The sequence below is a fragment of the Electrona antarctica genome, assembly GCF_951216825.1.
Source record: "Electrona antarctica genome assembly, chromosome: 22".
Taxonomy (NCBI): Eukaryota; Metazoa; Chordata; class Actinopteri; order Myctophiformes; family Myctophidae; genus Electrona; species Electrona antarctica.
The window spans coordinates 9,476,669-9,620,847 of NC_136805.1; the positions used below are offsets into that span (position 1 = coordinate 9,476,669).

General features: G+C 43.7%; 1 protein-coding gene across 1 annotated transcript; it reads right to left on the bottom strand.

Annotated features, from left to right (window-relative positions):
- Positions 1–19,422: 19,422 nt before the first annotated feature.
- LOC306915470 (shisa family member 6) lies at positions 19,423–106,146 on the bottom strand. The gene is made up of 9 exons (XM_079492805.1): positions 105,353–106,146; positions 100,984–101,144; positions 89,061–89,168; positions 44,494–44,532; positions 33,596–33,658; positions 31,270–31,290; positions 28,305–28,463; positions 25,531–25,634; positions 19,423–21,221 (listed from the first exon to the last, which is right to left on the bottom strand). The coding sequence occupies exons 1-9, from the start codon at positions 105,910–105,912 to the stop codon at positions 20,310–20,312; spliced, it is 2,127 nt and encodes a 708-aa protein (XP_079348931.1). The 5' UTR covers positions 105,913–106,146; the 3' UTR covers positions 19,423–20,309.
- Between the last annotated feature and the right edge of the window lie 38,033 nt (positions 106,147–144,179).

Here is a 144,179-nt window from a genome sequence, read left to right on the forward strand (position 1 = left end):
TGTTTCATAGTTTTAGAAATATAGTGCTTTCAAATTTGAGAAATCTACAATGGGGCTCAATGGCAGATATTGGCACGTCAAAAAAGCACTTTCACCTAGAAACTGCATTCACACTGTTTCAAATTCAGCTTACTGTGGAGACACATGCTGGAACTTTTTACTTTGAAATGTTTTGTAGTTTCTGAGTTATTTAACCTAAACGCCCAATGTATTCTCAATGGCAATAGCACAAACTTTGGCATGCTTCGCTTCCTCAGGTCCAGCGACGCCGGCCTCCTTGATGTCCCTAAAAGGATCAAACGGAAAACCTGGGGCGACAGGGCCTTCTCTGTGGCCGCCCCTACCCTCTGGAACGCTCTCCCCAAACACATCAGAGATGCCCCCTCACTTCCCACCTTCAAATCTGCACTAAAAACCCACCTGTTCACCATCGCATTTCCAAGCTGATGTGTTTTTAAAACTTGCACTGTTTTATTGGTTTTATTCTTTTAATTGTTTTTTTTCTAATAAAGTTGTCCTTTTCTTGTTCCCCCCCTGGCCCCAACACATGTAAAGCGTCTTTGAGTGTCAAGAAAAGCGCTATATAAATCCCAGATATTATTATTATTATTATTATTATGCTACTAGTCCTACATACTTACACCTAGAAACCCCATTCAAACCTATTTAGGTTGATCTTACGGTGGACATGTTTGCCTGAAAAGGAATCTTTGAAATGTTTCATAGTTTTAGCATGCCGTTTTTCATCATTTTTGAGGATTTGAAAAAAAGACGGAAATCACTCCGAGACGATGGGCTATAGCCCATGGTCTCGAACGGCATACTATAGCATGCCGTTTTCCATCATTTTTGAGGATTTAAAAAAAAAGACGAAAATGACCCAGAGACGATCTCGGAGTCATTTTCGTCTTTTTTTCAAATCCTCGTTTTTCATCATTTATGACCATGGGCTATAGCCCATATCGGACGGCATACTATAGCATGCCGTTTTTCATCATTTTTGAGGATTTGAAAAAAAGACGGAAATCACTCCGAGACGATGGGCTATAGCCCATGGTCTCGAACGGCATACTATAGCATGCCGTTTTGTATCATTTTTGAGGATTTGAAAAAAAGATGAAAATGACCCCGAGACGATGGGCTATAGCCCATGGTCTCGAACGGCATACTATAGCATGCCGTTTTCCATCATTTTTTAGGATTTGAAAAAAGACGAAAATCACTCCGAGACCATGGGCTATAGCCCATCGTCTCGGAGTCATTTTCGACTTTTTTTCAAATCCTCGTTTTTCATCATTTATGACCATGGGCTATAGCCCATATCGGACGACATACTATAGCATGCCGTTTTTCATCATTTTTGAGGATTTGAAAAAAAGACGGAAATCACTCCGAGGCGATGGGCTATAGCCCATGGTCTCGAACGGCATACTATAGCATGCCGTTTTCCATCATTTTTGAGGATTTGAAAAAAAGACGAAAATGACCCCGAGACGATGGGCTATAGCCCATGGTCTCGAACGGCATACTATAGCATGCCGTTTTCCATCATTTTTTAGGATTTGAAAAAAGACGAAAATCACTCCGAGACCATGGGCTATAGCCCATCGTCTCGGAGTCATTTTCGACTTTTTTTCAAATCCTCGTTTTTCATCATTTATGACCATGGGCTATAGCCCATATCGGACGACATACTATAGCATGCCGTTTTTCATCATTTTTGAGGATTTGAAAAAAAGACGGAAATCACTCCGAGGCGATGGGCTATAGACCATGGTCTCGAACGGCATACTATAGCATGCCGTTTTCCATCATTTTTGAGGATTTGAAAAAAAGACGAAAATCACTCCGAGACCATGGGCAGCCTAGTCTTTAGTGGATTTATTTGATACAATTAAGCGATGGAATTAATCATAACTAAATGTCTTTAGTATAGAAGTCAAATGTAAATAAACATTTATATTAAAATAGCTTAAAACGTGACAAATGTCTTTGTCTGTGCTTGGTGACTTTAGGTTTGGTTCTTCATCATGTCTGGCTCTTTAGTCCACTGGTAACGTATGTGCCTTGTTGATATGAGGTCTGGGGTTCGTCTCCCAGCCTACGTTACACTTTGAACCACAGTGTTTCTTTCTACCGTAGCTACATTGTTTTTTCTATCACTGAGTGGAATCAAACCAAGGAGGATCTCTCACACTTAAAGACTTGAGACGGTAGACCACTGTTAATGAACTCAATTAGAACTTTTAATGATTTGCGAGTTCAAGGTTTAAAGTTAAAGTTAAATGTTGTTATCTAAAATGCCTAACAATACCAACGACAGAAACATCTAGCTGCCCTCTGAACACTAGCCACTTTACACAGCGAGTGAGCTGTAGTAGGCCCTACTTTTCCTCATTATTTGATCCCTGCGATTAAATCCAACTGGTGTCATGTCCTCATAGACATTATTACAGTCACCAGGGGGCGCTCTGTACCAAGACGATCTAAGGGGTGGTCTGTGTGTCTAGGAAAAATAAAGAGGAAGGTGCACGGAGGTGCGGCCAGGGCTCCTGCGGGAGGTTTGCACATGTGCAGTGTAAACAGGAACTGCGATGATGGAGTGTTCCAGCAGAGGTGCTAGAGGTGCATGAGAGTTGCTGACCCTGAACTGAAATAATAAAAAGGATATCAAAAAAAGAGAATAGTACAATGTTGATTTTGTTTTTATTTTAAAAAGTATATCAATTTCATAACTGTGAAAAAAATGTTGTGTATAACAGACTGAAAGATAAAGGACAAGTATATTTACTAAATGTTAATGTTTTTGTATATTTTCTTTTGTGGATTGTCCATGTTCTTTTGATGCTCGCTTTGATTGTAGTACACTTTTATTTTTGTGAAATGACAAAGGAACATGGATACTGTTCATTCAAGTGCTGTGGATGATTTAAAACATTTGAAAAGGGAAGGGTGACTGCTGTTTAATTCTCAACTGTTCTGGATCTCATTATTTACATCACAAGTTATGAGCTTTCTATCTAGCACCTCTGCTGGAACACTCCATCATCGCAGTTCCTGTTTACACTGAGCATGTGCAAACCTCCCGCAGGAGACCGGGCCACCATGAGGCTGATTTGAAATTTGTAAGTGCCATTTCTTCCTCTGCCTAGTGGGAATGTCTATGCATAATTCCATTTCTTCCTCTGCCTAGTGGGAATGTGCATGCATAATTTCACAGTAATCACACACTGTGTTCAAAATTTGAGGCATTTTGTTCAAAATTAGGACCAATCCTGCAAACTTTAGAATAGAAAGCAATCTTAGCCAATCGGGATGGAATATGGGAAAGCGGGGCAGATTTGTGTTGATCGCACGACTATGGAGATAGTGTACCAATTTGCGTGATGTATGGATAAAACACGTAAAAGTAATCTACAGAAATGTGTTTTGCAACAAAAAAAAAGGAAAATAAGCATAGTCAAATTACAGTGCAGAAGAATGATTAAAAAGCCTGAATAAAAGGCAGTGGCAAACAGAAAGGTAGTATACTGTAGCTTTGATTTAAAATAACTGTTTGACACAGCACAAAAAACAAAGATACACGTTTATGTATTCAGTACTATTCACCATGTGAGAGCTGACCTCCTGTACGTGGTGCATGCTAATGTAACGCTGCTTTTCCACCTTTAGTTTCATTCTGGCAACAGAAAACTGACCTCAGATACTCCAAATAACATTGCACATGTCCAGAGGTGTCTTTGTGAGAGAGTGGAGATATATGAGTGAGTAACAGTACACATTCCTTGTTTACAAGAAGGGTTTGTAGGAGAAATAATTTAATGTCTTTGGTTGCATTTCCAGAAATATCTCCGGACGCATGTGCAATGCTATTTCGGAGTATCATGATGAATGTTTTCAAGTTTATCTGATGTCTCTTGATGTATTTTGGGGTCCCTGATGTAGTCATGCTGTGCCATTATAGATTATCTCAATCTTGATGTACTCTGTGATGTCGGGGAAAAAAAAAAAGAATAGAGTTTGTGATATTTTCAGGCTCTGTGATTTTGTGTACTGTTATTGTGAACTGCTTTATAGTTTGTGACATGTGATATATGGTTGTCAAGCAAGGACCTCCCTCCTAGACAGGTGGGAATGATGACATGTAAGCTTTAAAAAGAGTGCCGTACGTACACCCACTTTGTCGCTTTTTATAGTGCTCCGAGGAAGGCTGAGGCCGAAACATCTTAGCGTTCTCAATATAGAAGAAATGTGCATCTGAGCCTGTCTTGCTGCTATTTCCACTTCGGTGGTTTTTGAACTCAATGATTTAATTGCGTTTTTGGCATTTGAACATTGGAGCATATGTGAATGCAATTTTTATTTCTGTTTGGTTGTTAGACTTCATAATCACAAATTACACAGGGCAAATAATTAAACATAAATTAAATGTGTATTGTGGGGGGCACTGTTGTCACACCAAGGAAAACACAAGGAAACCAGGTAACAGTTCTCACTTTTACAGTTTATTAAACCACAGCAGGAGTTAAATGGAGCATCAGGTTAGTCATTAGGTAGGTCAATGTCTTACTTTCTTTGCAGGCGAGGAGGACCAGCAGAGGAGCCAGCAGAGGAGCCAGCGGATCCGAGGAGGTAAGTGGTTCAATTTAGGATTTAGTTTAGAAATAAAGAGCAAACTTAGGTTTCTTCTGTCTTAATAATATTGATAATAATTAATTGCAAATTAATTAATCATCTCTTTCTCTTACAGGGCCCGGATGGATCGTCGACCGGTAAGTAAGGGGGGGAGGGGGGTCACTCCTCAGACAGACAGGTACGATGAACATTCACTTATTAATCTTTAGTCTCACTGGTGAGTGGATAGGGGAAAAGCACCATAGCCTCAGAGCCCAACGGTCATTACCAAGCATCCAAGCGGTGATCCTGCAAGGTGAGAAATAACAATTACTATTTATGTCACATTATACAGAATTGTGAGAGGGGCTATGGGCTTGTCTTACCACGCACCAGCCTGCTTCCCCCGGGAGAGTCTCTGAGGGAATGAGGAGGACAGTGGCTTTTATACTGCCTGGGCGTTGACACACAGGTGTCGCTGATTTGGTAGATGGTAGGCGATTTTGTATATACCGCTCTTCCAGGACCAGGCCAAGTTGACAGCGCTTCACTCCGCCTCTCCTTCCCTCTCTCTCCCCGGGGTGGCCTACCCGTGGCGCGCGGTCCTGGACCGAGACGCCACAGTATTGTAAGAAATTTCTGACATATTTAATAATGTTAATGTTATACTTTCCAACACGTGACGTGTTGTAAACTTGTAGATCTCCTATTTCTGCTACATTTTTCAACATGGAAACGATTATGATGATTATGCAAAGATAATTGCGATTATGCGATTATGTAATAAGTGTTTATTTTGGTTCTTCAACAGTCATGGTGCCAGTGTAAAGATCTAAGAACTGGAGTGATAAGACCCACTTTCTTGGTATTTAAAGTAAGGAATTTTCCAGCAGCATTCTGAATCAACTGCAGTCATCTGATCGATTTGTAGGGAGACCTGTAAACAGTAAAGAACCTTCTGACGATGAATGCATGCACACGTTTTTCACAATCTTGTCCTTTAAACCTCAATATGGTGCCTCATTCATATGGTGGTAGTAGTCTGACTTTGAAATAGTGATACATGCTGTTAAAATGCATGTCTGAGTCCATGACTACACCAAGATTGTTGGCTTGTGTTGTACATTTTGTAACATTGCCGATTGAAGCTAAGCGCTGACTTTAGTTTAAATCATTCTGCCTTGGCTCCAAAAGCAATTACTTCAGTTTTGTGCTTGTTTAATTGAATAACATTCTGGCACATCCAATTGCTGATTCGTTCCATGCATTTACTTACTGTTCGTATTAAACCATAGTCCCCTACTACCCCTAGTGAGTTCATTTAAATTTGTGTTGTCTGTATAACAATGCTAACAACATATTGTGTTATTTTCCATATACTTAGTATGTAGTAGGGTAGGGCATTCACTTCTAGTCATTTTTACTAGTTGACTAGTTGCCTAGTTTACTAGTCGACTAGTCGACTAGTTGTTTAACCACCGATTATGTTTTTTGAAATAAATATTTGTACATTTAAAAACTGTGTACATTGGTGACTATAACTATAATCTACCTGATCTTGAGGCCTACAAAATCTTTTTTCTTATCAACTAGTCAACTAGTACCAGCAAGGTCGACTAGTGGATTTACTAGTCGACTAGTAAACTAGTTGCCTAATGCCCTAGTATGTAGATGTAGACAAGAAGAGGCCCCAGAATGGAACTCTGCATGTCATTTTTTCTGCACAGATACCTGTCCACACAAAGTAGTCCCGCTGGCCATATATACATGATTGAAAACAGTTTAGTAACCTACTGCGCCAGAAAGTCCCATCCAGTGTTCCGGTCATTCTTTGTTGCAACCAAAGGTTGCAGTTAACTATGGAATCGTGTATTTGTTGTCAGTTTGTGTGTTGGTCAGGCACGTGACGTGACATCACATGACATCATCGGGGTGGGGCACGTGACATCACATGACATCATCAGGGATGGGGCACTTGACATCACATGACATCATCAGGGATGGGGCACGTGACATCACATGACATCATCAGGGATGGGGCACGTGACATCACCTGACATCATCAGGGATGGGGCACGTGACATCACATGACATCATCAGGGATGGGGCACGTGAAATCACCTGACATCATCAGGGATGGGGCACGTGACATCACCTGACATCATCAGGGATGGAGATCCATGATGTCATCAATATTAAGCCCATGAGATCCCTGATGTCATCAATATTTGCCAGCAACTCTACATCTGACCTCAAACCCTTAGATCTCCATATATGGAGCTGGCCAGCAGTCTGCTGCCACCCAGGCGGATATGTTGATCTGACCCCCCATTCCAACACTCGCCCAGCAGTCTGCTGTCACCTATAGGCAGATGCGTGCACGCGACCTCGCCCATTAGGGCAAGGTCGCTTCTCGATATATCTGATATCTTGTAGCCTAAAACAAAGAACACTTGGGGCGGCTGTGGCTCAAGAGGTAGAGCAGGTCGTCCAATGATCCATGGGTCGGCGGTTCGAATCCCGGCTCCTCCTGTCCACATGTCGAAGTGTCCTTGGGCAAGACACTGAACCCCAAATTGCTCCCGATGTGCTGGTTGGTACCTTGCATGGCTTCCGCCGCAATCGGTGTATGAATGGGTGAATGTAATGCACAATCTATGTAAAGCGCCTTGGATAAAGGCGCTATATAAATGCACCATTTACCATTTAACACCACTGTCTGTGTTTAAGTGTATGTGTCGTTGAAAACTATCTCTTATAGCTAACATGTCATAAATAGTCGTGAGGCAACAGAATTGAGAAACTCACTAGTTGCAAAATAACATTTAGCAACTTCGCCTCTATAGGGCCCTATTTTATCAGTGCTAAACCCCTTATCCCTAAACTTCTTTGCCTTTTTTTTAATTTTTTTATATATTTTAAAAAACATTATTGAAGAGTTGAAATACATGTTGATGTAGATCGTCTAGTTGAAAAATGTTAATATGTTTTTCAAAATAGTAAAGAAAGGCAAAAAAGTATAGGGATAAGTGCTTTAGCGCTGACGAAAATAGGGCCCTTATAACCCCTAGCTTATAGGACTCAAGTGTGACATATGGGAACCCAGACGCGTTACAGCAGCCCTCCAAATCTACAATGACATGTCTTGTTGCAGTGTATGACCATATAGAAGAGGCTCAAAACATTGTGGGATTCATATTTCATATGTGTAGGTAATGTGAGTGCTCCTGGCATGCTAGCGATCGAGGAGAGAACACGGGTTGGGGTGGGGGAGGATCTATCAAAGCGTCCATGCTCAGAATGGGAAAGAAGCTACCTTTAATCATCTCTTGTGTGGAACGTCAAACGGTTGCTAGGCTACGGGTCAGCACTGAGAAAGTGAACGCTATGGTGGAGGTGGTTTGGGGTGCATCATACATGTATGTATAAAGCATGCAGAATACTAATTTTAATCTAATGAGAATTGTTGTTCTGTGTGTGTGTGTGTGTGTGTGTGTGTGTGTGTGTGTGTGTGTGTGTGTGTGTGTGTGTGTGTGTGTGTGTGTGTGTGTGTGTGTGTGTGTGTGTGTGTGTGTGCGTGCGTGCGTGCGTGCGTGCGTGCGTGCGTGCGTGCGTGCGTGCGTGCGTGCGCGTGTGCCTGTGCGCGTGTGTGTTGTGTAATCAAGTATGTAGGTATTGAATCTAATAATAACAGGCACAGTGCGCCTCACATTCCAGCCTCTGTTTCATGTGTCTGCGTGCAGGGCAATGAGACAAAAAGTTTAAGCCACCGAATTCCTCTCAGGCATGTTTCAAATACCGAAATTCGAATGTTTTGCTTTATATGAGAAGACATCATAGGTTTCATTTTCATCCCTTTGGAATTTAGACTGAGATCATGGCTTTTTTTTCCCCACTACCTTTTTTTTGTTCAGCATTGTTTACCAGCTGAATCACAGAATGAACATCGATCGTTACTCCCAGACATGAGTGGCCAACAGTACCTTTTACCAGGCATATGTTTGCACGCGCAAGGGAATTTGTCTCATGCACCAATTCCTGATGACAAACAACAAACCTCTCCTTCGGACACCACCTCGATTTGTGTGACGGGCGTGTTTAGCACTGATAAATAGTACAATGCTCTAGGGCTGTAATTCTATCTAGCCCATTCTCCTCGCTGCTCTGACCCAGAGGAGTCTGCTTGCTGTGACATGTGAATGGCCGGATTATCCACTCAGAATGCTTGTACACACTATCAGGGCCCGAGCTTCATGCAGGAGCCCCGGGCTCTGCAGCATCCCAGGCAGGCAGAGGAGTCGGCTGTTGTCTGAGACCAACAGTAATGCCTGATTTATACTGGGTTGTGTGGTGTACACCATAAATGGCCAATCTACAAGCTCACAATGTGTCGCACTGCGACGTGTTGGGATCTTGTAGATCCGGTGCGCGACACCGGTGTGCGACTAAAGTATGAATCAGGCTTAAAGATCGAGCTATCTTGGCTAAGGCTTGAGACTGGGGGTAATTAGCTCTGACAGAGCTGATGAGTTGCTAATTAAATGTTTATCTGAATCTGGCATCTGTTGTAAAAAAAAGAAAAAAAAGAAACGAATGTCTGTTTGCAGCCTACAATCTGTGGATTATCGTAAATGACTGCATGGGGCTAGGTCCTGCATGCTGGGAGATAAGCCTGGAATAGATGGTGATTTGGGGCAAGGTTTGGAACATCCCATCCATGCAGGCGGTGAATGCAGAAAGATCAGCGAATGGCAACAATGTCTTCATTTTCTCATTTTTTTCTTGTTGCTTAGGGTACTGTAATTCACAGTAACACTTACAGTTACAGTGTGCCGTGTGTGTGTGTGTGTGTGTGTGTGTGTGTGTGTGTGTGTGTGTGTGTGTGTGTGTGTGTGTGTGTGTGTGTGTGTGTGTGTGTGAGTGCGTGCGTGCATGACCATTTGTAATACGTAGAATCGTAGATGTAATTCCTAATTTATTTCTCCTGTATTTTCTCTAATATCTCAGCCACATGTTGGTACACAAATTAATAATAAATAAATAAATAAATAAAACATTTTACCTATTGCTTTGTAATATGGGCAGGTGAAATTTGAAAAATAGCGTTGCTTTATAATTATTTTCCTGTAGATATTTGGTAATATGCTGAACCCTCAATAGGGCTCATAAGCTTCATATTATAAAAACATTTTACAGTAACTGTGAAGCCAAACGGGTGGTTTATTTCAATAACATGCAGCTGCTGCTTATTCCAATGAGCAAAGGGTTAAGAAGCTTTCGCAGCCCCTTTTATTTTCACCATTTGTTCCAGGAGTTTAATTAGTTCCAAAATCCATACTTTGTTCCATTGGCTGCTTATCTCTCTAGTGCTTTACTATTTACAATTTGGGCATTTAGTAGATGTTCTTATCCAGAGCAGAGCGACTTACAAAGTGCACCATCGGAGTAAATGGCATGAACCGTAGACCACAAATGGCATGCAGGGTAAATGGCCAGGCTCTAACCGATCTAACATGTTGAGCTGTACCATAATGCAGGTTCTCTGAGATCATTGGAAATACGTCTTTGTGTTGGTTCTTTAAACACAATCCACATAATCTTTCCAGGCTTGATTGCAGCACCTCTGCAAATCAAGCCAGTGTCCTGGTGCTGAAATCAGAATTGTATTTTACTTCGGGCGACTGGGGCTCAGGAGGTAGAGCAGGTCGTCCAATGATCCATGGGTCGGCGGTTCGAATCCCGGCTCCTCCTGTCTACATGTCGAAGTGTCCTTGGGCAAGACACTGAACCCCAAATTGCTCCCGATGTGCTGGTTGGTACCTTGCATGGCTTCCGCCGCAATCGGTGTATGAATGGGTGAATGTAATGCACAATCTATGTAAAGCGCCTTGGATAAAGGTGCTATATAAATGCACCATTTACTTGATTGCAGCACCTCTGCAAATCAAGCCAGTGTCCTGGTGCTGAAATCAGAATTGTATTTTACTTCAACAGTTGAAGTAGTAATAATAATAATAATAATAAAACTTTATTTGTATAGCACCTTTCATGACATGAAATGCAGCTCAAAGTGCTTTACACAAAAAAGAAAAGAAAGGCAGGGCATAAACAATACAGTGAGGACATGTAGTAGTTGAAGTTCAACTACTACTACTAGCCTAGCGTCGCAGTCCCGCCCGCCCCCTTTCATGACGACGCCAGGCCCAGGAAATAATTCCCCATTCATTTTTCCCATAGACGTTTCAAAAAGTATTTATTTAAAGACCTTTTAAGCCTCGTACAAAGCCAACTCGAGTTGTGACAAATCATGACAACAAACACAATGTTTTGGGCCCATCAAATAATTAGAATAAGAAGAAAAACAAGACAAAAAGTGTTGTACTCTGCCTTTTTTTCTTCTTTCTAATTATTTGATCTGCACAATCATTGTGTTTATTATAATGATTTGTCACAATCCGAGTTGGCTTTGTCCGCGGCGTAACCGTCTTTAAATAAATACTTTTTGAAAAGTCTATGAGCAAAATGAACAGGAAATGATTGTCTGGGTCCTCGTAGGGGGTGGGACTGCGACGCTCTATTCAATGCACCTTGTTCTTGCTGCTGCTGCCTATAATAACCATCATGTTGTCATGTGGCAGTCCCTGTTGTCACAATCAATTAGCCACCAACTGTTGCATTGAATTGAAACCACACACACAAAATGGCATTGATCATTCTCTGAGTGTCTCCTTCCAGGCCCGCAGATCTGTCCAGCCGATAGCTTATATGCATGCCATTGAAGTCAATCGGACAGACGGACGGTGGCTGAGTTATGCCTGAGAGAGACACACACACACATTTATACTTGGTTGCGCACTGGTGTCGTGCACGGAAATATAATGCTTCGCAGCGTGATGCATTGTGAGTTTGTAGATCTGCTATTTTTGGTGCATAACATCTCGTGCAAACGTAAAGTATAATAAGAATGTTCTTAAGATTTGATGGACTTATGGGATGTTATTTAAATGTTTCTGCTCAAACCCTTTCACCTCACTACATGAGCCTAATTTATACTCATCCGTGTAATTTATACTCATCAGTGTCGCTTGCCGAAAATAACTGACAAGCAGCACATCCCGTCTGGTTTTGTTTTTGTTTCTTATTACAAGAGAACCCTGTGTTTTCAGCTCTGGAAGTTCTGGATGTCATCAATGAGTAACTGAAGTATTCCACACTGTTTTCAAGTAATGTAGAACACATTTGAAAGTGAAATGCTCCCAGCTGAAAGATGAATTATGAATGACAAGAGGATACAAGATGTTGAACGTCTAATTGGTAGTTTAGATTTAAGTGAATTAATGAATGAATGCATTGGTTATATGATGAATCAATCAGAATTTAATACAACTTTTTTTTTAACATATGTTTATTAATTTTTCTTATATGACATAGTATTCTCAAAACAATTATTCACTTATATTTTCCCCATACACACAAATGGCAGCACAAACACTAAAACAAAAATATTCAAAGAAACAACAGAATATGTCGTAATTCCTTGTTTTTGTGTGCATGGGCATGATTCTCTGGAAGCCTGAGGTATATCAGGAAACCAGTGACAGGAAAGGTTCAAACTATACACATAGGGCTCCATTTTCGTAACCGCTAAACCCCTTATCCCTAAACTTTTTTTACTATTTTGCTAAACATTTTTGAATAGTTAAAATGGCCAGTCGACAAGCTCACAACGTGTCAATGTAGATTGGCTGGTTGAACTATTCAAAAATGTTTTGCAAAATAGTAAAAAAAGGCAAAGAAGTTTAGGGATTAGGGGTTTAGCGCTGACGAAAATGGAGCCCATAGTGTATAGTTTGTACTATAGTAGTATCGTTGTGCCCCAGCCAGGGCAGGGGTCTATTCTACTTTTTTAGGGTGTAGTATAGTAGTATCGTTGTGCCCCAGCCAGGGCAGGGGTCTATTCTACTTTTTTAGGGTGTAGTATAGTAGTGTCGTTGTGCCCCAGCCAGGGCAGGGGTCTATTCTACTTTTTTAGGGTGTAGTATAGTAGTATCGTTGTGCCCCAGCCAGGGCAGGGGTCTATTCTACTTTTTTAGGGTGTAGTATAGTAGTGTCGTTGTGCCCCAGCCAGGGCAGGGGTCTATTCTACTTTTTTAGGGTGTAGTATAGTAGTATCGTTGTGCCCCAGCCAGGGCAGGGGTCTATTCTACTTTTTTAGGGTGTAGTATAGTAGTATCGTTGTGCCCCAGCCAGGGCAGGGGTCTATTCTACTTTTTTAGGGTGTAGTATAGTAGTATCGTTGTGCCCCAGCCAGGGCAGGGGTCTATTCTACTTTTTTAGGGTGTAGTATAGTAGTGTCGTTGTGCCCCAGCCAGGGCAGGGGTCTATTCTACTTTTTTAGGGTGTAGTATAGTAGTATCGTTGTGCCCCAGCCAGGGCAGGGGTCTATTCTACTTTTTTAGGGTGTAGTATAGTAGTGTCGTTGTGCCCCAGCCAGGGCAGGGGTCTATTCTACTTTTTTAGGGTGTAGTATAGTAGTATCGTTGTGCCCCAGCCAGGGCAGGGGTCTATTCTACTTTTTTAGGGTGTAGTATAGTAGTATCGTTGTGCCCCAGCCAGGGCAGGGGTCTATTCTACTTTTTTAGGGTGTAGTATAGTAGTGTCGTTGTGCCCCAGCCAGGGCAGGGGTCTATTCTACTTTTTTAGGGTGTAGTATAGTAGTATCGTTGTGCCCCAGCCAGGGCAGGGGTCTATTCTACTTTTTTAGGGTGTAGTATAGTAGTGTCGTTGTGCCCCAGCCAGGGCAGGGGTCTATTCTACTTTTTTAGGGTGTAGTATAGTAGTATCGTTGTGCCCCAGCCAGGGCAGGGGTCTATTCTACTTTTTTAGGGTGTAGTATAGTAGTATCGTTGTGCCCCAGCCAGGGCAGGGGTCTATTCTACTTTTTTAGGGTGTAGTATAGTAGTATCGTTGTGCCCCAGCCAGGGCAGGGGTCTATTCTACTTTTTTCCTCAGAATTTCACAGCTCAAAATAGCCGAACTACAGTACAAGTCACAACACAACGCAACGCTTATGTTGTAGATGTTCTATTTTCACGGATTATTCGCCTATACTTGCCCATAATGGGGACGCAAGGGACAGTGTTCATACTACTGTATGCTTTGATGGTGACATGGAGTCAGAATTTACTGGTACAACACATTATGTTTGTGGCAGCGGTGGCCGAACGGATTGCGGAGCGGTCTTGATACCGGAAGGTCGCCAGTTCGAATCAGTAGTCCGACACGTTAAAATTACCACCGCTGAAGTGCCCTTGAGCAAGGCATTGAACCACTACCATGAAATGTTCTATGAGCAGGGCCTGGCTGGAAACAAGTTCTTGAGCTTAGCCCAGATACCCTGGGTAAATATAGTAACTTTGCTTTGCTTTGCTACTGGATCTGTGGTTTACAGTTGGAATGGAATGGCACTTAGCAGTATACCTGAACTGTCACATACTGAATCTGATGTAACGCTCAGGAGGCTTTTGGTTGTCAGGCAGACGCACTAACCCCTCTTTGACCTTTTACTTTACTGGAGTATTTTCCAATTACATATTACAGTTATTTTACAGTTATTTTACACCACTATTTTGTTTGCACAGAAACTAATATTCATCCACGTCTTTACCTATAAAGCTTGCCATACCTTAGCTTCAGCTGAACCGACGTCACCGAGGTGTATTCAGTTTCTGAATGTCATCTGCAGATGAATGAAGGCTCAGAGTTTCAGAGTTCAAAGATGACAATCTATTAGCCAATGCAGGCTGACACTGACTTTGGCAGCAAAAAGCAGCAGAGAACAAAATGAAGAAGTTGCAGACAGTGCAAATTAAAATGTGTACAAAAGAAATCCTCTAACTCTCTGGACCATGTCTGCATTAGCCAATTTTGGGCGGGAACCCCTTTTGGTGTTTCAAGCATTCTGTTATACTTTAGCTATTGAAAAATAGCAGATCTACAAGCTCATAGCGCGCCACTCGGTGGCGCGCTATGAGCTTGTAGATCTGCTATTTTTGAAAAATCGTAAAAATGCGGCACAAATCTTTGAATAGGTATATATTCTTTCAGAGCGAACGTTTTTTTTAATTTCGACGTCAGGCCTAAATGAGTTAGAACGGCGAAGAGATGGGTAATGAAATGTATTGTCAAAAAACAGGCCTGTGCCATATGAGATTTGGGGAGACAATTTGGAAGCTGCTTTATTATTTTATAGAAAGCCCTGTTTTTGTGCAGTTTCTTCTTCCCTTTGCCTTCTTCTGTAGGCAGCGTACAGTACTTATACCTCCCGCACCTCAGCTGCTTCCCCAGCCACAGATTTCCTTTGATTGCACACTCATATTTTCCATCTAAATGCTGATGGGCTATAGAGGATCAGTGTAAATTGGAAACCCAAACTATTCTGCACCGCCACCACCGCACGGCACGCCACGCCCCCCACCCCGCTTTTGTGTATGCGCGTGGCGAGTGCTCATCGCAAGGCCTGTTGTTTGCTGTGCGAATTGTCGTTCACACCCCGTGGCTTCCATGAATTTAAAGGAGGTCTGAAATTGCACTGACCAGCATTAAGCCATTTTGTACGGGAACCCCTTTTGGTGTTAGCATTATGTTATGCTTTAGCTATTGAAAAATAGCAGATCTACAAGCTCATAGCGCGCCACCGAGTGGCGCGCTACGAGCTTGTAGATCTGCTATTTTTGAAGAATCGTGAAAAGTGACATGAAAGTGTTTGAGAACGACTGACAGAAAAACATAGCTTTTTCAAGAAAACAGTCAGGATTTAGAAGACATTTGCAGAATCGTTCCCAGGTCGAAATGGGTTAAAGTCAGCGGTATTAATTCAGATGTCAAAGTGAAATAGCGGCCCTGGATGACATTGGTGCCATATATCATGGTGGAAGTGTCAAGTAAAGGTGTGAGATCTGGCTGGGACACACTGTGAGATCTGGCTGGGACAGGACACACTGTGAGATAATGGCTGGGACACACTGGGACACACTGTGAGATAATGGCTGGGACACACTGGGACACACTGTGAGATAATGGCTGGGACACACTGGGACACACTGTGAGATAATGGCTGGGACACACTGGGACACACTGTGAGATAATGGCTGGGACACACTGGGACACACTGTGAGATAATGGCTGGGACACACTGGGACACACTGTGAGATAATGGCTGGGACACACTGGGACACACTGTGAGATAATGCCAGTGACCCTCACGGTAAAATCAAACCTCTGCAGCTCAGAAGTGAAATTGTGTCACAGTTTAACGATGCTTTAACGGTACCCATTCAGGCCTGACGTCGAAATAAAAAAAAAATGTTTTCTAAATCATGACAATTTTCTGAAAGATTTGAGGCACATTTTAACGATTTTTCAAAAATAGCAGACCTACAAGTTCATAGCGCGCCACTCGGTGGCGCGCTATGAGCTTGTAGATCTGCTATTTTCCAATAGCTAAATCATAACATAATGTTTACAACACCAAATGGGGTTTCCGCCCAAAATGGGTTAATGGTAACGCCACACCTATATTCTTGATAGATCTTTCTTTGGAAAAACATAGCAAAGTTAGGTTTTGGTATAGCATTACTATGTGGTTCCTCTGCCTACTGTGGTACTTACCATAACTAGTTTATCATATAGCCAACGTTTGAGGTGTAGATTCGTTATATTGAGGGCTTTTTGGAGCGCAAAGGGGCTTATGTGAAAATGACTTTTATATCCTTTTAAAGGTCTCTATGAACTCTATCAGAATACTTTTTAAAATAACGGCTGAAAATCTAAAGGCATAAGTGGAACCTTCAATTGAGTATACTGTAGAGTGCAAAGGGTGTAAGTGAATTGATCTTGGAGTGCAAAAGGGACGGTGTCAAGTGCATTGAGCTTGGAGCGGAAAAAAAGGTGTAAGTGCAGTTCAAGTGCATTTACACCTATAATGCACTGAACAATTCATACAAGATGGTGTGGTAGCACGCAATAGAGGGTATGCGCATGCTTAAAGTGAATGGCACATCGAGTGGCAAAACGAGTGGCAAAGCAACATGCAAATTGAGTTTAACATTGTTTAACGTTGTTTAATGCAATAAGATAGGACTTTTCTGTTTGGATGTATGGGCTGTCGAGGCCAGGAAAGTAGTTATTTGCCACTCAGTAGGCATTCCTGCATAACTTCCTGGTTTGATGATGATGTCACGCGCATACCCTCTATACAAAATTATACTGCAGCTTGTTGTTTTCGTCGACTAAAACTAAGACGAAAATTTTTCGTCGACTACCTTTTTCCACTGAAGAAAACTAAATGGAAACTAAATGAAAAATATGCTATGGTGACTAAAACTAAGACTAAATATACTGACAATTTCATCAACAAATAAAAACTAGACTAAAATGTTAGGAAGGGACTAGTGGACAAGAGATTCACTATAAGTCATTTTACAATTGGTTGCATGCTGAAAATAGCCGATCTTCAAGCTCACGACACACAGCTTGTAGATCGGCTATTTTCAGCAAGTGTAAAAACAGTCATTACGACGATCAATGCCCACCAAAATACATTTTAGTCGACTAAATCAACTGTAGATTTAGTCGACTAGAAATCTTATGATTTTAGTCGACTAAAACTAGACTAACACAAAAAAATTCCAGGTGACTAAAATGTGACTAAAACTAACTGAAAACTATTCAAAAGACTATGATCAAACTAAACTAAAATCAAAATTTGCTGCCAAAAACAACACTGCAGCAGTGGCGTCGCTCTAAAGGCCCCCCTGCAAGTAGGAGTGTGGGGCCCGTTCACCACAGTGTAGCCTATAACATCATGGAAGACTCACTTACCATCTTCTATGTTGCCCTCCCGACTGGGAGCACCGGAACAGATATAAACACTGAAGCACATGGAGCTCCCACAGTCAACATCAATGCTGGACAGCCATGATGTCACTCACCGGGCTGATCTCAAATGTAAAATGGGTGGCCAACCAAGATCTATTCCAGAGTTAGTTAGTTAGAGTTCGGCTATTGAGCATTTGCAGACCGCGGGCCATATCTTGCCATCAGAGTTTGGAAGCACTTGTTTTCAGTAAAGCAATGTCCTGCTGCCTCCTGCATTATGTGCAAATTCAATACAGGTGGTACACAGGGCAGTTGAGTGATATCTAACGAGCACTTCCAAACTGCATGCCCCCCCCCCCCCCCCCCCCCCCCCCCCCCATCACTTGCGGATGCTCCCGTACGCCAGTTGTACTGCAGAATATGGTTTCAGTGTCATGGTCAGTATCATCAGAATATAGACGGACCCATTATAGGTTGAAACCGAGTTACTGTACATACAGTGTACGTGTCTATATGGTACTTCATACTGGCCATTGTGTCAATACTGGTTACTGGTACAAAAAAATAAGTACAAAATAACAACTCAAAAGCAATGAAGACACCCGCTGAGGGCCCAAAGGTGCCTTGGCACAATGGTGCTTTATCGGTTGCCTCTGCTACAGACAGTTTGCAGGTTTAAGTCTCATTATCATGTCAGTATTATCTCAGCGTCATTGTCAGTATCTTGTCAGTATCAATGTTAGTCATGGTCAATGTCATGTCAGTATTATCTCAGCATCATTGTCAGTATCATGGCAATATCATGTCAGTATCAATGTTAGTCATGGTCGGTGTCATGTCAGTATCTCAGCATCATTGTCAGTATCATGGCAATATCATGTCAGTATCAATGTTAGTCATGGTCAGTGTCATGTCAGTATCTCAGCGTCATTGTCAGTATCATGGCAATATCATGTCAGTATCATTGTTTAGTCATGGTCAGTGTCATGTCAGTATTATCTCAGCATCATTGTCAGTATCATGGCAATGATATTGAATTTGTTCATTTATTGTACGTTATAAATGACTGTCATGTTATGAGATGTGTTTGTTATGTGTGTGGACCACAATGGAAATTAGCCCTGGACTTGATTGTCTCATCATATTCTTGAATTGTTTTAACTTGTGTTGTGACTTTTCAAATAAGCTATACTAAAAACTAAATGTCAGAATCATAGTCAGTATCATGTCAGTTTCATGGCCAATATCATGTCAGTATGATGTCATACCATCATGTTAGTATATCTTACCATTATCTGTTAAAATAATATGAGTTTAGACTGTGTGGTGCCCTGATCCTGTACTGTGTATACTGTATATGTATATGAAGTGACAACAGACATGAAAACCAGCACAGAAATCTCCAGAGGCCGTTGTTGAATGTTTAGAAAAATATGGATGGTTTATTTGACCCTACTTTGACAAGCATTATAATCCATTTCCATGAAGTTTTCCGTTTTCCATGAAGTCCTCTGATGTCAATGGAACACAGTCTACATCCAATTATGACAGTGGTATATCTGTTATCAACAACACATTCATACAGTTCCCATCCTACAAACAGTTTTGCAAAGACACACACGCACACGCACACACGCACACACACACACACACACACACACACACACACACACACACACACACACACACACACACACACACACACACACACACACACACACACACAGTATAGCATTAATGTATCCTGTCAAATACTTGGTTAAGTGGGTTTCTATTCTGAACTCACTAAACAGTGATGACTTATATATTTATTTTTTTCAGAATCTACTGAAAACAGACACAGTCTAATACAAAGTCCACCCAGTACAGACTTGTCCATAAATACTGCTTCTAGAATAGCTTATTTACAATCATCTACTGGAAGCAAAGAAACCTGCCATTGCTTTAATAACAAACTGATACAAGCTAGCCATCACTAATCAAACCAATGAAAGAAATCAAGAACAGAAAATATACATACTTTTCAATTGATTGTGCTTTGTAACCCACGAAACCACTTCGGTTTTTAGAAATGGAATATCTGCCAGAGGCACCAAATAGAAGTATACTGTTTAACATCCATTTCAGTTTCTCTCATTGAGATTCTCTACAGCTATGAGTAGGACTGGATGTGTACAAATAGTTGGTTTTATACTATTTATATATTTATAAAGTTATTACAGGCTCTTCTCGCGTCACCATCCGTGGTAGTGTTGCGTTGCACAACAGAAGTCATGGAGGTCCTTGTATTTAACCATGCAAAGCCCTTAAGATTTGCCAGAGAATATCACAGACTGTTGGGGAGACAGAGAGACTGCTAAAGCCTTAAACAGACAAGAGTACATGTCTTCTCACTAGAACACACACTGGACAAGACCTCAGCCCGTGGGGTCGACGATGATGATTATGACAGTTGAAATAATGCTAGATAAGTTAGCTTGACAACACCGCACTGTACCTACTTGACCTCAACGGCAACACATTTCTCCGGATTCAGCGGGACCCGTGTGTACACAGCAGTACTTAGAGTGCCCCCCCCCCTCACTGTCTCTCTCTATGCTTGTGGTTCTGAGCCAAAGTCTGGAAAACGCGCCCAAACGGAACTCTGATTGACGTTGCAGGATATCGGGTCATGGTGATGAAATATCACCACCATCCTATTCTGACACAAGGCCACAAGGCCAATGCATCCACCTACTCCCCCCCCCCCCCCCCCCCCAAAATACCCAACAGTGCATTGTCTGTCTGTTTCATGAAGTGGACTGCAGTAGCCAGCATTACACAGTCACTTCAGTCTTGCTGCCCGTGCGGTAGTGCTGCGGCTTCTGCTGCTGCATATGCGGCGGGATGTACTGAAGCTGCTCCACAGTGTGGGTCCGTCTGGAGGCAAACACCTGCCTCTTGTTGACTGTCTGATTCATAGGCAACGCGTTGGAAGGCCCGCCTCCCCCCGCCGCCTCCCGCGACAGCCCGCCGCTGTTGCTATTCGAGGCACTGGGATGGGAGTACATTTTGGTCATCTTGTAGCGGTCCGTGACCGGCGTAGTGGGCATGAACACGTCCGTGTGCGAGATGGCGCGCGACATGGACTTGTCGCTGCCGTAGAAGCCCATCGCGCCGCCGCCGCCGACCATGCCGCGCTTGAGCGACATCATCAGCTTGTCCGGCGACAGCAGGGGATCCTGGGACAGGAGGCGGTCCTGCGAATAGAGGCGTTCCTGGGAGTAGTGCCGGTCCTTGGAGTAGAGGCGGTCCTGGGAGTAGTGCCGGTCCTTGGAGGAGTAGAGGTGGTCCTGGGACATGAGCAGGCGGTCCTTTGAGTACGCGCGGTCCTTATTGGTGGTGTACAGGCGCTCCTGCGACGAGAGGCGGTCCTGCGGGAGCAGGCGCTCCTGGGAGCGCAGGCGCTCGGCGGACAGCAGCTGCTCGTCGGAGAGGATGCGCCCGCCGTACGGGGACACGTCGCCGTTGGCGGCCGACGACATGTCGTAGGACTCCTGCAGCTGCTGCTGCTTGAGCGGCGACAGGACGCGGTCCTGCGACATGGCCCTCTGGACGCGGCGCGGCCGCTGCTGCCTCTGCTGGGACTGGGAGGACTGGGCCTGGGAGGACTGGGAGGCCTGGGAGCCTTGGAGCGGGGGCTGGCCGCCGGACGGTTGGATCTGGACCTGCTGCTGTTCCCGGGGGTGCTGTTGAGGAAGATGAATGAGGAGAGTTTATTTATGCCTCGGTTGGGAGGAAAGAGCTTTGCCACCTTATACTGCTGCAGATTACATTGAACGAGTGCCTGTGGCTCGTGGCCAAAAAAGCGAACGTGGATAAAACACCAGCCTATGTCCACCGTACCGTCCTTCCTTATGCTTTAGAATGAGGCTTCTAAGATGACATTGTTTTTGCAGTGAAATGTTGTTGCGGCAGACTGCTACAGTAATGCACTGTAAAATATATAATACAAGCAAGGTCATAATATATTGCGGAGGTTGCCAGTTCGAACCCGGGCTCCCCCAGAGTTACTGTCGAAGTGTCCTTGAGCAAGACACTGAACCCCTAATTGCTCCCGATGTGCTAGTTGGTGCCTTGCATGGTTTCCGCTGCCATCGGTGTATGAATGGGTGAATGTAATGCACAATCTCTGTAAAGCGCCTTGGATTAAGGCGCTATATAAATGCACCATTTTATTTACCATTTGTTATAATACAAGTAATAGAAGTGTAGGTAAACATACGGGTTTCAAAACCAGCATCAGTATACACAGACTCATTGATTGAAATTAATACTTTATTAGTCAGACACATAAACAGCACAATGCACAGTCAGACATTATGGCTAAAAGATAACACAAAAAGGTCCTAGTAGAATGAGAACTTTCCCATGTTTGTTGAGCCTTCGGCCCGCTCATCCCAGAGTTGCGTTGCCCCGCGTTGCGATACAGAAGTCCACAGATACAGAAGTGCACAGTGACACGCGTTGTATGCAGCTGTTTTGTGTTGCAGCGCGCGTGTAGTTGTTCTTATCCATATATGCGCCTCGGTTCGTCCCGTTTGTTCCACGCCAGGTGTCGACGCAGTCGTTCGCGCAATGTTCTTATTATTTTAAGTGTGTATGTAATCGCGGCTAGTAGCACACAAATTATTTTAGGAGCACGATGAGAAGTTATCAAATAATGTGTTTGAGGGCCCTCCTATATACAGCTTTAGTCCCCACACGTCTCAATATTTGCCATTGACAATGAGCAGAGAAATTAGGTGAAAAGGCCGCTAAAAAGGACGTAAATTAAAATGTATTATATATATATTTTTTTTTAATTGAATGTAAATACTTTACTTATAAAAAAAGCTGGCAAGCCGCACCCCGCGGTCATGTTCCGCTAACCTGAGCGGTGCTCCCTAGCCTGCTGGAGGGGTTCAAATCATCCCATGCACCCTCGAGAGGAAAAAGAAGGAAAATAAATGCAGCCTTGAGCCTACCTACCAATGTGGTCTTGTGGAGCTTGATCACCTCCTCCTCCTCCTCCTTTCCCCAAATTGCCAATCCCAATAAATCCAAAATTAGCCTAGTGTGAATAGTTCCACAGCCTAATTACTGAAGGATAAACTATCAGTGTTCTCCGAAATCTGTCAATGTTTGTCAACTCAGCACGTGTTGACAACGCATTGTAAACAGAAGCCGTGTGTGTGTCACACCAAAAGTGGTGACCTATAGAATCCTGTACATAGAAGCATCACGCACTCGTCACCCCTACACAGCTGTCATGAATTAATGGTCTTGACTTGATTGCCTATGCGTGCAAGTTATATAGGGTGAAAACCGTGAAATGCACAGGCTCATCTTACATCGCTGCTGGCTGGCACTGCAGGCAACATGCACATTTCCCAGAAAGTTTCAGGGCACACTACTTTGTCTAACAATGTGGATTATAGTTTGCTCACTTTTCTGCGGGTCAATGTGAGAAAAAAGGTAAGGACAGGAAAGCTGTGTCTTTCTCTATCCCTTTCTCTCTGTCTCCCTCCCTGTGTGGGTCACGTGGTGGGCTTTGAGCAAATGGGAGAGGGAATGTAGTGTTGCCAGGTCCGCGTATTGTAAGCGAGTGGTAGTGTGTGTAAGTAGCGTGTTGAATGGCATTTTTTCTGTGCTTGTTTTCATAGACGTGGCAACAAATTAGGCGGGGGGTGTCGGTGCTTGTGGCGTGTTTGTGTTTATTATTGATATTGATATTGTGTGTGAGTCTGGACGGGAGCCGGCTTTAGTGGCAGTGCAATGACAATTTTTACGCGGGTGGTGTTGAGTGTGGGCGTGCGGCGCGACATGAGGAGATAGCCGTGGATCGACGCGGAGGGTAAGTCTGTGACGTGTTAGTGTGTTGTTGCAGTGTGTGTTGCAGCGTGTTGCAGCGTGTCAGTGACGTGGTAGCTGGTGACTTTGGTTCCCTTTTCCTGGATTGCGCACATGTTTTCAAATGTATAATAGATATTGGGTATAGTACCAGATCGTGGTCGCTCCCTCTAGTGTTTGGAGAAGTATAGTTAGGTATGAGGGTATTGAGGGGACTGCCCCTTTGACTATATGTTAATCCATTACAGACCTCGTGCAATGGCTATTTCTGGTCATTTTATTTTGAAGTTTGAGTCTGAAACGGTTTCTGAACCAATCAGAGCATCGCATCCCTTCAGGTGATGGGACGGTAGCTCTGCTGCACGCAACGACACATGAAGTTTGTTTATTTACAAGTCAGACAGTCGGCCAGCTCTACCAGTTTGCTGCTATGTGGCTTATTTCTAACCTCTAATGTTTTCAGATACATATTTTAGCATGCTGATTACGTTTCAAACGAGTAATACACTGGCTGGATGTCATCTTGAATGAGATTAAAAACGGAGTAGTTCTGTAATCAGAAGTCGCTGTGTTTGTAGGAGTCGGACGACGCAGCAATGGGAATCAAACAAAACATAAATAATTCATGCAACACTTGACACGTCATCAGGCATCACGTTTTCGTTCAAAGGAAGTAATTAAAATTGGCTTTTTATGGACTTTTGATATAAAAATACACAAAGGTGGACATTTTCCACAGACCACGGATATTGTCTAAAAGTGCGAAATTCACTTTAAGGTCTTTAAAACCGGAAACGAGCAAAGTGAGTTGGAATTAGGAGGATCATGGACTTAAGCAGTCGAATCAGTTTCATTCGGCTACATTGAAAATGAGGGCCTGCCACTCAACTGCACTCCGAGTTGAAATAAAGGTTATAATGATGATTTGGGAGGTCTCAAACTTCACTTTTAGTGACATTGAGATGTTGGAGAACCAAGAGGTGCAAGCATGGTCAAAATGGCATTGAATGAGGGCTGGAGTCCCGAGAGCACTTCTGTTGACAAAATAGGAAATTCTGCCCCAAATTGATTTACTTTGTTGATCACTTTTGATGCCATTTTTTCACTTGTCAGTTTGTTGTCAAGATTAAGAATACAGCTCAAATAGGTAACAGCTGGCGAAGGACAGTGATGATGGAGCTGAAGGAGATGGGTCTTACCTGGGACGAAGCACATAGGCCAAAGCATGAAACAGGATTCAGGGGCAGTGTATGATTGCGGCCTTATGCCCCAACCGGGACGAAGAGGATAAGTAAGTAGTAAGTAAGTTCCATTGTTAATCCGGGCCTGCTCTTTGCTGGAGAATTGAGGTTACTATTAATGTCAACTGTGACCTTGAAATCATTTGGATTTACATTACTATGGGAATATTTGGACCCAAAAAGAATGGATTCCATTTCACTTAAGGTGTAATGAGTTTGTTATCGGGAAGCCAAGTACGGATTTAGCTGCATGTGTTCAGAACTGCATTTGTATTAGTCTTCGCCAAAGAGCAGCAGTGCTGAGTCACAGCGAACAAGAACAAATTGCAATTACAGGCTGCTAATGTATATGAGCCAGGAACAGTAACGGCCCTAGTATGCTTCCTTGGGGAACCCCAAAGCTCACTGAGATGGACGAGGACAGGGTTCCATTGGCCTGGCCCAGCCTGTATGAGTTCTGGCCTAGACTAGAGGGGCGGGTGCCGGTCGAAAACAGACAGTGGATCCGATTGGTTCGAGTGGGATGTTCTGAAGCCAGATTGGAATTCAAACAGCAGTTTCTGTTTGAGATGGAACAAAGCTGGAAACAGGGAGGTAGTGGCCAGGTTCTAATGTGTTTCCTTTTTTTTATACAGAGGGATTACTCTTGCCAGCTTGAATTGAGTTGACATGGGTGTAGTGAATGACCTTAGGATATACAATTTAGAATGTTATATTAACCACCTAAGCTCTATTGTAATACTTCATCAAGCGGCCAAAATAGCCGAGCATTGCGACGTAGATTTACAATTTATAATTAGTGCAATTTTTGCAAATTCTTTGAATTACTTGAAAATGTCTCTGATTTCGAACACCAGTTTGAAAGCAGTTAATTAGCATAAAAAGAATGGACCAGCGATATAACCTTGTGAAGAAAGACCCCCACCTGGTCTTGGCTCATCTTGATGACGTGCAACGGAAGGGTGCCTCTCGCCGCCAGGTCGGGCAGGTGACGCTTCCGAGTGTAGTAGTCGTCCACGTCCTTATCCGCTGCAGAGGACACGACAGAGAGAACAAGGAGGAGAGTAAGGAGGGTGAGGTGAGGTTCAGGAGATTTGAGCGAGCGAGGGAAGGAAGGAAGAAAACGAGGAGGGCATCCGAGAGCATTGTGTACAAGATGCAGATCTTACGTTCTGTGAGGAGAATAGAAAACAGAGAGAGAGAGAGAGAGAGAGAGAGAGGGAAGCAGTGCGGGGTCAAACCATATTATACATGCCAGGCACATCCCACATCGACACAGCCTGCAGGGCCTCATCCAGGGTTCTACTAGGCAGCTCTGCATGGCTGCAGGGGAGAACTTTCTAAAGGTCATGGGGAAGTCTGTAAACAAAAGGTATTATATCACGCATGGCTACATATCAGGCTACATATCACACACGTCACGAGCACACACGCACGAACGAACACTTCTACATGCTGACGAGCCACTTGTGTCATCACAGGACCACATCACAGCGAGACTTACAAGTGTTTTTGTGTCCTTTAGTGCTTGCCTATTATTGCGGTGCAGCTGAAAACATGCACTTCACTTCAGAGTAGATGTTTTCCCAGCTTCGGTGCTGTGCACGTACAGTGTCGAGGTAATGAAGGGTACAGTAAATGGTCGCCCTACCTTCATGCCACAGAACCATGCATCTTCCCATCTGCCATGAATCACAAGGTCTTGCCATTGACAGCACAGCACAAGGCGTGCACGCATTGCACACACATACACACATACACACGTGCACGCGCAGGAGCGCACACGAGCACACTTGCACGCGACACATCCTGTCAGACACCTTGTCAAATGGGGATGACTGACCTGGGCTGGATCATAAATCATTAAAAACTGGAAACGTTTTAAATTCATATGTACAAAGAGGCCATCCCTCTTCTCTTCCTGAGTGCCAGCTTGAACGTTTAACTGCCAGAGTTTAAGTCATTCATCTGGTACGAATGAATTATGGAGAGCAGCCCTCATCACCTTTTGCAGAACTCAAGAGATTAATCTGTCGAAACAGAGCCTGTCTTTGTCAATAATGGACGGCCCAAGGTTACACTCAAGAAAGCTGTCATTCTGTAGCAAAGCCTCTGGTTTCTTTTTGTGAAATGGATTAATTGTGACAAGAGATTTAAATCAAGACAGACACCATTCATTTCCAAAATATTAAATGTAAAGTATGAATAGAAAAATAAATCCCATTAGCATGCAAGCCTTATTTGCAAGGTCAGTGACCATTATGCATAACTATAGCCTGGCGTGAATGAATAGAATGCTTATTGATGCTATGCTGCAATGCATGCCTTGATTTCAATTCGACTCCAATTTAGATTCTTAAGCATGAGCAGATTCTTCTCTTTCATTATGCCAACAATGAAAATGCTGCTCCATCTTCCCTCAAGCGCAATCCAACATGATCTATCTGTGTGTAAATGCTTGCCAAGCAACAAAAGGAACGCCGCAGAGCCTTTTGGCTATTTGCTGCAACAAATAATTTGCTTTGGAAGCAGAAAGAGGTGGGAAGGATAGGATGACATTGCCTTAGGACACTTTTCCCATTCAAACATTGTGGGGGAATTATTCTGCGGGGCATTTTCTCTGACAATTGAGTTCATTTGATTTCCCCCAGACTCATATCATAAATTCTATTATGCTAATTCCCCAAGCAAGAGCATTTTTTTTGTAGGCACAGGAGCAGCACTGTTCTCCTCCGATACAATTGAGAATCATTAAATAGCCGCTGCGTCCTGCAGAGGCATTTGCCGCGTTTTGCATGAAAGGGTGCGTGGCCCGCGAGGCGCGTGAGGGGGGAGGGGGGGGGGGGGGGGGGGGGGGGGTGGTTTCGGGAGCCCTGACGGGATGAGTTGTAGATCGCCATCCTTCAATTTGGTCGCGAGCCAGCGGTGAAGTAGGCCAGCCATGATGAAATTACACAAGCCTTAAGGAATATTTGCGTTCCACTTAGAGAATATCATGAGATGAGACCTCATTACGCGGCAGAATCTACCGTGGCTACGGCTAAATCAATACCAGACCGGGCCAGGCATGAGGAGCAGCTTAATGCACTTATACGCTCCGGGAGAAATAGTGGCTGTTTTCCGAAGGCAGCCGCCGTTAGGAGGGGGGGGAGGGGGGGGGGGGGGGGAGGACGACGACTGTGGAGGCTCAGCATACCAATGAATGACTCATGCTTTCTTTAGACGGCTGCAATGATATGACGATCCAATGTCGGATCATTGCTGAGGGAAGTGCTGTGTATTTTCCTTGGGCTCTTGATAGATCCCTCAGACCCTCCTGATCCACCCGAAGATTCGACTCAGTCGAAGGAAGCAAACAACCTGCTGAGCTCAGTCCCTCGGCTCTCCCAAAAAACAAAAAGAATAAATAATAATACGTGCTGTGACCTTTTTTTCTACCATGTTTGAGGATTGCGGCTACAGCAGGCATTGCTATTCTCGCAGCCGAGGACAACGGAACCTCCGGGCGGTGGGGGGGGGGGGGATGGGTTGGCAGCGGCCGGCCGGCGAGAAAAGAAAGCACGAAACGAATGCAAGTTTATTGATATCATGCAGGGCATTGGGGACAGGCAGGCGGGGGGTGGGTGGGGGCGGGTTGGGGGGAGCCCGGTCAGCATGGCATCATCACCAACGCACGGGGAACTTTTTTTGTGGACCTACTGAGTTTCTTCAGGGAGGAGTACCGGCTGAGGTCGGCCTTCACGGCCGCCTCGTAGGAGGGCGGCAGGTGCGACAGGCTCTGGAAGGAGCGCGAGAACGACAGGTCGTACGGCTCCGTCTGCGAGGTCAGGATGCCGCCCATCCTCGTGTTGGTGTTCTCTGGAGGACATCAGACACACACAGACACAGCAAGAGGGAGAGAGACACAGTGAAGTGGTGGGCTAGGCTGACAGGCTCCCCGCAACGAATCAAACAACCAAACAAAAAACAACCCCCGAGGTCGGTCGGTCGGGCCCGCAGGCGGTTGATTGAGGAAACGGCCGCCCCCCCGCACACTCCTGCGTCGGGAGGGGAGGTGTGTGGGGGGTGGGGTTTGGGGGGGGGTTAGGAGGTGAGACGGAGACGAGTTAGGTGTGTGTGTGTGTGTGTGTGTGTGTGTGTGTGTGTGTGTGTGTGTGCGCCAGGCACTCTGTGAGCCCTTTTGGAGGTGACTGGACCAGACGGGTGAGGGGGAGGGGGGGGGGGGCAGTGTTCCCCAAATAAATAAATAATACGAAGAGGAAAGGAAAAAACAAACTGACGAGACGGCACATCAAACAACAGATGTCTGCTGAACAATGACCCCAGCCGTGACTGGTGTGTGTGTGTGTGTGTGTGTGTGTGTGTGTGTGTGTGTGTGTGTGTGTGTGTGTGTGTGTGTGTGTGTGTGTGTGTGTGTGTGTGTGTGTGTGTGTGTGTACAGTATGTGTGTGTGTGTGTGATGATGATCGGGGGCCGGTGACAGGACAAACGGGGGTGGTGTGTGTGTGTGTGTGTGTGTGTGGGGGGGGGGGGGGGGGGGGGGGGTTGTGACGGAGGGTGGGCGGCCCTGGGCGCTCATCACTGATGTGATGTGACGCGATGCCAGGGCCTGCTGGACTGTGGCCTCTCTTGTCTCTCTCTCTGTCTCTCTCTCTGTCTCTGTCTCTCTCTCTCTCTCTATCTCTCTCTCTCTCCCTCAGTCCCTATCTCTCCTTCACGATTCATTCGACATCTTTCCATGATGGGTCTTTCCATCTTATCTGATGCGGCCCATGTTGCTGCTGTCGCCACCCACTTTCTTTTTTGCTTTTCAAGTCTTGCTTCTCTTTCTCATCTCTCTCTCTCTCTCATCTCTCTCTCTCTCTCTCTCTCTCTCTCTGTGCCCGTCCTTTCTCCCCCGTGGGCTGTGAGCCCGTCATGCGGTGCAGACAGAGCTCGGTGGTGGGCGCGGCGGGCGCGGCAGCGACTCCGAGAGAGCCTCCGACAAGACAGATAAGAAATGAGGGGCCGAGGCGACTGCTGCAGGACGGTAGCGAGGATGGTAGCGAGGGGACCGACAAGACAAGCCAGGGAGGGATGGATGGAGAAGATAATAAAAAGGGGGTGGGTGGGTTAACTCATTCTGGGCGGGAACCCCTTTTGGTGTTTTAAAGCATTATGTTATGCTTTAGCTGTTGAAAAATAGCAGATCTACAAGCTCATAGCGCGGCACTCGTTGCCACGCTATGAGCTTGTAGGTCTGAATGAACTTGTACGTCTGCTATTTTTGAAAAATCGTGATAAAAAATGTGGCGCAAATCTTTGAATATATATTCTTACAGAGCGAACGTTTTTTAACTCAAATCTTTGATTCTGGCGGGTCCCTGGAACTACATATTTTGAGATGGGGGGTCGGCGGCCAAATACATATAATTCTAGGGGTCCTTGACATGAAAAAGGTTGAGCACCACTGACACATAGAAACATAAGTTTTTCAGAAAACTGTTGGGATTTAGAAGACATTTTGTAGAGTGTGTCGGGTGACGGGTCAAAATGGGTTTTGGGCGGGAACCCCTTTTGGTGTTAGCATTATGTTATGCTTTAGCTATTGAAAAATAGCAGATCTACAAGCTCATAGCGCGCCACCGAGTGGCGCGCTACGAGCTTGTAGGTCTGCTATTTTTGAAAAATCTGAAAACTGTCAGGATGTAGAAGGCATTTTTAGAATCTGATCTCAGGTCAAAATGGGTTAAGGCAATGAAAGATGGGGGGGGGGAAAGAAAAAGGGAAGAATCACACACGGGGAATGGAAAGCCGAGGAAGGTAGTGTAGACGGAAGGGATGAGGGCGTGGAGTTATTGGGGCCGTATGGACCGCAGAGTGTACTTCAGAGACGGAGGGATGAGGGTGGGGTTTGGGGGGGGGGGGTGTAAGGGAGTGGACCGTCTGCCACCCCCCATTCATCCACATAAGGGGAAGATTGATTCAGAATATGTGGCAGAATGTGGCATGCTGTATTGGCTCTCCCTCCACATCAAACACATCTCCATGTTATTTCACACCACTTCAGACCCGGGCCAAAATACTATGAGCAACTTATTGTGTTTATTTATTTTTATAATTTTTTTTGCATTACAAAATAAACCTAGAATCCTAGCTGCACAGAGCATGAAATTGGAATAGTGTCAGTCAGGTAAATGTGCTGTACTAAGCTATACTATTACAGACTTTATATGATTGTCTGAATTGTGTTCTGCTTCCCCATGTTGATTTGAATTCAATTGATGACATTAATGGTTAATTTGTGCAGCCTTACGCCCCAACCGGGACTAGGAGGATAAGTAAGTAATGGTTCATTTGTACTCCGCTGTATGACGGGGTCGGTCGCCAGAGAATAGCCAATCTACAAGCTCAGTGAACTTGTGAGCCTGTACTGTAGATGTGCTATTTTCAGCGTGTCCGACACCGCCACACAACACGACGAAGCATTACTTCACTGTTGACGCGAGTCGACCTCAACGATACAAAGCTGTTGCCAATGCCATTTGGCCCAGGTCTGCATCCATCCATCCACCACACCCACAAATTAGATGGACATTAACGGTATACAGTATGTGTGCACATCACTGTGCTCGTGGGTTGATGTTCACACTGTAGATGAAACGTGGGTTTATGTAGGACTTACCACGTCTCAATGACCGGTGAGCTACCAAACCCAAGTGGAAAACAAAATATTTCAGAATCATGTTGATGGTATGAACAAAAAAATAAAAAAATAATAAAAACGGCATACAAAGCACACTCTTACTTATACGTCACTAGTCTGGCTAATAAGCCAGACTCAAATCACACTGTCGTGTGGTATTTGAGTCTGGAGATGCTGTGTATGGATCTTGTTTCCCGGGGGGCGAGTTCAAACATTTTCTCTTTGACGCAATTGGTCAGAGCTACTGTCAGTCAAAGGTCTCAAGCATTTAACGTCACTGTACCAAAGCCCGCCCATATTGCATACCGTGTCCCGATTGGCCACACCAGTTCTCTGGTGTAGGAAATGGGCGTACAATTGAGCCTCTCCAGACCGTAATCTGCCGGCAGGCAATTCTTTTGCCAACAGCTGATTCGGTCTGGCTTATTAGCCAGGCTAATACGTCACAGCCTTAAAAAGCCTATACGCCTGTAGCTTCTAAATGACTAAATGGCTGTGTGTGATTATACGTTATTCTCCCCATGATTTACGGCGACCCTCCCAACCCTATACTGCATGGGGGGGTTGTGGGCAGAAAGATATGGCCTTTATATCTATAGTAGCAAATGCGCTGCACAATTAATTTCCAAGCCTTACAATGGGCCCGTGATCAAAGTACCCTCCGTGTTAGATGTGTTTGAAATGGATTTCTCGATGTTTCCCGTATACTGTAGATCTCAAAGGCATTTCCGCGCAAGTTGCTTATTTGCTATCTTCCTGTGCGCTAAATGGAACACACAGTCAATTATGTTCATACAAGTAGGAGGCATCCTATAGTCCTGACTGTTGGATTTCCATACAGACCCTGGCTGTCTCTGTTCCTCAAAGCTCAAAGCTGCTATAGCAACTATTTTTCTATTCCTTCTGCAAAACAGAATATAAATCAAATACAAGCGGAGCACAGTGGTCAAAGCTAAACAAAATAGAGAAGGAAAAACATAAACACTCTTTTATCTCCCCTTCTCTATTATTTTTTTATCCTGCCTGCATGTGCTTCCACACGTCATCACAAACATGAATCAGTTTATAACCCCAGTTGAGACATTCTGCTCTTAAGGAAAATCTGCTTGGAGGAAAAAGCTGAATGATAATTGGCAATAATTAAGAACAATTCTCGATGGGTCTTCGCACCGGGGAACACAGGGGTTATGTAACAACATTGGATCTCTGGGTTAACCACGTAAGCCACACATTATTACTTAACCCATTCTGGGCGGGAACCCCTTTTGGTGTTAGCATTATGTTATGCTTTAGCTATTGAAAAATAGCAGATCTACAAGCTCATAGCGCGCTATAATTGGGCGGGGTATTAACAGTTGCACTGTTTGCTCCCACCGCCACCCCAGCACCACTGGTGGGCTCTGCTGTTTCTGTTCCCCATGAGGGGGGGTTGTTATTGTAAATCTATCTCCCTGCTCTTAATGGTTAATGATAGCTGTATAATTGTGCCGAGCAGGGAGAGAAATGTAGCAGAGCCGAACGCCAAGATAAAATGTTATATGCACATCACTTGTATTCTTATTCTATAATAAATATTTGTTCAATCTATTCGTGAGTTATCTGACTGAATGGAAATAACAGCATTGCAGAACCGATCCACAGACTGTATAAGGATGGTGTAAGGATTGGTTTAGAAAAAAACAGAGGGTGCTGGTTTGTTAGCACTGGTTTTCTCCACCAATACTTGAACACTGAATTACGCATGGGCGGAGATCTGACGCATTGTGTTGTGAGCCTGTAGATCTGTTATTTTCTCCATCCTCGAAAATGTATAGTGTGCAGTCATGTCAGGGTGCGCCACTGTGCCCATGCTCTGTTGACAAGAGGACGGGATGTCCTTAACAGAACATTAAGTTGATCCTTAGCCAATTGTGCTCCTGTTTGAAGGTGATGGACAGTGACTGTAGCCAGATCCCCCCGTCCACTCGCTCAAAGAAATATGTGCATGACTATGGGATGTGACACCTCTATGATTCAATCTCCAACGGAAGCCTTGGGTTTCAATAATGGAAAGGATTTGCCAGTGGGGCGGACCTGGGACGGGTCACGTCACGGAGCGCTTCACACCTCCCTCTCTCGAGCGCTGCATATCAGAAGGGAACGCCCACCGGGTTTGAATGAAATTCCCCATCTCAGAATAATAGAAACTGAACGAAAGCAGCAGAGGATTCTGTTTGACTATATATATATATCCCCCCCACCCCCTCAGTCACATCGCGTCTTTCCACAAACGCCATGCCAGTCTGCGAGCATAATTATAGCTTACCATTCTTAGGTGTGCGTGTGGGACTACCTAGGGCCATATGGTTATAGTTGTGCTGATGGGTACCTGAAATGACAAAAAGCAATGGTAGATCTATTCATATCTGTATCGGAATAAATACAGATGATTAGTATAGATGGGGTTTGGCAATGAAGGTGGAAATTAAAGAGGGCATTCACCACAAGAACACCACTGTACAACATGCATGCGTCCATATTCTGGGCGATTCAGTGAAAATACCGGTATAGGCCAAAAGTAAAAGATATCAAAGCCCACAATGCGTCGCAGTGCAATGCATTGTGAGCTTGTAGATCGGCTATTTTCAGTGAAGAGATGAATGTGTAGAGGGGGGAAAAGGAATTAAGGGATGAAGTATAGACCCTTGGGGGGCCGTGGTCGACAAAGCACATATAGGGTTTAGATGGTTAAACTATAAGAAAACATGACTAAGCATGTACAGTTGGGTGCCACCGATATTGTCCCTTATCATTTGACCCATTTAGGCCTGACCTCAAAATTTAAAAAAAAATCCTTCTAAATCCTCCAGTTTTCTGAAATAAATATTTTCACGATTTTTCAAAAATAGCAGACCTACAAGCTCGTAGCGCGCCACTCGGTGGCGCGCTACGAGCTTGTAGATCTGCTATTTTTCAATAGCTAAATTATAACATAATGTTTAAAACACCAAAAGGGGTTCCCGCCCAAAATGGGTTAACTGTCCTTTTGCGCAGATCACGCAAACCTCAGCAAAAAGAAAAGGACAATATCGATGGCCTCCAACTGTATATTATACAAAATGTTTTGCTTTGCTTCAATTCAAAAGAAATTGCATGGAAAGATTCCACTGCACAATTTGTGATGATGGTGATGTGGGTGAATGAAATATCCCTTTAATTTCTTCAAACAAAGTATAAAGATGGGGAAGAAAGACATATGAGGCGGACATGGTGGTGTGCACGCTAAGCCCACTGTTGCTCTGCAATATACATATTTATATCAAACACAATCCATCATGTCAGAGAGCAGTAGCGTTAGTGGAGAACAGAGCGGGCCTGGTATACGCACGCAGTATACAGAAAACCACAGTGTAAAGATTGACCCAAATGGGCCCATTTGGGTCAATTGTTACGTATGTATTATTAATGGATGCCCTCGTATTCTTTAGAAGAAGAAGAAAATGCATTATTAAATAGATTGAATCGATGTATAGTTAATATAGAAGAACATTATCATTCATCAGCCACAAAAAAAAAAGAAAAACACTTCCCAACATTGTTAGCCTTTCTTTAAAATATGACAGGATTTAACACCACAATAATTAAATGAGTCCCTCTCCCCCCGTGCACAGCCTGCTCATATATCTGTGCCATACTGCAGGACTGTTTGGGGATGACAGAGAATGAGAGGGGATCGCTGGTACGGTGGTAGAGTGCTTGGCTGGGCACTGCTGCAGTGTGGAGGTGCTTTAGTTGAAAGATGGGCCCTTTACTGAGCCTATTGTAGTGGGGAAAGGTGATGAATGACAGCTATTCATTCTCAGCTGTGTGTGCATGCACACGCACACACCTGCGCGTGTGTATGTGCGTGCCGTGCGTGCACGTATTTCTGCACGTGAGGAGGCAGCGATAGATGAAGGCCCCACTGTGTGGAGTGTTGCTGTTTGAGACGCGTTCATTTGCTGTCTGCTGTTGTGCCTGTTTAAAAATGCATTAGAGCCAACTGGTGGAACATCCATTTACATCTGTCACAGAGCTGAAAGAGGAGAGAGAGAGAGAGAGAGAGAGGGAGAGAGAGAGAGAGAGAGAGAGGCCTAGTGCACTCAACATCACGGGTTTCAATATTTGCTCCAGTTATAAAGATGGATGGGGATGAGTCTTCTGCGTGTTCCTCCTGTGGGTTTTCGTTGATTTTCTCCTCCTTGTTTTAAATGAAAGCTAAGCTTTAACAGTCTAAACCGTCAGTGACCATTACGGGAGACAGAACATTTTAGCTGCACAAATGGGTTGTTGAGTTTGCGTTGCAGGCCATATGAATGGGAATGCTGTTCGTGAACGTTAGCAGAGCTTAATGGTAGAGCTCAGCAATTTAACCTAACGTAAGCCAAGTAAGTGCTTTGGATAAAGGGGGCCATTTAAAATATACACCCCAATTTATTTCCTGATTATATATTCTATATTGTTAACCTCAATCTTCAAACTAAACTTTAACTATGTAACAAATTAATGTAGTGGAGTAAAATGTTACATTTGCCTCTAGAATGTAGTGGAATATAGCCAAAATGGAGAGTACATCAAATGGGGTAAAGTACAAGTAGCCTACTGTACCTAAAACCTTTACTTCAGTCTTGAGTAAATGCTCCTACATAATGCCACCCCTGGCAGAGCCCCACCAAGCAGAGCAAGTAGATGAGAGACCATGCCATGCAAAAGAACCCAACGTCAAGCAAACACTTCGGACATGCAATATGTTCTCGGTTTCAAACATGAAAGCATCGCTCGTAAGAGTCGTAAATGCTAAACTCCCGCGTACTACAACACCAACCAAAACCAAAAGATCCTCTTTCATAAAGTTCCACCCCCCAACCCCAGTGTGAGAGAGAGCCAAACGAACAGAGAAAAGCACAGAGTCAGATACTATGTGAGCATAGCTCTCGCTCCCTAATTAAGAGGCCGGACAGCTCAAGTTCAACGATCCCACCGCAATCTGGGGACCAATTAACTGTGTTTGAGAACGAGTTCCAGCACGAGTCCCACACCGCCACCAGCAGCCCAAAAACCCTCCCGTTCAGAGCACCAAGCCTGGCTATCGGCCTGGAACACCCTGGTGTGCAGTCATCCTCACAGGGCTGACACTGCAAAATGGCCCCCGCCACCCCCCCAGATAGCCATTTGTCAGGGATGGGGAGGGCAGGGTAAAGTGAAGGGCAAGGCCCAGTGGACATGCTGCCATTCATTAGTTATTGCTTTCAACCAGCTAGAGTGACAGGCTGGAGTATATAGGCAATGCCACAGTGGAGTATAGACTATAGCTGTGGTTAAACATCGTATATGGGCAATGCCACCGTGGAGTATAGGCTATAGCTGTGGTTAAACATCATATATAGGCAATGCCACCGTGGAGTATAGACTATAGCTGTGGTTAAACATCGTATATAGGCAATGCCACCGTGGAGTATAGACTATAGCTGTGGTTAAACATCGTATATAGGCAATGCCACCGTGGAGTATAGACTATAGCTGTGGTTAAACATCGTATATAGGCAATGCCACCGTGGAGTATAGACTATAGCTGTGGTTAAACATCGTATATAGGCAATGCCACCGTGGAGTATAGACTATAGCTGTGGTTAAACATCGCACAGCGCGTTGATTATTTCTGATTGGCACACTCTCCAGATTGCTGGGTTACACGGGTCCATATCTAAATTGCTAAATTGATGGGTTTACTTTTTTTCCCTGCCAGTATGTTGATGACGCAGCTGTGCATTTGCCAGTTGTTGCCAGTTAGCCTCTCTGACTAATTCATCCATATAAACATGATGATGTTAATATGCACAGGAAACTCCCCAGCGATCTTAGTCCGTTTTGTGGTGTTGTTTTTTATGTTTAACTAACGCTGAGGATTTTACTGTGTGGGCTGGAAACGCCTGCGTTGAGACACTGTTCTGGAAAATGCTGTCTCCTCTCTCTCTCCCCCGCGTACGTCGAGATCACATTAATTCTCACTTCCCTTGCAATTGATCTCCTGAGAATTCCTCCTCGGCGAGTTCGCATAATCGCGTCCAGATGGCGAGTGACTCAGTGTTCTGACATTTTGGCGTGGCATTTTTGTTTCACATCACGCACGTCGAAACGTCACATCCACATCCACAGGGGAGGTGGTGTGCAGGGGAGGGGAGGCGCGTTGAGTCAAACGCTGAACACCGTGACCACGACTCAAGGTCAAGTTGCAGCTAGAAGCATCGACTGTTTCATACTCCTGGGTCTTTTGTGTCTCAGTATATTATATTATAGCCTGTAAGAAAGTGCTACTCTCAGACATAAATGCTCTCTTCAAAACTAAAGTACAGTTGAGGCTTTGTTGCTTTTCCACATTTATACTATAGCCTGAACAATAATTAAAATATTTTTGCTTAAGTGATTAGCGGAATGGAAGTATTAATTAGATGTATGTGGCTTACTTGTTCACAGATGTCAAGAATGTTATTTATTGTGTGTATCTTGTTATCCTTATTACTTTGAAGGATGTACTTGTTTTCTTAATTAGTCAACCACTTAGCCTGTCACTACTCGTTGACCTTGTACTTTGTAAGTCACTCTGGATAAGAGTGTCTCCTAAGTAGTCATTTGTAAATTGAACCAATAGTACTGCAGGACAAACGAATAAATAAGTTATTTATGGCTGTGGCAAAAATAACGAACATATGTTTCTCTCAGCGGCTCTATAGTTTGAATTTTGAATAATATAATGCGTTATCGTTCAGGGCATATAGGTCGGCGGTAGGGTGACGGCTGCCAAGAAGCCTTACATAACACAATAGACAAACTTCAAAATATAGTCAAACTGATAAAATCTACTGATAAAAACAAAATAATGCAAAGGCTTTGGAAATAATTTCAAGTGAAAAATACAACAAAGAAAGCGGTATTGAAATGAACCACTTTAAACCTCCGAAAATACTTTGTATGACAAAGTATATATAGTAGCTTCAGTTGTTATAAACACTTAAAGTCTCTATGGACCTTCTGTAAATTGGACCAGGAGTTGGCTCTGTAATTGGACTGCTTTCTTCCGTCACCGATGCGTTTGTACGAGCTCGGCCATTATTATTGCGGCTCATGTTTCCATGGACATTCTGTACAGTAGCGAGAGTGCGAGACAGAGAGCATACAGTAGCTGGGGAGCGGGAGAGAACAGGGAGAGTCGTGCACGGAGGGGGTCGGGGGGTCTCGGGGATTGAGGGGGTGGGGGGTATGAGGAGAGGAGTACTGCAGAAAGAGCAACATGGACCAGTGATCACACGACAGCACTTCTAGGCTGGAGATCTATTCCAGAGTCTGCTCTCTGATCTCTGCCTCTCTCTCCACACTCTCCCACTCACATCCCGTTCCAAATACCAGCAGTCCATGCCCCCCCCATTACCCCGCCATGTGGAGCTACTGTGTGCGTGTGTGTCTGTGTGTCTGTGTGTGTGTGTGTGTGTGTGTGTGTGTGTGTGTGTGTGTGTGTGTGTGTGTGTGTGTGTGTGTGTGCACCCATTGGATCCAATGGGCAGGCATGGAAATGTGAGTGTACTGTACTTTGTTTGCCTGCATTTGCGTGTGCGTGTGCGTGTGCGTGCGTGCGTGCGTGCGTGCGTGCGTGCGTGCGTGCGTGCGTGCGTGCGTGCGTGCGTGCGTGCGTGCGTGCGTGCGTGCGTGCGTGCGTGCGTGCGTGCGTGCGTGCAGGTTTGTTAGAAACAAACCTGCGTGTGAGACCATTATGAATGCCGATGTGATATGATATCAGACTGCGGGGGTCTCTATTCCACTGGATCTGTTGATAGCCCATTGCTGCCAACATGCCTCCCCTGCCCTTCTCTGTGCCCTCCTCCGCACACACGCAGACAAAGCGCGGGGCCAGAGAAGCCACTGTGGGCCTGGCATTTAACAACTGACAAAGAGTGTTAACATTTAATCGCTAAATGTTAACTGCCATAATAGCCTTCTTCACTCAGGGGGTGGGGACAAAGCTTTGGGCCCCATGGAAAGATCCTTCAACCTCTACTCACGTGAGCCCCAACCGAAGCAAGCTTAAATCTGACCCAGTTGTGGGCGCTGGTGATAATGATAATGCGTTACGTTAATAGCACCACCAGCTAATCTAATTTGAGCTGCTACTGTTCATTCATAACGGGGTGCGTACGTACGTGTGCCACACGAGTCAATTAGAGTTTAAATCCCACATGAGGCTCATAGTGAAATTAAAATGATGACAGTGTGTTTTGATTCAATGAAAAAAAGAAAAAAAAACTACAGAAATGAACAGGTGTGTATAGGCCTAGTGTGAAGACGATATCATTTAGATGAATGAATCAGATCGTAATTGCTGCATAACAGAGTCGGCAGATCAAATTGAAGATGCAACTTTGATTTTCTGTTTTCCTCTGTGTCAGCCAGGGAATTATGTTTTGAATTTCTTTCAACCTTTTCGTCATTATAGGCACAAACAATGTAACAATTCTAAAGCATTTTCACAGATTTTTATTTTTTTATTGAACACCCTTTACGTCTGTGTGTCTGTGTGTTCGAAAATATAGAACCAATGGAAAGTAGTAAAAAACGCTTTGGACAAAAACTCTTAATTTGGTTTTTTTTGTGATTCACCTGCAGGATCCTGGATGGCTTGATTCAAGTTTTAAAATAATTTATATAAATATTTGTGTAAATCTCTATGGGAAAAATGAATGTCCTTCTTATAGTAAATTGTGGCTATTGTCTAGTGCCGTCACTATATTCTCATGCATGCAAGCACTAGACTCTAGTGCTTGCATGCATGAGAACTTGAAGTGAACTAGTGAACAGAATAAAACAAACAGAAATTCTCTTTTACACTTGTGTGAACCTATATAACAGGGGTCTGCAACCTTTTGGAAACAAAGTGCCATGTTTGTATTTTCTAAATTGGCAGTGTGCCATGTCAATTGTCAACGTTAATTTTAATGACACCACATAGAAAATTCCAACATATTTTGATTGTACACAAATATAACCTTTTCCCTTCCTTTTAAAAATGTTGTCTCACATTATGTATAATGATCATTATAGTCAATAACTCGCAATAACTCGACTCTCTCCCCATGATGTCAGAGTTCAGAGTTTTAATGAATGTAGAATTATGTGCAGGATGTAATTTACATACAAATGTGAGGGACTTTATTTATTTGACTCTGTTTTTTTTTTAAATAGTTTACCAAAAAGCCTGTCTCTCACACTTATGCCAGTGTGCCAGTGAACACCATCCTTGGTGCCAATGTTGGAACTGGTGCCAAAGATTGCCTACCCCTGCTATATAATATACTCTTGATGCTAAAATGAACTGCTCGTTCTGGGTCTAGAATGCTTGCTGAGCGTTCGTTCCTCCTCTTCACCTCATAACCGACAATCACGCTCAGAGGCAGCAAAGGCCAACTCTTCACTCGATGTGTCAATGCAAGTGGTAAAATGGCCCTCCTATAAATGTCAATCCACCTTGACAAATGTGCCGTGATAGACTCGGCGGGGGGGTCGGGGAAGGGCAGGCCGGTTCGAGGTGGATCTCATATTCAGTTCATTTTTCACCGTGATGGACAGTGAACCCACGGCAGAATGGTAGTGACCCTGCTGTGATAACCCGTTAAGACCGGCCCGAGGCCCCGTTCGACAAATCTCCTCTGTCGGGTTCATGCCCCAAAAAAACGTTTACATTTCAGGATTCAAATTCAAAAACGGCAAAAAGCCAGCAGATCTTATACAAGCTCGAAGTGTGTCGCTTCGTGCAGGGTTTCGAGGTGCTGCCCTTGGTGCTTCCGCGTGACGCTGTAGTATGATCAAGTAGGGCATTCATTTAAATTACGGGGGAAAAAAACACCAAACGTTAGAATATGGACTTACGAGATTTCTGCAACGACAGCAACGAAATGCCTTCTAAATCCTACGAGTTTTCTGAAAAAATGATGTCGCTATATATAGTTAAAATCGGAAAAATGACACAGAGGCTTTCCCGGTTTGAATGGGTTAAAAGGCAATAAGAGGTCCACTTTATTGAAGACGTATTCTGTGGTTTTCATAGAGGAGAGTGAGTCACCCCTCACTGGACTTAAAGGTAATAACGTTCCCCCGAAGATCAAACAGTGGAGCAATATATATATATATATATAAAAAAACGATATTTTCATCTAAATTCACATTGCGGGGATGACGATAAAACAAAAGCCACTCCCCGGCAAAACCGTTGATCGACATACCAACCGACTCCTTTTCGTTGGCCCGTTGACAAAGTAGACTTGTCCTTTGAGAGGAGGAGGTGGCGGCGGGGGAGGAGGAGGGGGTAGGGGGTAGGCGAGGATAAGCACAGATTTATCTGATGTCTCCTTTAAGTAAAAAGAAGTAACATCATTAAAAACTGCCTTTATCCCCACCTCATATAGACCACATCCTCTCCATCGGGATGGACCCGAGCGTCCGGGAGTATAACAACAACACCACAACGAACACACACCACGTGGGTTAGAACATTACAACATTACAGGCAAAAAGCATCATAGTTGGTTAGACTCAATGGCACTGTACATTGATACCAATAACAATGAAGCCAGCAGAGATTTGGGACAGAATATTTCAGAGTAGGGTATACAATTGAAAATACAGGAGTGAAATGGGACCTTTTTGTGTATGTGATTGGGGGGGGTTGGGGGGGTGAATAGAGGTGGGTCAGCTGCAACAAACATCAAGAGGCAGGTTTTGACTGATTTGGCCTAGTTTGGTGCGTGTAGGTTTTCACATCGGTCTCACAGGCCCAAAGCAATTAAAAGTGGGCTAAAAGGGGTTCTAAAGTGATGTGTTTTTCTGTTGGAAATAAAAAACATAGAAACGTAGAAATCATTGCTATAGGGCGATATGTTCAGGAACAGCATCTCCCCCATGCAGCTCTCCAGCTCTTTAGTAAACAAAAACAAAAAAATATTCAAGTTGGAATTTATCCAACACGAGAACCCCACAAAGATCATTTATCAGCCTCCATTTTACAGCGTTCCAGTTCTAATTGTGTATGCTAATATTCTTTTGTTTCATCACTTCCAGCTTTTATGTTTATCCCGTAATCCTGTATGAGTTCTCCCTCCTGGTTCGATGAAATTGGTACCCCGGCCTGACAAAAATACATTTTCTTAAAGATGGAGTGCCGTGATTTTTTCTGTTCTGCATGTGTCTATGGAGCTAACATTACTCAAATAAACCCCCAGGTGTGGTTATAATATTCAAATATGTCTTGTGTATTTTTGGTTTCTTCCTGAAAGCTGAAAGCCTTTGAGTCAAAAGGCCCAATTGCAATAACACCATTTTAGTGACATCATAACCCTAACCCCTCCCCCATTATCATACATCATCAACAGCTGTGGGCGAGGCTTAAGTTCAGGTGGGTGGTGCTCAGGTGAAAACCAGGTATACTTAATGAACTGGTGGGTGTGGCCACATAAAAATAACATTTTAACACTTTCTTTTGAAATAAATCTTCCTCCTAGTATAATCATAATACCTGATGATCATGTTTTAGGGGTGAAAAAAAATCACAGCACTACATCTTTAAGAACTAAGAAGGAGATATGAGACTCATGTTACTGAATAAACACTCTAGTATTGAGCATCGGAATAGAGTCATTTACACTTATTCTTACTGTACATACTGTATAGAAATATCACAATAACACAAGAGATTTGTGTTGTGCATGTATATGTGCTATACAGCAGGGGTCTGCAACCTTTTTGAAACAAAGTGCCATGTTTTTAGTTTCTAGATAGTCAGTGTGTCACTTTAACTTAACACCACACCACGATTCCAACATGTTTTGATTGTCTACTAGTACGAATATAACCTTTTAAGTTTTAACCTTTTTAAATATTCTTTCACATTGTTATAATGATCATTAGACTCAGAGCATAGACCTCCTATCTCCCTCCCCAGTCAGAGTTCAGAGTTTTAATGAATGTAGAATGATGTTCAGGATGTAATTTACATACAAATATATTAATTGTTTATTTACCGGTAATTGTTTTTTTTATGCCAGTGTGCCAGTGATCACCCTCCTTTGTGCTAAGGTTGGCACCAGTGCCAAAGGTTACCTACCCCTGGTATACAGTATGACTGAAAGCACCTCTTTGCTATGTTTCGTTGCAGGTGACCCCCCACAACAACAACAACAACAACAACACATCACTGCCTTAGATGAATTCAACGCACACAGGCAGAACGCACAATACCATACTACTAATCACACAGATGGAAGGTCAACAACGATCGCGAGGGCAAGATACAGAGGTTAGATTGGCAGATACAAGCGAATGGAGGTAAGGAAGGCGGCGGCGCCACAATGACAAACACTCCAGACATAAGCTGCCCCTAAACGTACATGTCAAATCAGATCTTGCGCCGAATCAAATCAACACCATTATAGGTTAATTGGTTAACCACTTAAACCCTAGAGAATGTTTGTTGACCGGGGTCCCCCAGGTGTCTGTATTTGGCCCCTCCTATATTTCCCGTCCATTTCGAATCTCTTTTTCCAAAAATACCCAATCTACAGCGCTGTGGCCGGGCTTGTAGATTGGATATTTTCAGCGAGTGTTCGCCTATAGAGCGTCGCAGTCCCGCCCCCTTTCATGACGACGCCAGGCCCAGGAAATAATTCCCAATGCATTTTCCCCATAGACATTTCAAAAAGTATTTATTTAAAGAGCTTTTAAGCGTCGTACGAAGCCACCTCGAGTCGTGACAAATCATGACAACAAACACAATATTTTGGACCAAACAAATAATTACAAAGAAGAAAAACAAAACAAAAAAGTGTTGTAACCTGCCATTTTTTTTCCTTCTTTCTAATTATTTGTTCGGCCCAAAACATTATGTTTATTGTCACGATTTGTCACGACAAGAGTTGGCTTTGTCCGCGGCGTAAACGTCTTTAAATAAATACCGTTTGAAAAGTCAATGAGGAAAATGAACAGGGAATTCTTTTCCGGGTCTCTCGAGGGGGGGCGGGACTGCGACGCTCTATTCATGACCAGAATAGGGATGACAGGGTTAATTTGGTTAACACGAGATCTGATCCTTAACACCTGCGGTTAGAGGCGACTTTGACCCTCTCCACAAAGAACAGCTAGTCCTACCATGGTGACTCAGGGAGCGGAGCGGCCAGTGGTTGTCCCCTAGAAAAGAGAACCATGAAGGCACATTGAGTGGTTGTATAAAAGTATAAAAATGAGCATTTGAAGGTTAAGCTTCTTCTTCTGCAGCCAAGTTTCGCCACGGTCACAATGAACCGCGGCCGGGGATGCATGTCTGCATTTCAATTATTTACAACGAACGGTCACACAGCAGGATGAATGGATAATGTCTCTGAAAATGGGCATTGATTGGCGGTAGTCCAATGTTGGACAATTAAACAGGAGAATGGGTTCATTTTATGAACAACAGAATTTGTCTTTTGACACAATTGCCCATAATACTGTACAGTATGACACCATAAACCCGAGGACACGGTGTTGGAGGGAGAGGACTGTGGAGAATGAGTACACTATTAGTGCTGGAATATTGATTGTGTTACCTTTTATTACCTCATAAGCTATTAGCTGACAGGACCTGATACTAGAAGATATTTCTCGCTCTTTCTATTAATCTCTCTCTCTCTCTCTCTCTCTCTCTCTCCACGTATACACAAAACACAAAGTGGCACAAAATGGCAACAGGGCTCTCAAAGGTGGGGAGGACTTTGAACGGCCAGTTGAAAGAAATAATCGGGGGGGTATGGCGGCAGAGGAAGATGAAAACGAGAATAGGGGGGAGGTGCAGAAGCAGCCGTTGTTCCCCACGCACCCTGATACCAGAGGGCTCCAGCCATGCGGCACTTTGATCCATCACTATTGATTTGCTATCAGATCCTCGTTGCTGCTGCTAGCCTCCCACACAGCAACAGACAGATGCAGGGATGCCTTCCCAGGCTCTGGGTTCAGATGCATCCCGAACAGCATGAATGATTTCCACACCGTCTTTGACCTTAACTCCCACTGGCCACAGTAACCACCACCACACACAGTTTGGGGTGTGTTTCAAGCAAGATAAAAGGGGATGGATGGGTGTGTTGGAGTTCTTACAACTCAAAACACAACGTTGGCGGCGGGCTAGGGGAGCATGAATTGCAGATGTATCCGGATATGTGTGCTCATGCAGACACACTATGCGTATTGATAACAGTGGGAGTTTATGCTAAACCCCCCCAGTGCACGAAACCTGAGTAAACGGCACATCTCGATGCCAGGATTTGTACACACACACACACACACACACACACACACACACACACACGCGTGCGTGCGTAGTATCAGCTGCAGCAAGAACGGATAGCTTTGCAGTGCGCCGTTCTATCTGCAGTACATTCTGTTCCTTGCTTGCTCTGCAGTGCATTAAGTAAATCCTCCAGCCCTGCGACTGCAGCTGAGTGGCTGGTGGTCGTGAACCTTCAGGTATAAGTGCAGTTTGGCCCCACTCTTATCGATTTAGGAAAAATGCACTCGCATCAATACAGTTTTACTATTATAATTTGAACTTGGGGGATATAAAGGCCAACTTGTAGACGTGCCTCAGTGCTCAGATAACACATCAGATAGCACTGATTAGCTCCATCTATATTTCGAAATTGTTCCCGGGAGTTCCACTCGACTGATTTGTGTTCTGCCTGTTCATATCGCAGGAGTCAGCCGGGGAATTAATATGTAATTGTGCAGTATACTGTTGCCAAGCTGGGATATATCATGGCACGGAGTTAAGGATGCTAGAGATTCCTCAAGTACAACCTTCTCTGCATTACAGTCAATAACTAATCAATGGCTAAACAGATGCACCTGACAAGTACAGAAAGGCTGACTTATTGAGGGTTTGATGGAACGTTATCTCCAGAGGTGGTACAGTAAGCCTTCAATTCCCCTTGTCTTCTTTTTAGTTCATATCTAATGGCATGCACTTGTTGAGGAGGGATACACTTATCATTTTAGAGGAGGGAACTTATGATACAATTATCCACGCTGCTGTAATCATATCTGTTTCTGTAGCTGCGGTATAGCATGCATATCCCTTTCTCTGCTGTGCTCTGCCAGGAATAATGCATACGTTTTATCTTATTGTTGTCAACCGTGATGTTGTTATGAGCTGTAAAGCTTTTATCTAAAAAATGAGATATTCACACTCATTTACATCTCAAGCTGTCAAATTTCAGGTCAGACTATTCTCCTCGCAGCATGGAGTCAGAATGGAACTATAAAGACAGATGCACAATCAAACATACGTAAGTTCCATGTCTGCCTGCATTGTGTTTATCGCGTATTATCACACTACACGGCTGTTGCTAGCGGGAAGATGAAAGTTGAGAGAGAGAGAAAGAGAGAGAGAGAGAGAGAGAGAGCACTGCAGTAAGGTTCAGACTTTCACTTCAGCTGCAGCACAAGTAAACAATGGTCTCATTTCACAGTGTTCCTGGGTAAAATTGTCAATTATTTTGATGCACAACTTCCCTGCAATGCCGTGAGAAAGATATTAATCAGAAAGGGTTTCTACCTGACAAAACAGTGGAGGAATACAATTCATAATACGAGACAACTTAAGTAGCGGGTCATACAGATTACGTGGAAGATTGTTGGCTTCCCGAACAATAAACACCATCAGCTGCATCCTCTAATTGGATCGTGACCAGGCTCTCAAGAAATCAAGCAGCCACTTTGCGGTTTTATAGCCTACATGAAAGATGTTAAAGCCCCTTACCCGAGCATCTGGTCAAACACGTACAAACATCTAACCCTAACATCTGGGCTTTGTCTTCAGTGGGAAAGGTTACAATATTGGCCTTCATTCCAAGGATACATATCTCTGCCGTAGTTGCGGTTGTGCGTCAGCTCCAGCTCCCACCGGCAGTGATGGTAACATGACACAGAGGTACAGTTGGAGGCCATCGATATTGTCCTTTTCTTTTTGCTGAGGTTTGCGTGATCTGCGCAAAAGGACAGTTAACCCATTTTGGGCGGGAACCCCTTTTGGTGTTTTAAACATTATGTTATAATTTAGCTATTGAAAAATAGCAGATCTACAAGCTCATAGCGCGCCACCGAGTGGCGCGCTACGAGCTCGTAGGTCTGCTATTTTTTTAAAAATCGTGAAAATATTTATTTCAGAAAACTGGAGGATTTAGAAGGATTTTTTAAAATTTTGAGGTCAGGCCTAAATGGGTCAAATGATAAGGGACAATATCGGTGGCACCCAACTGTAGACGTGTTTCTTTGAGCCCCCTTTCCCGACCGTGATGCTTTGAGAGCGCTTCTCCTGATTTGAGGGGAAGATATAGTCTCGCGTAGCCAGACAACTATTCCACAATCTCCGAATGCTATAGAGTCTGGAACTACACCTCACCCAAATCCGACTAAGGAAGCTGCCATTTTCGTTCACGAAAATATATTTTAAAATATAATTATTTTGCATTTCCTTTTCTGCTAAGCAACAAGCTATATGCGCGACTGTAAAGACTGTGTCTTTACTTTGTCTTTACAGTCGCACAAATGTATCCTAATATAAATGGGGAAGTGGGGAGGAGGCTCCATGCACTTCCGCTTTATATTTTACTCATGATAGAGCTTCCGTTGGTCCAGACTGTATGACAGAAGCATTTGGTAATTGCGAGAGGCAACACGAGACTAAGGGGAAGAGGAAATTAGATCAAATCAGGGCTCTAAATGTCAATACTCACACTTTTGCCCCTAATAATAGTTATGTGCAAACCCAAAAAACAATTTACAAGCACAATGTGCCAGTACGAACCAACTGTAATCTTTTCAATTCAGATGAGAAGAGAATTTGTTCGAAATGATTCAAACTTTCTTGTAATCAGAAACCTCTATTATAACTCACCCCACCCACCCACAGCCCCATTCCTTTTCATAATCACAAGCACTCCCAATTCCCAAACAATTATTGTCATCGGTTTGGATAGCTATAATTGCGTATTGCCTCCGGACAGCACTCACCCGAGAGAGAAAGATAGAGAGAAACAGAGAGTGCGTGGTGTGGTGTGCGCGTGTGTGTGTGTGTGTGTGTGTGTGTGTGTGACTGTGTGTGTGTGTGTGTGTGTGTGTGTGTGTGTGTGTGTGTGTGTGTGTGTGTGTGTGTGTGTGTGTGTGTGTGTGTGTGTGTGTGTGTGTGCGTGTGTGCACGAGAGAGAGACAGAGCACTATACTTGCAGGCACTTCACGAATGCTCTCATTTTTTGCCGTCTATGGAAGGAACTCAAAGAACGCCACGATTGATAAGATGACAGACATCCTTTTATTCGTAATGGTGCATATATAGCTCCTCTAGCAAGTTGTATGCCCTCATGATTTGGCACATTTGTGACATCAAATCTGACACACCATGGGGGGGGGGGAACAGAAAGACATACTTGTCTAGTGGTGGTGGGAAATCAGTCAATCAACTTTTTTCCCCCCTTTCTTTTTTTGTTGGTTTTTCCACATTGGTCCACAAATCCCATATATGACTTTGACTTTACAATTTGCCAGCAGATATTGTCACTATTGAGGCCTGTTTGCCTGTTTTCATTGCAGCTCAAAAGGCTTCAGACCACACAGAGAAAACTCCAGACCACAGAAAATACACTGAATGTTCAAATTTCATGTGTAATTGAGGTCATAAAACCTAAAATAAAAAATAAATGAAACCTTTAAATCTGCGTAGAAGCATATTGTGTCCAACTGAGTGGTAGCTGGCTGATGGGAAAATGGCTGGGCATGCATGAACCCTGGTAATGAAAAGGGGGGATGGGGACCAGGGCTGACACTCTCCCTATAGTTGGAGTTGGATATGGTCCCTGGTTTGGCTATACAGTACATTCTATAGTGAGCTGGAATTAAATTGACAGTCATAGCCAGAAATTCCCAGTCTTTCTATAGTGATTGAATAGCTGTTCACAAAATAGGAAAAACAGTCACCACGCTGGGGAGTCTGACTCGGCGCCCATCAGTGCATGTCCATGTTTTACTGAGGTTTTCTGCCCAAGGTAAATGACTCAACAAGGGCTGCATCTCCAGTCAACCAATGAATACACTTGACCTAACCGCCGTCTCCTGAAATCAGCCGGATATGAGACATGTTCACAATACCAACAGACATTGCAAAAATAAAGATGTACAAAGACTTTCTTTTCTGGTGGTGTACTGTTCATCAACTGCTCAACAACACGCCTCACTGGGCCGTGGCTCAGCAGTCCAGGCACCTTGGCTGGTAATCTGGTCTGGCAGTGTGCCGCGGGTTCGACTCCCGATCCCGGCGGCCTTTGCTGCATGTCACTCCCCCATCTCTCTCCCCATTTCCTGTCAGCCTACTGTCTGTCCCTCCATAAAAAATATAAAATAAAGGCGAAAGCCACAAAAAAAAAACATAAAAAAAAAACAACACGCCTCACTCCTTGGTCAATAATCCGAAGAATAAAAGTAAATGAAAACAATAATTTTAAACTGCAATATCGCCACATTTTGTTACAAGAAAAAGGGTCAAAGACATTTGTCTTCAAAGTGTTGTTGTTTTCTGTTTCTCTCAGCCTCGGTTTGTTGATTTCTTTCAATCAACACCTCGCTGGGTGAGGGTGTGTGCGTTGATTTGTTCCTCCTTAATCACCGAACATTAGCATATTAACCCATTCAGGCCTGACGTCGATATTTAAAAAAAATGTTTTCTAAATCATGACAATTTTCTGAAAGATTTGAGGCACATTTTAACGATTTTTCAAAAATAGCAGACCTACAAGTTCATATCGCGCCACTCGGTGGCGCGATATGAGCTTGTAGATCTGCTATTTTTCAATAGCTAAATTATAACAATGTTTAAAACACCAAAAGGGGTTCCCGCCGAAAATGGTTTAACAAATCAACTTGCACGAAGGAGTGCATCTCTGTGTCTGTGGCAAAACATCGGGTGTAATATCATGTACTGTACTGTATGTGTGACTTGTTTCACACCCCCCAATGTTCTCCTGCTGGGTGTCTTGGATTGCTATCGTTCCCTGCAGAAAGCTGCTTACATAAGAGAGCGCTGCCAACACCAGCCCACGTCTGTCTCCAATCCCTCCATATTTGATGATATCATCTCTTAAATGGCTTTTTGGACAATGTTTTTCTTCTCATCTTGTGGGCCGTGGACTGAGTCAGTCAGATACGTATGCGAGTGAGCAACTGAGCATGGTGTCATGCATCTGTGATCGTACCTTTAAGTGTAGTGAAGTATTGTAAGATATTGTAATACTCATAGTTTGCATGTGGGTGCGTGTGTGCGTATGTGCGTGTGTGCGTGCGTGCGTGCGTGCGTGCGGGCTAAAAGATAATTTGCAACGACCGGAGTAAAGAAACATCAATTTAGTTATTATTTTGTGACGTACAGATATGGATACGATTTTTCTTATACAGCCCTCAGCTGTCCACACAGTGAGTGACTCAATGTGCATATAAAATATGTACAATTGCACATTAATAAATAAATAAATAAACACAACTGACTCATCTCCACAGTAGCATTACTTACAGTTGCCTATATAAAAATGATGTATGTTCCCAGGGGTTTAACAATGTAAACTCTATAGTTGACCAGAGTCTATACCAGGGGTATAGGTAGGCAACCTTTATTATCAGAAGAGACATTTTTGGCCCAAAAACATATTACAATTCTATCTGGAGCCGCAAAATATGTTTGCTTTAATAAAGCAAACTTTAAGTATTTGTGATTTTTCCGGTCTTTCAATATTACATTTTATTGTGGCATATTGTGACATTCTTCTATTCTTCTATTTCCCTTCATTAAATGTGATTCTTATTTTTATCTGGTGTATAGGCAATATCAAAATGAAAGAATAACTTTATGCCTACTACAAATTCAATAATAAATTATGATTAAATGTAAGAAAATAAAATAAAATAAAAATAAAACCTCTTATTCCTTTTCATACTTCTCCTCCCACCCCCCCCCCCCCCTTTCCCCTCACTGTATATGTTTATTTTCCCTTTTTACCTCCATTATGATGAATTCCTGTACTGTTCTTTGTCTATATAGAAGTGTCTATTTGTACGTCTCTAAATGTTTTGATGAATTGAACATGGTGGACCATGTTGTAAACAAGTGTAATGCTTAATTGGGTCGTCCACTCACAGTTAACAGCCTTTGTATTGAGTTTGTGCTTGAAATGTACTGTAATTCTGCAAACTGTTAATACAATTTTCAATCAATCAATCAATCAATCAATCAATCAATCAATCAATCAATGCCGTAGCAACTGGGAGCCACGGGAGAGGACCTATAAGAGCCACATGTGGCTCTAGAGCCACAGGTTGCCTACCCCTGGTCTATACAACGCCCCCCACCCCCCTTTTTACTCATGTCTTAGTAACCCAAGCTTGTAGATATGCTATTTTAAAATAAATGGTAAATGGTGCATTTATATAGCGCCTTTATCCAAAGCGCTTTACATAGATTGTGCATTACATTCACCCATTCACCCACCCACATTCATACACTGACGGTGGCGGAAACCATACGAGGCACCAACCTGCTCATCGGGAGCAATTAGGGATTCAGAGTCCTGCTTCGACACTGACTCTGGGGGAAGTCACTTTGAACCTTGCGGTTCCCATCCAGCTGCTCTACCGGCCACTCTACCCCTGAGCCACTGCCACCTATTATGAAATGCCCAGAATAATTAGGGACGCTAGGGATCAAGTGGTTAAATGAAATTGCACCACATATTTTCTGTTTCAACTTTGGTGGGCAGTGGGCACTGGTGCCGATCGTGATTCGACTAGTAACAACAGCGAGTTTACCAGTCTCTCCTGCATGCAAACGCTGCCTTCATTAACCCTGCATCTCATAACCCGGCCCTAAGCACAGAGAGCACGCAATGGAAAGACTGAAGGATGAAGAAGGAGAGCTGACTCGATAGAGAAAGACCTCTGCTTTGCATGTTTGCTTAATGATCAAAGCAGAAAATGCCGTTTTTATTCCAGGAATCATAATGTCATCTCCTGTGCGCAAGTTCGTTATGAAGAATTATGCTGCGGGTTAGAGGGAAAGAAAGAACGGGAGAGAGAGAGGCAGAGAAGGCTGAAAGAAAGCGAATCTGACGGACCATCTACAGTACATGACGCCAGCTCATGGTTTTGGGGCATTGATTTATAGAAACCTCTCTCTGACCTGTGCAGAATGTTAGACCTTATGTCCCAAACCTCAGCCATATCTCAAAGCTATTCATTCAATCTTTTGAGTGACTGTACAGTGCTGCCAGCATGTTATACAGTATGGCAAAACATTGTGCTGCTTACTGATATATTTTATTAATGGGCTAACAAGAGCTGTTTAATCATAATATATGTTTATGTAAATTAGTTTACAGTGTGATGTGCTCACTGCTCACAGATTTTCAAGATCTGGTCATTTTTTAATCTAACGGCTAACTGGCATTAAGAATAAAAAATATAAAATAAAATAAAGAAAGAAAATATTATGGGTTTGTGTTATGTTGCTACACTAACCAAACAAGAACATGCACAGACACATAATTTCAGACAGGTGCACTCACACACACACACACACGCACGTGCACGGGCATGTGCACGCGCACGTGCACGTGCACACGCACGTGCACACACACACAGGGGGGTTGATCGCTATTTGACACCCATTCAACAGTAGAGTAGATTGAGACTCGGCAGGGTCCCCTCCCCAGTCTCTAACCAATGCGTTGAGTTAATTCCAAACTCATTAATAAAAGAAATGCAACAATAGAATTCACGAAAGGTTTGTGTGACACGAGGGGCGGGTGGGGGGATGGGGGGAGTCAGGGGGGGCAGGCTTTTCAAAGTTGGCTGTCAGTCATTTGCTAAGATAAAGGCTTCTTTAAGTTTCCCTATGGGAGAGAAGCAATTCAATTACCATATTTGCTAAAGTTTTACAAAAGATACATAAGTATGCAGTGTCATGACTAGGGAGGATTGGCTTCCTGAATAGAACATTTCTTTCCACAAAAGACAGAGGAGGGAGTTGAACTAAAGCCTTGACATATTCATCGAAAGTTTAAATTCTTCTATCTCTCCTGACCCGTGGATGAATATGCAGAAAAAAAACGATTTAGATGAATGTGAATGAATAACTTGTGTACAGGGAGAAAATTGAGAAAATGCTCAGCAGCAATGCTACAGAGGCTTAAATCCCATTTATACATTACACGTACATTCCTTTTGTTTGGCTTTCAAAAATGCTTCAATTATCATACGTTCAAAAGTCAATTTGATGATTACGAATTTAAAATAGAACCCTCAAAAGACAAATCCATAACACTATAAAACATTCGATGGAAGGAATTAATATCTCATTTTATTTCAACAGTGGCATGCTAGTGTTTCTTTTGGCACACTAAAGCCGCAAATGTCTACAGCATTTGACAAGGTGTTCCACAATTGTGCTGTAGGCACAAGGTGTTAGTGAGGCAAATTTGAATATTGATTGAGGCCATGTAATCCACCTCGGCACCTATTGATATGTCAATCATCCTGGTAAATCTGGTAAAGCCCGTCAGTCTTGGGAGCCGAGCAACCGTCCAAGGACACTGCTCCTTTCTGTCGTTATTTAATTGCTGCTGGCACGGCGCTCCGTGACTCATGGTAATGAGTTAATGAAGTCATCGAGATTTCACGAGCAGCCAGGGGCTACGGACTTCCTGTTGAGAACGGTGCGCCATTCGAGGAAACAACATCTTTATTAACGTTCGGGGGATCGTGCTGTTCTAGCTGCGTATAGACCGCCTTGATGAGAGCCACGCCAATCAGCATGGATAAATCAAATAACAGGAGGTGGGTGCGCTGTTTGCATCTATGATGAACCGAATATGCTGTTCCATTCCATGAACATCGGAATAATTTACTGTAACCTAAACAAAGTATACTGTACAATGCTGGCGTGTTCCTTGCAGAGGAACAAAGACGGCATACTATCTCTGGGCAGAATATTCCAGCACAGTGAAAGACCAAACGGGGAACTATTTGACATTGTGAAATAGTTCCCTGTGGTTTATGGCTAACTAGAAGAAGTGCCCCTCGGGGGCACAGCTAGGTCTCCACCAGGATTGATATTTGGATAATAGGACTAATATAAAAAAAGAGTGTTGCACATAAATGGGCCTTCTGGTGGCGCTCGAAAAGGCAGAATTGAAAAATGCAGGCCAGATGTTTTCCTTGGGCTGTATGTAGAGAGTGTGCACACAACGTTTTGGGCATACAAAGTTGTATGCAGATCGGTGCGTGTAAAGAAGTGACTTGGCCTGTTATAGCGCCACCATGAGGCTGATTTGAAAAATCACTAGGCTTCCTCAGCCTAGTGGGAACCTGTGTGCACAGTTTAACTGCACTCGGGCCCTGCGTTCATGATTTGTAGCATTTTGTACAAAACAAGCCACTCCTGAAAACTTTGGAAGGCAATCTTAGCCAATCAGTGTAGAATCTGAGAAAACCAACAGACTCGTCTTGATCACATGACTACAGAGATCATGTGTAACGATTTGCGTGAGATTTAGATGAAATCTGTGCGACTAATATAAACAAATGTGTTTTGCCTCATGGTGGCGCTATAACTGGGAGATGTGGAAAATGCAGGGAAAATGTTTTGCCATGGCCTCTAGGGAGTGCGCATACAAAGTTGTACACAGATCGATGCAGTTATAGGTAAAAACAGGAATTGGCCTGTTATAGCGCCACCGTGAGGCTCATTTGGAAAAATGAGACATGTCTTCCTCGGCCTAGTGGAAATGTGTGTGTTTAATTTCACAGAAATTGCACACTATGTTTGTGATTTGTGGCATTTTGTGTGAAACGGACCAATCATGCCAGCTTTGGAAGCCAATCTTAGCCAATCAGGATGGAATATGGGAAATGGTGAGATCTGTGTTGATCACATGGAATTGCATGATGTATGGATAAAATGTGTACGAGTAATCTACAGAAATGTGTTTTGCCAAAATCGGCCTCATGGTGGCGCTATAACACTCCGTTGGATTTGGGGCAGAGGTTCGTCGTTGGCATCCAGGGAGTGTGTGTGCACAGGTTTGGCATGGATGGGGCCAATGGTGCCAGAGATTAGCTGGTAACGGACGGACGGACGGACACACACACGGACGGATGGACGGAGTGCAAAACAGACTCTCTCCCCATGCCTTCGGCCTGGTGGAGACAACAAACCACCTGGATAGTTGCTATAGTCCTAGATACAGTCGATACAGTTTGACGTAGGACAGGACAAATAAGTGGCAAACACCGAAAAACAACACTAAGTCCGCTAAACACATTTACCCTCGGGTTCAATTCCCGCTGGGGATGCTGTGGGGGGCGTGTTCTCTCCTCTGTGTCATATCAGCGCCCATACTCAAGGTGTGGTTGGCGAAAGGGCCTTTCTGTGTGGAGTTTGCATGTTCTCCCAGTATCCCCTAGGGAAGGTACCCTCACAAAAAAACGTAATCCTAGTCACTAATTTGCCTCCTCCTGGCCAGCCGGGGCGCCTGATGGAGGGGAAAGGAACTGGTTGGAATAGCATGTTCCTTCCACGTGCTACGGCCTCCCGGGGGAAAATCCCTGTCAGGTGGAGTGCTCACTCCGTTCAGCTCATGTCATGATGAACATTATACTGTTTGGTTTATTTTTTTATTTTACTATTCTTTAATATTTACTATTGGTCTATTGGTTTTTTCTGTTTGTGTTGTTGTGACCTTGGTGGTGGGGGGTTGAGGAAATAACAGGTCAGATGTTTATTGTCTGTTGCACTTGGGAAAATCATAGGCACGCAGCCCCCATGTTCTCTTCAAGAGATATTTGAGAGTACAGTGAGGAAGCAGGGCCTCAAAATCACCCGAGACCCGAACCACATCCTCCATAACGGCCGGGCTCCACCGGGCGCGTCAGCGTCGCGTCTCCGTCACCGTCAGGGAATGTTCCCTTTTTAATCAATGAAGGGTGGCTCCACTGCCCGCGTTGACGGAGACGCGACGCGTGCATTAAAATTGAACCGGTGCGTTTTTTGACGCGACGCAGACGCAACGCAACGCGTCCGGTGGAGCCCTGGCGTAAGGAATATGAGTTGATGCCGTCTGGCAGACGGTACAGATCACCATTCTGCAAGCTAAACAGATATAAATTCTCTTTTGTTCCACTTTCAATCAAAGCACTCAATAACAGATAACTAACTACTGGGAGAGTGCAATACTGCAATACTTGAACCTTGATATATCTGCACAGTGTGGGTAGGATAATTATTTATTGTACTATGAACTGTATTTTTTGTACTATGAACTGTGTGTGTAATGTATGTGATGTATAACGCTGTCTCTTGGTGCCCAAGACAAATTTCTTCTCGGAGACAATAAAGGCGATTGAATTGAAATATAAAGTGTTTTTGTTTTTAAACAATTCTAACTTATCAACAACATCGATTTAATCCAGTTACCTAATGGTAATATGAATGGAAGGGTTGCTGCTGTAATGTGCACAAGGTTTATTAAACCGTTCCAGTATCTGTACATGATCTTCTAACTATACTTAATCACTCTTAAGCTGTGTAACCCTAATCATAAATGTGTTTGCACATGTGCGTTTGTCCTTGTGACATATGTCTGTATGCCTATAGCATACAATTGTACTGCACTGGCTGAATGCTTAGTGTCAATTGAACTCTAATATAGAGTTTACAAATGGAAGCAAATCCATTTGCACACTTTGTGGAGTTAATTTAACCCATTTTGACATGAGATCAGATTCTAAAAATGTCTTCTACATCCTGACAGTTTTCTGAAAAAGCTATGTTTCTATGTCAGTGGTTCTTCGATTTTTCAAAAATAGCAGACCTACAAGCTCGTAGCGCGCCACTCGGTGGCGCGCTATGAGCTTGTAGATCTGCTATTTTTCAATAGCTAAAGCATAACATGATGCTAACACCAAAAGGGGTTCCCGCCAAGAATGGGTTAAACTCTATAAGGATTTGACTGTGCCGTCGCCACCTTGCTAGAGGATAGCTTTTAGTACCAAAACAGAGGACTACTAAATTACAACAGTAAACGCCTGCAGTTGTACGACCTCTGCATATTGATGAGATTTAATTATGAAGCATTCTAAATCAATAACATTTTCTCACAAGCAATTAAAACCAGCCCTGACATAGGTCACGCACAATCATAATCTTTTTTGTCCAACTTTCCTAAAGCTGTGGCTTACTCCTCGACAGGAACATTAAACGAGGACTTTGTGGAAATGTATTCATGTATTATTTTTTTAATTTCATGTCAGGTAATTGGGTGAAGCATCTGCCAGCCAATCAATATGCATTGGGAAGTGAGAGAGACCGGGTTAAGCTGAGTCGCAGTCGGAGACTAGCGAGGTATATTTGAGAGAGCCTTCTCCGGATCTAATTAAGTAATAACCCACGCTGAGAGAAACACAGAATGAGCGGAGAGGAAAATCTATAGAATTCATTTCCACAGACCCGGGTGCCAATTTGTTTTAAAAATGACTAATATGACATTCTGTAAACGCACAAGATCATAAATCACCCTCGGTATTTGCTATGGAGGAAAATACGTTTTTCGGGGTCATTTTGCTTTACCGAACTGCCGCGTCTGAGACTGAGCCGAGTTGATGTTGTAGTGTGTCACTGTGGCTTAAGTTGATCTACGTTGATCTATGTCTCCTTGTAACCTTTTGAGCACCATGTTGAGACTGAGGACATATAAGCACACACAAATGCCACAGGCAGCCGAGAAAAGTGTTTTAGAGAATCGAGGAAGGAAAGCGGGGTCTGGGGGGGGGGAGGAAAGGAAATGTACCATAAAAGCCTGCCTGCCTGCTGGCTGCAAGGGGTCTGGGAGAAACAACTCCTGTGGATGAGATGGAATGTCTCCCCCTTAACTGAAAAGTCCAACTGTGTGAAAGCAAAACATTGGCACTGCACAAGCTGTGACATAAACAACTCCAAATAATGTGTAAATGATACCGCCAAATCACTCGCAATCCCTCCTTGAGTTCTATTAATGAAACGCTTTAAAGGATTGGTCGGTGAAGGAAAAAGCCCATTAGGGATTTTAGGGAAAGACGGAAAATGTAAAGGCAATTGAAATGGAAAATGATTTCTGGTATACTGTAACTTATCTGTCCATATAAAGAGTGATGCATTGTGACTACAGTATGTATATAACCATCTTGCCATCACAGAAATCACAACACATAGGTGTCAGTAGAATGAAATACGTTGTTTATGGGTACGTTTAATTATTACATTTTGCTGAGCAACACTCCCGAGCCAACATGCTCCTTTTCTACTTGACAAGGTGTCATATTTTACGCCGGGCATGCAAGCAGTCAAATGAGAGGGAGGCAGGTTGATAGATAGGGGGTCTGGAGAGATGATGCATTTCCCCTGCGATTGCTTTCATAGCCATTACTCACTCAGTCGGTGTGATTAGTAGCTAGGCCAGCGGCTGACATCGCTGTTTGGGCCTCTGTGAGGGAACAGTCCCTTTGGAGGGCCACACCTGCCACAGCCACAACGCACGACTGTTTTGTTGCAGAGTGCATTGGTGCGGTTTGGCCTTCAGGATGGCTGTCGGTTAGTTGGTCTGCCTGCCTGCCTGCCTGCCTGCCTGCCTGCCTGCCTGCCTGCCTGCCTCTTCCTTAACCCATTAAGACCTCAAGGACTGTCTAAAGAGGACGGGACGCGAAGACCGTACGGGCGACGCCATGTTGCTCCATGGTGCTCCATGGAAGGAAAGAAACATGCGCAGTTGAGACCAAGGAAGCTGAACGCGGAAGTGTTGGCTGCACATAGCCCATTGCGCATGTTTCTATCCTTCCATGGAGCACCATGGCGTCGCCCGTACGACGCCATGTTGTCTTCGCGTCTCGTCCTCTTTAGACAATCCTTGTAAGACCTGAGGCCGATTCTACAAATGTCTTCTAATCTAAAACAGTTTTCGGAACAATCACACCCGTGTGAGGAGAGGTGCGCTCTTATGATCATACGTCATCATACATACATCATCTCATTCTCAACCAATGTCACATCTCCCACCCAATCACAATTTGCGTCCTCACCTTTGTCTTCAATGTTTGTGTTTACACAATGTTTGTGTTTGCACAAACACTCAAAGCTGGGCATAGGAGGGGCTAGCGCCACTCAGAAACCTATGTTACTATATCAGTGCATGGTGCTCAACACGTTTCCATATCAAGGACAAGATCAACGCTGCCCTGTGGTTTTTATAGCCTGGTTTCCAGCCCGATTCCCTGCATTCCATGATTTGATTTGATCTTATCAATGGGAATTAAATGTTTGTACGTATTTAATGTTTGTATTTTGAAGAGCCAAAAATCTGCGGCCGGATGTTATGTTGTCTAACTAGTGTGTGTGTTGTCGCATATCACTTCTGGTGAGCTCCCGATCGGGGCAGAGACAGCATCATCGCGACCACCACGGCGTCGGCTATGGGCCGTGGAATAAACCTTGTTTTGACCAGAAATGCCATCTGGGACAAGGAATTGGAGATAAAATGGTAAATGGTGCATTTATATAGCACCTTTATCCAAGGCGCTTTACAGAGATTGTGCATTACATTCACCCATTCACACACACATTCATACACCGATGGCAGCGGAAACCATGCAAGGCACCAACTAGCACATCAGGAGCAATTAGGGGTTCAGTGCTCAAGGACACTTCAACATTAAGGTGGTGCCATAGAAACCAGCTAGTCTTCCTGGGGTCCATATAAATGATTTGTTTTGTCACTTCGCTACTCAGTCTGGCCAGCCTCCTGTTTGACTCGTATTTGATAACGTCACCTGTTACGTATAGCCAGGTTGTTGCTGATACTTAATCAGCCATGCAGCGCCTGTCTGTCTATGATTTTCTCAACGTTGAAAAAAATAGCGTCAGTTCGAGACTCGAGAGTTAAACCTAGGGTAAAAAGTAAACACTAGTTTGATTCAGTAGTCCACTATGTCAGATTCAGTAGTACAAAAAAACTGCCGGCTGTGTGGGGTGAGCTTAGTGAATGATAAGGGTAATGATAATGATAACGATAATGTTGCAGGGTAACAGTAGCCTGGCTAATAAGCCAGACCGAATGTTGTGTGATATTAGTCTGGCTTATTAGCCAGGCTAGGGTAACAGCACAGTAGGCGCATTGATACGTCAAACTGGTGCGTTTGTCCTAACCTGCACCACAGACCAATCAGAAGCCTCGGGTCGATTCTCAGTTTTGCCATAGCCTATGTCTCGCATGTCTCGAGTAGCGAAGTGAAAAAACGAATCATGGAACGCAGCGAATCAAGCTGGAAACCTGGCTTTTATTAGCCTCGGAAACCCAGACGTTGTATTTCCTGGAAGAAAGGAAGGCCTTTATAGACTCTATAAAAGCCTTCCTTTGTCCTTCCTTTGTCTATATTCCAGGAATATAGACAAAAGTATTGTTTTCTTCTGAACATCATTGCACTAGTACCCACCTGTCATGCAGAGGTGTTTTTGAACGAAACACATTTTGTCCTGACAGTGACCGGTCTGTCTCTGCAGTTTACAACATACTGTATGAAGCAACAATGGAAGAGTGTTTCCTGTACAACAGCTACACTCTCTCACAGCAACCAGTTTAACCAATTTTGACCTGAGATCAGATTCTATAAATGTCTTCTACATCCTGACAGTTTTCTGAATGTCAGTCGTTCTTCGATTTTTCAAAAATAGCAGACCTACAAGCTCGTAGCGCGCCACTCGGTGGCGCGCTATGAGCTTGTAGATCTGCTATTTTTCAATAGCTAAAGCATAACGTAATGCTAACACCAAAAGGGGTTCCCGCCCAGAATGGGTTAATACTCCATTAAACAAACATTAAGCAAAGACATTGTGTTACTGTCCATAATAAACAACAGTACATTAAGCAATAATGTATGCAGACTTATTTCAATTAATTTGTGGCATGCATTTTGCGTGATTCACAAACAAGGCTGCTTACAATATCCACCTGCTTAGTGTGCCTATTGTAGTATACCATCATTTCTGGACCCAGTGGACAGTATGTCAAGTTCTAATAAGGAAAACTAGTCAACCAGTCACTCCATTGTAATTTGTAGTGGTGTAAAGTAACTAAGTACATTTACTCAAGAACTTTATTATTATTATAAGTAGTAGTAGTAGTAGTAGTAGTAGTAGTAGTAGTAGTAGGCCTAGTAGTTTGGTACTTTTACTTTACTGGAGTATTTCCTATCTGCAATACTTTTACTTCTACTCCACATCTCATAGACACATTTTGTTTAACTCCACTACAATTATTTGAAAACTCTAGTTATTGTAGATTATTATTATAAAACTTGTACCACTTCAGCCCTATTTAAACTTTGTCTATTTAAAAAAATAGCTGAAATGAAATGAAATGAAATGAAATCTATATTTACCCAGGGTATCTGGGCTAAGCTCAAGAACTTGTTTCCAGCCAGGCCCTGCTCATAGAACACATTTCATCGTAGTGGTTGATGCCTTGTTCAAGGGCATTTCAGCGGTGGTAATTTTAACGTGTCGGACGGCTGGTTCGAACTGGGAACCTTCCGGTATCTAGACCGCGCCGCTATCCGTTCGGCCACCGCTGCCACGCATAAGCCCATATTTTAACGCCAATACTTTTGTACTTTTACTCAGTACATTTGGATTACCGGACTTTTACTTGTAACAGGGTGTTTCTGCATTGTAGTATTGGCACTTTTACTTAAAACCCACTTTACAAGCTTGTAGCGCGCCACCGAGTGGCGCGCTACGAGCTTGTAGGTCTGCTATTTTTTTTTAAATCGAAGAACGACTGACATAGAAACATAGCTTTTTCAGAAAACTGTCAGGATGTAGAAGACATTTTTAGAATCTGATCTCAGGTCAAAATGGGGTAAAAACTGGTGGTATAAAGTGTAAGATGTCCTGCTGGTGACTTCAATGGAAAAAAGGCAATGTATATAAACAACATTATGTGGGTATAATGAGCATATACCAGGTGTGTGATTCTGTGATTCTGTGTGTTTTGTTTTGTTTTGTTTTGTTCACTGGTGATGAATTTGGCCACCACATGCTCATCTGCCCTAGTCAAACTGCACGGTTCAAATTCAATTAGAACACATTATGAGTTACATTAGTTATGCCATATTAAATTATTAGAGTGGAATGTCACTTGAAAGAAAACAGTTATATAAGACCTGTTTTTCCAACAAAATTGTTTGTTCCCAATCCCCTCAAAACGCATGGCAAGTCGAGCTGAAGGATTTCACTTAAAAAAAGAAATACCCACTTCATCAATTAGTATTCTTAAAATAGCCTAGAACTCAAGAGTTCTGCCTGAGGTGACTGGAAAGGAAAAGGATTGATAGCTGGCGCTGCCATAATAACACCCTCAAAAATAGGACGTATAGCCATGGTTGGTCCCTTTGCCTGAGTGGCTCAGCCAAAACAACCCCTCTTTGGGGGGGGATTATGAATTACTTAGAGTTAATCACCGTCGATTTCTATTATATGTCATAACAACACACATTGTGGATTCTGATATAAAGTTGTCAGGCCATTAATTATAAGTTAGATAGTGTGGCCATCAACACCGTGCGACAGTTAAGCCATTCAGGCCTGACGTCGAAATTTAAAAAAAAAAAGTTTTCTAAATCATGACAATTTTCTGAAAGATTTGAGGCACATTTTAACGATTTTTCAAAAATAGCAGAGCTACAAGTTCATAGCGCGCCACTCGGTGGCGCGCTATGAGCTTGTAGATCTGCTATTTTTCAATAGCTAAATTATAACAATGTTTAAAACACCAAAAGGGGTTCCCGCCCCAAAATGGGTTAATGGTTAATGTGGTTAAACGCTAACGTGACATGGATGCGTTCCAGGTCTCAATGGGTTAAGCCAACAGGGTTCTATGAAAAGTGTTCTAGCTAAAAAAGCGAATGAAGTAGAGCTCTAACAGGCTTGAAGTCAATGAGCCGCCAACGCTACAGATATTATCCCCCTAGAAACACTTTCCATTTTTGACTATATTTCCCAGGGGGCATTGTGGCAGCTGCATGGTTGATTCCTCACGGTTTAATTTAATACCTTCATGCTTCCATAGACTGCTGTATCTGCCAGGGACCACAATATGGTTAATCCATTGAGACCTGGAACGCATCCATGTCACGTTAGCGTTTAACCACATTAACCATTAACCCATTTTGGGGCGGGAACCCCTTTTGGTGTTTTAAACATTGTTATAATTTAGCTATTGAAAAATAGCAGATCTACAAGCTCATAGCGCGCCACCGAGTGGCGCGCTATGAACTTGTAGATCTGCTATTTTTGAAAAATCGTTAAAATGTGCCTCAAATCTTTCCGAAAATTGTCATGATTTAGAAAACTTTCTTTTTTAATTTCGACGTCAGGCCTGAATGGGTTAAATAAAAAAGCTTGCCCTCAAAATGAAACCTTGGGTGGAGTTGTGTTCTTTCCTGCAGCCATAGACAAAACCACCACGGTCCATGAGACAGGTGGAAAACGATAAACGTCTTGAGCAGGAATGGGAAATTGAGCTTTAATTTTTCATTTCTCAAAACAAATGTGATTATTGTGAGATATTAATGCTTAAGCTGCAGGGCCAGCTAGGGAACAAAACATTTCTCATTACAGACAATTACTAAGCTAGTTTGAGGTGATAAATAATGAATACCGGTAAATAAATCTGCCATTGCCCCATCTAAGCTCTTAGTATCAAATGAAAAGAGCTGTGAGTAATATTCTTCTAATCTTAAAAAATTCCCTGATGCAGATTTGGATAAATCATAAAGTATAGCAGGGTGATCAAGACCCCATGTGACTTCACTGGCCTATGGCTGTGGTTCTCAACCCGTGGGCCTTTCATCACAATGATGACGTCTGATGATGTCAACAACATGATGTCACGGACGCTCCGTGCTCAAACGGACATTACAGACAGACAGACAGACAGACAGACAGACAGACAGACAGACAGACAGACAGACAGACAGACAGACAGACAGACGGACAGACGCTACAAAAACAGTAATTACAATTTCATAATGGAAGTCAATGGGGCTCTGATCGGGCTGAAACCTTGCATGCTTGCCCAAATGTGGATGTCATGACATATAGAAGACTGACGTCACAGTTTGGCCACATGAAGTCTGAGATCCACGTCTGAACCATGCCGTTCCCATGTGGACCCTGAGAACCACATTTTTATGACAAATAGTCCCTTTAAAACGTATGTAAGATGAGGAAAAACAGGAAGGATAGCAACGTGAGCACATTAACCCATTTTAGACATGAGGCCGATTCTAAAAAAGATCATGCCGGCTTCTAAATCCTAACAATTTTCTGAAAAACCTATGTTTCTATATGTCAGTGGTGCTGAACCTTTTTCACGTCAAGGACCCCCAGAATTATCTGTATTTGGCCGCCGACCCCCATCTGAAAGATCCAGGGACCCCCCGCAGAAGCAAAGATTTGAGTTAAAAACGTTCGCTCTGAAAGAATATATATATTCAAAGATTTGTGCCACGTTTTCACCATTTGTCCAAGCCCCCATAATGGCTGGCCAACGTTGAAGCCGTCAAGCCTACTGGTCAAAGTTGGAACTGCAGGCGGACCCCTGCATATAGCACAAGGAAACCCTGCCTGGGGTTTAACATTGAGCGCTCGTTTGCACTTCCGCATTTGACCACCAACTGTTGGTGGTCCAATACGGAAGTATAGAGGGTTCTTCCGGGTGCTTCAAAACGCCACTGAGCAACTTCCATTGAAATGAATTTCAAACATAAAAAGACCATAGACTTGGCTGCCACATGACATCACAGGGGGCACACACAAAGTCAGGCGTCGAAGGGGCTAGCGCCCCTCAACAACAAGCAACCTATGAATGCTGCTGACCGAAGCTGAGTCGATCACGTAGCAGCCATCTTCACATCTAGCATGAGGTCATGTAGCTGACCTGTAGCCGACTGTGGTTTACAGTATCATTGACATCACTCACCAGTGCTATCATTATAACACTGCTGTCATCCGACACGAGCAACAGAGAGTCGGCTCACTGTTAAATACAAGACCATAAGCAGACATATATAGGCTTGGATGACAGTATCTAAGTATCTAAGACAATAGATAATAGAGAAAATATTGGATCTACAAGCTCAGCTCACATTTTGAACGTTTTTATGTCCAGCTTTGAGGGTGCGTGTAAACACAAACATTGTCCCAACACAAACATTGAATGCCATTGACAATGAAAGGCCAGTTTTGAGTATTTGTCCCAATGCAAACATGAAATGCCATTGGAAATGTTTTGAGCTTTGTGTAAACACAAACATTACGTAAAACACAAACATTGAAGACAAAAGTGAGGACGCAAATTGTGATTGACCGGAATGAGATGATCTATGATGATAAGAGCGCCCCTCACTTCACACATAGGTGTGATTTTTCGAATTCTTCACGCCTATATAATTGGCATGCCCCCAAAATAGGGAATTCAGGTTGAAAGTGGTTATGCCCCATTGGCCTATATTCAAGTCATTTATTTCCACTTGGTACTCCGAAAAGAACTGATTCTTGTGTTGCAGTGTGACCGTCACACCCAGACTTCAGATGCCGATATGAATTGTTTTTTTCTTACACTAGCACCTCTGGTGCTCTGTCTGCTGACTGGCTTCGAGGGTCACTGCCCTCGGCCGTGTGAGTGAACTCTCTCCACAGATCGGCGCTCAGACTGGAACGCTTCTGGACTGCCAGCCAGCTCATAGAAAACCCTGCCTGGGTGTTGGCCTGTGTGTTAAGACACGAGCAGATGACCATCCATCACTGTCCGTGTTTAACAATGTATAACACGAAACAAGAAAACATGGGTACTGGTACAGTACACATACGCACACACGCACGCACGCACACGCATGCACACTCGCACACGCACACAAACACACGGGCAGTAGGGCACCCATTCTCAGATGTAAGCATACACCGGCACGCTCGCATCTTGTCAACAAACAAATCACAATAGCTCCGTCCGTCCGCACACTGTCCATGACATTTCTGTCCCCGGTGTATCAGATATTGTATAGCCGCTCTGTCTGAGCCCCTTGTCTGGCATTCCTGGGGGACGTGTGGGGTGTGTGTGTGTGTGTGTGTGTGTGTGTGTGTGTGTGTGGGGGGGGGGGGGCTTAGCACAAAATGAAACCGGCCAATAAACAATGTATCCGGAAAAGAGAAGATGGGGGGAAAGAGAAAAGAGAAGATGGGGGGAAAGAGAAAAGAGAAGATGGGGGGAAAGAGAAAAGAGAAGATGGGGGGAAAGAGAAAAGAGAAGATGGGGGGAAAGAGAAAAGAGAAGATGGGGGGAAAGAGAAAAGAGAAGATGGGGGGAAAGAGCAAAGAGAAGATGGGGGGAAAGAGAAAAGAGAAGATGGGGGGAAAGAGAAAAGAGAAGATGGGGGGAAAAGAGAAAAGAGAAGATGGGGGGAAAGAGCATCAACATTCTGAATAGCTTCTTCTATTTCACACTAGCATATGAATGCTTCAACCCCGCCATATGCACCTTAAGGGATTCTCCCTTGAGCTATCTCTCTGACTTTCTACTGCTCCTCGGGGCCCTCTCTCTCTCTCTCTCTCTCTCCCCCTCTCTCTCTCTGCTGTCATTCTAGGCGTGCTTGCTGTGCGTACTCCCTTGGCTCCTGTCACCAACTGTCTGTGTATGTCTCAGTTGAGTCCCCCATCTCCCCGTGGCTCCAGCTCACTCTGCAGTGCAGCGGGCCAATTGCAATGTAATTAAGACACGGAAAATCCTTCACTTGGCCAGGAGGAGGATTACTGTTAGACGACGTGGAGCTGCATGATGTGCGGACGGAGCTGAACTGTTAATTTGTCTGGGGCGGTGGTGTACTGTGTACTGGTCTTAACCCGTTAAGACCATAGACCCATTCTACAAAATGTCTTCTAAATCCAACCCTAGAACCTTAAGAAACCCTGGGGAAAAAAAACCCAAAATCCATACGTATTACACTGAAATCCTCCCCATGGACCGTGACGGAGGGGGCGCCGTCGTCTCTACCGAATTTAAGCCACGGGAGACACCACCAAGCTCGCTAAAGCGCACAAGTTGCTGTGTCGAGCGTTGGGGAGTTCGGTAGAGCCGACTCAGCCCTGTCCGAGTTGTAACCCAATAGCACAGAATCCTAAATGATGTCAAACCCGATCTCACCCAAACAGGGTGAAATAGCACGGATTGGCAAATCCCATACATACAATACTAGTGAAAGCCACGCCTCCATCACGGTCAAAATGGTAGCAGTGTAATAGGTACGGACTTTGGGTTTTTCTAGGCGTGCATGTGCGGAATTCCCAATCCGTGCTATTTCACTGCGTTAGGGTGAGATCGGGCTGTCGAGAAAAAAAAACAGTTTCTTGAGTGGTAATGTCAATGAAATTATAGGTATTTGGCCGCTGACCTCCATCTGTAAATGTTTTGTGTTTAGAACAACCAGAAGCAAAGATTTGAGTTAAAAATGTGACACAAGATGCACAAAGTGACGCGCTATGAGCTTGTATATCTGCTTTTTTCTTTGAATAGCCAATGTATAAAATAGTTATTTTTGCCGCAAATGGGTTAAGCTGACATGTGACTACAGTACAGTATATGTCCTATGGCCGTGAATCCATGACGCACATTTTTTGGGGAAAAGAAAAATGGAGAATTACAGTATATCACCTCTGCCAGTATGCAGCAAGTTTGAGGCATTTCATATCACTCTCCATGAGCATGAATGTGATTCTCTCTCTATTATGGATTCATAATACAGTACAACATCCACCCCCTTTCAGCAGGAGAACAAACTGCAGACTATAATGTACTGGCCGGCCACACAATAAAGTCTGTTTATGACCATTATTGTAATAATGTCGACGCAATATACCAAACATTCCGTTTGGTAACTACAATTCCATTTACAACACTGACCTGTTCCGGCTTGATTCATAATGAAGCAGAGTGAATGACCCCCCCAACCCCCCACACCGTGTTTCTACGTCCGTATAATAATATCCCCCACCATGACTCAATGGGAGGTTAACAGGCTGCCTGTGTGTGTGTGTGTCTATGCGAGAACCCCTCCCCTCTATGCCATGCCATGCACGCACGCACGCACGCACACACACACACGCACACACACTCCCCTTCCAAGCCCCTAATGGCCCCTAGGGAAACTTCATTATTTATCGCTATTGAAGGGGACCTTTCAATTATAATACCTCAGCCCCTATGTCTATTACCCGATGGTCCCGGGGTTGGAGATTGAATACCTGTAGCCTCCCTCAGCGATAATTCAAGTGCCGTTGTGTGTGATGTGAAAAGTTCACGGGATCTGGGGCCGTCGTGCCGGGCAACAATGCAGAGGCAATTTGCTGATCTACTCCAGTTTGGTGGAGTCAATAAGGCCTTGGAATGCCACGCCACGCTAATGTGCGGTGGGGGACGGAGGGGGGGTGGGGGAACGGTGGGGGAACGGAACCTGTAATAACGGATAAAAGATGTACAACAAGGGCTTGTGTTTTTTCCTCCTTAACCCATTTTGGGCGGGAACCCCTTTTGGTGTTGTATACTTTAAGCTATTGAAAAATAGCAGATCTACAAGCTCATAGCGCGGCACCGAGTGCCGCGCTACGAGCTTGTAGCTCTGCTATTTTTTTTGAAAAATCGTGAAAATGTGGCGCAAATCTTTGAATATATATTCTTTCAGAGCGAGCGTTTTTAACTCAAATCTTTGCTTCTGGGGTGGTCCCTGGAACAACATATTTTCAGATGGGGGTCGGCGGCCAATTACATGTAATTTTTGGGGTCCTTGACATGAAATATTGAGCACCACTGATATAGAAACATAGGTATTTCAGAACATTGTCATGATTTAGAAGACATCTTTTTTAAATTCAGGCCTAAATGGGTTAAACAAACAGCTTAGCACGTTGCGGTATTTCAGCCGGGCGGGGGGTGCCGCCGCCGCCGCATTCCCCTCATGATGTTACGTTTTGAACATTCTGTGTGAATGCAAATTGGAGACCATCGAGTTACTGATTTTTCTCACTTTCCGAGTCGTAAAGGAACTGCAGAGTGCTTTTCCAGATAGGCAGGGGAATTTGGCATGCTGTACTTGTACTTGTTGGCTGTACATTGGTGAGATCATGCAGATGTATATTTAATGGTTGGCTCGCTTTGGGCAGACCTCGATGATTGCACTAATTCCCTGACATTGCACGTGTAAAATGTTTCTCGTAAACAATTTATCATCTGTGAATGCAAAATTAGTGGATCGTTAAGGTGCTCAGCAAACAATCGCCCTGTGTAAATTATAATGATTAATAATTATCACAACACACAGAGTCATTTGTCTGACTTTGCAGAACTGTTTATACCGCCACTCCGCCAGGGCTGGTGAACAGGGTTTATCCCATTTTGGGCAAGAACCCCTTTTGGTGTTAGCATTATGTTATGCTTTAGCTATTGAAAAATAGCAGATCTACAAGCTCGAGCTTGTAGGTCTGCTATTTTTGAAAAATTGAAGAACCACTAACATAGAAACATAGCTTTTTCAGAAAACTGTCAGGATGTAGAAGACATTTTTAGAATCTGATCTCAGGTCAAAATGGTTTATGGTGGTTTGGACTGCCTTCCTTTTAGGATAATGAAGTCAGACCTGCCCTGTCATACAGATGACCACACGTGTGTAAGGGATTTATCATTTGAGATAAATTGTAACGCCGAATTCAGTGGCGCAAAACCATGGTGCTAGCCATGACGCTAAGCATAGCGGTAAAACAAAGCAATGATTCGGCGTGTCCGAGGTTATGAGTGACAGCTGTGTGCCTGCTTATTGTGGTAAACAAGTGCATTTTGAAATAAAAAATCACACCCGTGTGAAGTGAGGGGCGCTAATATATTAAAGTCTAACTCATGTTGATAGGTGATGTAATGGTGATGTAAAACAAACGGTGCCAACACAAACATTAAATTCTCTTTATTGTTAATGGCATTTAATGTTTGTGTTAAGGACAAGATGACGTAAATTTTCCATTCATTGTCAATGGCGTTTTTAAAACAAACTGAACTAAAAACAAACATTAAACCTGTATATACGTAGGAGGGGTTAGTGCCCCTCAAAAATGTAAACTAGCAGCCGTAGATGTGACAATATCAAGCAACTATACATGACCATCAGCTAAAATAAATAGATTGTGTATTTATATGCTGCCAAATGACCTGAACGAGCTGTCAGTATACTTCTCCCCCGGCTCCCACTGCCTGCCTGCTGTCTGGGGAGTCTCTCCACGACCAGCGGGAGCCACTGTGCTCACTCACAGACAGGCAGGCAGGGAAAGGACACTAGTGACGTTAGTAGGGGCGATATAGCCCCTCCAATTCATGGCTTTTGAAGATAATGTCATATGGCAGCCAAGTCTATGGAAGTTTGTTTAGAGCCCTTATGACCTAAAGTCGTAAACTGTTTGCCAGCCAAGTGTACAGTATGGACGTTGAAGATATTACAATGTTTGTTGTATAGCACTTATGACGTAAATCGTTTGCCAGCCAAGTCTTACTGTTTCGACAACGTACTGTATGACGACATGTGGCCGATATAAATACAGTAGGCGCCCGGCCATCACTTCACACGCGTGTGATTTTTATAATATTAGCAAGTAAGCTAAAAACCAACTGCTTCACAAGAACAACGTTGGTGTAAGTATAAAATATTTCATTGAGCTGCTACTTAAAATCTTTTACATAAAAAGTTGGATTCCTATGTCCGGGGACCCCTAGGGGTACTTGAGGGAGTTCCAGGGGGTACCTAGCTCAATTAGAGATAGTTCGTTAGGAACCAAATGGACCCTTATGGGTCTGTAACTCTGAGAGTGTACAAATGGAACCAAATGGACCCGTCCATTTGGTTCCATTTGTACACTCTCAGAGTTAAATTAACAGTGGTTTTACGATATAATTGTACCAGAGATAGAAATAGCCATTAAATCGGGGGTCCGTAGCATAATGCGTGTGAAACTGGGGGTCCATGAAATTAATGTTTCGAAATCACTGCTAGAGCCGTAAAAATCCTCCCTTATCGGGGTCACTGGCATATGTTTTCAAATGGGGGGTCCGTGGCCTAATAAATGTTGATTTGGGGGTCTTTGACACGAAAAAGTGTGGGAACCACTGCTATACAGTATGCTGCAAAGCAGCATCTGTGGAAAGCAAAGTACCCACTGGAGACGTAGCTCCGTGGTGGAGAGCCTGCTGTCAAAATGTCAATGACACAAGCAAGCAAACTCCAAACAAGCACAAACATACGGGCTTCACAAGAACAATGTTGGTGTTGGCGTTGAAACTTGAAGCTGTGGTTCTCAAACTTGAAGCTGTACAGTGTACCGTATGTGTGAGTGGTGTGGTGGTGTAAGGATAGTGTGTATACGAATCCATGGAGCAGTGCCCGTCTGGCCAGGTGTAGCTAATCAGTGGTGCGGCGTAAAGCTGCGCTAAATGGTACAGCGCAGTAATGGCGTGCACATAACGAACATCCACATGTCACATTTCATAGCAGTAAATAACAATTAGGCCATGTCTTATTCATTAAAATAACATGTACTATATTTGTCCAATTTTATCTTTTCACAAGATTGTCAGTGTGTACTTCAAATGTAAGATTTCATCCAGCCATGCAGATTTGTATGTCTTTATAAGAAGACACTTCAAAAATACACTTCGCATCAGATGTGGAGATGTTGCCAACAGCAGGCTGTCGAGCCCAACCTGTAGAAATAAATAGCTTTGATTGTGTCTGAGTTTAAAAGCAGCTTTAGATCAAAATGCCGTCTGCACTATGCATAGAGTTAAAACGCAAAACTTGGAGATAATAGACTGTCGCTTCTGAGTGAACTGAAGAACCTCCAATTACAGTAACAGGGTTGCAAGTACAGTAACCAGTGCAGTGTTGCAAATCAATGCCAATTTGCGCTTTTTCTCAGGAAAATAGCAGTAATACGGTAATGTTAATATACTGCTGTCAAATGTCAAGGAATGATTTACTGTAGTTATATAAAGAAAGAAGATCACACCATTGTCATTCACCATTGTCTTTGTTATAGATGTGGTGTTGACTTGCCATCTCCCAATGTATGAATGAATGAACCATTGTAAAGCGCTTTGAGCACTTGGAAAAGCGCTATAAAAATGCAATTCATTATTATTATTTGGATAAGGATTTGTAAAAAATAATACTATATCTTAGTTATCGTTATGGTGCTTGGTGTGAACGTCACTGAAGTAAAGGTGATGCGCTGATTAGAGTGACCCCCTCAATCAAGGCTGAAACAAACATTAAACAAAATATTCAAAGTATTCAAGAACTATCTGATATTAACCCATTTTGACCTGAGATCAGATTCTAAAAATGTCTTCTACATCCTGACAGTTTTCTGAAAAAGCTGTTTCTATGTCAGTGGTTCTTCGATTTTTCAAAAATAGCAGACCTACAAGCTCGTAGCGCGCCACTCGGTGGCGCGCTATGAGCTTGTAGATCTGCTATTTTTCAATAGCTAAAGCATAACATGATGCTAACACCAAAATGGGTTAAATATTAAATACCATTTGGAAACCACTCTTTTTCTTCAACTATATTTAGATTTTGTCATATGACACAAGTGCATGATTTAGTAATTTGTAGATGGATTATTTGAAATGTTATGTGTGGGGAGGAGGGGGCCAACTACATTTTGACTGTGTTTTGATTGACATCAAACGCAGTCCAGTGACAAGACAGCCACCCTGTCTTTACAGACTTTGGATAAAAGCCAGATTTTAGAAAAGCACCTGTCCTGCAGTGGTTTGACCTACCGTATGAGCAGTGGGGGAAATTGTATACTTCGGCAATTCGAAAATAGCCAGTCAACAAGCTGACACCACTATAGGGCGAGGGCATTTACAATGCGAGGGCATTGGAATAAATCTGTCATTCTTTGAAAACAAAGGGACGAAATATTTAAAATGTTGTCTTTTACTTTGGCACATGTTTTTGTACTTTTACTCAAGTCAATTTTTGGCCTTTCTCTAATGAGAGAACATCCAAACGGGAAGCACGCACATCTCAAAAATGTTGACGGGGGCAGGACAAAAATATACATAAGGTAGGACGTCCGCACACCGTTCTTTAAGCTCCCAGTAGTTTTATTTAGGAATCAGGAATCAACGCTTCGACCCCTCCGGGTCTTCATCAGGAATGAGTATACAACAAAGTATAGGCGTGTTTTATATACAGGTCGACAAGCTGTCTTTGCAATGAAGGTAATCAGAGTAGTCAAATGACACCCCCCCCCCCCCCCCCCCCCACATCTACTGACATAAGCTAACATACTCTTATGGAATTGACAAAAACGATGGTGCTTGTACAAAAAATAATTTCACCCACTGTGATGTGACAATAAAGCTGATTCTAATCCAGCAATATGAGCATATTGTGTAATTGATACTTTTAAGTAACTAATTGAAAACGTTGTACTTCTTCACCACTGCTTATGAGGCAATCAAAATGTTCGACATTAACTTATTGTGGGATGTGGAACAAGGGATAAAAATGCTTTGCAGTCCCACATCAAGTGGTTCTCAAACAGTGGTCCCCAGCCAAATGTCTGCGACGTGCGTCAGTGTTGTGTTTGTTTATTGAGGAAGCAGATATTAGACGATGCATCAAGGAATCAACATACATAGATATACCACATAGCACCTTGGCCTCAGGATCAATGGCCTGATAGACTCACCGCACACAAGCTGTCATTTGGCTGGAAATAATGAACACATTCACACACACAAACACCAATGTGCCTTGCTTTTTGCCTCGTTGCCTTTTCAATTTTTAATCTGTTGGAAATAGATTTCGAGATGGATGCCAAACCTGAAGCTGATACATTTTAATTTGATCCTTCCCAATGCATCATTATTTGCACAATAGCAAACGGCGGTCGGAGCTTGTGACTGTGTGCGTGGAATGGCAAGTCCGTACGTGGCTTCAAATACTGCACAGAATACAAAACGTCCAGTGCACAACAAAAGGCAATCATTCCGTTTATGTTCCCACACAATGGCTCCTGGATAACCCATTCTGACCTGAGATCAGATTCTAAAAATGTCTTCTACATCCTGACAATTTCCGGAAAAAGCTATGTTTCTATGTCAGTCGTTCTTCGATTTTTCAAAAATAGCAGACCTACAAGCTCGTAGCGTGCCACTCGGTGGCGTGCTATGAGCTTGTAGGTCTGCTATTTTTGAAGAACGACTGACATAGAAACATAGCTTTTTCAGAAAACTGTCAGGATGTAGAAGACATTTTTAGAATCTGATCTCAGGTCAAAATGGGTTCATTTGTATGATGGATGGTGAAAATAGCTAAAGCATAACATAATGCTTACACCAAAAGGGGTTCCCGCCCAAAATGGGATAATGGGCTATATCAGGTGGGGGTGGCTGGTAGAAAAACGGACCGACTTTATCTGCCTCTCCCAGTCTTCCTCTCTGCCTCTTCGCTATGAATAATAGATTGCAGATGAGAGCTGGAGTTTGCCTCGCAGGGAGGCAGGTATATATGTGCTGCTTGAGGTCGACATTGCACAGCCAAGATCACTCCCTTACTCTTGTGTATCTAACCAATTTTGACCTGAGATCAGATTCTGAAAATGTCTTCTACATCCTGACAGTTTTCTGAAAAAGCTATGTTTCTATGTCAGTGGTCGTTCGATTTTTCAAAAATAGCAGACCTACAAGCTTGTAGCGCGCCACTCGGTGGCGCGCTATGAGCTTGTAGATCTGCTATTTTTCAATAGCTAAAGCACAACATAATGCTAACACCAAAAGGGGTTCCCGCCCAAAATGGGCTAAAGCACTTGAAGAGGTATTCTGCAGATGTCCTTTGAATTCATTAGTTTAACCATTTCTAATTGCCTTTTTATCAGGGCCTCAGCGGGTAACTTTGTGAAGGACAAAGCTGTTCAATATTCAGAGGTATCCTCTTCAGTATGATAAACAGCTTGGGCCAGCTATATTTAACGCATGGTGGTGCTATGCACGCTAAATATTTTTGGTTTGCCCAAGCTGTGTGGAGCATTCTGTGCAGCTGTGCACTCACTGACTGCACTGAACATCAAGTACACGCACCGCCAAATCGTCTGTGTTCATTTAATCGCAAAGAGTGTAAAAAATGGACCCAAACGTGATAAATGTTTACAATTAACAATGAGACGGTATTAGAACCAGACTGTCTACAGTTGTGCGGGACTGCCAGTTGTCAGAAAATTAAATTACAGTACCATCTGTTATAATATTCCAAGGTTAACATCATTCCATGTCTGGCTGGGATGTACCCTTTTGTATTTTTTTTTAACCCATTTTGGGCGGGAACCCCTTTTGGTGTTTTAAACATTATGTAATTTAGCTATTGAAAAATAGCAGATCTACAAGCTCATAGCGCGCCACCGAGTGGCGCGCTACGAGCTTGTAGGTCTGCTATTTTAGAAAAATCGTGAAAATATTTTTTCACGTAGATTTTTTTAAATTTCGACGCCAGGCCTAAATGGGTTAATGCAATCGTAATAAGGCTAAAAGGGCACCTTTATAGAAGGGAAGGATGAGAGAAAATATCTGTCAGTTTCAAAGGCCAAGCACTGTCCTTTCAAGCAGCGGATTAATCCATTCTGGGCGGGAACCCATTTTGGTGTTAGCATTATGTTATGCTTTAGCTATTGAAAAATAGCAGATCTACAAGCTCATAGCGCGCCACCGAGTGGCGCGCTATGAGCTTGTAGGTCTGCTATTTTTGAAAAATCGAAGAACGACTGACATAGAAACATAGCTTTTTCAGAAAACTGTCAGGATGTAGAAGACATTTTTAGAATCTGATCTCTGGTCAAAACGGATTAACCGTGCTCAGATCGCTGCCCATGTTTCTAATGAGCATTCACTGCCCATGTTCACTCATGGAAAGAATCAATTAAAAACCAAACATCAGATTCAATTCCCATATCTTACGTTCTTTTTTTTTCTTTTTTTTAATTTTTATCCCGCGATTTTGTAACCCATTTTTCACCCCTGTGTCAATTAGCTATTGTGATCCTGGGCTCTACACACCCTCCGCCAACCTAGTCCCCATATATGGGGGACATGGGGAGAGCAACGGACTCCTTTACACCTGACAGGGGGGAGTTTCCCTGGTTGGACGTAGCGCGTGGAAGGAACACGTTATTCCAACCAGTTCCTTTCCCCTCCATCAGGTGCCCCGGCTGGCCAGGGGGGGGCAGTTTAGTGACCAAGATTACTGCATGTTTTTTGTGAGGGTACCTACCCTAGGGGACACGGGGAGAACATGCAAACTCCACACAGAAAGGCCCTTCTTACGTTCTTAAAACCCCCCCCAAAAAAGCCCAAGTGAGGCAAAAAAAAAACTTGAAATTGAAAGACTGGGACCCAGAACCCAATTGGTTTATGTGGTTTTGAACAGATCGCCGATGTTCGGAGGTCATTTCTGATTATCCGGTGATCGCGATTGGAACATTGGCGTTATTTAGAGTAAGGATGGACCTCACTTTAGCTGGCTAGCATTGGTGCTATTGCTTTAGCATCCAAGATGGCATCCAAAACCGGACGTGCATCATAGTGGAATTGCTTCTCGTGCATGTGACACCCTTGGCCACGCCATCACCGCCGCAGAGGTCTGGGTTCGATTCCAGGTGGCTTGGCCGGGCGCTGCATTGTGTTCACCGGTGTGGGAAGGAGCTTATGTTGACTGTCAGGAGAAACGGCTGCATGAGTGATGGAGGTGGCATGTGGAAAGTCCAAACCCTCCCCAGGCCAACAGTAGGGGGTTTGGCAGGCAGTGACAGGGAGTGCAGTACACATGGAGGACTTGGCGGCGAATAAATTGGGCAAAAAAAAAAAAAAGAGAGAAAAAGGAGCTGAATTGAATTGAATGAACATTATTTATTTTTGAGACTCTGAAGAATACTGCTGTTCCTTTGTAGATGCGGGTTTGGGGCCGTAATACATATTATGCTTTCATTAAAGATATGTAAGACTCCTGCGCTTGCTAAATAGACTCTTAACCCATTGAGACCTGGAACGCGTCCATGTCACGTTAGCGTTTAACCACATTAACCATTAACCCATTTTGGGGCGGGAACCCCTTTTGGTGTTTTAAACATTATGTTATAATTTAGCTATTGAAAAATAGCAGATCTACAAGCTCATAGCGCGCCACCGAGTGGCGCGCTATGAACTTGTAGATCTGCTATTTTTGAAAAATCGTTAAAATGTGCCTCAAATCTTTCCGAAAATTGTCATGATTTAGAAAACTTTTTTTTTTTTTAATTTCGACGTCAGGCCTGAATGGGTTAAGCTGCCATATAGAAAAGATGCGAGGCTCCAGCAGCATGGCAGCCCAGATTCATCAACCGCAAAGTCTCCTCTCCGCCTTATTTGTGCACGGGACCCGCTAGCCTCGGAGATGATGAATAACAAATCTAACCCATTCAGGCCTGACGTCGAAATTAAAAAAAAAAAAAAGTTTTCTAAATCATGACAATTTTCGGAAAGATTTGAGGCACATTTTAACGATTTTTTCAAAAATAGCAGACCTACAAGTTCATAGCGCGCCACTCGGTGGCGCGCTATGAGCTTGTAGATCTGCTATTTTTCCATAGCTAAATTATAACATAATGTTTAAAACGCTAATGCTAACGTGACATGGATGCGTTCCAGGTCTCAATGGACTAAAGCAAGGGGAAATTACCATGAAAAACCCCTTGCAATTCAACCGGTGCATAAAATATCTGCACTTACTTTAATGAGTGGCGATAAAAAGTTGCCACGCGGTGCGGTGGGCAACGTCGTGATTGATGTTGCACATTAAGAGTGTGCAACCGTGCCCAGGCAAATATCACAGCAGAAAGCCTCCATGTCGTCTGGCCATTGTCCCCGGCTGCCTGCCTGCAAAGGGCTTGTTTCTTTCCTACCATTTACCTGCCTCACTGTTGCTCCAAATCTCTCTAAACAGTCCTTTTCCTCCTTGCTTTCTCCTGCCTCTGGAAAATGCTGCCTGCAGTACATTTTGCGTATATACCCCCTCTCTCTCTCTCTCTCTCTCTCTCTCTCTCTCTCTCTCTCTCTCTCTCTCTCTCCGGCATAGATAAAAGCCATGGGCTCTCTCTTTCTCTCTCTCTCTCTCTCTCTCTCTCTCTCTCTCCGGCATAGATAAAAGCCAGGCTCTCTCTCTCTCTCTCTCTCTCTCCCTCTCTCCCCTCCAGCGTGCCTTTCCTGCCAGACAAATAGCTCCCCTTCTTTCAAAGTGGCCACAACAGAAGGACAGTGATAAGAGAGCTGTCTCCTAGCTGTCACTTCCTCCCTCACGTCACTGTAATTGACTGCAGTGTAACTGGAAGAGTTCCTGCAGCGACACCCAGGGAGTGTCGCCATGGAAGACGAGCAGGACAGGTTGTTATTCACTGACCTTTTGCATAATACTATAGCATGCGCTGCCTGGTGTTTTGACGGGTAATGTGACGGAGCGCTTTGTCCTGCGTTAATCTTTCGACGGCCTCCATATACGCAAACCCGGCGTCGGTGAAACACAAACGCCACTATTACATCTCTCAGGATGACTCATCTAAATTGCTCCCTTGTTTAAAGAGATTTTCTTTCCCGCATGCGCTCATCTCCTCTTTCCACCTGTCTCTTCATGTCACCTCAATTCCTCTTCCCTTTCCTCTGCTCTCGTTTCTCCTCTTGCCTGCAGAAGCAGGCAAGAGTGAATGATAAAGATAAAGAATGTCGCACCTGATGTAGCCACTTAAAGCTTAGAGCGCACACACACACACACACACACACACACACACACACACACACACACACACACACACACACACACACACACACACACACACACACACACACACACACACACACACACACACACACACACACACACACACACACACACACACACACACACACACCAGGCTGTGGATGTTTTTTTTGCAATTAACAAGGTGCTGTTTCTCGCCATTAGAAAAAGAAAACGTCTTCTCAGCTCTAATTGCGCAGTGTCTTGCATATTCAGACGAGGACGACCCCAGCGAGGGACAGTGATGCCTGTTCATGGTTCCCTCGTTGCGTGTGAGACCTCTGGATGGATCTGCATATAGTTGCTAATGAGTGCTGTGGCCCCCGGAGCCGCTCTCTCTCAAGGACCTTATTAACAACTTCCCGATTGGTGATTCTAAGGAGCGATTCTTGGCCCGAGCAGGTCAGCCATGCCACCTCCCCTGGCCTGAACCACAGCACAAAAATGTCAATGGGCTAGCTGGGTAGTACCCCAATAGGCCTATCTCACAGCCCGCTTTCCACGCCCACTTCCGGTAAATAGTGGTGTCTTTAACATTAGCATTTACACGTTTTTTTCTCTGGAGAATCTAAGTACATTTTCTAATGTAAAAATGTGACAGACCAATATTATTATGAAGCAAACAAGATGGTAAATCAGCTCGAACAGATAGAACAAACCTTACCTTGAGAAAACAAAAGTTGTAGACTTCTTAAATTACCTCTGTTAACATGTAGCGTCTATGGAGTGACGTCACGCTATCACCACTAACCCCGAAAGGGGGCGTATTAAGGGGGGCGGGGAAATTCTGTGAGATAGGCTTATAGGATCGCAATGTCAATCTGAAATCAAATTGCCATGCTGGCTGGCTGCATGGGGGCACCCCAGTGGCCCACCAAGTAAGAGTGCATACCACAGAAATAAGGCCCTTGTTATAGGCCTTCCCGCAGCTGGCCTGGGTTTGAATCCGACCCCGAGGCACTATGCTGCATTGTCATTGTCATCCCCTCTCTCATTCCCACCTGTCCTGTCTCACTGTCACCATCAATAAAAAGAAATGCAGAGGGGGAAAAGAATTGACATGCCGGCTGCAATAAGAAAAAGAAAAAAGCAGAAATGCCGAGGGAAAAAAAGAAAATGTATACATGCCGGCTGCCATAAAAATAAAGCAGAAATGCTGAGGGGAAAAAATAGAAAATGTATACATGCCGGCTGTCAAACAACTTCCTTAGTTACTTTGGGGGCGGAACTTTTTAATCAATCAAGGTGAGCAAGAGGTGTAATCTTCACATTACAGCTGTGTGCTTTTTCCTTTCAGACCCCGAGAAGCATAAATATGTGTGACACGTCTCAAAGACTCTGAAATAATGTGACAATGATTTACAGCGCAGTGTTTTTGCTGTTGACACTGAGTGCATAAAAATGACAGACAGCGTAAGCCCCTATATGACAAGGACAATTAATACAAGTCTGAGATTCATCTCCAGTTGCTGTGTTGTGTTTGCAGATATACGTTGCGTCAAACGGAAAGATTGCCAAACAATTGCCAAACAAAAAGATTTCTCAGAGTCTCTCTCTCTTTCATCCATCTTGTGAGATGTTTTGTGAGGAAGTTTTATACAGTACAATTACTGAGGACTGTGACACTTTTAAACGGAATGCGGCGTGCGTGCACAGTCCCGATGAGACGTGCACCCACGCAGCAGATCAGTGTGTCCTCATTAGCTGAGCTCAAAGGCGGCCGTGACAGGAAAATCATCTTTACTGATTCCTAATTTTTGGACAACATGGACAACAGACTAGTAAAAACTGCATATTGATCCAGACAGATGGTTGAGGGAACGGGAGCGAGTCGAGCAGCAGTATACGACACGCACCAAATGAAAAGATATGCCCGTAAGCACCAGTAAATGTTTCTCAGCCTGTCAAGGAGAACTGTTGCGTGTGATATTATGTGCTTTTCCACAGAATTGGGCAACGGCAACGCCATGGGGTGTTAGGACACCAACGAAATGAAGGGAGAAATTAAACATTTAAGATTGTTTTTGCGCGTCTGCTCAATACACTCATTCGGGACAGTGTATTAGCACTTTATATTTAGGGAGACAACTGTGGCATCACACTAAACTAACAATTTACTGTCTCGAATGGGTAAATCCGCCTGGGATGATAGAAGATTCAGTTGCTAGATTGTTCAGATCACGGAGCGGATCTTCTCAGAGACAACACAAGATAATTTTTCAAAACGAACCGATTTCTTACCCATTACCTTCTTTACGACTCACTTTTACAGATGAAAAGGGTTTGCAAAAATAATCACTGCATACGAAATACTGTAACTATTCCCACATTCCCAATTAGAATGAAAGAAAACACGCAAAACAAACAGACCAACCCATGCAGGATTCTGAACAAAGCGATATCTTACCTATTATTACCTTCTCACAACTCACTTACAGAGAGACTGACTCTTTACATGAAACAGGGTTTGAAAAATAAAGAGCACACCGACCAACTATTCCCACATTCCCTCACCGTATTAGAGAAAACATGCAGACAGGTGAACCTATAGGGTTCTGAACAAAGCCGGATCATACAGGGAACAGATGTCCACCTGCCCTCATCAGTCCACACAGCGTCTCTACACGGCTTGGGGTGTAGAGACACATAACGTCCTAATGATTACATGAGCAACTGGCGGCCTGGGGGCCACATGCGGCCCCCACCTTCACTTAACACGCCCCGTAGGTTGATTTCAGCTGTTACAATTCCAAACATGCAAACATGACCGCTTTAATTACTTCAGTAGTAGCTTAGTGACTAGTAATACAATTTGATTGTCTTTTTTCTTTTAGCACTGTGGCCCTCTGGAATGAGTGTGGAACTATAGTGGCCCTCTGGAATGAGTGTGGAACTATAGTGGCCCTCTGGAATGAGTGTGGAACTATAGTGGCCCTCTGGAATGAGTGTGGAACTATAGTGACCCTCTGGAATGAGTGTGGAACTATAGTGGCCCTCTGGAATGAGTGTGGAACTATAGTGGGCCTCTGGAATGAGTGTGGAACTATAGTGGGCCTCTGGAATGAGTGTGGAACTATAGTTGCCCTCTGGAATGAGTGTGGAACTATAGTGGGCCTCTGGAATGAGTGTGGAACTATAGTGGCCCTCTGGAATGAGTGTGGAACTATAGTGGCCCTCTGGAATGAGTGTGGAACTATAGTGACCCTCTGGAATGAGTGTGGAACTATAGTGACCCTCTGGAATGAGTGTGGAACTATAGTGACCCTCTGGAATGAGTGTGGAACTATAGTGGCCCTCTCCATTTTCAAAGTTGTCCTAATGCGTTGTACATGCATCTAGCTCCATTTCCAAGCCATATTGTGCAACATTCCTCATCGTGGTGTTATCCACTTAAACTCTGGCCTACAGTATATCATTAATTTACTACTGTATATTGTCTTGGTCCGCTCTTTTTTTCCGTCCACACCAATTAATGTCTTTGCTGAAAACAAGCCATGTAACAACGTGCGTGTGTCGCAACGTTTCTGCCGAATGTTTGCAGTTCTTTGCAAAAATGTTTGCCTATTGTGACAACTGGGATGCTAATTCATGTGGTTAAATCTCCCCCTGATACTGAATAATTATGTCAGGAACTTCACTGAAAGGCTGAATTTCTGCAACATTAAATATTTGGGTTCAGCACGGCATGTTCCTTCTACAGTACAAGGCCTACAGACTTCGCTACATCACTAATGATGCATTATTTGGCCATTGCGCCGTGTGTATGTGTGTGTGTGTGTGTGTGTGTGTGTGTGTGTGTGTGTGTGCGGGCGTGCGGTCTGTGTACGTCACCTGGGGACTTTTAAATGGCCGTTTGTTTGATATTCTGCAGTGCTCTGCTGGTTGAACTCTCTTTGCGGTCGTCACGGGGTTGCTGTGAGAGCCCCGGCAGGAAGACGTGGAGCCATCCAGCTGCTCCCCCCCCCCCCCCCCCCCCCCCCCCCCCTCCCCCCCGTGCTCCGCAACAACCCCGTCGACCTCACCTGTCCGGCCCAAGGGCCTCAGCGCAAGTAGCACGCACAAACGCTCATGCGCGAACAGAAAACACACACACACACACACACACACACACGCACATATAAACACTGCCATATAATTAAAAACCACACATTCTGTCTGTATAATTAAGCTCCTGCAACAGACGCAACGCCTGCATGCTTTCCCAACAACAGCCTCGAGAAATAGACCAGGCCCTCTTGGAAAAAATGAAATGTTTTCTCTCTTTTAGTACAGCAAAAAAACAACACACACACACACACACACACACACACACACACACACACACACAAAAAAACATGAATAAATAAAATAGCGAGCGATATTGGATGCAGAAGAAGGAAACAGCAGAGAACCATATAGCACTGAACGAACCAAGCTACAGTATATGCAAACTTTATAAATATAAATGAGGCCCGGGTATGATTTACATTAAACTGCAGTGTTTGTCTGTAGAGAGCATTGTGCCTCTGTCTAATATAGGTACGGTATACTGGATACTGTGCATGGACCCCGGGCTGCCCTCACATTGCCTGTTTATTAGCATATACAGTTGGGTGCCACCGATATTGTCCCTTATCATTTAACTGTCCTTTTGCGCAGATCACGCAAACCTCAGCAAAAAGAAAAGGACAATATCGATGGCCTCCAACTGTATTCAGCTATTAGTGTAGATTTTCGTCTTACACAAACATTAAATTCCCATTGACAATGAATGGAGAATTTACGTCATATGTGTCTGTGCAAATCGGCATGTTACGTCATGATGATATTATATACGATGATAAGAGCGCCCCTCACTTCACACGGGTGTGATTTTTAATTCACGCCCTACTTGATCATATTACCACAGCGTCACACAAAAGCATCAAAAGTAGCAGATCTATACAAGCTGGAGTTTGTAGACGTGCACTAGCCATATATGGAGCGTGTCTTGAGTGTACAGGGTTTGATGAGGTCAGATCAACATATGGAATGTCAGAACAGGTCAGTTCCATATATGGAGATCTAAGGGTAGCAGTGGGGGCAGTCTTGAGTGTACAGGGTTTGATGAGGTCAGATCAACATTATGGAATGTCAGAACAGGTCAGTTCCATATATGGAGATCTAAGGGTAGCAGCGGGGGCAGTGTCTTGAGTGTACAGGGTTTGATGAGGTCAGATCAACATATGGAATGTCAGAACAGGTCAGCTCCATATGTGCCATATATGGAGATCTAAGGGTGGCAGTGGGGGCAGTGTCTTGAGTGTACAGGGTTTGATGAGGTCAGATCAACATATGGAATGTCAGAACAGGTCAGCTCCATATATGGAGATCTAAGGGTGGCAGTGGGGGCAGTGTCTTGCGTGTACAGGGTTTGATGAGGGCCCAGGTAGGACTGGGCCTTAATTTCCGGGCCTGTTGAGAACTCTAGTTTTCGTCGGCTGCCGGGCACAGCTGCACTAATAACTTTGGGGCAGGCCCGTCTAGAGTTTAAATGGACAGGTATCAGTCAAAAGGGAGACATGGAAGAGGAAGGATGGATGGATTAGGATCAACATATGGAATGTCAGAACAGGTTCTGACATATATCCATATACTAATATTGATGACATCAGGGATCTCCATATATGGGCTTAATTGCGACAGCAGGTCACATTTACTATGATCCCTGATTTACTATCATCCCTGATGATGTCACGTGATGTTACGAGACCTGGGAACCATACATGGGGATTTTGAGTGATACACTGACTGACTGACTGACTGACTGACTGACTGACGGGAAACATGATTCCATGCGTGTGTGTGTGTGTGTGTGTGTGTGTGTGTGTGTGTGTGTGTGTGTGTGTGTGTGTGTGTGTGTGTGTGTGTGTGTGTGTGTGTGTGTGTGTGTGTGTGTGTGTGTGTGTGTGTGTGTGTGTGTCCATGGCTAAATCGATCACTGAGACTTCTCTGCTCAATACTGGCCTGCAGTCACTGCACTCCACTGTTCATGCTGAGGATAACATTCAACTAAACCCCAAATTCAGACAAGCAGTCCATTGATTTTGCTATGCCATCCACGGTAATAACCACCTCAAGGCACAAGACCCACCAAATAGAGATGAGGAATCCATTAGATTAACTCATTTTGGGCGGGAACCCCTTTTGGTGTTAGCATTATGTTATGCTTTAGCTATTGAAAAATAGCAGATCTACAAGCTCATAGCGCGCCACCGAGTGGCGCGCTACGAGCTTGTAGGTCTGCTATTTTTGAAAAATCTCAGAACCACTGACATAGAAACATAGCTTTTTCAGAAAACTGTCAGGATGTAGAAGACATTTTTAGAATCTGATCAAAATGGGTTAAAAAAAAAGAAAAAAGCAGTGGGGGTTGGAGGCTACTTCATGTGCACAGTGTTGTTGTGCTTCATTTTCCGCCGTTCATTTTTATTGTAAACGTTCCGCTCTGAGAGCTCAGTCTGTCCGTTTAGATTTGTTCGTGGAGCGGAGAAATCAAAGAGGACTTTGGAAACACAGACTTGACCACCACCCCACATTGATATGAAAGGCTAAAGCGAAACATACACCCATGACAGGGATTACAAATGTTTTGTTTGTTGTTTGTATACAGAGACGGGGTGAAAAGGGAATTACAAATAACCTAGGATTCAAGACATTTTATCTGCTTTTTCCTTGCATCTATAATCTCTGGGAGATACAAAGATTTTTTTTTCTTCCTTCCAAACATTGCGTGCATATGAATAGATTTGTGAAATGGACCCCCTCGGGGGATGAATACAAACAGCGAGGAAAGAGCAATGAGGAAATACAGCTAATTTGGTGTAAAAAAAAAAGAGAAACAAGGCAGTGTTTCCTCATTAGAAACGTGACAGGGAAGTAGCCTGTATACTTCCCTGCTGATGCTTGCCTGAGGCTACGTCATCTATACAGAATGACTGTGTTGACCGCACGACAACCAGCTGAATGACTGTGTTGACCGTCCGCACGACAAACAGCTGAAGACTGAAATAATGGGAAATACAGGGCGTTTTTGCCACCTGGATGTTCGACAAAGTAAAGCTTTGCCGCTTTCAACCTGTCAAAGTCTTCAAACCTATTCTAACAATGTTCGAAAATTGTGAAAATAGCAGTTCTATACAAGCTTATAGATTGGGCATACGTATGGGCTATCCTTGAGCCAAGCTCACAACACTGCATGTTCCCAAAGGGGAAGAGACTGGTGGTGCAATGCAATCTACACCCTTTGGCACCACCCCGCCGAGGCAAAGAGCCCGGTCCATCTGGAACCGGGCATAAATCTGAACTTCCTATATAATCAACGGCATGTTCCTCAGCTGTTGTAATTAGAGCGATGAATATGAAATCACCGGGTTTTGACAGCGCCGAGGCAGCTTGGAAATGTACGGTTCTAAATGGCCCCCAGTAGGGGCACTCCTGACGTGACTGATATTGCTCTCTGTGTGTCGTTCGTTGCAGGTTTGCCACGCCGCATGGCAACACCACTCAGCTTAAGAGGCATTGGCGCACATAAAAAAAATAAAAAATAAAAGCAACCGCCTCCTCCGTCTTCTGCTGGAGACAGACGGAGAACAATGCGGTCATAGTAGACGATAGACTGTGGGGACTCGAGCGAAGCTTACAATTTGTGCTTGGATATTGATTGGGTTATATTTCGTCCCTCTCATTAGCTACTGGGCTACTGATACTATATAGTACAGCAAAATGAAGGTGGTGAGTTCACTTAATTCCCCGTCCGCTCAGAGAGGCATTAGTAATAGAGTCTGATGTAGACCTATTATGGAAGACAGATGGTTTGTCCAGCTCCAGTTTGTCTCTCTCTGCACAGTCTGCAGCCGTGGAGGCATGGGAGGAGGAGGAGGAGGAGGAGGAGGAGGAGGAGGAGGAGGAGGAGGCATCGCTACACTCGTTTACAACACCCCAACTAGGAGATTTACTTAGGCCAGTGGTTCCCAAACTTTTCCATGCCAAAGACCTCGCAAATTATAGCCATATAGCCTCATCATGGCTGCCAGGCTGAGTTTGTAGATCTGCTATTTTAGCTATATTTTTATCGACATTTTAAAACCTTTGGGGAATAATTGCATGCCCAAAACAGGCTGTGCCCCCCCACAGCCCCCACTTTGAAAACCACTGACTATTGGTCTGGAAACCAGGTGGTCAGTAGTTTCCACCAGGCTGATCCTCAACGAGTGGCAGCTGGAGGTCCCTGACTGTACAAAACTCACACACAGAGAAACCTCCAATGGGAGAGCAGGGCAAGAGGCCATGGCAAAAAACCAGACAACATGGCACTTATAGATCCTACAGACAGTTCACAGATCTTATTTAGTTAGTTATCTCCCAGCAAGAGGAGACCTTATGATCTGGATATGGTGCCCTTAAACCTTCTGTTTGCACTGGTGCAGGGATGGATTCTGTAATAGATTTGGAGAGGAGCTTAACAAGGTAGAATTCATCTTCTTTGGCCAAAAATACAAAGCGTCGCAAAGGAGAATGTTTTGGCCAACTCGATATTTTTGTTAGGCTATAGGTTAAAAATAAAATGTGTATCTGCCTGCCAACGAGGAACAGAATCGAGGGAGCAGCTATAGGGTCAGTCAAAGCTGAACTCATCGATGACAAAAATATTGATTTTGTCTTTCTAAGAAATGTACAAAAACAGAATGTAAACTCTGGTATATATGGTATAATGGGTATACGTGTGTTCTGTTGTGAATACTACTGTATGTGTCTTTTGTTTTGTTGAATAATTGCTAGTGTCCTGATGTGTTAAACGACAGTAGAATTCTTATAAAAGCTCAGTCAAAGGTCTCTCTTTATCTCATATATTCACTTTATAGCAGTATCAGGTAGAGGAACCCGCCTTGCAAATCCCTCGAGGTGTACTGATGTGAAGGCAAAAATGGACGGAAATAAATCACAAGAGCGTGGCTAACATGCTTGCATACTAATATGTATATTACCCATGGGAAAACTCTATATCTACTAATGGAAGGGTGTGTGTGTGTGTGTGTGTGTGTGTGTGTGTGTGTGTGTGTGTGTGTGTGTGTGTGTGTGTGTGTGTGTGTGTGTGTGTGTGTGTGTGCGTGTGTGAGGGGGGGTCACCTTCTCTACTCTGACACCATCAGTTGCAGTAAATGTGTTTTGCATGCATTTAATTGTAAAATGCAGAGGCGGCAGGCAAGGAGGTTCATGGTTCATGGAACGGGTGGAATGAAAATTAAATGTGGAAAGAGTTTGTGATTCCTCTTTCTGTTATATCTCTTATATTACAAGTACAACATCACAGCAAAGCTGTCGCCATTTTGCGTGCCGTGCATGGTCATTCAATGAGCCTGGGCGAAAGTGAACTATGAGTCAATACTATTCTTGATCTTACGTGGACTTGGAATAGATTGATGGGGGAGAGAGATACAGAGGGAGAAGAGAAGAGAAGAGAAGAGAAGAGAAGAGAAGAGAAGAGAAGAGAAGAGAAGAGAAGAGAAGAGAAGAGAAGAGAAGAGTTTTGCTGGTCCTTTCGGTGTGCATGTAGGACAGGTGATGGCTAGATATGAGCCATTATATTAGATGTAGATGTGGTGCACGGGGAGCTGCCACTGTACCTTTCTGCTGATGGCCTCGACCCAGCGTCACAAAACCAGAGGAGATGAAGTTGTGAAGGTCATGGCCACCGCCACTGCTGCGTACACTCTCCTTGCCATAGTGGAGACCTGTTCACACATGCGTAAAGACAGACAGACGCACGCACGCACACACGCACACACACACGCACACACACGCATTCACAAACACACACACACACACACACCGCTATGAACATCTGCAACAATGGGCAATAAGAGGATTTGACATCTTAGTTTCGACATATACAGTATATATATATTTGAAAACCTACTATCATGTTCAGATTTTTGAGCCTCCGCTCTATTACGCAGCTATGTGTCCGTATGTGTGTCCCTGTGTCTGAGCACCGTATGTGTGTCCCTGTGTCTGAGCACCGTATGTGTGTCCCTGTGTCTGAGCACCGTATGTGTGTCCCTGTGTCTGAGCACCGTATGTGTGTCCCTGTGTCTGAGCACCGTATGTGTGTCCCTGTGTCTGAGCACCGTATGTGTGTCCCTGTGTCTGAGCACCGTATGTGTGTCCCTGTGTCTGAGCACCGTATGTGTGTCACCTATATACAGTACGTGTCCCTGTGTCCGAGCACGAAAATCTGCAGCACGGTAACTCTGTCATTTCTCGACCGTTTCAGACGCGGGAAGGCTCGCCGGAACCGGGCCGCCCCCCTGGGCGCGTTCCTGCGGGTCTGGATGTTCCGGGGACCCCCCCCCCTCTCATCCCGGGACCCCCGCACGGTAATTGTCATTTATCAAATATTTTTGTCCAGAAACAATCAAAGTACAATAAAGAGCACAGCCACAGTACACTACAATACAGTACATAGCACAGTACAGTACAGTAACTATAACAATAAATGTATTAGATGCACCGCTCAGTTCACACAGGTGTGATTTTCCCCCTCCAGAATCATATAAAGGCTCTCTGCGGTGTCAGCTCCTAATTGTAATGGGGACAGAGAGGGATATGAGAAACAACAAGCCGACAAAGGGTGGTGATCTGAAAAGCAATATGTTTCCTTCGCCCACATCCCAGAGCACTTTGAACCCAATCTACACTCTGCCCACACCGCTTTCATGACTGCAGATGGAGCACCTTATATTTGCCACTAAGGTTACTTTCCCATTCCATTGCAGCGGTAATTACGTGTGTGTGTGTGTGTGTGTCTGTGTGAGTGCGTGCGTGCGTGCGTGCGTGCGTGCGTGCGTGCGTGCATGCGCTTTAACACTAGCATGTACCTACATACGTTAGGGGCCAAACACAAACACACATAAATGGTAAATGGTAAATGGTGCATTTATATAGCGCCTTTATCCAAGGCACTTTACATAGATTGTGCATTACATTCACCCATTCATACACCGATTGCGGCGGAAGCCATGCAAGGTACCAACCAGCACATCGGGCAATTTGGGGTTCAGTGTCTTGCCAAAAGGACACTTCGACATGTAGACAGGAGGAGCCGGGATTCGAACCGCCGACCCATGGATCATTGGACGACCTGCTCTACCTCCTGAGCCACAGTCGCCCCACATACATACTGTAAGCACACACAAATACACTTGCCTAAGCAGTGAGCACACACACAAACACAGACAGACACACACATGCACGTGCATGCACACGTGCCCACACACACACACGCTATTGTCTTCCTTTGTCACGTATGTCATTGGTAGGCACCGCACTCCCTACATGACAACCCTTGAATTCTGAAAGACCCTTCAAGCTCAAAACCCTTTCCTTCAGATTGCCCCCCCTCCCCAACTCATTAAGACAAGCTGCAGGGGAAGGCTACGCATTATGAATTTATTGTCCTTGATGGAAGGAAAATCGTGACTTTCAATTCAAATGTTATAGAATACTTACAAAAAAAAGGGGGGGGGGGGAGAAAGAAAAAAAGGGGGGAAAAAATCAAATGCTCTCTCTGGTCATCTGTGTCTCTGCATGCCATGTGTGGGAGAGCAGAAAAATGTGAATAATCAGATAATTACATTATGGAATGCGGAGGATGGCGCAATGCGAGGCATGGCCACAACTAGGAAGGTTATTCGGTAACAAGGTCGATTAAGCCTTAACACGGCCAGGAGGAGGTAATTTACATGGTGTACTGATTTTATGGCATGATCAGATGCCGATCTGCTGTAGTGGACATGGTGTCTTGCACATCATCTCAATGAAGTCTCTCAGCTGTATTAATACATTTCTATATGTGTCTGACTGCTCTCTCTGTCTCGCTATACGTGAGATAAATGCAAAGAGCAAGTAAAAGATAAGTTAATAAACCACTTAGCCATGAGCCCTATTCTGTCCATGTCATAATATAGGCCCAACCTCGTGGAATGAACTTCAAAACTCCTTAAAACTGAGCTCCCTGCCATCCTTCGGTCAGTTCAAAGGAATGCTCCAGAACATTTTTCACCGTGATTGCTCCTGCTTCAATTGATTTATTTTACTGGTTGTTCTGCATTTAAGTTCCTTTGTAATTTATCCTGATTTATAATGTTGTGTTGATGTATTGTTTTGACTGTATTTGTGAAGTGTAACCTCGGCTACATTGAAAATGAGGGCTTGCCCTCAACTGTATTTCCGAGTATAAATAAAGGTGATGATGATGATGATAGGAAAACTGGACAAATTGCCATTATTTTGGAACATCCTGCATACTGTCTTTTTTTTGTCTGGGCCATAGACCCAGAAGGCCTCACCGGTGTTCTTATGTTGAGCTTTGGGCAATTTTAGTAGAAGAGCGGAGGAAGACCCGAGTGTTCTAGTTGGAACATAAAAAATGTATGGAATCCTTAATATATGAAGACTAATGTGTTCTTGTGACCTTACTAAAAAGGAGAATTCAAATTTAGGTCTGAGTCTAAAGTCACACGCAGGTCTGTGACCTCTGTTTGACATGTCATTAAAGATGGAGTGCCATGATTTTTTTCCACCCTAAACATGATCAGCAGGTCTTATTATTATATAAGTAGGCAGAAATGTTTCCAAAAAAGTGTCCAGTATTTGTTAAAATGTCGTTTTTATGTGGGCACCCATACCAGTTCATTAAGTATGCCTGGTTTGCCTGGTGTTGGGTGGTGATGGGTGGTGATCCACCTGAACTTAAGCAGCTGTAGTTGTATGATAAAGGGGGAGGGGTTAGGGGAGGGGCTATTTTCATTGGCACGTTTGACTGTCAAGGGTTCAGCCTCCAAGAAGAAACCCTAAATACAAAGGGAATACATCATTGCACATAAAATCGACTCCAGGGTGTCTAATGAAGTATACTGTCACCTCATAGACACATGAAAAACTGGAAAAATTGTGGCACTCCATCTTTAAGTTTTAAAAAGTTATCGCACATCCAAAGATGGATGTCCTTGAGACAGGAAGTGAGATCACTCAGGGCATTGGGGTCGTCTGGTGAAACAGATAACTATAATGTGTAATTGGGTGTCGTCTGCATATAGTGATAGTTAACAAATAAGTATAGACCCGTGGGGGAATAAACATTGGTCAACTTAACCCATTTTGACCTGAGATCAGATTCTAAAAATGTCTTCTACATCCTGACAGTTTTCTGAAAAAGCTATGTTTCTATGTCAGTCGTTCTTCGATTTTTCAAAAATAGCAGACCTACAAGCTCGTAGCGCGCCACTCGGTGGCGCGCTATGAGCTTGTAGATCTGCTATTTTTCAATAGCTAAAGCATAACGTAATGCTAACACCAAAAGGGGTTCCCGCCCAAAATGGGTTAAGATTTAAAGTAGCTATAAGCACCAATATCTCACATTTTTAATTCACTTTTTATTTTTGTATTCAGACAGCCAGCAATCAGTAAAACGCTCAACCAAAACATTTGTCTCTGTGACACATCTATAGGGGCTGCAATCTGCATTCAAAGATTTTCCTAGAAGCTTCGTCATTGGTCGATTTGCCTGTCTACTTCCTGATTGGTCCAATGACAAAGCTTCTAGGAACATCTTTGAATGCAGATTGTGGCCCCTAGATGGAGTGTGGCCCCTTTGGAGTGTTTTACCATTGCTGTCTGTTTGAATACCAAAAAAAGAAAAGAAAAATAGGTCATTAAAATGTTGAGATAATATTGCTTATATCTACTTTAAGTCCTCAGAGACTGCATATTTCTGTCATAGGAACTCTCTATTAACCCCTTGAACCGTTGCATTGCATATACTCTGGGGGGATCATTAGCCCAAAATAGCAGATCTACAAGCTTGAAGAAGAAGAAGAAGCACAATTTGATCAGTTATTGACTATGGCAATATTATCTATACATGCATGCAACTCCGTCGTCACTAAAACCTGCACTCGACAATCTATATCACTTTGCCCTCCGGCTTATAACTGGAGATGGGTTCCTCTCCCATCACTGTAGGCTGTATGAAAAGGTCGTTTGGCCATCATTGGCTAAGAGACGAGAACAGCACCGCACTGTTTGTATCTATACAAAGCCTTAAACAATTATATCCTAAAACTGGCCGTCATCATCACACCCGTTCCCAAGACTATACTTTGTTTTAGAAATCCCCAATGTTAATTCCGAACTGCAAGGGTATAAGGTAAGATAGCTTTTCATTTCATATGCACCTCACATGTGGAACTGTCGATTTCACTCTGTGCTTCACAGGGCCAAGGACATACGTTGCAGAAGGAGGAGAGATCACTGGAGCAGCACAGCCTTCTTTTAGGTGCTAGTATACAGGAGAACGACTAACGTTTCGACCTATGCGGTCTTCATCAGAGTCACTTGTAAGGATTACTTTGAGTTGATCCAGCTGTGTACTTACTTGTTCACTTTTGAAATGTTTATTATCTTGTAATGAATTTGTGTTTAAATTGTATGTTATGTTTACTGTAATCAGGGCGTCATTGGAAAGTAGAGCTTGCTTCTCAATTGACTTCCCTAAATAAATAAAGGTGAAAGAGGGCAAAGGTATGTGGCCCTTTATCTCCTAATTACTATTGGCCTCTCGCTAAAGTAACGCTGCTGAGATGATTGATGACTATGTTACAACGTCCTGAGCAGGGCACTTTTGGACGAAAACAGAGAAAATAGCTGATCTACAAGCTTGTAGAGCTTGTAGATCAGCTATTTTCGGTATTTTGTAGTGTGGTTAGAAAGCTTTACACCGCTCCAGGTGGTTCGGTCAAGAACAACAAAGCACTTGGGTTGAGGGTTTTACTGAAGAACGTTGAGTTGTACAGAAAGCATGTGTGTGTGGTTCTGCAAACACACACAAAACATAAACATAAAATTACAATCATTTCCATCAACAAATACAACTGGCTAAACATACAAACATCACCTGCCTAAAACATGCACACATTTCCAAACACTTTTACAACAGCACATAAAGAAATCAAATCAGTACTCACAACAAGGAGACGCACACACACGCTGCTGTGGTCTGTACAGAATGAGCAGAAAACTAGGCTTGACAAACTCTAAAGTGTGCTGTGCTGATTGCAGGGTGGATACAGGTGCTCACTAATTGAGAATACAGCAGTGATAGGCTAAGGTCAATCAGCCCTGTGCCAGCCAACAGTTCTTAATTGAGGTCAGCTGGACCTCAGCTCAGTACTTGAGTATATTTGAGCTGGCCTTTTCCACATGCGGTGTATACGACATGGATTTGTAAACACATTTTGTTCAACGCAAAATGCTGCGTTCAAGTTCAGGAGACTTAGGAAAAGAAAGCAATTCTCCTGAATGCTATGCCTTCAGGTATGGCATGGAAAGGAGAGGAGGGGCATGTGCATTTCTTTCACCATAGTAAATGCTGCATTCGTGGTCTGGAGAGGGACGTTGTTTTACAGACGGGTAAAAGGGCAGGGGCTGAAGCCCCCTTTGATGTCTATGTGTGCACGTCCCTGATCCATGATGGTTTAACGCAGAGGGTGTACACATGGAACCATTTTGTATTGTATTGTACACTCCAGAGTAAAGTTAACACTCAAAAGTGTCTGCGGCCCACCCATCTGACCACTTAACATCGCAGACAGAGGTCTGTCTTTATTTATTTATTGCTTTTTCAGAGCATGTTTTTTTTTTTAAATGATCAATCAATCGTTTGTAAAAAAAAAAAAAAAGAAATCACACCCGTGTGAACTGAGTGGTGCAAGGTCTTATATAGCCTGATCAGCTGTGGTCTGACGTAATGTCAGTGACCATAGTAACCATGCTCATTCTTTTGGGCCCCACGTACAGGTACACACAAACACGGATACAAACAAAGCTGGTTGTTGGAGTGGTTTGCACCACTCAAAAAAGAAGTATGATACCAAGGCACTCTTGTAGAAAAATAAAAAGCCTTTAATTTGAAGTGACTAATGCATTGCAGGAATTAAAAATGCGCGTTGCGGCGCAACTGCCTTCATCAGGGTGACTCATCTTCTTCTTTTTTTTTGCATCAATTCTGTCACCCAGATATACCAAAGAGCACCTGGTTGGAGATTGCTATACTCTGGCCAAACAGATGCACTCCTTCCTCTCCTTTTTCTCAATCGTTTGGATCAATGGAACGGACGTAGTATACTTATACGTAGTATGAGAAACCTTTTCTCCATCATTCTTTAATCCTTCAAATCTTAGTGTTTTGTCAATTATTTGGGGGCCCAATCGCAATATGCATTAAACAGCCCCCCCCCCCCCCCCCCCCCCCCCCCCCTCCCCCCCATTCCACAGGGTGAGAATCGCTGCAGTAAAGTGTAGTACAGACTGTGTACAGTACATCCATAGTGTTCATTTATTATTATCGTTTAACTGAACGATAAAAAGCATGTTATACTTCAGGTCGGGGGGACTATATGAAGATGCCCGGAACACCTGAACCTCTCCCAAATCACCTTCCCCGCACACACACACGCACACACACGCACGCACACACACACGCACACACACACACACAGGGGGGCCAAAGGTTGTGTCTCATAATAAGCAGCCATAATGAGAGGTAACACCGGAGTCAATTAGGTGGGTCTCTTATATGCTGAGGTTTGACACAAGTTGCACTCAGGAGGAAGAACACGTTGATGCGGTCAGCACAGAATCACTGCTTTAAACACGGGGATGATTATTATTGTGCCAAATGGGTGGTGGGGGTGGGGGGGGGGGGGGGCAGCAAGGTCACCGTGGAGATGTCGAAGCTACACACTTTTTGGAAGTCATTAGTGGGAGGTTTTTTTTAGGGGGGAGCGAGAGGATTTTGTTAAAAAAAAAAGAAAAGTTACAGATTTACTGAATATGATTACAAGAGTGCCTGTCGGCAAATCATTAGAGTAATTAAATCATTGTTTAATTATTCGGGGGAAAAAACTCATGCGTGCTGCACGGGGTATATAAGTCATGTCAGGGAATACACAAGAGCACGCACGCGATACAAAGAACACACACACACGCATGCACGCTCACCAGAGTCCAGAAGTAGCCTGTGGTCATGTCAAAGTAGGCCGAATAGTCGTAATTGTGATGTTATTGTCAGGGCATTTAATTGTGCCCAGCCACTGACCTTTACGCTTATAGAGGTTGATTGTTTAAGCTCACTGGAGTAGTTATGCTCTAAAAGACGCTCGGAGCAGTTGAGGCCTTTCAAGAGGCAGCAGGGAATTGCCAGGAACCAACATAGCCATGCATATTCTATACCAGGAACCAACATAGCCATGCATATTCTATATACCAGGAACCAACATAGCCATGATGCATACTCTTTTACCAGGAACCAACATAGCCATGATGCATACTCTTCTACCAGGAACCAACATAGCCATGCATGTTCTATACCAGGAACCAACATAGCCATGCATGTTCTATACCAGGAACCAACATAGCCATGCATATTCTATACCAGGAACCAACATAGCCATGCATATTCTATACCAGGAACCAACATAGCCATGCATGTTCTTCTACCAGGAACCAACATAGAACATGCATATTCTATACCAGGAACCAACATAGCCATGCATATTCTATACCAGGAACCAACATAGAACATGCATATTCTATACCAGGAACCAACATAGCCATGCATGTTCTTCTACCAGGAACCAACATAGAACATGCATATTCTATACCAGGAACCAACATAGCCATGCATATTCTATACCAGGAACCAACATAGAACATGCATATTCTATACCAGGAACCAACATAGCCATGCATATTCTATACCAGGAACCAACATAGCTATGCATATTCTATACCAGGAACCAACATAGCCATGCATGTTCTTCTACCAGGAACCAACATAGCCATGCATATTCTATACCAGGAACCAACATAGCCATGCATATTCTATACCAGGAACCAACATAGCCATGCATATTCTATACCAGGAACCAACATAGCCATGCATGTTCTTCTACCAGGAACCAACATAGCCATGCATATTCTTCTACCAGGAACCAACATAGCCATGCATATTCTATACCAGGAACCAACATAGCCATGCATATTCTATACCAGGAACCAACATAGCCATGCATGTTCTTCTACCAGGAACCAACATAGCCATGCATATTCTATACCAGGAACCAACATAGCCATGCATATTCTTCTACCACTTTGTCCTGTCATTTTCGCTGATTGGGTTCCGTGTGTGTCAAGTGACTCGGTCGAGAAACAAAGTATGAATTGTCTCTTACACTCCTGATGCACTATACGTCAAGCACCGTGCGTGCATCAATCCTATTCACATTGTCTTTGGTACATGGGAGTATTTAAGAAAATGTCAGGAGGAGGAGGAGGAAGAAGAAGAAGAAGAAGAAGAAGAAGAAGAAGAAGAAGAAGAAGAAGAAGAAGAAGAAGACTTTTCCTGTGTGGTGTACGACTGTACGGTAAAATAAATCAACTTCATGTGAGGAGCGCTGTGGGCCAAACTGCATTACTCATCGAAAATGGAAACCAGCTATTGTTTACTTTTACCACCGGCAAACTCTGCTTAAAGGCATCCAACTCAAGGTCCTCTCCTTGTTGTGGCTGCAGGGAGCACTATGTTTACACTCACACCTAAACGATGATGTGAGCTTGGCAACAATGCAGAGTGGATGGGAATAGAAACAGAAACAGCAGTCCTTGTGCCCATATCATATTATGCTGTCTGCAGCACCGTTTTTCCTCAGGGTCGTTTTTTGTATTTATTTATTTATTTTTTCCTGCATGTTTCAGAGAGAATATATCACTCTCAGAATGCAGAGAAGAGTTTTGCAATGCACCAGGGAGAGCGCCGTATACAGGGTCTGCATTCGGAGACACTCCACAGGTAAGTTTAGGATTATGCCTGAATTAACACATTTTGGGCGGGAACCCCTTTTGGTGTTAGCATTATGTTATGCTTTAGCTATTGAAAAATAGCAGATCTACAAGCTCATAGCGCGCCACCGAGTGGCGCGCTACGAGCTTGTAGGTCTGCTATTTTTGAAAAATTGAAGAACCACTGACATAGAAACATAGCTTTTTCAGAAAACTGTCAGGATGTAGAAGACATTTTTAGAATCTGATCTCAAGTCAAAATGGTTTAAGCTTGCGGAAAGGAGAAATACAGTACATTGGCAAGGAAGGCTGCTATTCCTGGCCCTGTATGCAGCAAGTAGCCCAGGCAAACGGGTGTTATTCCAACTCTTAACTCGGGTCGATGGGGAGCTTGTGGGCCCTTTGCCCATGCACTTTATGAGGACTCTTTACCTGATTTAAGACCATCTCAAAAAGAAAGAAAAAAAGGTGCTCGGGTAGTGAAGTGCCATTCGCCTCAACAACGGTTTCACCCGAGAGCCTATATGCACTCCTCCGGAGAACTGCATACCCGTGCATACTGTGCCAAATGTGCATTTGTGCGGCACATGAATATGCATTTTCTATGTGAGTGAGTGGGCTCCCTCTCTCCACTGCAATACCGTCGAGCCTGTCAGGGCATGGAATGGCACTCCCAATTTACACACACACATTACCCACGCTTCTCGCTTCTCTGGCTGTCACTGGCTTTCATGTACAAACCCCCGGTGGGACTGCCAGGGTCCCTGATGAAGGGCTTGCTTGGCTTGGATGGACCCGAGTGTTGAACAGAGTTGAGCCAAGCCAGGCCCAGTTATGTTTCTACTGCACTGACTGAGCTGCGATCGCGTGTGCGTGCGCGTGCGCGTGCGGGCAAATATCCAGAGTCAAGCCGAGAGAGAGAGAGAGAGAGAGAGATAGAGAGAGAGAGAGAGAGAGAGAGAGAGAGAGAGAGAGAGACACACACACACAGAGGGCCAGATAAGAGTGATGCCCGCCCTCTACTGAGGATTGAATACACACAAGGTCATGCAGAACACAGTCTTGCGCGCACACACACACACACAACAGTGAAAGGCACGCCCCCTGCATGGCTGCCCACTAAAATGAACACTCATGGATTGTGCGGTCGGTGTGGCTGCTTGGCCCCGGATTAACCAATTCTGACCTGAGATCAGATTCTAAAAATGTCTTCTACATCCTGACAGTTGTCTGAAAAAGCTATGTTTCTATGTCAGTGGTTCTTGGATTTTTCAAAAATAACAGACCTACAAGCTCGTAGCGCGCCACTCGGTGGCGCGCTATGAGCTTGTAGATCTGCTATTTTTCAATAGCTAAAGCATAACATAATGCTAACACCAAAAGGGGTTCCCGCCCAATATGGGTTAAGAACAGATTGATATGGTGACTGAGCCAGGTGAACAGTTGCACTCGGCAACAACACATACTGTACGGCTGAGCGCCAAGGTAAAAAGGGTCTATGCTGCTGTAACCCACCCTGCACACTCTGCACAGCCTCTCTCGGACTCTCTGCCTCAATCTCTTTCACCCCCTCCAGGTGTTTCGAATATACCAGTTAGATCGCCACCTTTCCCCCATTTTCTCTCGCCGTCTCATTGCTTCTGCCTCTCTCTATCTGATAAGGATAAGAACCAGCTTTGCCCTGGAAACAGTCTGTGCCCTGTGTGACTCTTTTCTCTTTTCTTTCCCCCCCACCGGCCCTCTGCAGAGAGAGAGAGGCTGCATTAGAGATTTATACCCCCTGTCTGCACTCTGAATCGCCAGGGTTGAATCATGCCGCGCGGTGCATCGAGAGCTGTGCCCGCGCGCCTGGTGAGTGAGCTCTGGCGGATTCACCCACTGAGCAACTGAGAGGCCATCACTTCCATGCTGTCAGAGACGTTACCTCGCCAGCCCATAATTATCTCCGCTAGCAGGGGGCCCCAGCTCTCTTCCCCTCTATCTTTATCTCTCTCTTGCGCCGTGCTCCCCCCCCCCCCCCCCCCCCTCAAATCGCATGATTACTGGATGTTAACATAGGAGATTACTCTGCTGAAACAGTGTGCACAGCAGTTATGGACTGTATGCATGCATACACAGCTGTACACACAACACACACACACACAACACAAACACAACTTGATTGACACACTGACTGAGGAATATACAGGCACGCACTGTAGGAAGGAATACACTTAAAGTTACTTGCAGCTAGGCTGAAAACCATCATACACACTTCGCCAAAGGGTTTTTTTATGGAACGCTGCAGCCTGCAGGCATCTTGAGAAGGCATCAGAGTCATATATGTAGACCTGTGTGTGTGTGTGTATGGGTGTATGTATGAAAGTAGGTACATGTGTATATGTATGTAGGTGTGTATGTATGTATATGTATATGTGGAGATATGCATATATGGAGGTGTGTATGTATATTTTTCAGTTATTTACCTTTCTTTCTTTCCGTGATTTGTTTTGATCTGATGTTATGCTTTATTAATTCTGATGTTCTTGATTGTTCTTTATGATTGTTGTTTTTTAATCCTGTCTGTAAAGCACTTTGTAACTTTTTGTTTGGAAAGGTGCTATATAAATAAAATTCATTCATTCATTCATATGCAGAGATCTCACTCACCATGGTTGGACTTGGAGGCGTGAACAGGAGTGTAGTGGTTCTTGGACGACGATCTGACTGGCGTGTTGTCTTTTGGGGAGCCATTCATTGCCGCAAAGTTCTCACAGTCGTACTGTGAGATGGGTATGGGCCCCTGCTGCCTCAGAATGTCCGCCAGCGCCCTGGGAAAACAGCAAAACTAAATTGAGTCAGGAATTGTGTTCCTCGCAGAAAAAGGAGTGTTTTTTATGGGTATGATAAGCATCTTTGTAAGAGTTAATGCAATCATGTGATGACGCCTTGCTTTCTACACACGTTAATGGCTCCAGGACGGCTTTATTTAACCAAATATTGTGTTATTGCAAACGGGTAGGCAGGGGGGGTTGGTCTGGGTTATTTTTTTCCCTGCGAATATGACAGTTCTCTTGCGAGAGAGAAACAGCGTTGGGGTTTTATGATTATCTAGAGTAATTGGGTTGAATACGAATGCTTTTCCGACCACACCAGGTGCATATGGAAGTGTGATGAAGCCCCCAAGGGGCCAGAGGAGAAGTGAAGGAAAACCAAGCATGATGAAAGAAGAAAGAAAAAATGAAAAGAAAACAAAAGGAAAGCTGTGTTTATTTGCTTTTCTCTCTGGCATCGCTCCTGATGAGGAAATCAAATTATCCCGTGTTTCTGCTGCAGGGAGGGACACACAGTACGCTTGTATGACAAATGTATCAGCAGCTTAACCCATTTCGGGCGGGAACCCCTTTTGGTGTTTTAAGCACCACGTTATACTTTAGATATTGAAAAATAGCAGATCTACAAGCTCATAGCGCGGCACCGAGTGCCGCGCTATGAGCTTGTAGGTCTGCTATTTTTGAAAAATCGTGAAAAAGGGGTGCAAATCTTTCGCTCTTCTTTCAGAGCGAACGTTTTTAACTCAAATCTTTGCTTCATGGGAGTTCCCTGGAACTACATATTTTCAGATGGGGGTCGGCGGCCAATTACAGATAATTCTGACATGACATGAAAAAGGTTGAGCACCACTGACGTAGAAACAGAGGTTTTTCAGAAAACTGTTAGGATTTAGAAGACATATTTTAAATCGGTCTCAGGTCTAAATGTGTTAACCTTTGCAACAATGTATATATTTTCTTGTTTGCCGCGGCCCCTTATGCGTTTCGGCTTGGCGTCCTGTAATTGAATTTGTTCTGCAGCCGGCTGAGTTGTATATGACCTTAATAATAAAATAAAAAAACCCCGACCTTACTGTTATCCATTACTCACCGTCTTAAGATCACTCAAGTGTTGAATTAAGCACCCAATATAAAAAGAAAAACTATTTAATCTAGAGGACATAATATGTGTGTGTCAGCGTTTGTTCACTGATGTGGCCCACAGCGGCGCCACATGTGTTGTCCAGCCATGTATGATGATGATCACCCTCGTATGGCGAGGCCACGGCCGCCCCCGAGGGGAAAGCAGGAAACAGCCCAGGAATCTATACACAATATCTATAGATGGTATCTTGTGTCTTTAAAGCATTCAATTCCAGTCTCAATCTAGCACGCGCACACGCACGCACACATGCACGCACGCACGCACGCACGCACGCACGCACGCACGCACGCACACACACACCTGGATGCCGCATCATCATGTGTTGATGTGCGATGGGTGCATGGCAGAGAGAGGAGTACAGGATGTGGGAGTATAGAGTGTTCATTCTTAAGGCTTCATTCTACCTGCACACTTGCACAGGATTTGAACTCAACCCACGTCTCCTGAACGAGCAACCACATGTCTGCCACTCGTCCCATGCAGGGCAATCCCCGCTTGACTTGAGATATTGCGCGTATGTAAGCAAGTAATTAATGAGTAACGCGTGTGAGCTTCAGGAATTACTTGTCAATACGACTATACCCAACAACAGAGTCTACATTTTTCAACTGAAGAGCAGGGAGACCACCTCCAACCACTGCAGACTTACAGTATAGATACTAGTTACATTATATGGACATACTGTACCATACAGATTGGTTAACATATAAGTTCTGATTGCATCATTATAACTATGTGAGGAACACAGAGGTACACAGTTCAATTCTCAGTGTTAATTTAACTCTGAGAGTGTGCACATGTCTTACATTTTGGAACACTCTCTGAGTACTAAAAGGGTATACATTGATGTGTGTGTGTATACCTTAGCCTGATGTGTGCGTTTCATGTGCATCACGTGCATCTTTATACTGTGTCTGGGCTATTGCTTGTTTCCATTTCAAAGAGGGGGGCCATTTTAATCTCAATACAGCAACATCCTCCATTAACTCGGGAGAAATGGACTCTTACGGGTCCATTTTGACACCCTCGGATAAACCAAGGCTGAGGATTTAGAAGTCAGTCGTTCATGCGATATTGATTAAAAAGACAATTAGACAGATTACGACATAAAGAGGATACAGTACAACGCATCAAACGTGACACGAGCCATCTGTCTCTCTTTATCTCTCTGACAAACACACTTTAAACACACCACACACAGACACATATCCAGGGTTAACTAAACTGTGTTAGAAGGGATCATTTTTAAGCCCTCTGTTAATGCTGCAGTCTGTATAGATTCCATGCCCTATACTGGGATTGAAACACTGGTTTCCAGCGTAGGAGACCAAACTTCGACCTTAGACCGTATCTAACAACATTTGGGGAGGGGGAGATGTTGCACTTATGAACTTCATGCAGGGCTACCTGTCAACCAGTCAATGCGGTACCCAGCTAAATGATGTTAACTTAATTTGCAAGAAGTCTGCACAATTAGACAATGTAGAAGAATTGTTGCTTTGATCGTTTGCATGTTATCTCTCCTATACCACATCAATGCACGGAATTGTGGACAAAATCGACAACGACAACAAAATGGTCTTTAGTTTTGGGTCCGCAAGGCTAAATGTCATCAAATGGTGGTCCGTGGCTCAAATGCCAAATACATAATGGGCCTTGATATGGAAAAGGTTGAACGCCTCTGCTTTAGGCCTACACCATGGGGTCTAAACCCCCCAATGGAAGAGTAGGAGGACTACCTCCTACACTGCAGATTATTTAGCCCACTCTACCATGCAGATCATGGTTAAGATTGTCATTGTATCCATTGAAATAAGTTTTGGGATTCCGGTTTCAAAATAACTGAATATTCTACTGTGAAACTACACTATACCAAAAATCACTTTGATATTTCCCTTTGAACATTTTTCTGCAATTATTTCGGTCTTTGGAGAGAAGCCACACAGAGGGACTCTGTGTCCCAGTATCTGCTGTGAATCTAATAGAATGTGAGCTGAAAGGCATTGTGGGTATCAGTTTGGCTTTAGAGATGATCATCTGTTAACCCATTCTGGGCGGAAACCCCTTTTTGTGTTTATAGCATTGTGTTATACTTTAGCTATTGAAAAATAGCAGATCTACAAGCTCATAGCGCGGCACCGAGTGCCGCGCTACGAGCTTGTAGGTCTGCTATTTTTTAAATATCATGAAAATGTAGTGCAAATCTTTGAATATATTCTTTCACTGCAGCAAATGTTTTTAACTCAAATCTTTGCTTCTGGGGTGTCCAACAACATATTATCAGATGGGGGTCCGCAGCCAATTACATATAATCTGGGGGGTCTTTGACATGAAAATGTTTGAGAACGACTGACATAGAAACATGCGTTTTTCATAAAACTGTCAGGATTTAGAAGACATTTGTAGAATCATCCTCAGGTCTAAAGGGGTTAATTAATTTCAGGCACAGCACGTTGTGGGAGACAAACCACAGCATGACATTAAGCCCCTTTGGTGGTGATGGTTTCTGCATGCATTTAGAGTTAGACAACCTCCAATGCATCACTGCCATTCTGGAAGGCATATAGTGTAGTGTTCCACCCTTGTGTGAAATGGAGTTCATGTCATGGTGTTGAGTCATGGCTGTCGATGGCAACATGTCGTGGCCTGTGACACACATAACGCCAATACAGCGTTCTCTAGCATCCCCTGTCAATATCTGCCCAGCATGCGTTCAGGTCAAGGTTATACATAAGATGGAGCTCTTGGTGGGTTTCCGCATACTGTATAGCCTACTGCACATTGTGTATAGGATGGACAGTTTACACAGGAAAACCCTCCATGTTAATTTAACTCTGAGACTGTCACCAAGTGGACCAGTAAGGGTCCATTTGCACACTTTCATACTTACAAATTGATAAATTAACTAATTAACTGAGTATTTCACTATATGGTGCAGATATTTTTCTATTATCATGACTTTTATAGGCAGATATTTCGAAAGGCCATGGTGCACCTGATTAATTTCCCCCCCCCCCATTATGTCGTGTACAACTAAAGTATAAACACCACATAGACTCACCTATGAATATTCATCTCTTGAGGCGGCTCCGTGGCTTTGTCGTAGGCAACTTTGGCCGACACTCCCAGCACTATGATAAAGGCTATGATCCCACAGGTGATGTACACGGCGGTGTTCGTCTGGTCCATGCTCGGGTCGTACGTCTCGCCCGTGGGGACGGGCGACGGCGACACGGTCTTCACCCAGTCCGGCGTGTGGTAGTTCTTGCAGGCTTGCTGGTCCAGGCGGTCCTTCTTGTACTCGCAGCAGAAGCGCAGGTAGCACGTCCCGCAGCAGAAGCGGTGGTTCGTGTTGTTGCACTCGAACATCTTGTCGTACTGTCCGCTCACGTCGTAGTAGCCCAGGCAGGTGTCGTGGTTGCTGGTGGCCGGCGGGGGGACCTGCGGGGTCTTCTGCGGGACGGCCGTGGGCACCACCGCCGTGGCGTTGAGCATGGCTTCTTTGGGCTTGGGGGTCTTCTTGGGCACCTTGGGTACCTTCTTGCCTCCCGCCGTGGCGGCGCCCAAAACGCTCAGCGGGTCCAGGTAGATGAGCAGGAGCAAAAGGTGCCTTATCCCCATTGCGATTAACTTGTCGACTCACTTCTGGTTGCCTATATAGGCGTGAACGTGGTGTCTTTTGGACGTGGAGTGCGGGGTTCAGTCCTCCAGGGTTTTCGTAACCCCGGCGTCCCCTGCCAGCCCGGTCTCTGGTGCCTTTACCATACTCGATAATACAGCAGCGGGTATTGCCGACGCCATTTGTGCGGTCAAGCAGCAGCTAAATTGCGATATTTGTTCAAAAGGCGATGGCAGTGCATGAGGAACAGCATGTTCTGTCAATGGCTCTGTGCGTGAGTGTGAGAGAGCACCGTGCGCTTTCCTCTGGGCGAGGGGTGCTGAACTGGAGGACCGTCGCGCTGTCCAAGGTGCTGATTCTGGAGACAGTGCTGTGGAATCTGTTCCTTACATCTTGTTCAAGTAAAAAGTTCTGCTGGAGCGGAGAAACACACGGAACGGTTCATTAAGCATGATCCTCACGCAAGGAGTGTAGGCTATAGGCTATACGTGCGCATTGACTGCGAATGTAATAAAAACCTACACAGGACTCGGACTACTGCTCCGTGTGTGCGTGGCTCCCGTGCACGCTAAGACACACAGTATGGTCTCGTTTACAAACAATTTCCCTTTTCTTCGGTTATGTCTACCGTTTAAAAATGGAAGTAACCACGACGTAAACTTAATAAAACTGTTAGTTAATTGTCTCACGTGCAAATAGGCTTTGCAAATTGGCTTCGAATGTGCATTTGTCCATGTCTCTCTCTATAGCTTCTATCCTTATGCTTCAAATCCTAACGTCGATCAAAATAGCCAAAGCAATATTGACAATTTAGACGGGAGATATACAAAAATAAAATCGGTTCAGATATCATCATGGGGTAAAGAAAACAACAACAACTGATATGATGTTTACATTATTGATGCTGATGTCCATGTGTGTCCGGCCGGGTGAATAATAATACAGCTGCAGAATTCATCCTACCTCTTGTTAAGATTCCCTCTGACGAGTTGCTCTCTTAGCTCTCTCTGTCTCTCTCTCAGGCTCTCCGAAAGTGAGGAGAATATCAGCGCTCTGACCGAAACCCCTCTCTCCACTTCTTCTCCTCCTCCTCCCCTCTCCCCTCCAACTCCTTACATCACTTTAATGCTGGCGTCACAACTCAGCCAAAGGGTCGCTAAATTACATTCTCTCGCTCGCAGTCTGCCTGGTTATTGGCATTAACACTTCTAAATGAAATGCCTGCACGGCGCACTCTGTCTGCATAGAACGAACAGTTGCTGCCCATATACTAGTCCACGACTGGCACTTGAGGTTTGTGCAGCAATTTGTGACCCTGTCCTGTGCGTCTTTGCTTTGGGTTTACAGGTTTGCATTTAGCCCCCGAACAGACTATTCAGATGACAGTCCCACATCAACTTTTTCGAATGATAGCCTAATCGTTCGGGGTGAGCTCGTTTTCATTTGCCCCTGCATGCACGCCACGGTCTGCCGCCGGGGCGGCTTGCACTGCCAACTATATCGTTTCCAGGATGAAACACATGAATTGATTTCTTAATCTCCTTTAATACAGTCTTTTCAGACAACAATCCCTAAATAAATATTTGCCAACCTCCACCATGCGGTGTTTGTTGTGTGTGGAATTGGCAGGGCTAAATTGCCGCTGAATGTTTTCCACTCTCCTGCACCAAACTGAGACAATGAGTCGTGCACGGCTGTCTGCACCACGGGACTCTGGCCATATAGGTATAGCCTATATCTCTATTCGTAATTAACTAGAGGCCTCTAGGCCTATACGTGTGCAGAATGACTCGATCAATTGTCAGTTGATATGAAATTCACACAAACAAATGTACTGTATGTTGCTGGTGGAGCATTGGTGGACATCTCATGTTCACAATGTGTGCATATAGTGATGCTTTGTGAGCCTGTAGATCTATTTCTAGGGGGGGGGGAACAATAAATATAACTGCAAGCAGCAATAAGACGGGGTCAAGCAATACAGAATAAATCACACCCGTGTGAAGTGAGGGGCACTCTTATCATCATACACATCATCTCATTCCGGCCAATCACAATTCGCGTCCTCACTTTCCCGTCCTCATTTCCGTCTTCACTTTTCTGTCCTCACGTTTGAGGCCTATATGTCCAGCTTTTATAGGGTTTGTGTAAAGACAAAAGTGAGGACAGGAAATTGTGATTGGCCAGAATGAGATGATGTATGGTAATGTATGATGATAAGAGCGCCCCTCACTTCACATTTGATTTTTGTTTTATCCTCAATAAGTATTTGCTCAGCCAACAAAGCTGGGAATAGGAATAGGAGGGGCTAGTGCCCCTCAAAAAAACAATATATATATATATATATATATATATATATATATATATATATATATATATATATATATATATATATATATCAAAGGCTATTGTGACAACTATTCCACAATCTCTGAATGCGTATTAGTATTTCAAAATTGTGTGAGGCAACAGTCTGGCCACGCAAGATGTAGCAATGTGGGTCAAAGTCTTCTAGGTCCAAGACAGCAGTATATACTGTAGGCATATCACAGTCCTCAGTACAGCATACAGTGTGTAGTCATTTTCTCTGGATGGTTCAAAAGACGGAGCGCAACAAAAAGCTGACCAACATGATTTGCTCATGTGACATCTGCAGAGTAGTATAGAGAATCTAGCCCATTTTGACCTGAGATCAGATTCTACAAATGTCTTCTACATCCTGACAGTTTTATGAAAAAGCTATGTTTCTATGTCAGTCGTTCTTCAATTTTTCTAAAATAGCAGACCTACAAGCTCGTAGCGCGCCACTCAGTGGCGCGCTATGAGCTTGTAGATCTGCTATTTTTCTATAACTAAAGCATAACATAATGCTAACACCAAGATCAGATTCTAAAAATGTCTTCTACATCCTGACAGTTTTCTGAAAAAGCTATGTTTCTATGTCAGTCGTTCTTCGATTTTTCTAAAATAGCAGACCTACAAGCTCATAGCGCGCCACTCGGTGGTGCGCTATGAGCTTGTAGATCTGCTATTTTTCAATAGCTAAAGCATAACATAATGCTATAACACCAAAAGGGGTTCCCGCCCAAAATGGGCTAGAGACCACTCTCAAACTCAAGTATATGAAATACTGGGCTAGGCTGGATTCTTTTCCTGAGCCTGGCACTTTTTACTGTTGTCATCCTTTCATGTCTTGACTTGCAACCATCTCTATACCCCCAACCCCGCCGCACCAAGGAAGCAGTAGAAAGGTGGAATGCCAGTTCTCATTAGAGGAGGGAGTTTGAAAGATTTCCATGACAAGGAAAGTCAGGGAAGTATATACTCTTTGCAGTCATCTTCTCCCACAATCAGCATTTGTGTGTCCCGTGGAGTAAAAAGATATGCCCATTGAAAGTGTCAACCCCTCCTAGTGAACATACACTCTAAAATCCTGAATGTTACATTGACTCTGGGCTGTGTAGAAATGGACCCTTACTGATTCATTTATACACACTCTCAGAGATGCTTCCTTGAGATGGCGCATTCAAGCATATATAGGCATTCACCTTATCAGCATAAAAATGGACTTACTGACTTCCCTTAATGGTAAAGGTAATGGATAGACACAAGTGAAGGTCTTATTATGTTCATCTAGAGCAGGGGTGCCCAAAAGGTAGATCGTGATCTACCAGTAGATCAGAAAGGCTTTGCAGGTAGATCGCATGACATCGCATCTGCCACTTGAATTAAGGTGACTTCATTGATTAACATCAAATCGGGCCTGTCAGCTCAAACCCACAATGCAATACTTTGTTTTCAAGAGTGTTGCACACAAACGTCAGATGCATTACAAAGTTAGACAAAACAAAACAGTACCAATTCCATTTCCGCCCTCTATTTCCCATTCCAAGTGCGTTTGTCTTATGTAACACCAGCGCCGCTATTCCAAAAGCCCTTCAGGTACATTTTTTAACTATTTTCAGCAATGATATAATATTTTTTGGGTGGGTAGACCTTGTTGCGCTGGTCATTTTGAAAGTAGCTCTCAAGTCAAAAAAGTGCGGGCACCCCTGATCTAGAGGAATATAATGCCACTATTGTGCACCAGTCACGTTGCAGGAGTGACACTTCAAGGACAATTGCTTGTTACTTATTTTGCTTTCATTTACACATGCAGGCGAACAGGAGCTCATGCACATGATGCCAACTGGACAAAATTGACAATCAAATAAATCAAATCATATCCTAAACAAATAAACATATATACAAGGGTTGTCCATATACCTACAATAGCTATCTATAAGATAGATAAAGTAAAGCCAGAACAAGGACGCATTTTCATGTCAAATTAATATATTTTTGTCCATGGACCCTCATCTGAAAAGATTGTGCCATGAGCACAACCCCACAGGCCCCCACGGGCCACACGGGCCTGTGGGGGTACCTGGACCTGGATAATAGTCTTAATGGGCCACTTCACCCCTTTTGCAATGTTTGTTAATATGTGTTTTTAGATATTTTAGTATTTCAAAGTGCCAGTGATGTCATGGACACTGGTCTCACTTCCTTCCTGGACTACATGTTGTCTCAGTAAGACAGCCCTCCCCCTCTCCACAAGGAGGAGCAGTGCACCAAAGCATTATGGGAATTGGAGTCCAGGAAGGAATGACGTGAGACCAGTGTCCAATGACATCATTGACATCACAGACACTTACACGTGTTACCCACATAGAACCCCCAGGAAAGTGTTTCTTGTCTCCCAAACATCATTAAAATAAGATCTGGTTGCAAAAGGGGTGAATAAGTGGCCAGAACTGAAGGCACAAGGCCTCCATCAGTGTTAAAAGAGACGTACACAGTGCTTACACTTAAGTGCCGGCCCTGAGCAATTTGGTGCCCTAGGCAGGATTTTTTTTGCTTGGTGGATGCCCCCCCTCCCCTCATGATGCCCTAGGCAACTGCCTGTTCTGCCTGATGGGAGGGCCGTCCCTAACCATTATCAAATCCACCAATAATAATAATCCAATGTCACATCCCCTCCGGCTCCCGCAGGTCTGGTAAGGCCTGCAGTGTTGGAATAAGTACACACATTTGAGGGGCGCTAGCCCCTCCTATTCCCAGCTTTGTGTGTGTGTGTGTGTGTGTGTGTGTGTGTGTGTGTGTGAATTTTAGCGATGATTTGATTGGCTGATCACCCCATAGCGATGATTTGATTGGCTGAGCAAAGTACATATTGAGGATAAAAAGTGAGGGCAGAAAATTGAAGCCGGAATGTGATGATACATGTTGGTGATGATAAGAGCTCCCCTCACTTCACACAAGTGTGATTTCTATACTAAATTATCAATGTATTATGCAATGTAGAGATAGTACTCTTACAAGCAAAAAGTCCAGCAATCAAATTTTACTTGGGTAAAAGTACAAAGGTATTGGCATCAAAATATACTTAAAAGTAAAGTAGGCCTACTCATTATGCAAAATGTCCCATTTCACAATATTATAGGCCTATCATGTATAAAATTTAAATCTTCAATTCAAAACACAATTAAATAATACCTCAACATGACCTCTTAAGTCAAGTCAAGTCACCTTTATTTAAATTAAATTAAACAATTAAAAACGTTGACCCAAAGTGCGTTCCATTCAAAATGACATCATAACGACCTCATAAAATCCAATCCAATCCAATCCACTTTATATACTTTTATAAAGCACATTTTTATACAACAAGGTTGAAACAAAGTGCTGTACACAAAGAAATACTAAAATAAATCAAGAAAATAAAGCAACAACAACAACAACAGTACATAAACAGGGCAACATAAGGACAAAGCAATGGAAGCAGCAACTCTTAATCAGTATGTTCAAATGTTCAAAGAGTACAAGTGAGTTTTCAGACGTGATTTAAACACAGACAAGGATTGAGAAGGATTGATTAAAATACAGCATATAGCAAACAGAAACAAAAGCAGCGGACCATAAAAGGGTGAAGCCGACTGATGAGTTTGAACCAACTTTTATTCATTACTCAACGTGGAAACTACTGTATGAAGAAAAAGGCATAAAATACACACAATGCATAAATCAATATGCCATAAACAAACACTACATCAAATGGCACCATAATACAATACACGTTAATACATAGGCCCGACTCACACCTTCGCAACAGATTGATGTACAGTATGCTTGTTGTATGAGACGTATTGACTGATGCAAGCTCACAATGCATTTCCAATGGGAGTCACATGCGGTTTGACACAACATTTGTGTTGTATGAGGTGGTGGGGGGCAGTCGAAACACAGCCGAAAGCCGTACAACACAAATGTTGTGTCAAACCATGTGACTTCCATTGGAAATGCATTGGGGCGGCCATGACACTTACCCTTTGCATACATCTAGCATGCATCAATGTTGTATGCTAGATGTAAAGGTGTGAGTCGGGCCTTAGCTTACATAAACAATAGAAAAACATGACCTCATAACAGATGTAGTTGTGTTCAACATAGGTTCAGGAGGAGTAGAGACCACCCTCTGCTTATCACGGCCCACTCCCCCGTTCTCAATCGCTTCCAGTGGTGGAAAAAGGACTCAATTGTTTTACTTAAGTAAAAGTACCAATACTGCAATTTAGAACTACTGCGTTACAAGTAAAAGTACGGAATTGAAAATGTACTTGAGTAAAAATACAAAAGTATCAGCATTAAAATGTATTGTGAGCTTGTAGATCTGCTATTTTCAAATGGCCGAAATGTATAGGGTTGAAGTGGTTAATGTATGTTTTCGATTCAAAATTTAAATCGCCAAAGTAACTAAAGTTTTCAAATGATTGTAGTGAAGTAAAAGTACAAATTTTGGCTCTGAGGCTGAGCTCACACGGTTAATGCAGTGCTCTATGCTTGTTGGATGAATGTTGTGTTGTGTCATGGCCGCCCCAATGCATTTCCAATGGGAGTCACATGGTTTGACACAACATTGTGTTGTGTGAGGGGGAGGGCGCAGTCGAAACACAGCTGAAAGCCATACAACAGACCATGTGACCTCCATTGGAAATGCATTGGGGGCGGCCATGACACTCACAACAAAAATCTGTGTTGCGACCGTGTGAGCTCAGCCTGAGGTGTAATGGAGTAGAAGTACGGTAAAAGTACTGGTAGTTGGAAATACTCAAGTAAAGTACAAATACCTCAAAATTGTACTTAAGTACAGTACTTAAGTAAAAGTACTTACTTTCCACCACTGATCGCTTCCCTATCTACCACCATAGACATATAAACGTAGACGCCCTTTCCAGGCTCTGAGGTGCGTGTGACAATTGAAGGCACAATTTTCCCGAGATTCCTTGCACTAGCATTAACATAAGTCCCGGAAAAGACGCGCTGTGATTGGCCAGTAGTCCACTTGAGTGACAGCGAGAGACATGGAGGAGTCGCATGAGTGATGTCACCTGGGCAGTGACGCAGTGTACCTTCAGCAAATGCCTTCAGCACTTTATATAATAGAAAGCTGCGAGAACGGTTGCTTTGTGTTCACTCTGAAATGTTTTCTGCTCCCCTGGCTCTGATGTTGTATTGTTGTACTAATAACTTTGTTGTTTGTGTGTCTTGGTTTGTATTGTAAAGGCTATTGTATGTGTCATGACTAGCCTTCAGCACTTCCGCTTGACTTCCTGCCTTCATTGGAGACACGTCGCTCCAATGAACTGCAGCTGCCAATGACTCGCCGGGCATCTATTTTTTTTAAATATCTATGTCTACCACACTTGCCCTCACTCATTAGCCACTCCGCATTCACACCTGTATCCACTACACCTGCCTCCACTCAACACAGCCAATCCTTGCTGCAATCATTCATCACAGTATAAATACACCTGTGATCTCTCAGCCAGCTTGTTGGTTCTGCGTCACAACAGACCAAACATGGGTCGTGAGTAGGCCTACTGCTCTTGTAGATCGGCTATTTCTGCCATTCACTGCTTTCAAATTCATTGTCCTCCTCTACCCCAACCTCTTCCTCCCTCCTTGATTCTCGGCCGACCGCTCCTCGAGGAGAGCAATGATGGCCATCAGCTCCCGAGACTTATCGTCCTAACCTTGGGTTCCTCATCCCGTTCCACATTAATCTCATTTTGTTTCAATAAACTGTCAAACTTAAGTGCTAGTGAAGTCCAACAATAAGACCAATAGAACAGCTAGTACCTCAACAAGAGCAGAAATGTACCTTGTCCCCCTTCCAGCTGGGTGCTAAAAACCTTCTGTAGCATCAGAGGTCCCTCTGAGGCTCTGACTGAAAACAATACATTATAACTATTAAACTCTCATCCCATTTGCATTGTAGATCGGTGATTGTTGGCACAAACAAACTCACAATCTTGTTTGATTTCTTGTCCGTCCTTTCCTCATCTGTCTGTCCGTGGCATGTACAGTATCAAACACACGTTTCTGAACCCTCCATGCTGCTACCTAGGCTTGTTCTGTTCCCTTCAAGCCTTCCCTTGAAACTGAGTTTAAACCCCCACCACAGCTGAGCTCGATTCAATCAGATTCCCCACAGCTGGTACAATTCCTTCAAAATAAATGACTTCCTGCATGTCACCACATTAAACACCCTGAATATGAATATACAAAATAAATGTATGAACTGTGGGTCTGTTACAATACCTCATACAAATACAACATTTTAACCTAAAAGAACATAAGAGCAATACAATTGAACACAGAAGTAAAAATACAATCAATCAATCAATGATCAGAAAAGGCCACAAGTTGAGCTGAGCTGAAGGCAATGGAGAAGAGGTGGGTTATTTTCCGTGTGGATTTAAGCGAGTGGAGCTGGACTTGATGTGCAGTGGAAGATTGTTCCGTGGAGTTTGGGGGCAATAACTGCAAGTACAGTATTTAACCCATTTTGGGCGGAAACCCCTTTTGGTGTTAGCATTATGTTATGCTTTAGCTATTGAAAAATAGCAGATCTACAAGCTCATAGCGCGCCACCGAGTGGCGCGCTACGAGCTTGTAGGTCTGCTATTTTTGAAAAATCGAAGAACGACTGACATAGAAACATAGCTTTTTCAGAAAACTGTCAGGATAGAAGACATTTTTAGAATCTGATCTCAGTTCAAAATGGGTTAAGTAAATGTACTTAACTTAATTTACATACCTTAGTTACTTTACACCACAGGGTATAGTGCCAACACCCTGGAGGTTTAGGTTTAGGTTTATGTATTTAGCACGTAGTACAAAAGATAGACAATATAGACAAAGAGCAAAAATACAATGCAAGGAAAGGAAGAAGCCAGCTGGCTTATTTGGAATCCTTTCCTGTATGGAAGAGGTCATTGATTTAAAACAGATTAAAAGTCCCCAATATAAAGTATATCTGGGGCGATAGGGCTGGGTACTTTTCACGCTGCCGCAACCCTGTGGAATGCACTCCCCAGAACTACCCCCCCCCCCCCCCCTCCCTCCAATGCTTCAAAACCACTCTCAAAACCCACCTCTTCAATGTGGCAGCCAGCTGACACTCTCCCTGTGTTACCGGCAGGGAAAGAACAGGACAGCCTGACAAAGCAAGATATATTATATACTTGCACATTATATACAGTCTGCTGTATATACTTCCCTCATTTTATTATTTGTTTATTATTATTTTTGGTGACATTTGTTTTGGGCAATATAAACATGTTTTCTCATGCCAATAACCTTTGAATTGAACTGCCTGCGTGCACGCGTGTGCGTGTGTGTGGTGTATGGATTCTTCTGGAATGCAGTACCAAATAACCTTCTTCTTTTAGTTTTTACTTTCTTTACTGTAAACATGCATCATCCTACCATTCAATGGATTTCATTTCATTTCATTTCATTTTATTTCACACATAGTGTAACACAATACAGTACAAATCATAATAGATAACAATGAATGTCTTTCATAATTAATTTGTCTTTCATACAGTATATCTGATACACCTATGACGAAAAGGAGCAGGAAGAAGAATAAATTCTTATAAATACCTGCCCCCTTTTCACTTAAAAGTTAGTTTACTTTAAATGAGCATGGATAAGGAGAGGCAATTAATGAAATCTAAGAAAAGGCCTTGAGATGAAAGTTTTCAGAAGTGATTTAAGACTTTGCTAAATAGTATAATATATGCCGTATGCTACAAAGACAGTAAACAGTTTGACATACAGTGATAAGGTTAGAAAAAAAATGCGTTTATTTCTGAATATCCCTTTTGTTTTTATGTATTTTTCTTTCAATCATTGTGGTACTGGGTACACAAACACACTGGGGAAGAAAAGAATATGATGACATTTACAGCAGAATCTCACGCCAACAACATTCTGCTGATTGGAAGGCTGGGAAGCAGTTGCTTAGTAACCATTTTTTTTACACAATGCCATCCATACTTGTTGTGATGAAACATTTAAACTCCCCCACTACTGAAGTGTTCCTTGGGATTTAACATGAGCAATTGATGGGCTCTGAGAGTTATGAATTGGGGCAAACACACATACAGTATGTGTTACGTGCACACACACGCACACGCACTCGCACACGCACTCGCACACGCACACGCACACACATTATATTAATATACTTATGAGAAGCGTTTCTGCCAAAAATAGCCAATCTACACTCAAGCTTGTAGAAGGGCTACTGTCAGTGCACAACACTGGCATGTGTCTAAACTCTAAACCTAAACCCAACCTGAATATTTTCCTAAATGTAAATCTAACTCTATAAAAAGCTGTTTTAATCACAAAACATATGGTCCTCGTCCTCACAAGTATACAAGTACGCACACACGCACACACACACACACACACACACACACACACACACACACACACACGATTGGCTTAGACAAATTGTTTATTTAGAAGCATACGGTTATGAATATGAGGATCTGTTTGTGACCAGCTATTGTTCTATGAATGTTTCCAACCCAGTTCATGCCTGCTGAGTGCTGGACATTCTATATAGACATGGAGCTATAGAGACCAGTGAGACCCACAAGAGAAACCCAAACTAGAGAAAATAGTTACAATGCGGAATTACAATGTGGAATTAATTCATCTTAATATGGATTTTTATTTATTTTAGTTTTAATGTATGAAATTATTTTTGAAAATGTATAGAAAGATACTTACTTGCATGTGCGTGCATGTCCCCTCCTTTTCCCCCTCTACATCAAATCTCCTCACAGAAAATATAGGCAATCTACAAGTTCAATCAAAACCCTTCACAATGAATTGAGTAGAGTTGTGAGTTTGTAGATCAGCTATTTTTGTCGAATGTTCATCTATGTTTGCAGAACCGCTGCCTATTATGACATGTGCACAGAATGGGGGTGATCAGGTTAAAATGGTTGTCTGAAGTCAGAGAGAAAGATGATACCAGATAGGTATATTAGGTGTTTATGCTCAATTGAATGCACCTGGTATTGCATTGGGGCGGCGGTGGCTCAGGGGTATAGTTTCCAGATGGTAACCGCAAGGTCGCCAGTTCGAACCCGGGCTCCCCCAGATTTAGTGTCGAAGTGTCCTTGAGCAAGACACTGAACCCCTAATTGCTCGGTGCTGGTTGGTACCTTGCATGGTTTCCGCTGCCATCAGTGTATGAATGTGTGTATGAATGGGTGAATGTAATGCACAATCTATGTAAAGCGCCTTGGATAAAGGCGCTATATAAATGCACCATTTACCATATAAATGCACCATTTACCATTGTATTATACTGTCTCTAATTATAATAGCAATATAGGCTACTTACTTTCAGTGTCAAATGTGTCTTTCTTCAGACTCACAAAAAGAAACAATAGAGCACGCACATTCGCTAACTAAACACCAGGTGCTGGGCTGAGGTAAACAATAGAAAAGAAAATAAGCCTCACGGCTCTTCGTCAGACTTCAGGTCTGACTTCAGGCTCGAAACGTCATGTCCCATGTGGTGAGAAAATAAAACTTTAAGCTTTTGGAGCTCAGTCCAGTGTGCGGACCTAATTTTCTTTTCTTCAAACTGACCCCTTGCTGCAATATGGTCCAAAAATGTTCCTGATTATATTATAATAAACAGAGGAGAAATAGAGCAATTTCTTAGTGAGGCTCTTTTGGAGCTGTTTCCAACGTGGAAAAAAGACTGTTCTGTTACATGACTGACAATGACAAAGCAACGGAGGCAACGAGGCAAGGCATGCTGCATCTGAGAAAAGGCCTCCACTGTTCTTGACTCCTCTTGCACTCTCTCCAGGCAGAGAGCAATCCTTTAGACATATGCCATGTTCTTCTGCCATTACCATGTTGGCCTAATTTCTTTTGAAAACTATGTTTCCCAAATTACGGTAAAAGCTAGGCCCGGGATTCGGGAACGAGGGCTTTTAAGGGAAAATGTCCCCTAGAGTTTAACTATGCGTGCTGCTGAGTCCAACTACAGAAAGTGCTTTGTCAAGAATTTCTGATAATGCTCCACTTGTACCCAAGGGGCTGCGAACAGACGCTGTATGCTTTTGTTGGGGAGTGTCATGAGTATTCAATGTATACAGTACAGTATCTTTATGGTGACAAAGAGATCTTTTTTCCATATTGATACGTATCAGTGTTGTGTGTGTCTGTTCATATATTCAACTGTATACTGTACTGTATAACCACATTTGTGCATAATATGCACAAACAGTATATTTACTGCTAAGTGCTTATATTATAAGCACTTAGCAGTAAATATACTGTTTACACACACGTGTGCGCGCACACACACACACACACGCACATGCACGCGCACGTGCACCCGCACACACCCCCCCACATGCACACACACACGCACATGCACGCGCACGTGCACACGCAGTCGCACACGCACCCCCACACGCGCACTCGCACGCACGCACACACGCACACGCACACGCGCGCACACACACACACACACACACACACACACACACACACACACACACACACACACACACACACACACACACACACACACACACACACACACACACAGTCACACACACATTCTCTGGAACGTGTGATGTGCTGATGCCAATTGACAGTGATTGAAAGCCTTGCATACATTTTTATAAGTGCTAAAACAATTTAACCCTGTCTCCATTTCTCTCCGAGACTGAGAAGAAGTTTGCCACGCTGTCTTCTCCTTGTTGAGGGGGCGAAATAAATGGCGTGTCAAGCCTGGAGTAATGGCGCTTGCCAGCGCACTGTCATCACTTCTCCATAACTGTCCCGTTAGCCCAAAAACCCTGTGCCTGCTCTCGTCCCTGGGACAATCTCTGGCACACTATAATACCCCGCTAATTTACAGCCACGCTTACAACTCAATGAGCCTGTTTGATGTTCAGTGTCATTTTTTGATAAGGGCCATATATTTAGTGGGCACTATAAAGTCGAGTTTGGGAAATGATGCTGCTGCTATTGTATTGCATTGTACAGAGTCAAAAAGGAATGGAGCCTAATGGTGCAATTCACATGAAGCTCAATTAACATTTTAACGGCTATATTTATTATGTTATTGGCTACTGATTATCATCGTAAAACTGTAATGAACTCTAATCCATGTCATCATTCCAACACCCAATCGGATTACTTGCTGCATTTCATTCTGATCTGTTTTGAATAACACTGTTTACGCCCACGTTAAACCATCCTTTCAAGCTGCATGAATCACGCCGCCATACAAAAGGGTCTGTAATTGAATTGAATTGGATCCAAGTCCCAAACAGTGTCTTGTCTCCTCTCTCTACCCTTCCATTCCTGTCTCTCTAGTCCTCTCTGTCCTCTCTCTACCCTTCCATTCCTGTCTCTCTAGTCCTCTCTGTCCTCTCTCTACCCTTCCATTCCTGTCTCTCTAGTCTACACTGATCTAACTTATGTCTCCTCTCTCTACCCTTCCATTCCTGTCTCTCTACCCTTCCATTCCTGTCTCTCTAGTCTCCTCTCTCTACCCTTCCATTCCTGTCTCTCTACCCTTCCATTCCTGTCTCTCTAGTCTCCTCTCTCTACCCTTCCATTCCTGTCTCTCTACCCTTCCATTCCTGTCTCTCTACCCTTCCATTCCTGTCTCTCTAGTCCTCTCTGTCCTCTCTCTACCCTTCCATTCCTGTCTCTCTACCCTTCCATTCCTGTCTCTCTACCCTTCCATTCCTGTCTCTCTACCCTTCCATTCCTGTCTCTCTACCCTTCCATTCCTGTCTCTCTAGTCTACACTGATCTAACCCATATAGTCTCCTCTCTCTAGTCCTTCCATTCCTGTCTCTCTAGTCCTTCCATTCCTGTCTCTCTAGTCCTGTCTCTCTACCCTTCCATTCCTGTCTCTCTACCCTTCCATTCCTGTCTCTCTAGTCCTCTCTCTACCCTTCCATTCCTGTCTCTCTAGTGTCTCCTCTCTCTACCCTTCCATTCCCGTCTCTCTAGTCTTCCATTCCTGTCTCTCTAGTCTCTCTAGTCCTCTCTCTACCCTTCCATTCCTGTCTCTCTAGTCTCTCTAGTCCTCTCTCTACCCTTCCATTCCTGTCTCTCTAGTGTCTCCTCTCTCTACCCTTCCATTCCTGTCTCTCTAGTCTTCCATTCCTGTCTCTCTAGTCTCTCTAGTCCTCTCTCTACCCTTCCATTCCTGTCTCTCTAGTCTCTCTAGTCCTCTCTCTACCCTTCCATTCCTGTCTCTCTAGTCTCTCTAGTCCTCTCTCTACCCTTCCATTCCTGTCTCTCTACCCTTCCATTCCTGTCTCTCTAGTCCTCTCTGTCTAGTCCTCTCTGTCCTCTCTCTACCCTTCCATTCCTGTCTCTCTAGTCTCCTCTCCTCTCTAGTCTCCTCTCTCTACCCTTCCATTCCTGTCTCTCTAGTCTACACTGATCTAAGTTATGTCTCCTCTCTCTACCCTTCCATTCCTGTCTCTCTAGTCTACACTGATCTAAGTTATGTCTCCTCTCTCTACCCTTCCATTCCTGTCTCTCTAGTCTACACTGATCTAAGTTATGTCTCCTCTCTCTACCCTTCCATTCCTGTCTCTCTATAGTCTACACTGATCTAAGTTATGTCTCCTCTCTCTACCCTTCCATTCCTGTCTCTCTAGTCTACACTGATCTAAGTTATGTCTCCTCTCTCTACCCTTCCATTCCTGTCTCTCTAGTCCTCTCTGTCTAGTCCTCTCTGTCCTCTCTCTACCCTTCCATTCCTGTCTCTCTAGCCTACACTGATCTAAGTTATGTCTCCTCTCTCTACCCTTCCATTCCTGTCTCTCTAGTCTACACTGATCTAATGTCTCCTCTCTCTACCCTTCCATTCCTGTCTCTCTAGTCCTTCCATTCCTGTCTCTCTAGTCCTTCCATTCCTGTCTCTCTAGTCCTCTCTCTACCCTTCCATTCCTGTCTCTCTAGTCCTTCCATTCCTGTCTCTCTAGTCCTCTCTCTACCCTTCCATTCCTGTCTCTCTAGTCCTCTCTCTACCCTTCCATTCCTGTCTCTCTAGTCCTTCCATTCCTGTCTCTCTAGTCCTCTCTCTACCCTTCCATTCCTGTCTCTCTAGTCCTTCCATTCCTGTCTCTCTAGTCCTCTCTCTACCCTTCCATTCCTGTCTCTCTAGTCCTTCCATTCCTGTCTCTCTAGTCCTCTCTCTACCCTTCCATTCCTGTCTCTCTAGTCCTCTCTCTACCCTTCCATTCCTGTCTCTCTAGTCCTCTCTCTACCCTTCCATTCCTGTCTCTCTAGTCCTCTCTCTACCCTTCCATTCCTGTCTCTCTAGTCCTCTCTCTACCCTTCCATTCCTGTCTCTCTAGTCCTCTCTCTACCCTTCCATTCCTGTCTCTCTAGTCCTCTCTCTACCCTTCCATTCCTGTCTCTCTAGTCCTCTCTCTACCCTTCCATTCCTGTCTCTCTAGTCCTCTCTCTACCCTTCCATTCCTGTCTCTCTAGTATCTTGTCTCCTGTCTCTCTAGTCCTGTCTCTCTACCCTTCCATTCCTGTCTCTCTAGTCTCCTCTCTCTACCCTTCCATTCCTGTCTCTCTAGTATCTTGTCTCCTGTCTCTCTAGTCCTGTCTCTCTACCCTTCCATTCCTGTCTCTCTAGTCTCCTCTCTCTACCCTTCCATTCCTGTCTCTCTAGTCTCCTCTCTCTACCCTTCCATTCCTGTCTCTCTAGTATCTTGTCTCCTGTCTCTCTAGTCCTGTCTCTCTACCCTTCCATTCCTGTCTCTCTAGTCTACACTGATCTAACCCATATAGGCATGACCTCGAAATTAAAAAAAATGTCTTCTAAATCCTCCAGTTTTCTGAAATGAATATTTTCACGATTTTTCAAAAATAGCAGACCTACAAGCTCGTAGCGCGCCACTCGGTGGCGCGCTACGAGCTTGTAGATCTGCTATTTTTCAATAGCTAAATTATAACATAATGTTTAAAACACCAAAAGGGGTTCCCGCCCAAAATGGGCTAACTTATGTGGAGTAAATCATTTAGTTATATAGGCTACAGTACTTACTTAGTTGACCGGGGTCCCTCAGGGCTCTGTACTTGGGTCTGCTTCTTCTTTTCCCCCTCTACACTAAATCGCTCTCTGAAAATAGCCGATCTGCAAGCTCACATTGTAGAATTTTTTGCAGTTTGACTATGTCTGTTTTAAGTTTGCATTGACATAAATGCATATATACATGAACATATATTATTAATAGAAATGATTAAAAAAACAAAATAATAAGAAGCTTGAAGGCTTATTGCCATTGTGGTCCTTTGAGTGCAAATGTGTGTAAACGGAGTGCCGCTTAATTGTGTGTGTGTGTGTGTGTGTGTGTGTGTGTGTGTGTGTGTGTGTGTGTGTGTGTGTGTGTGCGTGCGCGTGCGTGCGTGCGTGCGTGCGTGCGTGCGTGCGTGCGTGCGTGCGTGCGTGCGTGCGTGCGTGCGTGCGTGCGTGCGTGCGTGCGTGCGTGCGTGCGTGCGTGCGTGCGTGCGTGCGTGCGTGCGTGCGTGCGTGCGCGCGTACGTGCGTGCGTGCGTGCATGCGTGCGTGCATGCAGTAGAGTGAGTAACCATTAATATTATGGTCTCTTCTACCAAAAGGTGTCCCATATGACCTGATAACACCCTACAGTGTACAGTATGTTGTACACAAACCAGAATCACCTTTCCTATTAGGTCTATACTTTATTCCCTCCCCGAGCACCTTTAAATGCAGCTCGTTGCACCATATCCAGACATCAGGGCTACATGTTAGGGTGTGCATTTGCCCATTCAGCAGTAAGTAAGTAAGTATGTCTCCCTCCACTCCTGAAGTGACATGTAAAACGGAGTTAAACATTAATGTGCGATTATTTATACATTGTGCCGTTTCAAAGGCCTCTTTACTGTATGGCAGAGTAGTCTAACTACCTGACCCCACACACACACACACACACACACACACACCCCCCCTCCCTTCAATGTTCCTCCCATTAGCTGTGCACTTGTGCAGCCATCACTTCAGTGTTGCCATGTAGGCTTATTATAAGCGACTATGGGCTTGTTTTTTTCTGTAAAGTTGCTTGTAAATATTTGTACTGTAGTTGTCGTTTTCTTTGGGCTTCTTTATAAAATAGTTGGTTACTTAATTGGGCTTGCTGTCTATAATGTTGTTTAAGCCAGTGGTTCTTAAACATTTTCATGTCAAGGACCCCCAAATTAATATGTATTTGTCCGCATCTGAAAATAATTGTGTTTTATAGCAGATATGCAAGCTCATCGCAACACATTGTTGTGAGCTTGTAGATGGACAATTAACAAATGGCCAATGTAACTGTATAGGGCCGGTGAAAGTGTTTCAACTCGTTTTGATGCCATATTAAGTAATTTTCCTAAGGACCCCCACCCCCCTGTGTGCGTGCGTGCGTGCGTGTGTGCGCGTGCGCGCGTGCGTGCGTGCGTGTGTGCGCGTGCGTGCGTGCGTGCGTGCGTGCGTGCGTGCGTGCGTGCGCTGATCATGCATCCCGCATGTCTCTTCTTCTGCGGGCTTGTTTCTCGTAGACCAGTCTGCCTTCTTTCTCTCCCGAAATCTGGCAACGCTGGTAGAGTAGTCTACCTGCCATACCTCCCCGCCTCACTGTCCCTCCCATTAGCCTCACAGCCATCAGCTGTCAGAGCGTACCGCACAGGGAAGTAACCCAGAAGAGCCCTGCACTCTCCCCGAGTAGTTATGGGAAAACACAATGAGCCCCCGCAAATCATGTCAATGCCTCCCTGAGGACGACCATTTCCAGATGCCGCAGTTTTCCTCCTGAATGTCGTATCTCAGTGTGTGTGTGTGTGTGTGTGTGTGTTCAGTGTGTACAGTGTGTGTATGTACGAATGTATGTATGTGTGTACGTACAGTGTGTGAGTGTGTGTGTGTGAGTGTGTGTGTGTGTCTCTGTCTGTCTGTCTGTCTGTCTGTCTGTCTGTCTGTATACGTATGCACAGTAATGTACAGTGTGTGTGTGTGTGTGTGTGTGTGTGTGTGTGTTTGTGTGTGTGTGTAAGTGTGTGTGTGTACACATACATTCAGTAAGTGTACAGTAGTATACACAGTCTGTGTGTGTTTGTACGTATACGTATGCACAGTAATGTACAGTGTGTGTGTGTGTGTGTGTGTGTGTGTGTGTGTGTGTGTGTGTGTGTGTGTGTGTGTGTGTGCGTGCGTGCGAGCGAGGAAGCAGCGTAGATGTGTTTAATGCATGCGTGCCCGTGCTGTAGCTCCTCTGACTGCGTTAAAACTGGGTCACAGCTGCCAATATGACAGCCTCTTCTCTTCCTTGAGAGGGAGGAAAGGATAGCCCTGCCTGCCTAGCCCACATCAAAGTATGCATTAACCTTGTCCCCCTCACCGCCCGATTTACCACACGCTCCCACCCACAGCACCATGGAGCACCGGCCACGTGCACACATCAGACATTACAGGACACATGCTCTTTCATCTGTAAAACAACTGCCCTCTCCAGACCATGAATGAATGCATGCAGCATTTACTACGGTGAAAGAAATGCAAATGCCAAGTTGTTTATTAATTATTTCTGTGAATGTAACCATGTGATCCCTTTCTTTGTATCTTAGTTATGTACTCAACATAATTTGGTTTTATACCTGTATGTATGTTGTGTGTATCTTAGTTATGTACTCAACTTATTGGTTTTATACCTGTATATAATTTATGTTGTTTGTATGTCTGGCCTCGTGGGGAAAGATGGTGGGTGGGTGGGGAGGATTGGGAAAGGAGTTGTGGGAGAAAATATAAAAACAAAGAGTTGTATTTTCTTTCTGTGAAACTTGCATAATATGATGTCATACTCTTGAATAAAATTTGTTAAAAAAAGAAAAAAAAGAAATGCAAATGCCCCCCTTTTTCCCATGCCATATATACCCGAAGGCAGCGTTCAGGAGAATTGCCTTTTCTTCCAAACTCTCCTGAACTTGAACGCAGCATTTCTGCGCTGAAAGTCGCTCTGGATTAAGAGCGTCTGCTAAATGCCTAAATTGTAAATTGTAATTGTAAAGAATTTGTCCTCTGTGTATAGAAATCCATGTCGTATATACGCCGCATCTCCAGTAGCTAAAGAAAATATAGCTGATCTACCATCTCTCTCTTGTAGAACCGCTATTTTCGTAATGTTTTGCCAAAAGTGGCCTTTTAGGAAATTGCAGCTCTCTATAACTTTCTTTGCACGTCCCTGTGGAGAACACTAATAGGGGCATATTTGTGTCAGTGCTAAACCCCTCATCCATAAACTTCTTTGCCTTTTTTTTTTTACTATTTCGAAAAACATATTAAAATTGTTCAACTAGCCGATCGACACGTTGAGAGACGAATGTTCTAATAATTACTGGCCTAGAGACTATAGAGCGTTTGTTCAGTACAGGGGTCTCTGTGTCTCTCCAGCATTTTAATAAGCAACCCCACTTTGTCTCCACACCTATATTGTCCAACTTGTCAGAACGGGATAGTTTTATTCACATAGTTTATGTATCAGACTTTGTTTCCCGAAATCTCTTTTTTTTACCACTTAAACCAGGGGTTTTCAACTGATTATGAACCAGGGACCACCACCCTGACTGAGAATCAACCTGGGGACCACCACCCTGACTGAAAATTAACCTGGGGGCCATGGTTGTGTTGGGAGGGGGGATATGGTCGTGGTGTGGGGGAAAGAAATTAACCTTCCATATTGAACTCATGTTGTTGTTCATTGTAACTTACTCTATGAGTAAGCAGACACTTGCGATTGATTATGGGCACATTTCCTTAATGGTGACTCAACCAGGCAATCCGGTACGGTTTCCCTTGAGATTCTAACTCACTTTTCTGTGGAAGTTCTTGACATCCGACTTCCCAGTAACTGACAACGTCGACGCGTCATCATTTGTCACCAGATCATTTACTGCATATTGTTTCTCAACTTGTGGTCAATACAATAAATTCAAATACAAATCTTCACTTTCCTACATTACTAAATGCATGGTCAGGGACCACATGCAACACCTTCACGGACCACCAGTGGTCCACGGACCACCTGTTGAAAACCCATGACTTAAACCAGGGGTTCTCAACGTTTTTGGCCGGGGACCCCCGAAAATGCTTTGGCAACGTCTCGGGACCCCCGCCCCGCCCCCTCCCGACCCCCAATATAAATTGACTGCTACAATAACCTTAAACCATTTTGGGCGGGAACCCCTTTTGGTGTTTTAAGCATTGTTATAATTTAGCTATTTAAAAATAGCAGATCTACAAGCTCATAGCGCGCCACCGAGTGGCGCGCTACGAGCTTGTAGGTCTGCTATTTTTGAAAAATCGTGAAAAAAAAATTAAAAAACAAAATCTTTTTTTTTTTTTTGAAAATAATTTGGGGACCCCCTAAAATAATTTGGCGACCCCCCGAGGGGTCGCGACCCACGGGTTGAGAACCCCTGACTTAAACCATAGTCCTCAAGGACAAGGTCCCCTACTTTACTATTCTTCCTGAATGTTCACCACAGAACAGTGACATTATGGTTCATGTTCATGATTTGGCACAGACTGGTTTAACTCTCCACTGAATATGCGCCACATTATACATTCTGTCAGGCCAGGGATGTTTTTAGCTCTGCCAAACAAGATCATGTTTATTCCCACATATGTCCCTTAGTCTGTCCATCTGGCTGTTTGCCAAACACATCTTGAGTAGTTGTGAACAAATATGGTGGATCGGTCTCTGCTGGGAAGAGAAAGAACTGAAAGTATAGCAAGGCGTTACCCGTCAGAAAAATGCACACTTCTGAACAGAATAGCATCTTAATACTGATCATAGGGCCCAGTAACAATTGGCCACTTAAACCCTATACTTTGTTGATGACTGGGGCACCCCAGGGGTCTGCACTAAGCCCCATCCTTTTTTCCCCCTCTAATGTGACGCTGTTGCCGCACAGCGACATGGGTCTGTGCTCTACTGAGCACACATACATTGCTTGATATTGAATGATCTCAATGTTACTGAGGAAGCTCTAACAGAAGTTAGAAATACAATACAATACAATACAATACAATACAATACAATACAATACAATACAATACAATACAATACAATACAATACATGTACCGGTATATGCAATGCAATGCAATGCAATGCAATGCAATACAATACAATACAATACAATACAATACAATACAATACAATACAATACAATACAATACAATACAATACAATACAATACAATATCATCCATCCAACCAACCATCTTCATTAAAATGTCTAAAAGGTTCTGGGAGCTATATTTGAGGTTACTCTCTCTCTCTCTCTCTCTCTCCCCCCCTCTCTCTCTCTCTCTCTCTCTCTCTCTCTCTCTCTGCGTATGTACAGACTCCATAAGACATGGGGGTGCGTGTGAAGGTGGACAGGAACAGGAATGGAAGCTTCTACAAATTGAGTGTGTCTCCAGAACAATATTAAATATTAAGACCCACATATTCACATCATCACCCCAGCAAGGTGACGTGTTGTTGAACTTCATCAGTGTCATGCTTCAGTCCATCAATGCAGAGTTCTCAGGCATACATACTTATACAGCATGTCTCCAGAGAGTTGCTATTTTCATGTGTTTTAGAGCACAATTCTCCGCCGGTGTTTCTTGATGAGAACTGAAGCTTTTCCTGGCACAGAAAAAGTGTAAAAACTGCAGCAACTGATGCTGTCTGACATTAAAGTCAGAAGTCGATGTGTTATAGTTAATGAATGCTCCAGGCACTGTGCATTTACATCATCCGTATGTGCGGACTCATATTCACACGACATACAATGCCTCAGCTATTTCCCATAATCCCATTAGTTGTTTCTATCTGTCCACCATGGGGACTGTAAGGTCGCCTGAAGGCTGCTGTACAGAGATAGTGGAATGAGTCCAAATTAATCTCTGTACATAAGCATTAAGCTGGCTGAAAACCAAAGGATTTTCAGCAGAATGTTGCCACGACCGACGTGATATAATTCCAAAAATTGTCGATGATCTTTATCTTTGTCGACATGCTGAATGGTCACATCGTGCTGCAAGTGTCTGCTTTTCTCTTCCAAAACCCAACGAGGACGTATCAAAGCTTACGTATCCATATGCAAATGAATACGGTGCACCACTCCACCACACTGCACCTGCCACTCTTCTTTAATGCAGCCGCCTTGCGAATATTCGCTCTCAATATCTTTGTTCTTTTGCGACTGGGCCTGTATTGTGTTCTTTCCATTCCTGGAACTGGCCCCCCCTGCAGCCCATGACGGTGTTTTGAAGCCAGCAGAAAGGCTTAACCCATTTTGACCTGAGATCAGATTCTAAAAATGTCTTCTACATCCTGACAGTTTTCTGAAAAAGCTATGTTTCTATGTCAGTCGTTCTTCGATTTTTCAAAAATAGCAGACCTACAAGCTCGTAGCGCGCCACTCGGTGGCGCGCTATGAGCTTGTAGATCTGCTATTTTTCAATAGCTAAAGCACAACACCAAAACTCCCGCCCAAAATGGGTTAATGAAGATGGTATAGAATGAACTGGCTTGTGGATGAACGGGTCAGAAGACTGGGAGATGGGGGTGTGGATTCTGTATACTGTATATCTATAGTCTCGGCAAGTCTTTAGAATTCCTGCTTCCAGCTAGCAATAATGTCCGATATGACCTCTATACCAAAGACCCATTATAAACACATGTTAAACAAATGTGTTTACCGGTTGCCTCCTGTTACCGGCTCACACGTACATGACAAAAGTAAAAATGCTGGCTATGTTTAAGATGACATGCATGGGCGTGTTGGTTATGACCTGTTCTGAATGTGTACGGCTACATTTACAACATTCCTAGACATCTGCACTGGGTCTAAATGACTTGTCTTAAGATAATGTATTCTATCGGGACTCGGGAGCATACCTATAGTATTTTCCGTCAGCTCTATATCAAAGACTAACACCCTAACCCCTAAGCCCTAACAAACTCCCACTGTACCTTCGACAGGCAGTCTCTGTAGACATTTTTAAAGCACAGCTCAAGACTCACTTCTACACCCTTGCTTTTAATTGATCTTTTAATTTTTTGTTATTCATGTCCTCACTGTATTGCATTACTGCTCTTGTTTTTTAATGTTTATGCCTTGCTTTTCTTTTCTTTTTTTCTCCATTGCTCTGTAAAGCACTTTGAGCTGCATTTCATGTCATGAAAGGTGCTATACAAATAAAGTTTTATTATTATTATTATTATTAACACCCTAACTAACCCCAAGCCAAACCTAAACTGATGGAACATATAGGTATCACCAACAAATGTATGAATGGATATTTAACATACAGTCTATCAACAATTCATATTTAACAGAATGTACTTTACGCACAGTGTCAACCAGCCTTTAGCTAGTCTATTATAAAATGGTTTCGGAATGGCTGCCACTTGAGTAACATTCATTCAGTGACCTCTGAGTCCGAGTCGTCTTACTCAATAAGGAAAAGTCTATGTCTTGTCAGACTTTTGTTGATTTATAACAACAGTGCAGGGAACTATAAACAAGAACTGCTCCAGGGAGAAAAGACACAGTTTGCACTGCCATGCTACAGTAGCTACCTTCAAATATTCACACAGATAACACTAGCAATCAACTGATAGTCCAGAAAATAAGCTTTTCCACTACGGTATATGTATTTGTTATGTGGCATAACAAAACATAGTATAGGCTATGGTACAACAAAGATTGTAAAAAGGAGCCAAACATTTACTATATGCAGTAGATTCCCAATCTGTCGATAAAATGAAATGAATAGTCAGCAGGTCTCCACTTTGAGGCTGAAAGTGAAAAGTGTGTCTGAATACACGAGCATATGGTGAATGACTGGGCTGACAACACAACCCATGGGGCATTGGTTAGACTTATGCCTACAAGTACTTGTTACATTAGCAATCTAAGCCAGTGGGGGGAAAAAATGGGTTTCTTTTGAAACAGAGTACGCAAGCTCTTAATGGTGCCACTGCCAGCATAATTAGCCCGGTCAGCATGTCATTGCTACGAAGAGAGATGGCTGCAGCAGATGTAGCTCTCTCTCCCCCCCCCCCCCCCCCCCACCCCCCAAGCAATGACAATGATTCATGGCCAGCTGATCATCATCACCCAGGGCCATATCTTAAAAATACAGGATAGTGTCCCGGGCTGTTAACCCATTTTGACCTGAGAACGATTCTGTAAACGTCTTCTAAATCCTGACTGTTTTCTTGAAAAAGCTGTGTTTTCTCACTGTTCTCAAACACTTTCATGTCACTTTTCACGATTCTTCAAAAATAGCAGATCTACAAGCTCATAGCGCGCCACCGAGTGGCGCGCTATGAGCTTGTAGATCTGCTATTTTTCAATAGCTCAAAAGCATAACATAATGCTAACACCAAAAGGCGTTCCCGCCAAAAATGGCTTAACTGACCAGCATGCCTTCGGGGTGCCCCCTGGAATGTGTTATGTTGTCTTGTGTCATTCACTTAACCATTTATTTTGTATGTGTGTTTTTTGGAAGACAGCCATGACCTACACAGCTAATTACAGGCAGTATAACCCCCTCCCTTCGGTGCTTGCTCCCCGGTTACACTTTGAGCGGCATCACATTGGTGGACCACAGTGCATCGCGAGCGTCAGGTTTCTAAGCAGACCAAAGAAAAGGGGAAGCTACCACGTCGATATAAAGGGCCTGGCACTGTTGTTATTCAGCTCGCAGTCCAGAATATATTGGTCTTTCAGCTTGGCCTAGCCGACCGAGACAGTGTTCCCAGAGAAAAGGCGATTGGCTGCAATACTCAGGGGTGCCGTTAGACACGAAACAACATAACACATTAATTCTCATAACGCATTCCCCATAACAAATAATAACACAATATCACAACAGCAGAACAATAAGCGCTATAGTTTGCACCCCGAGGCATGCTGGGAAATTTTCTTCAACTAGTTAACAGCCCGGGACGCTACAGCCCCCACCTGAGCAGTTATTGGCTTGCCCTTGGTCCATGAGGGCTCTGATGCCCCGCAGTGTTAGGGCCGCTGGGGGGATGGGTGGAAAGTCCCTCGGTCTCCACCTGGTTCACTTCTTCTAAGTCTCTGTAATCGACCGTTGCAGCCCTTAAGATTAGAACGCCCACACCTGTGCTGCCCCGAGGCAAAGTCTTCTCCAGCAGAGCTGTACTCACATAGGGCTCATTCCCACCGATGTTGTCGGGGCGCGTGTGCATGCATATATAGGGTGGGAGCTTTCTGGTCGCTGAAGCGGTTCTCGTGCATGTGTGAACCATCCCGATGGGCAGGACGTATTGGACTTTGCCTTGGGGGGGGGGGGGGGGGGGCACGGTGATGGGTGGGCGTTCATATATCTGAGAAGAGAACAAACCAAGTGGGGACAGAGATCGGCTCTCCACACCAGATGACCCTAACATTAGGGCATCAGAGCCAGAGATTGGATTGGAGGCGTCCGCTTCAACATCCCAGGGTTTCGTGTTTGGTGATTGGGATACATGCGTACAATAGAACCTCTCGTTTAGGGTCTATGTAGCAATCTGGGCCGTTAACCCTTTTAGGCCTGACCTCAAAATTTAAAAAAAATCTTCTAAATCCTCCAGTTCTCTGAAATAAATATTTTCACAATTTTTCAAAAATAGCAGACCTATAAGCTCGTAGCGTGCCACTCGGTGGCGCGCTATGAGCTTGTAGATCTGCTATTTTTCAATAGCTAAATTATAACAATGTTTAAAACACCAAAATAGGCCCAGGCGGTGGCGTAACCGTCTGGGCACCCGACTGGTAATCCAGTCGCAGTGTGCCGCGGGTTCGACTCCCGAGCCCGACACGGCCTTTACTGCATGTCTTCCCCCATCTCTCTCCCGTTTCCTGTCAGCCTACTGTCTGTCCCTTCAAAAACCAATAAAAGGCGTAAGCCGCAAAAAAACCCACCAAAATAGGTTAACTGGCTGAGTAGAACTGTGGTCAGGGCGCAGATTATTGTGTTCATCTTTTAGCGTATTATGTCACGCCCTATACGTGCCAATAGGGGAAGGGAATTCTTGTGTGGATTTCAGGAGTTTGAAAAATGAAAGTTGAATATTTGAAAGACGTGTATATCATGTCATGTCACGTTTTGGGACAATATGTCAGCTTTCACCATGGTGTCCAGATACGACAGCTAGTGGTTCAATCAGCAATTCATACATTGCCTTATTCAACATAGTCCTTTACTTTACCCTATACAGAAGAGTTTTTTCTCTACATGGCGATGGTCTAACACTCTAACACATATACAAAATATTTTACAAGCACTGGAATTAGACATTCCGTAGGTGTGGAGTGTATTCAAGGCTGGATCCATAACACCAGAGATGTGTCCCTTGCCTGGCAACCGAACAACTCCGGGAACCAAATTTTGGATTTTTGAGTGGCCCGCACCTTTTCCATAAGAGTGGCTCATAAGAGTGGCTTAATTGAGTATTAATGTGCCAAATTCTATGTTTGCGTCATAAAGTCATCTTTTCATTAATCTGCTATATTGAATGCACTGTGAATGAAGTCCTGAAGCCATGATGCTGAGAGAAAATGAATCTCGCATTGATTTTGTTTTGCAGTTGCACATTATCCAGTGTACAGTGGGGTTTTATATTCTTATAGTTCTTTATCTGTGCTGAATATACAGACATTCAATACTGTATGATGTCATACACAGTATAAAATATATTTACTGTAAATTGGGATGACTACCGTATACCTATTTTTATTGCAAAAGTCCTGAATGCTGTTCAATATTTGTGACATTGACTGTGTGCGTGGGTGTGTGCGTGTGTGCGCGTGTGTGTGTGTGTGTGTGTGTGTGTGTGTGTGTGTGTGTGTGTGTGTGTGTGTGTTTGTGTATGTGAAATGAATTACTTGAACTCATATAATACCCAGGTAACTGTACATCCCAAGGTTCAACCAAAGTTCAACGTCACTTAAGGGCTGCATGATTTTTTGCAACTGAAATCGGCTCTGGTTTCAAGTATAAAATGTGTTTTGATTCTGTGTCTTTACACTGCATGAGAGTGTTTAGCTGTAAGCCATTGTGATGAGACCTCTCTACTGCATGTCGTGAGCCTTTAGCTGCCGTATCCATGGTGATGGAGACACAGAGAGAGCGAAAGAATCACAGGCCAAAGGTTGTAGCCACAAGGAAGGACCTCTTCTGCCTCGATGCGCCTGCTGTCATCAAACCATGTCACAACTATGCTGAGCGTGCGTGCGTGCGTGCGTGCGTGCGTGCGTGCGTGCGGGTTTGTGTGTGCATGTCTAGCATAATCCTATTGCCTGCTGATACTGCAGAGACAATGACCTCAGACTAACCTTCATTATGACTCCATGTAAACCCTTGCTGCCCCTGCCCCTTATGGGGACTGCACATTGACTTGGGTTGTATTATGTATAGTATATAGAAGTACCGGTCCATCATGCATGGAGGTGAAAATATTAAGAAATCATTCATAATAAAGTCCCAAGCCAGAGACAAGAGTGTATACTTATGGTTCCTCTGAGTTACATTATGCATATAACGCTGTAGGAAATTGTAATGTACCGTATAATTCTCCAAGCAAAAGAGCTGAACCGCTCTGAAAACAAGTCTTGTTATTAGAACCTGTTGTTGCTCTAGTACAGTCGTTCTCAAACATTTTAATCTCAAGGATTTCTATTTTTTATTTTTTATTTTATTTTTAGATTTTCTTTATTGTTTTTAGATTCCTTGTATCTTTTGCAGCAGCTACAAACATTGGATTCATCTTTGTATCTCCATGTCGCTGCAGGCTTCCATTGAAAATTAATGCTAGACTGTATCTTTGTATAATATGTGCCCGTGTGTGAACAGTAACACAGCATAACACTGCGCACGCCGCACACGCACTTTGGTTCCCAGTTCAGAGCAAGAAAAAACAAGGTTTTTTAAGGTTTCCAGTTCAGAGCCAACTTTTAGGGTTCGGAACCAATTCACTTTCAGTGGATACACTCTGAACTGGTTCAAAATTAGACAGGGTGGCCTGGGCCGTGGCTCAGCGGTCCAGGCACCTTGGCTGGCAATCCAGTCTGGCAGTGTGCCGCTGGTTCGACTCCCGATCCCGACGGCCTTTACTGCATGTCTTCCCCCCATCTCTCTCTCCCCATTTCCTGTCAGCTTACTGTCTGTCCCTCCATAAAAAATATAAAAATAAAGGCAAAAGCCACAGGGAAAAAAGAACCAAACCACTTCAACCCCAGTGGAAATGTGGGCTTTGAGAACCACGTACTGCTCGCTCACATATTGAATATTACATATTGTGGAGGGAGAGTATAGCAAATAAAATGTGATAAAATATTTACAGCCATATACATGTGAGCCTGCACATGAAAACATAAGAAGTAATCCCACCAGGGACATATAAGGACGTAGGAAGTGTATATATGATTAGGGCTGTGCTGCCAAACACCTGTTTAGACCTTTTTTCACAAACATGGCTCATGACACACACAGCATACTATGGGCAAAATGTGTCTTTATCATAACAAGTTGTGTACACATTATATTAACGCACTTCCATGGCGTACTACGTGCTCATGACACATACAAGCATACTATGGGCAAAATGTGTCTTGATCATAACAAGTTGTGCATGCACACATTATTAACGCACTGCCTTGGCGTACGTGCTCATGCGGGTTGCCGTTGTTCATTTTACAACCTTCTCTGAGTCATGTGTCACAGTCTCTGCTATTAACTACGGAAAGGGAAGAAAGGGTTAGAAGATACAATGCACCGTAGATATATACACGTAGATATATGGCTGCTGCTGCTGCTGCTCAATGGATTAATGCGTCATTGCGGCCGCCATGTCATAAGTCACATCTCCTATCAAGAGGGGCACGCCGTATCTCCTAATGCATGTATTCCTCGTGTACTGTATGTCTGTTGAAGTCAACATCATCATTTTTCGACCGCGGTCGAGATCATGGATTTCACAATGCCATGCCAGACTTCCCGGTCCTTCATTGCAGCCTCCAGTTCCTGCCTACTGAAGCACCGGTCCTTCATTGCCACCCCCAGTTCATGCCTACTGAAGCATGTGTCCCTAGCGATGACATCAGGGACTGACAGTTTTCTACCTCTGGTCTGCTTTGAGGCAGGACTCCAGAGAAGAAGGGAAGATATAACCTCATTGTCAGCTCTGTAGCAGTGGCCGGCAAACTGTGTTCTTCTGGATCGGACTAGTGAAGAAACACGGGGAAGGTTGCCGTATATTAGATTACTCGATGGGTGGCTCTTCACTTCTGTTGAAGTAGGAGGACTATACAATTAAAAAAATAAAAACTCACTGAATTCTCAAACAATGTCCAATTGTTTGTTACAATTTGGACATGTATTTATAGGATACTTGGTGAAATAAAAAAATTGGGTTTTCACAAAAACACCAGAGATCAGCGAAGAACTTCCCAGGTGAGAGGAAATGGTAGTCCGATAGCGTGGGGGAGGGAGTCGGTTGAGAACACGGCATACCTCAAACCTCGCTGTCATTTCTCTCAAACTGACAAATGTGTTTTTGTCTCTTTGTGCCCAGATGAAGTCGAGCCGAGACTCTCACTATAGCCTCCCGCAAGGCAAAATAAAAGGCTGCGTATGTGATCAGCAGTCAGACAAACAAGAATTTCCACAGTCAAACTGCCACCCAGGGTGTTGCTGTGCATGTCACATCTCTGGAGAAGATATGTGGTATGATGCTCTTATTGAGCTGGGGAGCTGCATGATGGAAAGTGACTCAGAGCAGGGACATGCCGGCGCTGTGTCTTCAGAATATGACAAAGCTGTTTGATGCAGTTTATGGTAATGGCCATTGTACAAATCTAACCACCTCACAGCCAAATGCTTGCAGATGCCTGTGGATGGATAGTCTGCTTGTGAGCTGTGAATATGTTTGATACATATTCATCATCAATCATCGTGGTATATTGTACTGTACTGTAACTGCTCAGTGTTTGAAGGGTATGCTGAACTCCAGGAGAAGTAATTTTTTAGACCATGATTGAAATGTAAAAACACTGCATGTGTAGGTATATACATACATATAGGGGATCATTTCTTTAATTCCCTCCATTCTCCAGGCAAGAAGAAGCATGCAGGCATCAAAGAATGGCCTCACAGTGGCAGACTATAGGAATACAATCATCTACTGTATCTACATCTCTTTTCATCTATAATCTGTAACCCTAACTCTAACCGGTAATGTAATGTAATTTATAATATTATGATGCCATAACAGATAACAGAATAATAATTTATGGTCACCGACTGTGTCTGTCTCTGCATGTGTCTGCATTGCATGGCTTTATGTCTCTTCTCTGTGTCTGTTTGTGTGGGTGTATAGGCTTAATTCAGGCTTCGTATATATAGGCTTCCAGCTGGTCCACCCGATTAGTTAACATTCCTTGTTTCCCTCAGTTTACGCACCTGCCTGCCATCATCATCATATCAAGCTCACCGTATTTAAGCTCGTCTTCACCCCACTCATTGACAGGTCTCTTTGAATATCCTTCTGCGGCAGTATAGCACGCTTCCTCTCGCCTGCAGCTCTTTCCTTGTGAATACTGTGTTTTCTAGTTGTGTTCTTAGTTTTACCGGTTTCTAGTTTTAAGGTTAAAGCTACTGTGTGGTCTGAAAAATGCTGTATTTTTTTAAGTTTGTCAAGCTGTTTTTCTTTGGATTTATTTTATTGTCTCTGTTTTTGTTGTGTTTTTGTTTTCTTGCATTCACATTTATGTTTGGTTTCTGTTTCATTGTTCATGTTTCATTTTTTGAAATAGCAAAAAGCTACTGTGTGGTCTCCTCAGCCTAATATATAGCTAATAGATGTCTGACTAATAAAGCTGACAATTATCTTTATTTAAAAAAATGAAGAAAATATCATGTTAATAGGTTGTAAACTGTAAATCGTGTACAATACATTTTTACAGGGGGTTTCTTGACCCACACATGCCTTACAAACCCCAACACAACTGTCCATTCTGGGTAGTGTGGCGTTGGGGGTTGGACCCTACAATAATATTATGGCGGTGGCTCAGGGGTAGAGTGGCTGGGTGGTAACAGCAAGGTTGCCAGTTCGGTCCCCGGGCTCCCCCAGAGTTAGTATCGAAGTGTCCTTGAGCAAGACACTGAACCCCAAATTGCTCCTGATGTGCTGGTTGGTGCCCTGCATGATTTGCACAATCTATGTAAAGTGCCTTGGATAAAGGCGCTATATAAATGCACCATTTACCATTTAATTATAACCCAAGGGCCTCGTCCTTGCCTGCAACTCAAACTCTTTTCCTCTCCCTCAGAACCTTACACACCTGTTTAACTGCCTGCATGACTATTGCCTGCTTGCCAGCCTGCCTGCCGCCTGCCATCTGCCCTGCCGTGCCCGCTTGCCTGCCTGCCTGCTCGCCTCATTCTCGCAAGCTGGCCTCACTTCCACATACGCCACCTTCACTTGCTGTGAATAAATACCTTTTAGTTTTAACTTGACTCCGCTGTGTTTGCTTCTGCATTTGGGTTTCGCCAGCCTGCCTAATGGTGACATTCACAATAAGAACAAAATAAACAACTGTAATGAACGAGAAATGTGTTCAGTAGAGCGCAGACCTTCACCACAGAGGCAGATTGAGTTGTGTCGAGTTGTGTTGTGCAGCCATGCGCACTGCAGCATCCGATTTTGTAATAAGGTTTAAATTACAAAATGTTTTATCATGGTTTAAAATATTAAGTTATAGAAGTGAAATTATAATAGTTCTTGTTCAGTGCCTGTGAAAATGTAAATAAGATCCTCTCGCCTAGGTACAGGTATCGGCCATAAAATGTGATATTGGTTCTGGGGAGAATATAATTATATACAGTAGCCTATACTACAATGATCTTTTCACAGATATTTGTACAATACAAATGACAACCTGAAAATTAGTTTACAGCATTACTTTAACCAGATTTATGATTTTTTTGGACCTTACCATAATAAACACATAATGATGGTGCTACTGTTTTTATGGAAGGAGGTAGGGCCCGCACACCATTCTTTTGGTAAAGAATTACTTTATTGAATTAAACGACAACATTTAGATCTTAATAGATCTTCGTCAGGTCAGTATACAGTTGCACACATGTTTCATCACTTTGCTACTGTTTTTCCACAAGAAAACTGACAGGAAACACATTGCTTGGGGCAGATAGCCTTCACCCTCCAACACTTGAAAAGAACATCCCGTATGGGCAATTTCATGAGCCAGATTTTGAAGTTAACCACTTTCAACCTGGTGTCCCTTTGGGAATGTCATTTTCCTGGCGTTTAGCCCAAGACCAACCTTGGCACACTTTGTCTCCACTCTGGCCAAGAGTGCCTGTGGCCTGCAGGGCACCTGCTGGTCTAGTGGTCCAGGGCGGCGCATGATGCAACATATAAAGCAAAAGCAAAGTTACTATATTTACCCAGGGTAACTGGACTAAGCATCAGATACTTGTTTACAGCCAGGCCCTGCTCATAGAACATTTCATGGTAGTGGTTCAATGCCTTGCTCAAGGGCACTTCAGAGGTGGTAATTTTAACGTGCCGGTCCGGGGATACGAACTGGCGACCTTCCGGTATCAAGACCGCTCCGCAAACCGTTCGGCCACCGCTGCCAATATAGGATCTGGCCTGACAGTGCGTCGCGTGTTCGAGTCCCGTTCATGCCGACATTTGCTGCACGTCTCCCCCTGTCTCCCTCTTTCCTATCGACGATCTTCACTTGTATCTATCAATAAAGGAAGAAAAGCCAAAAATAAAATCCATTGTCAGATAGCAGGCTGAAATCATGCACATAGTCCAGACCGGGTCCATTAGGGCTACGGTGAGTGAGTCCGAAATCCTTCTCCCGTCCACTGAGTGAAATAACACAGTGACTATTGTGAAAGGAACGGGGCGAGGGCGTCCCCTTGCATCACCAGGATTTCAAATTCCGCACTGCGGGCCATTGTGAATATCCAACTTAAATGAACACTGAGGATTTTACAGTCTACGTATTTATATATATCTGATTCTTCTTTGAAAACCAGACCGGTGTGTATATTAAAAGGGCACGTGGGCAAGGGGTCTCGGCGCACCTCCGCACCCCCACTTCCTACCGTATGTCCTTGAGATTCCAGAATCTTTGGGAGCTGCAGGCTAGGCTAGGGTCTCCAGAGTGAAAGACCAAGCATTGTGATTCAAGGCCTGGCACAGAGAGAAGTGAGCATGCAAGGGTCCTTGGAGGAAGGTCTACAGAGGGCCTTTTGCCTCCACTGCTGCTCAACATACTAAACAAAGGCCTTTTCCCGGGTCGCCTAGCTGGCCTGCTATCTCACCACTGTTCAAAGCTGAAGGACATAGAAAATGGCCCACTCATCCTGAATACAGCCCAGCTCATCAAAAATATCCCTGAAAACGCCTTGGTGTTTGAGTGTCTCGCACTTTTTTAATCCATTGAGACCTGGAACGCATCCATGTCACGTTAGCGTTTAACCACATTAACCATTAACCCATTTTGGGGCGGGAACCCCTTTTGGTGTTTTAAACATTGTTATAATTTAGCTATTGAAAAATAGCAGATCTACAAGCTCATAGCGCGCCACCGAGTGGCGCGCTATGAACTTGTAGGTCTGCTATTTTTGAAAAATCGTTAAAATGTGCCTCAAATCTTTCCGAAAATTGTCATGATTTAGAAAACTTTTTTTTTTAAATTTCGACGTCAGGCTAGGGCATTCACTTCTAGTCATTTTTACTAGTTGACTAGTTGCCTAGTTTACTAGTCGACTAGTTGTTTAACCACCTTTTATGTTAAAAAAAAAAACGTTTTTTTTTTTTTGGGAAATAAATATTTGTACATTTAAAAACTGTGTACATTGGTGACTATAACTATAATCTACCTACAAAATCGGGGGAAAAAATAAAAATAAAAATATTTTTTTTCTTTTTTTATCTTATCAACTAGTCGACTAGTACCAGCAAGGTCGACTAGTGGATTTACTAGTCGAATAGTAAACTAGTCGACTAGTTGCTTAATGCCCTACGTCAGGTCTCAATGGGCTAAAGAAAGGGGGAGAATAAAGTGCATATGGCCGCCTCAGCATTCCTCTCCTCTGGTCCCGTGCTGGGATCAATGTCATTGGTATGTATAGCTCACTGTACCCCCTCTAAGCCATTCAGGCCTGACGTCGAAATTAAAAAAAAAACTTTTCTAAATCATGACAATTTTCGGAAAGATTTGAGGCACATTTTAACGATTTTTCAAAAATAGCAGACCTACAAGTTCATAGCGCGCCACTCGGTGGCGCGCTATGAGCTTGTAGATCTGCTATTTTTCAATAGCGAAATTATAACAATGTTTAAAACACCAAAAGGGGTTCCCGCCCCAAAATGGGTTAATGGTTAATGTGGTTAAACGCTAACGTGACATGGATGCGTTCCAGGTCTCAATGGACTAAGCCTGCGGGCGTCGTCTTCAGCACTTTCTCAATATGGGATCAGCGGAAGGGGAAATACTGCAATCTCCAGATTTGTTTTTGTTTTATCATAATGTTATTGTTCTGCATGGGAGATGAGGAAGCAGTTCCACACAGTCATTTCTGTCTCACCTCCTCAACCATTATTTGATCCAGCCTCAGTCAGCACAGATTAATGTTGTTGTCAAGATAGGAATAATCACTGGGTGTGGGTTTTGATGTGTTTATTATGCTATGTATTAAAACCACATTCTGGACGAAGTTTTTCGGATAAGATAAAGATACAATAGCAGATCTACAAGCTCATGATGCATTGCAATGGTGACGTGTTTCAGTATTTGACATACAACAACTTTAGTATGTATAGGGTTTTAAAGGGATATTTCACTTTCAAAATTGAAAGTGAAATATCCTTAGAGTATATATGAATAGATACGGCACCCGGAGGAAACCCTGAGGCGAAATGGACATAGTGGCCGGATTTGTCATTGCAGCGCTGGTCCGTTGACTATCATTGCGCACGTTCATGTTATTGGGCCCATGACACGTGAACGAATGTTTCATATGTGAACGCGCGCAATGATAGTCAACGGCAGCGCGTTCATGTTATTGGGGCAAATCCATCCCAGAATCAATGTTCCTACCCGGAAGGAGGAGTGAAATCGCCTCATGCGCTTTTGAGCAACTTAATGCTAGTGGATGGGAGGAGAGCTCTGGTGCCGTCTCTATTCATATATACTCTAAGGAAATATCCCTTTAAGTAGTTAAAAGTTATGTGAAGTTGTGGCTTCTTGCACTTGACATAATCTGGAGGACACATTCTCCAAATGCTTGTTGTCCTTAGATTAACTTTATCCTTTTCCAAAAATTATCTTGTTAAAAGCAATGATGCAGGGCATGCGGGAGGAGTTTTTCCCCTTTCTTTTTTTGTTTTTCCTTTTGCGTAATTACTTCAGAGACTGTTGTTCCTAGACTGTTGGCTGCACATCAACAGACCGAATGAACTAACCTGGAAAACAAATTCTCAGTAGGCAAAGGATGCATTTCTTTCGTTCGGCATGAAAACTCTCCCTTTGATTTTACAAGATGAAAGAAGGTTTATGGCTTATGCATGCACACACACACACACACACACGTGTATTATATGCATAGCATCCTATACATTAGGGTTGTCTTTGACCTATAAGGAATACGTAGGAGTCTTAGCAGTCAACTAATAGTAATAGGATGTTGCAATGCAGACGGTAATCGATTAGTTGATTTAATCCATAAAATTGTGCTTCCCACATATACTGCCACGCAGAGAGACCAGCCTTTCCTGGGGGGCGAATCATCTGACACAACATTAGAATTTGGAGAACTGCCAGTAACCATTAAAATGTCCTATTATGGTTTGTGTGGGCAAGAGCTTGTCCTTTTCTTTTTCAGGCACTGACACGTGTGAATTTGCTCAAAGGGCTACTCCACCACCCGAGTGATCTCGCAGACTAGAGGGGCTGCAATCTGTCTTCTCCCAAGGCTCTTTGTCTAATACCGCTAATTATAGAAGAAGAGAAAGGGGTCAATCTCTTTCCCTCCTCTCTTTCTCCCCCACTCTGTCACTTGTCATCCTCCTGTCCATCTCTACTCTCACACAACACATCCTTTCTGAGTTATACTTGGTCGTGCGCCGTGTCGCGCACCGACAATAGCCGATCTGCAAGCTCACGAATGCGTCACAGCGTGTCGCGTTGTGATCTTACAGATCGGCTATTTCCGTTGCGAGACAATTCAATTCAAGGGCTTTATTGGCATGAGAAAACATACGTTTACATTGCCATTGCGAGACACCGGCATGCAACTAAGTATAAATGGCCTTCAATCTCTCTCCCTATCTCTCAGTCACTCCCCCTCCCCTCTAGCTGGCCATTCTCTACTCTCTCTCTACCAATTACTGGATTAGACGGAACACTGCAAGGAGTCACTTAGAAACCCAGGCGTAGATCCTCTGTCACTACCAATATAAGACTAATGGTGTCTGTAACACCGCCCTGAACAGCCCTGTGGTTTGTGACCAAACTTGCCCATTAGCTGATTAGCCTACTCTGCAATTTAATATTTTCATGTAAAGTACCATGCAAATGCAGGCTCAACTTCATAAGTACACCGAGCACAGACACACCACCTATATTAGCTGCATGTGCTGTAAGTGATATCTTTTGGGTGCAATTACAATTACAATTTAGGCATTTAACAGACACTCTTGGAGCGACCAAGTGTGAGATTGGATTGTCAACAACAGAGAATAAACAAGTAGAATGCAGAGAGAAAAGTGTGGCGCTTCAAAGAAACTACGGTATCAGGTAAACAAAAAGAACAAGCATCTGTCAAAACAACACGCTATCTAAATAACGTGCTTAACATTTTGTGGTGAAGAGAAAACTAATCTAGGTACAGTACCAAAAACACGAGAACAAGTGACCGAGATATATCTGCATATAAACTAGCATCTATCGAAAGAACAGGGCAAGAAAGGCTCACAATTCCGACATCCCATTATTCTGACCACGTGTTTAGGTTTATTTATTTAGCACATAGTATAAAAAATAGACAATACATATCAAAGAACAAAAATACAATGCAAGGAAAGGAAAGGAAGAAGCCAGCTGGCTTATTTGGAATCCTTTCCTGTAGGCTATGGAAGAGGTCATTGTGTCTTTGCGTGCTGGGATAGGGTTAGTAATGTAGCGATCCGAATAACGTGCCATCGGCATAATGACGATGACCCAGGCCTACATATAGGCTCAAATTAAGGAGAGAGCAGTGCTAGGGGGTCAGGTGGAATCTGAAGAGGTGAGTCTTCCGACAGCAGCAGAAAAATGAGTCTGTAGTTCTGACTGCAGTGGGTCATTTATTCCACGGTAAGAAAGCCAAGAGGGAGAAAGGTCTAGGACGTGTGGAACGTTAACCAGGGTGTCCAGGCGTGAACATCATTCCTGGGTATTAGCCAATAAAGTGAGTGGAGAAAAAAAAAGGCTGTAGGTTTGGATCATGTCTTGAAGGTGTGGGGGTTTTGTACTGGGTACACTACTGCAGGGGTTCTCAACCCGTGGGTCGCAACCCCTCGGCGGGTCCCCAAATTATTAAAAAAGAAAAAAAAAGGGAAAAAAAATTGCAACTGAAGGGCTGGAAAATGGAAATTAAGAGTTTACATATAGGCTAGTACACATAGTACATGCATACACCTTCGCTAATGATTATATCTGGTTTCAGTATTTATTTATGGTGTATTGTCTCTATTAT

What these genes read in the sequence shown, in the direction of transcription:
- LOC306915470 (XM_079492805.1), bottom strand. Translation starts at nt 105,912, where the DNA reads ATGGGGATAAGGCACCTTTTGCTCCTGCTCATCTACCTGGACCCGCTG. An exon ending in TCGAGGCCATCAGCAGAAAG is followed by an intron (nt 44,533 to 89,060) that starts GTACAGTGGCAG and finishes TCTCTTTTCTAG; the next exon opens with GGGACAACCACTGGCCGCTC. An exon ending in CCGCTCCCTGAGTCACCATG is followed by an intron (nt 33,659 to 44,493) that starts GTAGGACTAGCT and finishes TTGTCATTTCAG; the next exon opens with GTACCCATCAGCACAACTAT.